Source organism: Saccopteryx leptura, chromosome 9 (genome assembly GCF_036850995.1).
Source record: "Saccopteryx leptura isolate mSacLep1 chromosome 9, mSacLep1_pri_phased_curated, whole genome shotgun sequence".
In the NCBI taxonomy this organism is placed as follows: Eukaryota; Metazoa; Chordata; class Mammalia; order Chiroptera; family Emballonuridae; genus Saccopteryx; species Saccopteryx leptura.
In genome coordinates, this window is record NC_089511.1 from 71,778,571 (window position 1) to 71,916,640 (window position 138,070).

At 45.4% G+C, this 138,070-nt stretch overlaps 3 protein-coding genes and 1 long non-coding RNA gene across 8 annotated transcripts; 1 reads left to right on the forward strand and 3 right to left on the reverse strand.

Moving 5' to 3' along the window:
* Positions 1–9,152: 9,152 nt before the first annotated feature.
* On the reverse strand, positions 9,153–51,130 carry TBATA (thymus, brain and testes associated). Its single transcript, XM_066349602.1, has 10 exons — positions 51,070–51,130; positions 22,805–22,957; positions 21,259–21,491; positions 19,166–19,321; positions 18,276–18,355; positions 16,982–17,152; positions 15,040–15,121; positions 14,114–14,258; positions 12,454–12,506; positions 9,153–11,467 (listed from the first exon to the last, which is right to left on the reverse strand). The coding sequence occupies exons 2-10, from the start codon at positions 22,849–22,851 to the stop codon at positions 11,382–11,384; spliced, it is 1,053 nt and encodes a 350-aa protein (XP_066205699.1). The 5' UTR covers positions 22,852–22,957; positions 51,070–51,130; the 3' UTR covers positions 9,153–11,381.
* On the forward strand, positions 42,074–112,450 carry SGPL1 (sphingosine-1-phosphate lyase 1). 5 transcript variants are annotated; one of them, XM_066349601.1, is made up of 16 exons: positions 51,239–51,428; positions 52,146–52,207; positions 60,500–60,566; positions 78,200–78,365; positions 84,843–84,910; positions 89,146–89,293; positions 92,504–92,580; positions 94,049–94,177; positions 101,287–101,375; positions 102,482–102,587; positions 104,177–104,275; positions 105,268–105,417; positions 106,413–106,651; positions 107,916–108,062; positions 109,281–109,401; positions 109,866–112,450. In XM_066349601.1, exons 4-16 carry the CDS (start codon positions 78,314–78,316, stop codon positions 110,004–110,006), a joined length of 1,566 nt encoding a protein of 521 aa, XP_066205698.1. In that variant the 5' UTR covers positions 51,239–51,428; positions 52,146–52,207; positions 60,500–60,566; positions 78,200–78,313; the 3' UTR covers positions 110,007–112,450. The 5 variants fall into 5 exon arrangements, with proteins under 5 accessions (XP_066205694.1, XP_066205698.1, XP_066205696.1 ...); XM_066349597.1 differs by lacking the exons at positions 51,239–51,428; positions 60,500–60,566 and adding an exon at positions 42,074–42,131; XM_066349599.1 differs by lacking the exon at positions 60,500–60,566 and having other exon boundaries at positions 51,239–51,455.
* Positions 110,463–113,579, reverse strand: LOC136381185 (uncharacterized). The gene is made up of 2 exons (XR_010747026.1): positions 113,098–113,579; positions 110,463–113,044 (listed from the first exon to the last, which is right to left on the reverse strand). It is a non-coding gene; the product is annotated as an uncharacterized lncRNA (long non-coding RNA).
* Positions 113,580–114,598: 1,019 nt separating this feature from the next.
* On the reverse strand, positions 114,599–120,120 carry PCBD1 (pterin-4 alpha-carbinolamine dehydratase 1). The gene is made up of 4 exons (XM_066349604.1): positions 120,019–120,120; positions 116,865–116,996; positions 116,271–116,351; positions 114,599–115,199 (listed from the first exon to the last, which is right to left on the reverse strand). The coding sequence occupies exons 1-4, from the start codon at positions 120,019–120,021 to the stop codon at positions 115,101–115,103; spliced, it is 315 nt and encodes a 104-aa protein (XP_066205701.1). The 5' UTR covers positions 120,022–120,120; the 3' UTR covers positions 114,599–115,100.
* Positions 120,121–138,070: the final 17,950 nt, after the last annotated feature.

Sequence of the window (138,070 nt, forward strand, 5' to 3'; positions counted from 1 at the left end):
GAGCAGGAGAGCGGATGCAGTGGACATGAGTCAGCTAGACCTTGCCACAAACGGATAGCACGTGTGTCCAGAGCGGTACTCTCAGACTCCAGGCGAATCTTGTAAAGGAAGGTGCAGACTATAGTGAATGAGAGCTTATTCCAGGAACAGGATCCGGGGTTTCCATAGCTTCTGATCTATTAAGAGAAATCTTAAGTCCTGAATTTTAAATGTTAAAAAAATATTGCAAAGCTCAAATGAAACATTTTCCTCTGGCTGCATGCCGCCTCTGGTCTGTGGAGCTGGACCAGGGGTGAGCTGATCTGGACCCTCCCAGAGCCCCAGCACAGCATCTTTGCTTGGAGCTCCTCCTACCCCCTCCTTCCCCTTTTTCTGGAGTGTGCTGCTCCAGGTCAGGTTGCTTTAAAGGGCCAGGATCCCACATGGAGAACCCTCCCTTTGCCCTGGCTAGACCGGTTTGAAGGGGATGTTGCTAGCAGTTCTACAAAGAGAAGTCAGAGGAGGGTCCTGGCCTGGAAGCCAGGGACCTGGGTTTTGGTTATCTGACTGCAGGGAGTCATGTCTAGCTCTGTGCCTTGGTTTCTTTTTGATTTCTCCATGATACTTAGAGAAGTAGTATGCTATGCTGATTACATTCACAGTTGCCACTTACTAGCTATGACTAGTTACTTAACCTCTCTTTGCCTAAAAAAAAAAAAAAAGATGGGAATGATAGTATTATTTAATTTCATTGTGAGAACAAACTGGGATAATATATATTAAATGCTAAGCAGTGTCAGGGACATCAAAAACCTTTAACAAATGTTAGTGATTTTTATTATCGGGATTCCCACTTAATTCTATAGTTTGGATTTAGAATCGCAGACTGTCCAAGTAAGAAAAGGGGCCTCAGTGAGCTGAGGGGTGACCCAATACCCAAAGAGAGGAGAGACTTCCTCTGGGACAGATGGCTTGCTGGGGGCAGGGCTAAGTGCCCCCGTGGCTGTTCCCTGGCAGGATATGAAGAGAGACCCTGAGATATGCACACTGATCATTGGACCCTCACAGAAGTGCTGTCCATGGTTGGGACTGGACAGTTGCCCACCTCCTGCATGGGCAGCCAAGTTTGGGGGCCCACCCTATCTTAGAAGAAGTGGACATAACTGGGAGAGCTGCTAATAGGCACTATTGTCCCCCTTTCCTGAAACTGGCAGGAAGAAAACACCTACACCGTCGTTTCCCTGGGTTAAGTATCTCTCATGGCAAACAATGGAAAAAGCAGATCTGGGCAACATCACTTTATTACCAGCTCTTAAAGGCTGAACAGCCAAAGACTACAGAGTACAGCTTATGTGTCAACAAAATCAAATTTATTGACTTGGTGCAGCGAGGAGGCATGGAGTACTGAGCGGGGAGGGGTATCTTTTCTAAGGTCTGGAGTCCCACTGAAGGCATCAGTTCTGGATTGCTCCTTTCTGAGGCAGGATTAGGGGAGGTGAGGATTGATGGGGAATCAGGTGCTGTCAGGAGGCCAGGGTGGTTTAGCAATTAGGTATTTCCAGGAATAAATCAAAGAGCAACAGGGCTCTGGAGGTCTCACTGGTAAGAAAGCAACAGTAGTTACTTAAAGAGTGGGTGATTATGGCACTTTACAACTGCTGCAGGACCTGTGGGGAAAACAGCATTTCCTGTTAACCTTGCAGCTGGCTTTGTCTGGGTCTGTGTCTGTCCCCCCCCCCCCCCCCCCCCCCCCCCGCCTGCCTAATGAATAGCAGGGTTGTGTGTGTTTTTTTCAGTCTGAGTTGATTTCTGTGCTCATATCCTATTCAGGGTTTTACTCCTTTACCACTAAGTCGGCCAAATTAAAACACAGTTACTATTACAGCATCCTTGTTGTTATTTTAATTTCCTTTTGCATGTTTCAGTGGCCCAGAGGAAATAAAAATTGCAAGGAATGGGTCACTAATGTAGAAACCTGGGAAGAGTTTCCACCAGAAGCATAGCCTCAGGAAGATCCACCTGGAGATGCCACAACTGAAGCCATAAAGGGCTCCAGGAAGGAACGTGTGCTTTGCTCCTGGAGAGTAGTACAATGATAGCAGCTGGGCCAAGAGAAGCCTAGAACCCTCACAGGTTCCCTCCAATCTGGTGGGAAAGGGACTGTGAGTTTAGGGGTGCCCAGATGGGCACTAGAGCACCTGGTACTTATCTCCCAGTAGGGATATAGAGCATCTCAGATGGAGATGGAAGAATTGCTACTGCAGGAGTCCCTGGGTTACAGCAGTCCCAACATACAACATTTTGAGTTTACGACACTCTCATAAAAACTTTTAAAAAATTGAGACTTGAGTGTTTCGGCTTATGCTGTTTGCGTCATACTTACAGACTATGTGGTCCTCTGCTGAGGACCTCATTCAGCTGCAGAAGCAGCTGATTGAAGAGGAAGAGATAGAAACCCCAGAACTCAAGAGATTTGCTACCAAGGGTTTGGCAGAAGGTTTTTCTATGGTAGAGGATGGGTTGGCAAAATTTTGGGCTGAGGACCCCAGCGATGACAGATTCAGTAAGGTCCACAGAGCTGTTATTGATGCTGTAATGCAATAGATAGATTTTGGGAGAGAAGAAGTCATCAATCTTCTAGACTAGCCTGGAACAATTCTTTAGGAAGGCAGAGAGGTCTGCAACAGATCCTGTGCCCTCTACATCAGCTGCTTCTCAAGATGAAACACCTGTAGTACAGGTAGAATCATCTCCAGCGTCTCCTGCATGTTCCTTAGGCAATCCTGATTCACCTGACCCAGTGTCTCCAGCACCTTCTGCAGGTTCTCCTGCCTCTCCAGCTCCCTCCTCCCAATAGGTCACTTTCTCCTACCTTGTAATGCCCCTTCTAATAATGTGCAAGCCAACCACAGGAATAAAGGTAAGGAATTTTTTTACACTAATTTTTTGTCATTTTTTTGTTACTGCAATACAGTGTACAGTACAGTACAGTATATTTCTGTACTTTTCTTTTTTCTGTGGCTTAGTTGTGTTTTTATGTTCTAGATTATGATTTTACCACTGTGTTGGGATAGGTAAGTGACTTAGGCTAGAGTGTGTTTCGACTTACACCAGAATTCAGGTAACATCACTGTCATAGGAAAGGAACCGTGTCGTAACCCAAGGACCCCCTGTATGCACTTTCCTCCCTCCCAGCTGGCAGGGTGTAAGCAAACATTACTCTCCATTAATACTCTTGGGTGGCAATCAAAGGCTTAGGTGGAGAGAATGCAGCAAACATAAACAAAAATTTGAGATTCTCAGGCCAACATGGGTGGTGGGCTATACTTGCAGGGTAGGCCTGTAGAACTAGGAAAGTCCCACATGGGATAGAGAGCCCTCATACACAAAACAGGATTCTTTTGTTTCTAAAGCAAAATTATATCTGAATAAACATTTCTTCAAAGTGGATACACAAATGGCCAATAAGCTCACAAAAAGGTGTTCAATACCATAATGTGCCATCCAGGAAAGGCACTTTAAAACCACAGTGAGGTACCACTTCGTACCCACTAGAATGGCTATAATTTTAAAAATATAGATAATGGCAAGTGTTGGCAAGATGTGGAGAAATTCAAACCCTCACACACTGCTAGTGGGAATGTAAAATTGTGCAGTTGCTTTGGGAAACAGTCTAGCCATCTCTCCAAACAGCTAAACATGGTGTTATCATAGGACCCAGCAATTCCACTCTAGGTATGTACCCATGAGAATTGAAAACATATTCCCACAGAAAAATGTATGCACAAGTGCTCATAACAGCTATATTCACAATAGCCCAAAGGTAGAAACAACCCAAATGTCCATCAGCTGATGAATGGATAAACAAAATTGGTATGTCCATATAATGGAATACTGATACATGTTACAACATGGATGGACCTTGAGAATGTTTTGCTGAATGAAAGATTCCAGTCAGAAAAACATATATTGTACAATTCCATTTATATGAAATGGCCGGAAGGGGCAAATTCACAGAGGCAGAAAATAGCTAGTGGGGACATGGGGCAAGGAAAGCTTCGAGGTCACTGGAAAGTGAGTTACGGGTGTGAGAAACCTGTTGCAGACCTACTATGAATGGGGAGATTCCTCGTGGAGATTGGGGTTTCTCTTTGGAGTGATGAAAATGTGGAATTGACTGGATTGCCCAACTGTGAATGCTAAAAACCATTGAACTGTACACTTTAAATGGGTGGATTTTATGGTGTGTGAATTAGATCTCAATAAAGCCATTATATTTTTTAAAATAGTGGGAGAGACTGGGTGTGGGATACGTAGGAACTCGTACTATTTTCATGTGTTTTTCTGCAAATCTAAAACAGTTCTAAAATTAAAATTTTATTTTAAAAAATTATAAAGAGACACAGTTGATTTCCTAGCTTCCCAAGACCCAGTCTTCTCCAACCCCTGTCTCAGGCAGCTGAAGAGGAAAATGGGGAATACAAACCCGCCACACTCAGCTCTCAGGCTGATGTTTGGGGGGAGGGCATGTACCAGACTCAGAGAAACAAGAGGAGGATCAAGAAGCCATGGTTTGTCCATATTGTACTTATGCAAAAAAGTCTATAGAAAAGAAGGAAAGAAGGAAGGAATCAAAGGAAGGAAAGGGAGAGAGGAAAAGAGCATGCAAAAGAAAGATAAAGCATTTTGGAAGAAGACACCCCTGTGAAGAGAAGAAAATATATAAGAAATGTTTTGGCCCTGGCCGGTTGGCTCAGCTGTAGAGCGCCGGCCTGGTGTGCAGGGGACCGGGGTTCGATTCCCGGCCAGGGCACACAGGAGAAGCGCCCATTTGCTTCTCCACCCCCCCCTTCCTCTCTGTCTCTCTCTTCCCCTCCCGCAGCCGAGGCTCCACTGGAGCAAAAATGGCCCGGGCGCTGGGGATGGCTCCTTGGCCTCTGCCCCAGGCGCTAGAGTGGCTCTGGTCGCGGCAGAGCGACGCCCCGGAGGGGCAGAGCATTGCTCCCTGGTGGGCAGAGCGTTGCCCCTGGTGGGTGTGCTGGGTGGATCCCGGTCGGGCACAAGCGGGAGTCTGTCTGACTGTCTCTCCCCGTTTCCAGCTTCAGAAAAAAAGAAAGAAAGAAAGAAATGTTTTGCATTCTCAAGAAATTAAAGACAACTTAAACTATTTGAAATAACAGTGAAAAGTTGAAAATAGAATGAATTTCCAAAGAGGTTGTGTGGACTAAGGAAAGAAGCCAAGGACAAAATAACACCACGGCAGAGTCAGTGAATACAGTAGAGCAATATCAAGAGAATAGCTGACATGATAGGAAACCAAGGCAGCGAAATGGAAGACAGATTTGAGAAAAATCACAGAGAACACAGAAGAATTTAACCCAATGTGCAGTAGAGGTGAACTCTAAGACTATGCTATCAACCCATGAGAAGCAATCTTGTCAGCTATTTGAGCTTGGACCTATCACTTAACCTTTCTTCTGAACTCTCCTCTATGAAGCTGCGCTAATAATATCTACCACATGGAGTTCTGGGGCGTACAGGTCAAGAGGATGCACTCAGGCTGTCAGATTTGAATTCTGAATCTGCTTCTAATTTCTAAATAGGACCTTGAGCAAAGTACCTTTTCAGCTCCTTACCTGCCAAATTGTCATGATAATAGTATCTACTTCATAAGGTTCTGTGTGGATTAAACTTCAGAATTGGAGGCTACTTCTTGACATAACTTCATAACTATGTGACTATTTCAGTTTATATATATTTAATATATAAATAGTCAACTTATGTTTAATGGTGAAAAATCAGAGGCATTTCCATTAAAAATATCAAAATGCTCACTAGCATTATTATTATTTAACATGATTCTTTGAAAGCATTAGCTAATGCAATCAGTCCAGAAAAAAAGTGTAAAAGATTTGAAAGGAGCTGTGGTCTAATTGAGACTTATAGAAGAGTTTTGACACAAGCAAAATTTGATAGCCTGGGGAAGAAGGAAAGACTTGATCATTGTGGCTCTAAGGTTTAAGCAGCCAGGAAAGGTAGTAAGATCTCTGCTACTGTAGATGTCTAAACTGAAGTTGGACACCATGTTGTGGATGCTATAGTAGGTTTCCCAGAAAGGTGCTCGAGAGCTTCTGAGGGGTATCCCAACAATGGGATTCTAAGGGTCTAGCAGTGAAGCTACAACCTTCCTGCCCTGCCTTCGCTGAAATGGGTCTCTAGCTTATTCTCATGTATTCAAGTGGAATGGGTGGGGCGGGAGATTACTGGTGAGCCAGCAAACTGGGCAGGGAGAAGATGACCCCTATGTGTGTCCTTAAGCCAAGAGTCCTGGAGTGGCTCTCTCATCTTCAAATTGCAATCTGGTCTAGTGACCATTTCTCATGGTATGCTAAATATACTCTGGTGATACACTAGATGAACTTAGGTGGCACACGGAGGAACGATTTAATGCAATACAGTTATATTTATTTTAATGTTTATGAGAAACTTTTATCATATAAATAACACATCAAGACCGTGATGCCATGGATATAATTGAAAGGGAAAATCTGTCTTCATGCTTCAGGCAGAGAAGCAGAGGGTAAGAAGAGAAATTCCAGGTCCTGGATTTAAGGAAAAGGGAAAACTTAGGAGTGACCCAGAAGTGGCCACAGCATCCTGACACCCTACAGAAGTCAAGTGGGGACCGAGCCACTGAGACAGGAAGTGCTGCTAAGCAGAGTGCAGAGACTCTGCAAAGCCAGACAGGCCTATGGCCACAGCTCAGGAACCAGCTTGGTCTCCAGCCTGCACAGGATCAGGGGACACAGATGGCCCAGTGCAGGTGATGAGGAAGGCAGGCCCAACACCACTGGCATTTCCAGGAAGGCCAGTGACAACTCTGACCAGTGCTTTTTCAGATGTTTGGAACCTTCAAATCCCCTCCAGCTGGCTGTCTTCCTGAAATTGAACAATGACCCCCTTCAAACATGGACAGAGGATACTTCCCTCTTGGGAGAACTTGAAGAGGGCTGGGGAGTCAGAGCCAACTGTACCTTGCTCCATATCTCTGATGTGGGGAGGAGGAACCAGGAGAAAGAGGGGTGATATGGTTAGAAATGAGAAGAGTTCACTTCCTCGGAGACAGTAGACTTGGGGAGTGGCCTGCAGGAAGGCAGTACCTCAGGAAGAGCACTGATGGGCTGCATGGCCAGTAGTCATGGCTGTCGTGGCCGTGCACATGCAGGTTCTCAATGAATTTGGGCAGGTAGAGAAACAGTGGAGCCAAAAAATGGTGGGCCATTCTGCTTATTAAAGTCTCGTACCTGCAGATGAGCAAACACACAGGAAAAACTGCTTCCCTCTTCATTCAGAGCTCCCAAAGCCCTGACACATTCTCCAGTTCCACAACCTGGAGAATCTTCTCCTGTTTCTCCTAGAATCGAAGGCCCCACCAGTCTTCCTCAGCTCTGGTTCCCCATCTTCTCTCTCTGCCAACATGGCTTCTCCTTTAGCAATGTGCACTCTCTCTCTCACTCTGCAAACATGGCTTCTTTCTACCTCTTCTCCTTCTTCTCTTCTCTTTTCAAAACTTTCTGGCTTGAAAACCTCTCCTCCAGCAAACATTGGCAAAAACAATGGCCCCTCCCAAGCAGAAATGCAATCTGCAATTTGCAATCAACTGCTCTGAGGGCAAGCACACACATGGCTGCGCAGCACCATTTTTTAACAATAAAAGTGAGCAAACTCAAAAAATACAAAATTTACAAACTCACTTGCCCAACATGGGCCCCATGGCCCTGGGTTTGAATACAGTACTTACCGGCTGTGTGAATTTTGATGCATTATTGTAAAAGGTGGATACTTATACCTACCTAATGGGTTGTCCTGAGCATTGAATGAGTTCAGTATCTCATACAACCATAGTTGGGCCCTATGTTGTTTTGAAATATAGTAGCTTCCCATTTGTATATCACATTTACTTCCACAATGTTTTTATGTGTACCTGAGTCAGCTTAGTCTCTTATCTTTCTTTCTCCCAATAGACTGCAGGGCTGTTGAGAAAGATCTATTCACAGTCTGCCCTCGAAACATAGGATTCGGTAGCCAGGCCCGGACTGTCTGGTCTGCAGGTGCAATGGCAGTGCCTGCAAAGGCCAGGCAGTGACAGGAGCATTTTGCAAGGAGTTGCAAAAGCAAACGAGGTGGAGAGAGCAAAATAAATAAGACTGAAGAATGGACTAGGTGACTTCGCTGAGTGGTACACTCTGTAGAATAAAAAAGTTTTGAGAAGCTGCAATGGTAAATATATATAAATCTCATGGCAATATTTCCTGAAAAATTAAAGTTAAGGTAGAAGGATTACCCAAAGAGCCAGGGGTTTTGTGCAAAATAAACACGGTTTATTTTGGAAGTAAGTATCTTCTAAAATTTTTTGCTGTGTAGATTCTTACAAAATATTTGTAGTAGAGGAGGGGTATATTCTCATAACCCCAAGTGCTGAGGGGCAAGGACCCTATGCCATGAACAGACCTGTTCAGCTCAGCCTCCTGATGAAGCCGGACGGGCCAAGGCGGGGCTGGAGAGTCTGGGAAGAGAGGTTGGAGGAAGTAAACTACTGTATCAATAAAAAAAAATAATAAATGTGGGGGGGGGGTGGATTTTGACACGTTATAATATAGATGAGCCTTGAGGGCATTATACCAACTGAAATAATCCAGGCCCAAAAGACAAATGATTGTGTGATTCCACTACATGAGGTACCTAGAGTCATCAGATTCATAGAGACAGAAGATAGAATGGAGGGGCCAGTGTTGTAAAGTAACTAAATCCACAATTCCGTGGGTGTTCATAGAGGCACATAGTCCAAATAAGTTTTTGAAAGTTTTATTAAAAGAGGAAATTTATTAAATATGCTGGCTGCATATGGCTGACACAGGGCAACAGACCCAAGTTGTGCAGCAGCCAAAAACAGTTCAGGGGCTGTTTATATACTTCTAATTATACATGGGAGGGGAGAAAACCTGACATCACGGCATAAGTTATACCTTTTGTTTAGAGCGACATACATTAACTACATGCTTTTAGGAGGGGAGGGGTAGTTTCCATAGGGACAAATGCCTGTAAATGGCTCATCAGTATAAGAAAAGATTTTAATTTAATCTTTTTCTTCCTGTACCTGGCTAGCTATTCACCCTTCCCCATAGGTATGGGGGAAGGTCAGAGAATCCAAGTCTCCTTCCTCTTCTGTATTTACAACACAATGCCATCGGCTATCTTAGTTTTAATGCTAATTACACAAGAATAGAAATCACACAAAATCTTTCTGCACACTTAGCCCAAATTAATAAAATGTTCTTTAAACTTCCTAAAAGATTAATATTAATTCTGTAGCTTTTGGCACCTTACAACACCAGGGGCTGGGTGAGGGGAGAATGAGGAGTTATTGATCAGTGGGCAGAGTTTCAGTTTTGCCAGATAAAAAGTTCTGCAGATGGATGGTGGTGATGGCTGCACAACTTGAATGCACTTAATAGTACTGACCTGTATGCTAAACATGCTTAGAAGGGAAATTTTAGGTGCTGTGTACGTTGCAACAATAAAAAATTGGAAAAATAAAATGTGGGCTTTCTAAGGGCAAACTGGTGTCAAGATGAGGACCAGGGAGGAGAGAGCCAGCAATATGGCAAGAGGCTACCACCAAGGAAACATCCCCAGTGCGAGACTGGCCAAGGACTTTTAAAAACAAAGCTGTTTAATATTGACCTTGAAGCAGTTTACTGGATTCACAGCAAATCCCCATCCAGCCCCAGCTCTCCATTGAAGCCCATGCACACCAAAGTTTTATAAATGGGGTATTTAGGAAAACCTGGAGGGACTGAATCCATCTGCATTGACATGAGGTGGAGCAATGCTGCAAGTGTGGAATGGAGCCACGCTCCATGGACTGAACTCAGTAGAGGTAGGAGCTCAGAGCCACAAGTGACCTTGACATTGTAAATCCTCAGTACCTTCCTCCCCTTCACCTTTCATGGAATTTGCAGAAATCTGAAGGACGATACTGGATTTCCCAGAGGGTCAAGGCCCTCTTCTCTGGATCTGAAAAGACAGACACACCCTGGGTGCATCTGAGTCACATTTATATAATAATGCCCCTTTCCTCCTTGATCTTGCCAACCACCATTTTGTTAACCCTTATGCTTTTCAGGAGTGTAACCACAACTTTTGGTGAGGGTTGATGTTTGTAAGGTAGTAGAGAACAGTGGGGATTCTAGAAAAAGACATGTTGGGTTTGGATCTGGGCTCTGTCACTTATTTGATGGCTTTGGACAAGTGACTTCACCTTTTTGAGCTTCAGTTTATTTGTCTCTAAATGGGAATTATAATATTAATGCTCTACTACCTCATAGAGCTTTTGGGAGAATCAACAATATTACCACATATAAAGTATGTAGAACAATTCACAGAGTGTTTCAGGAATAAAGAAATAAAATGGAGTCATTACAGTCAAGCTGCTAAATTATTAAAATTAAGTAGGCTGAGGCATGAGGAAACAATTATTCTTGTTTTAACTGACCCTGGAAACTTAAACTTTTGAACTTTCTGGTCCTGCGTCAGGACCAGGACGCACACTGGTGCATTGTGTTAATGTCTGGACATACATCAGACCCTCGGTTAATCATCTGAAAGACCTCAAGAAGAAAATGTTGCATCATCTAGCCCAGCAGAAAGACAAAGGCCATCTTAAATCAATCCAGGGGCTTAGAATGCAGAACTGAACCTACTTTTTACTATTAAGAACCCTCAGCTTTTCTTTCCCCTTTGGAACACTCGGGTGCTGCCTACTCGTGTTTTCAGTTTGTAAACCCTAAGACACTTGAGTAAATCTGTGCCATTTATATTCAGCCAAAGCCCCTGAGTCTTTAGGGTCAGTTAACAGTGTTCGTCATTAACTATTACTGAAGTCTCTGCCCCAGTGCCGGGTAGGAATCCAGTAACTGGTGTTGATTATTGGAAGGAGGCCTCTGGGTTCCTGACCTCCACTCTAACCTACCCAGCACCATGTGTGTCTTCGTTCAAGGAGGGGCAGAGCTTCTTTCTGAGGCTGCACCAGCCACTCTCTGCCCTTGAGGTCTGTGGAACATAAAAGAACAGGTAAGCCCCATGTGGACGGTGGCCCTCCAGCATTCTCTAAGAGAGCGGGACGGTTCTGTGCAGCTCACCCCTCTTGGGAAATAATCGACCCAAGACAGACCAACTGCCGATAGGAGAGTGGAACTGCTCTCCTAAGGGGAGACGGGATTTTAATAGACTATGTGATAGGAAAGCGCGTATTGCTGTTGAGGAGATAGGGACGAAAACAAGCTCGAACTCCGAACTCCGGGCTGGCTGTAGAGCCGGGCTGGCAAGGCAGCTCAGACTCTTCAGCACTCTTCCTTCGGTTTTGACATTTTCTCTTCTGGGCTCTGGCTTAGATGCACCCGGAGAACTTGTGCTTTTCCCATGTACTCTGAGAGAAGGGGAGACACACAGGAGAGGATGAGTAGGGTCCGGGCCCCTACCAGGGAGCTGCCCAGGAGACTTGGGTAGACCCTTCGTCCCACCCGGCCCAGGCAGATGTGAGAGAGCAGAGGGGGATGCACGACAGCTTCTCCCAACCCGGCTTCTGCTTGGGACTCTACTGGTGACATCCAGATAGCAATGATCGATGGAGACTACTTTATGAAGACACTCCACCAGTCACTCAGGACCTTACAGTCTAGTGGGGGAGAACACAGTCCATGGGGACACCTGTCTTCTCTCCCCTCCAACCCCCTCTCCCTGCCCAGGTCTGAGGCACCAGGGTGAAAGCGGCAGCCTCCTCCCTCATTCCCCTCATCCCTTCCTGCCCTCCAAGAGTCCATTCTCCACACAGAAGCCAGAGGTGTCCTGCCCATCCTGCTATAACCCTCAGTGCACCCCCATGTACCCTGCATGAGACCACAACCAGGGCCACCTGTCTCGTTTCATTTCTTACCACTGCCTCCAACCCACGGGCCCCAGTCACCCTGGTCTGCTTACTCATTCACCAACACACCAGGCAGGTGGGGTCCCTGCTTGTAGGTGCTCCCTGGGCCTGCTTACAGCTGAATCCTTCTCGCCATTCAGCTGAAGGAGCCCCCCTCCTCACCTTGCCAGTCCTGCTTACTGTCTATCACAGCCCCTGCTTCACTCTCCTTATCGCATCCACCCCCCTCAGTGGTTCTGTGTTGTCTGCACTCCTCCTCCCTGGCACACAAGCTCCAGGATGGCAGGAGCTTGCCTGATCTCTTCCCCAGTCATCTCTAGAGCCTGGCCTGTAGGTGCAAAATAAGTTTCTGTTGGATGAATGAACGAGTGAATGGATGAAAGGACGAAAAGGGCAGCTCCTTGGGCAGAGACCCATCTCCAAGGAGCCTTAAGTTCCCAAGGCATCCAGTCAGGCGGGCCCCAGTGACCTGTAGCATGGAATCTGACCTGGTTTCTCGCTTTTTGGTGGAGGTGATGTCTTCGACTTCTTCAGGAATTGGCTGTAACCAACACAAAGGAAAGAGGGTCCTGGATGGTCAGGCTGGAGGGCACAGTAGCAGAGTGGCGGGGTGGGTAGGGAGGTGAGGAAGGTGCTCCAGGAAGAGGCAGGGGCCAATCTCCCTGAGCACCAGGAAGCCTCTGTCCATGGCTGGCATCACCCCAAGCAGGACCCTGACAACTGTGACTCCATTGCCCGCTGTGGCCACAGGGAACCAAGGCGCTCCTGTTCCAGGAGCTGTGAGGGAGGCCACTCTACGGCGCCTCCCCCAGGTCCTCTTTTGGCCCCTTGCATCCTCACAGACAGGAAGTCTTCCCCTGTGAGTGGGAAAGACGAGAACCTGCTTCCCTAATGAATTATTTACAAGCATGGATAATGCTCTTATATTATCTTGCATTGGCTTTACACTTCAGCAATGCTTTTTATGCACCTGATGTAATTCTTCCTCCCTAGAACTCTGGGAAGAGGGGCTTTTGAAAGGTAAAACTGAGGCTCACAGATGGGAAGTGGCTTGACCAAGGTCACAGTAAAACCTGCTTCCTCCTGTGCCTCCTCTGGCCTCCCCAAGTGGGAAAGAAAGCCAAGTGCAGGCTGGAACGAGCACCACACTATCCACAAGTCCAGTGAGCAAAGCATATGCCCCTTCTCCCGAAGCCCACCATGCTGTAACTACCCCAAACTTAACATCCCCCCAGTGTGCACATTCCGATTTCCTTGCCTAACTCGCCCCACCCTCTCCCTGACTCATTCAAGTCCAATTCACCCAGCAGTGCTCTCCAAGCTTTATCAGAAATACTCAGGTAATTGTTAAAATCACCCAGCCCCTGTGCACCCCCTCCCGCCCCACCTCTTAGACCCTCTAGGGACTTTCACTTTTTACAGCTTCCCCTGTGAATCTGAGTGCTGCTGGGCATATCCATCAGGCAAGGCCCAGTCTGATCCCAGCTCTTCTGCTGACCAGGCAGGTGACTTTGGGTCATTCAACTGTTTCTGAGCCTCACTTTTCTGTCTGTAAAATGGAGGTGATAGGGCCTCCAAGGGTTGTTGTTGTATAGACTTGAACTATGTACAGCACCAGGGGTGTCAGGCAGACATGGGCATTCAGTATGGCAGGTTCCGGTGTTGACTGTCACGCCCTACTCACCTGCCTCGTGAGGCCCTCCCTCACCTTCCCTTTCCCCAGCTTGGAATCAGTCTTTCTCTCCAGCCAACCAGGGCCCGCATACCGACATAAAGGCCCCCCTGCCTGCCTGTGTTAGCATTTCTTTTCAGCTGTGTCTTCCCAAAGACCAGAGCTCTTGGAGGGCCAGCTGTGCTTCTCCAGCCCTGCCTTGCCGCTGCTGACACAGTCACCCCCCAGGCATCCCCACACTGGTGGCTGCAGTCTGGTCTGGCAAAGGGGACCTGTGAGCAGCACAGGCAGCCCTGGAGGGTCTCATGGGAGGGGCTGGCCTCTTCCTCCAGGTCAGGCTCAGGCAGCCCCGTCCCTGGCCAGTGTCGGGCTCCCTTCTCAGGTCCCTACTAGCCTCGCATGGGAGGGAGGGCAGGTACTGAATGTGAGGAAACAGTCCCGGGAACAAAGGGGCAGGTGAGGGGTGTGAAGCCCACCTGTAGGGAGCCTGTTGCTTCTCTTGAGGTGGTTCTTGGGCTTCTTGGAGCTGGGTCAGGAGTCTTTCTGTTGGGATGGAGACTAGGGCCTGGGGAAAGAGCTGAGCCACTGCTGTCTGCAGGAGCCCCAGTGCCAAGTCTTTCTCTGTAAGCACAGCCAGGGGACAGAGTCCTCAGGGGGGTGACCCCGGTCCCCATCCTGGCCCTAGATGGTGTGACCCCAGTCCCCATCCTGGCCCTAGATGGGACATACAGGAAGCAGGGCCTCCAGCAATTCTGCCCAGCCCTGGCCCAGGGCACCTTTCTCTAACACCTTACATTCTGCCCACAAGGCCCATGGGGAGCCCCCCCCCCCCGTTTCCTCCTGGCCCCTGGGTGTGCTGTGTGCCCAGCCCTTCCGCACCTCCCTCCTGGCTCCTCCGGGGTACCTCTAGGGGACCTGCCCACCCACCCCCTCTTCACTCTCCGGTCAGCTCTCTGGCTGTCATCGCTCCTCACCTTCCCACTTAGACCAACCCTCTACTCTGTGTCCCAGTGTGTGCAGGTGTGTCCATTCATGTGTTCCTGTGCACATCCATGTGTGTTCTTGGTGCATGTGTTTGCATCTGTGTGTGTGTGCGTTTCCCACAGTGGGTGAGGCACTGTGTCTGCTAAGGCTGGTCTTTGGACCTCTCCCTCCTGGGTGCGGAAGCCTGTGGTCGGTGTGGAGGAGGGGTCCCTCCTGGGGAGCAGGGTCATGGGAATCCTGCCGAGGAGTGGGAGGAGGAAGCAGCGAGGCCCAGCTGGAAAAGGTTAGTCTGGGGCTGGGAAAAGAGGAGGCTCAGGCAGAAGGCCCTGGGGTGGGAGCTGAATGACATCTGAGCACTGCAGAACCCAGGGATGAGGTCCTCAGGAGCCTCCACTCTGGGCGTGGGGCTGTGTCTTACCCTTGGGAGGAGCACAGAGTAGCCAGCACTGGATAGCACTTAAGGAGTCTGTTTGCAGGATCTGAGAGAGGAGCTCCAAGATCTGTGGGCAGGAGGACAGCCCCGGTCAGCATGCTGGATGGCGTGTTCGAGCCAGCTGCTCGGGCCCTGCCCCTGCAGTGAGCTCCCAGAGACACACACTTGGCTAGGCTGGTCCCCACAGTGATCCTGCCCCCCTTTTGCATGGGACTTTGCTCCCCACAAAAGGCTTGCTCTCCCAGCAGCCCTGGAGGAAGATTCTTAACCTCCTCAGTGAACAGGTGAATGTGAGGCCCTGAGAGCAGAGGACACCTCTCAGGGAGGTTGGGGCAGAACTAACTCTCAGAATCAGATATGTGGAGCCCTCCTCTCTGAGCCCTGCTGGCAGGGTTGTACCTTGAAGTCCCTCCCTGGGAAGGCAAAGTCAGAGCTGGACAATCAGCTCCTCAGAGATGCACTGAATCCCGAATGTCCAAGTCCTTGGTGTGGGGATTTCAGGGACCCCACAAGTCTCCCTACCCTGAAGTTCCCAAACTGAGAGGCTGGAGATGTTAGCGAAGAGGCAGGGTGGTCCCTGTGGCCAGCTCAGCCTGAGGGCCAGGACTGCCTGGCTTTGCTAACTGCTCAGCCTGGGACTCCTTCCCACTCAGTAGTGTGCCCGCTGTACTCGCAGCTGTGCCCTTGGCCTCTGCCAGCTTTGTTGCTTCAGGCCTCCCCACAGTGTTCTCCAGTGTTCTGAGGAGTGGGGGCCTTGGGAGAAGACCCAGCTCTGTCTTGAAGGGACTGTGGGGGTTCCCTAAGCCAGAACGCTGATGGCATCTGGGACTGCAGTTGGCTGGAGTTAGAGCCCACGACGGGAGGTGGCACACCTGGCATCCTGGGAAAGTGGGGTTCCCTCTCTTAGGAGAGTCCACTTGGACCAGTGGAGGTCAGAGGGGAACGTGAGTTTGCCTCTCCCCAGGCCTCTGCCTGCTAAAAGGTACACACCCACTAGGGCAACCCCACCCCCACTGTCCCAGGGTCCTCCTCCATCCCCCCATCCCACATACCTGCCCTATGCACCCTCCCCAAGGAACCCAAGAACCTACTTCCAGGCCCAGTGCGGCCGCCCTGTGGTGGAGAAAATACTCTGCTGCTCCCTCTCTGGGGGTCTGAGCCACAGAAGGTCGCCGGTCAAGGGCCTCAGCCTCCCCATCTGTGAAACGAGGACCCCAGGCCCTGTCTGCTCTACGCACTTCACTGGGCTGCTGTAAAAGCCTGGTCACAGGGAAGGTATGGAGATGCTGGCTCATGGGCTGGCCTTCCTGGAGAAACACATGTTCATTTTCACAGGACTCTTAGTGCCTGGACCCCCTGGGATGAGTCATGGACTCATCTCAGGCCTTGCTGGGGAAACTTGAATGTGGAGGAGGTGGGCTTTGTGCTTCTCCTAGAACAGAGCAGACACCTCTCTGAGCGTGAGAAGCTAGGTTGGGACCAGCCTTGCAAGCTGCAGGGTACCACACACCAGTGTGTGGTCTGAGGACACTCTAGGCAGGACCTTCATCTCCTAGTAGTTCCCTTCACTAACGTGCCAACTGCCAAGGCTGGAATAGACCTTAGCGGTAACGTGTTTATGCTCCCGGTTTGGCTAGGTCATGGAACCAAGGCCCCAAGAGGGGGAAAAGACTTAACAAAGAGGACAAGGCTTCCACAGAGACCTGAAAGCATCAGAGGCTGGAATCCAGGCTCCTGACTCCCAGGTCTGGGGTTCTTGAGTCAACAGTCTTAGATGCAAGTATCCTTGGGAGAGGCCACACTTTAGAGCAGCTTCTAAGAGTCCTCGTTGGGACTGCTGTAGGCCTGGGAACCATACCACCTTGTTCTCTGCCCTTGGACTAAGGCCTGTCTAGGGCCACAGCCCCCAGCCTTCCCAGGGTCTCACCAGCAGCTCCTGATCCTGCAGTTCATAGGTCTGGACTCCTCCATCTCTGCTTGTAGGGTGGTTCTTCCCGCCCTGGCTGAAGTGGCGGTGCCTGAGGGCTCGGGAGGAAGCAGGGATGAGCCTTCCGGTCTCTGCCGAGTACTTCGCTCCCTGTTCCCGCTGAGGCTCCTCCTGCTGGGAGAGAGTGGCCAGAGACTCCAGGCAGTGGGGAGTGGGGGATATAGGTAGACAGATAGATAGGAGAGAAATACAGAGGAAAGAGAAGAGTATAGCATTGCAGGGACCCAGGGGGTAAACCGGGCCAACGCCACTGAGCCCCAGACCCCCTTCCTGGCTGAGGGCCCTTCCATTACAGCCTTTCTCCTGGAGCGTCACTGAATGTTGGCCACCCACCATCCTTACTTCCTCCTGAGCAGGCCCTCCCCCCAGCCCATCAGAGATGTGAAACAGTATTCGGTGCCAAGGTCCCCAACACCCACTTTAATTCCTGGCTCAGCTGCCCCCAGGTCTGTGTCCCACAGCTTGGCATCCTTTCTAGCCCTCAAAACTCTCCTAAGCCAGGCCTGTGGGCACAAGGCCTGGGGTCTCTAGACCCCAAAACTCCAGTTAAGACTGGTACCATCCTTTTTCCCATTTTAAAGATAAGAAAACTGAGATCCAGACAGTTTAGGTGCGTTGCCCTGAAAGCCATAGTGGGTTAGCTACTGATCAGGGATGAGAATGCAGGTGCCCAACACAAGTGCAGGATGAGCTCATCCACAAATGACCAGGCCTGCCCTGGGACCAGTTTTGCTGCCTTCAAGCTGCCTCCCACTTGTCTTTACTGGTCAGCAAATAGCACTCATGAGGCCACCCCAGTCCTCTTTGAAAACCCTCAGTGACTCTCCACTCCTTATGAGATTAGACACTACACTAAGTGCAGAAATCAGAACAAGCTGGTCTTGCCACACTCTAAGTCGGCCCTTTCCACCTTCCCCCCCATTGCTGCCCACTTTGCCCTGCACTGAAGCTCCCTGCAGCCTGAAAACGGCCTCTACTAGGACGACCCCCCACCTGTCCTCTTCCGCACTAGGAGTTCTGCTTGGATTTCCCCACCAGCCCGTTCCCACTCCTCGGCCCTCACTGTGGGCCTCTCCTTCCATTGGTGTTTGCTGGCCGCTCCTCCCCAGTGCCCACAGCAGCGCCTCATGAACCCTTGCTCTTCTGCGGTCAGGGTGACCGCTGTGGGAGTCTCCGTACAAAAGGACAGACCCATTGCCTCTCTTCCCAGACAGCTCCTTTGTTCTGCACCCACCTCTTTGTTCTTCGGCTCATTCTCCTTGGTGAAGTTGACCACCTGGGAAGCCAGGTCCTTCAACTCCTTCTTCCAGGCCTCTGGGAGAAGGGGATATGATCCTGGCAACTGATGTCTGGGGCCCTTCTCCTTACCCTCCCTGTGGCACCATGTGCTGGGGACTGTATGTAGAAGAACCTCTCTCCTCCCAGCCTTCCACCTGCATCTTAAAAGGAAGGGTAGGTGGTGCCCTGGGGGAAAGGATGAGGAATTCCACCATTGGTGGGTGGTAGGGTGGGTGTGATGGGGGCTGTTGATGTCATAGTTAGTCTGTGGCTTTACAGGAGCCACTGGAGAGCATTTGGCTATTTGTGCCAAGGTGCAAGTGGTTTAATCTTGCTTTGCCTCTTAGGAAATTGAAGCCCAGATTGAGCTTCCGTCGATATACTAAAATACCTCTCTGCTCCTGGAGAGGGCGGTACAGAGCACTGTCCACACCTTCCCAACCTCTCTGCCCTGCAGGCTCTCCTAGCTCCTTGCCCCGCCCCCGCCCCCAGCAGGAAGGACAAAGCCCTCCGCAAGCTGCCGGCAGCACCATCTACGGCTGATTGTTTGGGGGCTGGGGTCTGAATACAAGTCCTAAATATTTCCCATGTGGCTCCTCTTTAGAGCTGTAAACCACATGACTTGCTCCAATCTGCTTGTCTTCTGTGATTAATCCTCAGACACCTCAAATCCAAGCAGGGGCATGTGAGGACCTCAGGGTTGGGGAAAACGCAGATGCCCCGCGCAAATGAGGAGAAGATGGGGTACCCGACTGGACCCCATTTCTTTCTCAGGCACCTGCCCAGGTAGGACAGCCCTTGGAGAAAGATGTAACCTCAAGGTAGGTCTGTGGCCCAAGCACTCACCAGAAGAAAGCCGGGGGTCCCGATTGGACTGTGGGTCTCCAACGGGAGCCAAGGTGGTCGGCATCCCCATCAGACAGCGGGATAAGACTATGTCTTGAGGTGAGGGACCCAGAGAGAAGTTGTCCCTGACGGCACAGATGAGATGCCCGGTGATATCTGAGAAGGGGGAGAGGTTGTGGGAAGGGGGGCCTAGGGAACCCCAAGAGCTTCAGAGGCTGGGCAGGGAGAGCACTGGCCCCACTTCTTCCAGTAAGCACAGCCCGGAAGTCATTAGCCTGGAGGGCCTCTGCAACCACCCAGGCCTTGTCCCCCGGGGCACTCAGAGAGGACTGCGAGAGGGTATGCTCAGGGTCACGCAGCAAGTCAGGCTTCCCGAGAGCCTAGTCCTGAGGTCCTTCTGGCTTTCTACAACAGGGCAGTGGTTGCAGGTGGAGAATACAGAGGTAAGCCTAAAGAGGGACCCTGGGGCGGAGGCAATAAGCCGTATTCTGTGGCAAGAGGGGCCTGCGCTCCACCCACCAGGAGTGAGATTTAGCTAAACCCTATGGATAAAACATCTTACCATCTGTGAACCTGAGCAGGCTGAGTGCCTGGCAGCCTGGAGCTGGTGGCAAGCAGGTTATACTGAGGACTCTTTGAACTAAGGTCTGTGAGATAGTATATCACTACTAGATATTTTAGCTTTGAGGACCAGCCTGGTTAGACGAGAACGGTTGCTTACTGTCTCCTTCCTGAAACACTTTCCTTTTAGACCCCTGACTCTTCTTGTTCATCCCAGCTTATCAGCCGCTCCTCATTTTCCCTCCTCTCGGCCTCTTAGCCTCAGGGTCGCTGGGACTCATCCCCAGGCTCTCAGCTCTTGTATCTATACTCTCTCCTGGGCAGTCCCGTCCAGGCGCACCACTTCAAACAACACATGTGACTTGCTCTCACATTGCTTTTCTCTCCCGTGAACTCCACACCCAGCTGCCTCCTCTGTGCCTCTGTCCAGGTATCTAAAAGGCATCCCACATTTTGTGTCTCCCAGGACCCAGACAAGACTCCTGACTCCTCTCCCATCCTCCACTGGCGCCTTCTGAAGTCTGCATCGTCCCAGCCAATGCAACTCCAGTTTGCCAGTTTCTCAATCCTAAAACAGGGTCAGCATTGACTCCTCTCTTCCTCTCACCATCTATTTTTAATCAATCAGCAGATCATGTTGGCTTTATTTTCTGTCTATCTCTAGAGCAGGGCCACTAACTCTTCCACTACTACCTCCCTGGTCCAAGCCACCATCCAGACAGAGGTCAATCGATCCCTTCTGACACTTCTTTGCTCTCAACTTTCCAGTGGCTTTCATCTGACTCAGTGAGATGGCTTACTGATGACTGCAGGGACCACCAAGGCCCACATGGTCTGGGCCTCTAGTGCCTCTCAACTGCATCTCCTTTCTCCCCCTTCTTCCTCCGTTCCAGCCACATCGGTCGCTTTGATGTTCCTCAAACAGAGGCAGGGTGCTTGCCTCAGGGCCTTTGTACTTGCTGTTCTCTGAGCCCGGGACATTTCCCCCCTCATATCCACATGGTTGATTCATGCCCTCTTTTCTTTTGTTCTTTGCTCAAAAGTCATGCCATTGGTCAGGTCTGCCTTCTATAGCCCTCCCTGGCACTTAGCACACTCTGACACTTTATTTCCTTGTTCTGCCTCGCTAGAGAGTCAGCTCCTTGAAGACAGGGACTGTCTTGGTCATTGTCATGTTCCCAGGGTCTGAGAAAGTGCTTGACCCCTACACAGCTCACGCTTGACGGATGAACAGACCCGCGTCAGTGAGCAGAGTGCGGCCCTGAGGCAGAACACTCGTCCCTCTCTCTGATTTGTCAGATGGGAGAATTGGCGACAAGGGAAATCCTGTAGGGACATGTCTGCCCTTGAAGCCTGTCCCCCGGGTCAAGTCTTGGCTGGGCGGAGTGCTTGCAGGTGGCCAAACAACTCCACAACCCGCCAAGTCCCCATCCTCTCCGGGCCCCAGCCTGCAGACACGGGTTGGATCCTCCCTTTCCAGGTTTCAGAACACCCTCCCACCACCTGCCAGAGCCTGGCCCGCCCCAGCCTACCTGGGATGTGGGTCACGTGCTGGGGGTGGGGGTGATGCCGGGCGAAGAAGGAGTGGTGGCTGAGGCGGCCGAAGCGGTAGGTGCCCGGGGTGTGGGGCTGGGGGATCCTCAGCGCTTCCCGGACCGCCTTGAAATCCACGATCCCTGGGAGCACCAGTTCTCTCTGCTGCTCGGTGACCCCGTGGCTTCTTGGTCTCTGCTCTGACTTCTCGGCCTTCAGCTCAGCCCTTGGACTGAAGAGGAGGGTCAAGGAGAAGCTAATGAAGACTCCTGGCAGCAGTGCTTCCCTCAGCGCAGAGCTCAGGGCTTGTTACAAAGTCCAAAAGTATTGATACATTCCTGAGACTCCTCGCAGTGTGCTTTCCAGGGTCCCCCCCACATACACACTGGCCTCCAAGCTGGCCTCCCACAGGGTCCCGTCCCAGGGAGGCTTCTGTCTACCCAGGGGGCCTTAGCAGGGAGTCAGGACCCATTCGAGAGCTCTCAGATGGAATTCCCCAGGACCCCAGTTTGCTCTCAGAAACCATCTCTAAAGCCAGAAAGAGAAGCTATAGACCCACCTACCTACTCATCCAAATACCTGGATTGGAGCAAAGGTACCTTATATACACCTCTAGAGCCAGAGGGCTGACCCCAGCAGGGGGCTCTCCCCAAGCCAAACTCTTGGCAGCCCAGGAGAAGCCAGCAGGCCCTCCTCTCCCCCCAGGCCACGAGGGGCAGTTTTGGCCCAGACTCAGCATTGGAGGCCAAAGCTGGCCCCAAGGCCAGACTACACCAGCAAATCCTTTTCCAGTGGGGGCCCCTCCCAGGAGATGCCGCTGATGGGGCAGCGCTCAGGGCTGTGACGCTCCAGGGGAAGCTTCAAGCTCTTGCTTCGCTTCACTGGAGACAAGCCGTCTCAGGTTCCGTCCTCCACCTTGTACCCATTCCCTCTCCTGAGACGCCGTGCCTCTGCCCCTGGAGGAAGAGGTTGAGGGCCGTCCAGCAAGAATCCAAAGGTGAGCCGTTCTCCACCTGGTGCCTGGTGGGACCACCTGCCTGCTTGCTCTCTGCTTTCCCTTCTCCCGGTGGCCCTGGCTGGAGGGAGTCCCTCTGGAGAACAGGTGCACTCTGGATATGCTAAGCAAGGTGCTCCGCCCTGGGACCCTCTGAGCATTTTGCTGACCAGGCTCCTGAATTTCCCGTTCCATCCGTGATTCACTTCTAAGGGATCTGGGACTCAAAGATATAAGGCAAACCTTCTCTGAAAGTCACAGTCAGCTGGCCTCCCCTAACCCCAACTAACAAAGAAAGTCACCCCTTGAAAGTCCCTGGGATTTTTGTGCTCAGTGCTCCTGGCCCCAGCTACCATACCCTCTCCCCACTCAGGGAGGGTCCCGCCTGTGGCCGGTGGCACCTCAGGCCTGAGAACCCACTGGGGGCCTAGCTGACGGCAGTGGAAGGGGAAGGCCTGCCTCTCTTGGACCCTCAGTCTGTTGAGTTCCCCTGTGGCCACCCTTGTCCCCACCAGCTCCTCGGTCAGCAGTGTAGGCAGCTGGGTCCTCACCTCAGCAGTGGTTGTTCAGCCGGCTGGGTGCTCACCCCCGCAGCCATTGTGCGGTTTATAACGGAGTGAAGACAGTGCACTTCACACTAGTGCTGAAGGTGGATAGCAGGACCCCTCCTAGACTGTCAGTGGGAATAGAATCTGAAACAGGAACTTTAGTAGAAAAAAAAAATCTTGTAAAATTGAGCATTTGCATGCTGTATCACCCAGCAATTCCTCTCCCAGGTGTATACTCTAGAGCACCTCTTGCAGCTGCACAACTGGGGCTATTTGTAAGAATACTCAAACTGTAATGGTTCAGATTAGTAAAAACCTGGGGGCAACCCAAATGTCCGAAGGTGAGAGAATGGATAAATAAGCTGTGGTACGTTCAGATGATGGAATATTCTATTGCAGTTTAAATGAATGAACCACAGCAACACAGAGCAACGTAGATGTATCTTACAAATACAGTGCTAAGCCAAGGAAAGCAGGTTGTAGAAGACCTTATAGCCTGAGGTCCTTATTGAAAATAAAGTTTAAAAGCAAGTAAAATGATCATAAACATGATGAAACAAGAAAAGCAAAGCAAAGAAACATTAAACACAAAGTTTAGCTAGTGGTTATAGCTGAGAGCAGGTGGGGAAGGGAAGGGTTGGGAGAGGAACACATAGGTGTGTTAAGTGGTGATAGTCTAGGTTTTGGTTGGGAGGTGTATTACTGGTGTCCATTATATTTTAAATAAACTAATTAAATGACATAGATGAAAGATAGGTGTCAAAGCCAAGAATGGTAATTAACCAAATTCTACGGACCTGAATATATACACTTGTATATATAGCCAAAATGCTGGGGGTTCAGGTGCCAGGGCTGAGGTTGGAAAAAGAGGTCAGGCCCTGGCCGGTTGGCTCAGTGGTAAAGTGTCGGCCTGGCGTGCGGAAGTCCCAGGTTCGATTCCCGGCCAGGGCACACAGGAGAGGCGCCCATCTGCTTCTGCACCCCTCCCCCCCTCCTTCCTCTCTGTCTCTCTCTTCCCCTCCCGCAGCTGAGGCTCCATTGGAGCAAAAGATGGCCCGGGCACTGGGGATGGCTCCTTGGCCTCTGCCCCAGGCGCTAGAGTGGCTCTGGTCTCGACAGAGCGATGCCCCGGATGGGCAGAGCATCGCCCCCTGGTGGGCGTGCCGGGTGGATCCTGGTCGGGCGCATGCGGGAGTCTGTCTGACTGCCTCCCCGTTTTCAGCTTCAGAAAAATACAAAAAAAAAAAAAAAAAAAGAGGTCAGTGCATTCTGAGAATAAACCCTCAGAATCACTGAATCTTCAAGTGACCCCAGAGAACCCCCCAACTCCGGGGCCAGCCTTTCATCAAGTTAGGGTGGAGGAGGGGGAGCAGTATTGCTTGAGTTCAGGGAAGGAAAGAGACTTTGAGGTCACACAGCAAGGAACAAAGCAACCCAACTCAAAGACTCCTGATTTTTTTTTTCTCTAAAAAGAAAAGCAGTTGGCAGAGTTGAAGGAAACTTTGGACATCCTGGTGACAGGGCTTGTGCTCTAGAATACCTAGAGGCTGCAGGCTTGAGAACAGGGCAGCCGACAGGAAAAGGTAGTCTTTGCAACAAAGACTGTCAAATACTCTTGACTGTGAACACAATCAACAGCTCATTTTTACATCATAACCCAATTTTCTTATAGGTGCACATGCTTGTGTATGTGTAAAACTGAAGCAAAAATATCCTGAAGTAATGCCCACCCTGCTACCTATGATACACACTGATATTTTCATCCTATTTGCACTTTGTAAACGTTAGATGGGATCCATTGAACTGATGTTATAAGTCACTAATGGGTCATACCCCACAGCTGCTGAAGAGAGGTCAGGTCTGTCTTTCTCCCCACCTCCTTCTCCCCCTGGGGTATCTAGGCACAAGGAGTTTAAGCACTCACATCAGTCCTAGGACAGAACTTTCCTTTCCCATCTTGGACCCTCTGGGCCCTCCCCTGGGCCCCAGTCTGGCTCCAGTGACCATTTCCTCCCCTGGAAAGATCTTGGACTCACCAAGGCAAATGCCCACGATAGCATGTGGGTGGGAAGCCCCTGTTGCCTGAGCAGGAAGGAGCAAGAGGACAGTCAAAGGGAAGGCTTGCGAGTTCTGTGAACAAGCCTGTCTGGCTTTGTGACTGCATGAGCCAGGGGTTGCTAGGTAACCCATTACCTACCCCCGCCCAGCTTCTCTTACCCCTCCTGGAGGGGCAGGCAGGGCTCGCTGGAGACCCTCTTTCTCTCCAAGCTCCCTCTCTGCCTTCCATTCAGTGCTTCCAACGGGGACCAAAGGAGAAAAAGAGAATGAGGCTCATTTCAGCCAGCGAGAGCAGCAGGCAGAGGGGAAAACTAGCAAAGAAGGTTGCTCAGGCTGGGCCCCAGCTTTGTCAGCCTGACCAGGCCAGGGGCCACCATGGAGGGTCCTGCCTCCATGCATCTTACTTCTGCGGATTGATGGGCAAAATGTTGTCTCTTAGATGGAGTGGCATGACCCACTCTAGCCCTACCCTAGGCAGGAATGCTGGGTGGGACGATCCTGGTTTTTCAGTAATGCAGGGGTTTCAAGTAGATTCTGACACTCTAGATATATCATCTTGGGTAAGTGGCCTGTACAGCCAGATGCAGAATAATAGTGAAATGCTTGGTTCACATCCAGTTCTGTTACTTTCTAGTTGTGTGGCCTCAGACAGTGAACCTGTGTCTCTGAGCCTCAGTGTCTGTGTCTTTGAAATGGAGATGATACTTGCACTTACTCTTACAGGATTATTGGAAAGACTGAGTGGTTTAATGTGTATTAAAGTGTTTAGAACAGTGCCTGGCATCACATAGGCTCTCTTATTGCTATTACCTTCTCTGAGCTCATAAAATGGGGTACTCTCACCTAGTTCTGGGACCTTTCTGAAGGACAGTGAGATAATATAAGTGAAGCACCTAATGACCATATGCATGACACCTAAGAGATGCTCAAAAGTGGTCATTCATTATATCTCATTATTGGTATTGTGACAGAGGCAGGTCTGCAAAGTGGGGTAGGTCCGTAGCCTGAGAACTGCTTTGGGTAAGTAACTATTCTCTGAAGCTCAGTTTGGCCACCTGTAAAAGGCAGGTAAGGACGATGCCCAGTCCACAGGGCGGTGGGGAAATCAGGGCAGCTGTTAACTACGGAAAGGCTTGCACATAGCTCCTGATGCTGTCCCAGTGGTGAAGCCTCTGGCCCGAAAGATGACAGTGTTGGGCCTCTCCAAGGGGCTTCCTCCTCACTGCCCTGGCTTCCTATAAGTGGCCTGATGCTTTCAGACTCTGTGTCCCTCTCCCGGAAAGGAATGAAAAACAGGAGGAGAGCTAGAGGCCACCGAAGTCCTTCTGCTGAGGGGTGGGGACTTATCCCACTCTGGGGCACACTGGGAGTGGCCACTGACCTAGCGCTGGCCCCGAATGCTCCTCCAACCGCACAGGTCGGAATGGTGCTCATTTGCACCGTGGCTGCTCCTGGGCCTGCCTAGGGCAGGAAGGGGCGGCACCTTTGAAACCATCCTGAAAGCCCCTCTTCCATGCTCCTGGGAATCCTTATGACTGTTATGATAAATAACAGTCTGTTTGAAAGAAGAGAGGGCTCTCTTCCCTCCTGACCAGCCCCTGCCTGTTGCTCTGAGCTCACATCAGGACCCCTCCCCAGTGCGCAGCACAGCTGAGAGTAAATGCCACACCCTCCCCACTGCTCTGAGCTCACCTCAGGACCCCTCCCCAGGGAGCAGCACAGCTGAGAGTAAATGCCACACCCTCCCCACTGCTCTGAGCTCACCTCAGGACCCCCTCCCCACTGCTCTGAGCTCACCTCAGGACCCCTCCCCACTGCTCTGAGCTCACCTCAGGACCCCTCCTCACTGCTCTGAGCTCATCTCAGGACCCCTCCCCACTGCTCTGAGCTCACCTCAGGACCCCCTCCCCACTGCTCTGAGCTCACCTCAGGACCCCTCCCCAGGGAGCAGCACAGCTGAGAGTAAATGCCACTCCCTCCCCACTGCTCTGAGCTCACCTCAGGACCCCCTCCCCAGTGCACAGCTGAGAGTAAATGCCACACCCTCCCCACTGCTCTGAGCTCACCTCAGGACCCCCTCCCCAGGGAGCAGCACAGCTGAGAGTAAATGCCACTCCCTCCCCACTGCTCTGAGCTCACCTCAGGACCCCCTCCCCAGTGCACAGCTGAGAGTAAATGCCACACCCTCCCCACTGCTCTGAGCTCACCTCAGGACCCCTCCCCAGGGAGCAGCACAGCTGAGAGTAAATGCCACTCCCTCCCCACTGCTCTGAGCTCACCTCAGGACCCCTCCCCAGTGAGCAGCACAGCTGAGAGTAAATGCCACACCCTCCCCACTGCTCTGAGCTCACCTCAGGACCCCTCCCCACTGCGCAGCACAGCTAAGAGTAAATGCCACTCCCTCCCCACTGCACCTCTTTTTTTCTTTTTTAAAGGAATGATGGGCAGTTCTTTTTTTTAAAGATTTTACTTATTGATTTTACAAAGGGGGGCTAGTGAGAAGTATCAACTCTAGTTGCTTCACTTTAGTTGTTCACTGTTTGCTTGTTGCTTGTCATATGTCCTTGATGGGGAGAGCCTAGGGTTTCGAACCGGTGGCCTCAGCATTCCAGGTCAACACTCTATCCACTGCACCACTACAAGCCAGGCCCAATTGCACCTCTTAACCCTTCTATGGTGTCACTTAGAACTGGACACCTGGTCTGCATGCGGATTGCAACTGGGGGGACAAAGGGGATGCCTTAGGGACTGCCTTCAACACTGCTTTGTAAGGATTGTAGAAGAATTGTCAAGAAAGCCTTGTGACATCTTTCTTTGTGCAGTGTCAGAAAAAGCAGAGAGATTCTGTCTGCCTGGAAACAGTTTGAGTATAGCACCCCTGCCTGGATGCCTCAGTTATACGAGAAGCGATGTAAGATTTCATGGAGCACTTCCTACATGCCAGGCACTGTGCTGTATCAACTCATTTAACCCTACAGATGCGGAACTGATGATTGGGGAAATCCTGTTATGTGTATTGTAAATATATTCTTCACTCTGTGACTTGCTCTTCTGTCTCCAAAGGCAGCCTTTTGATGTAGAAAAATCCCTAATTTTAACATAGCTCAATTTATTACTCTCATCCTTAAAGATTAGTGGTATATGTGTCCCATTCTTAGCCTGCCCAAGGCTATCTCTTGTATTATTATATTTTCCAGAAGATTTACTGTTTTACCTCATATTTAGATACCAATCTGGGGTTGATTTTTTTTCTTTTCTTTTCTTTTTTTTTTTACAGAGACAGAGAGAGAGTCAGAGAGAGGGATAGACTGGGACAGATAGACAGGAATGGAGAGATGAGAAGCATCAATCATTAGTTTTTCGTTGCGTATTGCAACACCTTAGTTGTTCATTGATTGCTTTCTCATATGTGCCTTGACCACGGGCCTTCAGCAGACAGAGTAACCCCTTGCTCGAGCCAGTGACCTTGGGCTCAAGCTGGTGAACTTTTGCTCAAACCAGATGAGCTGGGCTCAAGCTGGCGACCTCAGGGTCTCGAACCCGGGTCTTCCGCATCCCAGTTTGACGCTCTATCCAATGCGCCACTGCCTGGTCAGGCTGGGGCTGATTTTTGTGTATGGTGTAACATAGGGGTCAAGAGCCACATTTTTATTCACAAAAATATTCTTTCGATCCAGCGCCATTATTTAAAACACATCAAATCCTGCTTCTCTGCAGTATCATATTTATCGAAATTCAAGTGTCGTATGTGTGAGACTGTCTCCAGACTCTGCTTTTCCGATGTTTTTTGTCTACCATTCCACCAATACTAGTCTAACTGTCCTTTTAAATACATCTTGATATCTAGTGCTAGACTTTGTCAGGAAAATGCATTTTCTCCTCCATTCTCAATCTGATACCACAACCAGCAGTTCTCCCTATCAGCGGACACCAACTAGGTGTTCTACAAGTTGAACTCAATTCTGACACTATCTACTTAGAGATAACATCAGGTGCCATGGGTTAAAGGTCCTGCAAGACTTCCCCCTTTCAAGCACCAGTAGCAAGTCCAGTTTGTCACCTATACATCTGACTGACCAATTATAACTTGGGTTCCCGTGATCCCCTCCTTTGGTTCAATCATTTGCTAGATGGCTCACAAAGTTCAGGGAAACATTTACTTATGTTGCCAGTTCATTATAAAGGCTATTATGAAGGATACAGACGAATAGCCAGATGTAAAGGTACACAGATAAGGTCCAGAAAGGTCCTGAGTGCTGAAGTTTCTGTCCCTGTGGAACTAAGGTGCACCTTGCCCCAGCACACGCATGCATTTACCACTCTGGAGGCTCTCCAAACCCTATCTCTTTGGTTTTTACGGAGGCTTCATTACATAGATAATAGATTAAACCATTGGCCATTCAACCTCCAATCCCTTTCCCCTCCCCAGATGTGGGGGAGAGCTTGAAAGGTTCCCTTGGCAACCAAAAGTCATGCCATTACCATAAACCCAGATGTGGTTGAAAGGGGCTTATTATGCATAAAAAAAGAGACCTTTATCTCTCCAATGGCTTAGGAAATTCTAAGGGTTTAAATATATATCCTGAAGACCAGATATATATTTCTTATTTAAATCACAATAGCACTGACTTCCAGCTTTGTTTTTGTTTGTTTGTTTTTGTGATCAAGACAGAGAGAGGGATAGATAGGGACAGTCAGGAAGGGAGAGAGATGAGAAGCATCAATTCTTCCTTTCGGCGCCTTAGTTGTTCATTGATTGCTTTCCCATATGTGCCTTGGTGAGGGTGGGGGTTGGGGAGGGGCTATGGTAAACCGAGTGACCCTTTGCTCAAGCCAGCAATCTTGGGCTCAAACTGGTGAGCTTTGCTCCTTGCTCAAACCAGCTGAGCGCATGCTCAAGCCGGTGACCTCGGGATTTTAAAACTGGGTCCTTCGCGTCCAAGTCCAATGTTCTCTCCATTGTGCCACCGCCTGGTCAGGCCAGCTTTGTTTTTTAAGATTTTTAGCTACTCTAGTTCTTTTCCCTGTCTATATAAATTTTAAAATACCATATTCCCCCATGTATAAAACACACCCTTTTACAAAAAATTTGAGGTCTAAAAACTAGGTGCATCTTTTATAGTGGTTGTAGATTTTTTACTTGCATTTCCCACTTTTTCGTGCTTGTTTTTGTGCTCATTGTTGAAGAAGTGATTTGTCATCAGACACAGATGAGGACAAGCTAATGGGTGGGAATTTTGACAGTGATGAGGAGTTGTATGAATTTTATGATGAATAAAACTTGAGTTCAATAACTTTATGTAATACTTTTTTTTTTTTCAAATTTCAGGCCCCCAAATTAAGGTGCGTCTCATACATGGGAGCATCTTATACATGGAGAAATACGGGTAATCTTTATCTATACAGTATCTACAAAAATTTTTGCTGGGATTTTTTTTTTTTTTTTTGTATTTTTCTGAAGCTGGAAACAGGGAGGCAGTCAGACAGACTCCCGCATGCGCCCGACCGGGATCCACCTGGCACGCCCACCAGGGGGCAATGCTCTGCCCATCCGGGGCGTCGCTCTGTTGTGACCAGAGCCAGTCTAGCGCCTGAGGCAGAGGCCATGGAGCCATCCCCAGCGCCCGGGCCATCTTTGCTCCAATGGAGCCTTGGCTGCGGGAGGGGAAAAGAAAGACAGAGAGGAAGGAGAGGGGGAGAGGTGGAGAAGCAGATGGGCGCTTCTCCTGTGTGTTCTGGCCGGGAATTAAACCCGGGACTCCCGCACGCCAGGCCTACACTCTACCACTGAGCCAACCGGCCAGGGCCTTTGCTGGGATTTTAATAGGAATCAAGTTAAACCTGGATATCTATTTGAGGAAAATTGAGTCTTCCAGACCATGGGTATGGTATGTCTTTCTATATATTTAAATCTTCTTTGATTTCTTCCATAATCATTGTGTAGTTTTTAGCATGCAAAACTCATACATATTCTGTTAAGTTTTTTTTGAGCAATTGTAAATGGTATTGTATTTTTAATTTCAATGTTGATGTGCGCATTGCTAGTCTACAGATTTGTGTGTGTGTGTGTGTGTGACAGAGACAGAAAGAGACAAAGAGAAGGACAGACTGACATGAAGGGAGAGAGAGGAAAAGCATTAATTCTTTATTGTGGCACCTTAGCTGTTCATTGATTGCTTTTTCATATGTGCCTTGACCAGGGGGCTATAGAAGAGTGAGTGATCCCTTGCTCAAGCCAGTAACCTTGGGTTCAAGTTGTTGAACTGTGCTCAAACCAGATGAACCCATGCTCAAGCCAGCGACCTCGCAATTTTGAACCTGGGTTCTCTGCATCCCAGTCCGATGCTCTATCCACTGTGCCACTGCCTAGTCAGGCTGGTCTATAGATTTTTGTATGTTAATTTTGTATTCTGCTACCTTGTTGTACTCACTAATTAGTTCTAGAAGAGACGTAGATTTCTTGGGATTTTCTATGCAAAAAATAATATCATCTGCATATAGGGAGAGTTTTATTTATTTGTTTCCAGTCTGTGTGCTTTCTATTTCCTTTTCTTGCCTATTAACTAGCTAAAACTTCTAACATTGTGGCACGAAGGGCACCAGGTGTTAGCAGCCTCAGTACCTGAGTTTTGGCTAGGAAAGAATTCAGAGCCAAGACTCAAACTATAAGAGAAAGTTCATTTAGAAAGTCACTGAAGGAGAAGAAGTGAGTTGTAGAAGAAATGGGCTCAGAAAACAAGTTAAAGAGCAAAAGAAGGGATCTTTGGAGCTTATGAAAGAAAAAGGTAATAGTAACTCACGAGGAGTGAGGGGAAGAGTAGGAGGACAGGGCAAGGCACAAGTACAAGTGTCCTCCCCAAAGAGAGAGTGCACTGGGTCCTCCATCCTAAGGGTTTTAAGGGTGGAAATTTTAGGGGTGGTCACAGGGCAGGATCTCAATAGAATATTCATCAGCTTTCCAGGTGTGTCCTTTCGAGTTGTCTCCACTGATTGGTTGGCAGCAGGGTAGGGGGCCATTAGTCAATGCAGCTGGTCCTGAGATTAGCTTGCCTAGTTTTGCTGCTTCTCTGGGTCTGGAGCTGAAACATACTTGAGGTCTACATGATGCAGGTCAAATTTAATTGTCTTGCAGACTTAATGCTTAAGAGATTGATCTTGCAAGGGACTCCCATGTGGCCACTCTTTGGCCCCTTGTTCCTCCTCTAAGGGGGTCTACCACATGACTAGCAACGTGCCAGGAGAGGGTAAAAAACTACATGACCAGTGATATACTAGGGGAAGAAAAGGTACCCTGGGGGTGAGGTCCTTGTCTTCCCCTTTGCTAGGCACCTGAGGCTTTCCACCCTGGTGACCTTCTGTACCTGGCCTATTGTCCCTGCTCTGCTTATGTCGGTCTATCTGCCTACTACACTAATACTATGTTGAATAAAGAGTGGTGAGAATGGGCATCCTTGCTTTGTTCCAGATCTTAGAGGGCAAGCATTCAGTCTTTAACCACTAAATATAATCTTAGTTGTAGGGCTTTTGTAGATGTTCTTTATTAAGTTGAGCAGGGGTCAGGAACCTTTTTGGCTGAGAGAGCCATGAACGCCACATATTTTAAAGTGTAATTCCGTGAGAGCAATACAATATGTTTAACACTAAATACAAGTAAATGTGTGCATTTTATGTAAGACCAACACTTTTAAAGTACAATAAGTCTCTGAATTCTTTTTAATAACGTTGTTAATGCTGTTACTAACCAATTGATGAATAAAGTACCTCTTACCATTAATGCAACTTCTGGTGCTGCATGGTTTTGCTGATGGCTTTGTGGTCTTGTTGATACGTGATGAGGTTAAGCTTCATGCAGGCATTGAGACTTCCATCCGTTAAACGTGATCATAGGTTGGTCTTAACATTCTTTAGATGTGAGAAAGATTGCTCATATGCATACGCAGAGCCAAACATTGTCAATACAGCAATACTCACACGCTGCAGTGTGTGGTATGTGACAGGAAGCCTGTTCCAAGTTTTGACAATCAGCTGGTCCGCGGGTTGAAGTTTTTTCATTTCTCCCCACTTGTGTTTGCTCGCCAACTCTGCTTGCTGTCATGCAAGTCTTTCCAAATTTTCATTCAGTGACTTGAACTTATTCACCCACATGTCTGAGGCCTTCAGGTCAGCAGCTTGTAGCTCAAAATCTCTGATGGAGACACCGGGGATGTAACTCAGGTCGGCGCTGTCCACTGCACACTCGTGTGGATGGGTGATGAACTTAAAAAGATGAGTGCGCTCACGAAATTCTCCAAAGTGTGCTTTGAATGACTGCAGGAGATTAGATGTGAAGCCCGCTAGCTGCTGGAGATCAAGATGTTGAGCATGGTCACTTGCTGTGCATACATCTTTAAACTCTCAAAGTTTTTCAAAGTGTAGTAAACAATCTGTTTCAATGTCGGTGATGAAGAGTTCCAGTTTGTTTTCAAATGCAAACACTGCTTGTTGAAGGGATGAGACTGTATTTCCAACGCCTTGCATTTTCACATTGAGCTGGTTCAGATGTTCAGTCATGTCCACGAGATAGCAGAACTTCAGGAGCCACTCAGTGTTAGCTAACTCAGGATGCTCGACATTTTTTATTTCAAGATTTCGCTTAGACAGCCGCGAAATGGCTGAGCACCTTCCCTCTTGACAACCAACGCACATTGCTGTGCAGAAGCAGACCAGGATAATTATTCCCAACTTCATCCAGCAGTGTTTTAAGCTGGCGATCATTTAAAGCTCGGGCAACAATAAAGTTGACCACCCGAATGACTAGAGACTTCGCCTCACCAAGCTGCTCGCCACACATCTGAGCACAAAGCGCCTCCTCATGTAGGATGCAGTGAAAACTTAGGATGGGTCACTTTTCATGTTCACAAAGAAGCGCTATGAATCCTCTGTTTTTCCCCATCATGCACGGAGCACCATCAGTACACACCAAAATAAGTTTATCCATCGGTAGATTTTTTTTCTTTAGTGAACTCAGTGAAAGACTTGAATAAATCCTCCCCTCTTGTTGCCTCTTTTATGGGCAAAACAGCAAGACTTTCCTCATGTAGTGTGTTGCCACAGCATACCTTGCAATCACGCTGAACTGGGATAAATGGCTTACGTTTGTTGACTCATTCAAAGCGAGAGAAAAGAATGGTGCTGCATTTATGTCCTTCACTTGTGTTGCCTCCATTTGATTTGCCATCATGATGGTATGATCGTGAAAAGTTCTTGCCAACAGAGACATGTCTTTTATTAATTTGATTATCTTGTCTTTATCTGAAAAGTTGTCAAAAAGTTCACTGGCAACATCAAGCATGAATGTTTTGGCATACTCCCCATCTGCTGAATGGCTTTCCGTTTCTCACAATTGCTAAAGCACCAGCAAAGCTAGCTAAATTCCAGTCACCTCATTGGGTCCAAACACAGAGTTGCTGCTGACTAGCTTGCACACTGCACAGTAGCTCTTGACATGCTTTCTTCCTGCTGTGCCCCGCTGGATATTTCAATGCAAATGTAGTATGGCGTGTGTCGAAGTGCTGCTTTATATTTGACCATTTCATAGATGCAATTTTATCATTGCATTTTTTTTTACAGCGACAAAGAGAGAGAGAGAGGGATAAATAGGGACAGACAGACAGGAAGGGAGAGAGATGAGAAGCATCAATTATTCCTTTCTTTTGTAACACCTTAGTTGTTCATTGATTGCTTCCTCATATGTGCCTTGACTGTGGGGCTGCAGCAGACCGAGTAACGGTCTAGGCTCAAGCCAGCGACCTTGGGTCCAAGCTGGTGAGCTTTGCTCAAACCAGATGAGCCCACGCTCAAGCTGGCGACCTCAGGGTCTTGAACCTGGGTTTTCCACATCCCAGTCTGACGCTCTATCCACTGCACCATCGCCCGGTCAGGCTATCACTGCATATTAGACACACTGCAGAACCTGCTCTCTCCACAAAGGCATATTCTTCTGTCCATTCTTGCTGAAAAGTATGATACTCCTCATCTTTTTTTCTTTTAGCCATCTTCTTCGTCAAAAGGGTTTCTGCAATTAGCTAGCTGACTATTTGATTAAAAGGAGGGAAGTTTACTTCCTGACCTCACAACAACCGGTGTACGTTAGGCATTATCCAATAAAAATTTGGTGTTGTCCTGGAGGACAGCTGTGATTGGCTCCAGCCACCTGCAACCATGAACATGAGCAGTAGGAAATGAATAAATTGTAATACATGAGAATGTTTTATATTTTTAATGTTATTATTATTTTTATTAAAGATTTGTCTGCGAGCCAGATGCAGCCATCAAAAGAGCCACATATGGCTCGTGAGCCATAGGTTCCTGACCCCTGCTCTAACCAATTGAGCCACTGGCTATGAGAGAGGAAGAGGTAGAGAAGGGGAGAGGGAGGGGGAGAGAAACAGAGGTTGCTTCTCATGTGCGCCTTGACCAGGGATTGAACCCAGGATGTCCCCTGCTGGGCTGATGCTCTATCCACTGCACCAACTGGCCAGGGCTGATCTGTAGTTTCTGTTTATGTACTGTCATTGTTTGTTTTCTATGTCAGGTTAATGCTAGCTTCATAAAATGAATTGGGAAGTGTTCTCTTTTTGTGGAAGAGATTGTATAAAATGTATATATGCAATTTTCCTTTAAATGTTTGCTAGACTTTTTTCAGTGAAACTATCAGGACTTGGAGATTTATTTTGGGGGAATTTCTAAATTATAAAGTCAATCTCCTTAACAGTTATAAGACAATTCAAGTGATCGATTTCATATGGGTAGAATTGTGGTGGTTTGTGTTTTTCAAGAAATTGCTTCATTTTTTTCTAAATTATCAAATTTACGTGTATTGAAGTTTTTCCTATTTGTTTCAGATTGCTCATTAAATTGCTCTTTGAAGCATTTTAAAAAAATTATGGCTGCTCTAAAGTCTTTGTCAGATAACTGTAACATTTTTGTCATGCTGGTGTTGGCATCCATTGTGATTTCCTGGGGATTTTTTCATATCACTTATATTTGCAAGTTTATAGCATAGGTCATATCTTTGCATTGTCTCTAGGGACTATAGTGATATCTTCTTTTTCACTCCTGATATTGGACTAAATTTGTCATTCTCTCTCTCTTTCTTTGATCAATCCTGCCAGAGGTTATTATTTTTAGTTTTTATTTATTTATTTATTTACTTACTTATTTATTTTAGTGAGGGGAGGGGAGGTGTAGACAGACTCCCACATGCGCCCTGACCTGGATGCACCCAGCAAGCCCACTAGAGGTGATGCTCTGCCCATATGGGGCATTGTTCCATTGCTTCGTTGCAACCAGAGCCATTTTTTTTTTTAGCATCTGAGGCAGAAGCCCTGGAGCCATCCTCAGCGCCTGGGGCCAACTCACTCTAATTGAGCCTTGGCTGCAAGAGTGGAGAGGTAGAGAGAGAGAGAGAGAGAGGAGGGGGGAGAAGGAGGGGTGGAAAAGCAGATGAGCTCTCCTGTGTGCCCTGACTGTGAATCGAACCTGGGACATCTACACGCTGGGTGACACTCTGCCACTGAGCAAACTGGTCTGGGCTTTATTTTTTTTCAAAGAACCAATTTTGGTTTTTGCTTCTCTTATTTTATTTCTTCCAGTTTCCTTGGGTTTAGTTTGCTGGTATTTTTATACTTTTTTAAAAAAGATTTTTAAAGATTTATTGATTTTACAGAGAGGGGAGAGAGAGAGAAAGAGGGGGAATGGAAAGCATCAACTTATAGTAGTTGCTTCTTTTTTTTTTTTTTTGTATTTTTCTGAAGCTGGAAACAGGGAGAGACAGTCAGACAGACTCCCGCATGGACCGACCGGGATCCACCCGGCACGCCCACCAGGGGCGATGCTCTGCCCCTCCGGGGCGTACGTAGCTCTGCTGCGACCAGAGCCACTCTAGCGCCTGGGGCAGAGGCCAAGGAGCCATCCCCAGCGCCCGGGCCATCTTTGCTCCAATGGAGCCTTGGCTGCGGGAGGGGAAGAGAGAGTGAGAGAGGAAGGGGGGGTGGAGAAGCAAATGGGCGCTTCTCCTATGTACCCTGGCCGGGAATCGAACCCAGGTCCCCCACACGCCAGGCCGACGCTCTACCGCTGAGCCAACCGGCCAGGGCCATAGTAGTTGCTTCTTGTATGTGCCTTTACCAGACAAGCTTAGGGTTTTGAACTGGTGACCTCAGCATTCCAGGTTGGCGCTCTATCTACTGTGCCACCACAGGCCAAGCTATTTTTAAAATTTCTTGAAATGGGTATTTAAGTCATTGACTTTCAGTTCCCTTATTTCCAAATATATTATACATTTAAGGCCATGATAGCTGCATCCCACAAGGTTTTCAAGTTTATTAGGATATAAATGTTAACTTGTTTAGTTTTAATTTACATTTCTTTAGTGAGGGGGGTTGAACATCTTTTTATATGTTTAAATGCTGTTTGTATATATTTCTTGTGATCTCTGTTTGTATCTTTTGTCAATTTTCCTGTTTGTTAGGCCTTTTTATATGGACATATGAATTATATATTAGGTTAGCATATTATAATATGAGTAATAAAAAGTTTTTTTTTCTTACTTTATTGTTTTTCTTTTGACTTTGCCTATACTGTGAACTCAGGATTTAGACTCTTCTCCTGCAAAGTTGCTGAGGGTTTCCTCCTCTACCTTTGGTGTTCAGAGAGTAGCTCATTTTGACCCACTTTGCTTTGATGGGATTTCCTTTAACCCCATGAAAGGTTTTAGAACAGAGGCTAGAGTACAGGCTCTGAAGACACTCAGGCCTGCCATTCTTTAAATATATTGCCCTTGGTAAGTTGTAATAACTTCTAAGTTTTAGTTTTCTCATCTGTTAAATAGAAATAATAATTCTGCCAACCTTATGGGACTGTTTGATGATTAAATAAGATAATGTATCTATAATCATCTAGCACATGCCTGGCCCATGTGAAGGCTTGATGCATGGTATTTTAAAAATTTGTTTATCAATATTAAGCAAACATTTCTTGAATGGCTGCTGTATTATCCTGGTGCTATTCCTCATCAGTTTAAAGGAGAAAATCCTGTGATCCCATGCCTCTTGGCTCAGCTGTTGTCTTTTGTGCTTCATACCTGGAGTTCTGAATTGTGGTCATTACTGTTTGGTGTTTGATTAGGGTTGGCGCTCAAAGAGTTTGAGTATCTGCTCAATTCCTGGGTATATCTATTATGGCATTGCTTGTTCTTCTATTGTCCCAAAGTCTGTGTGATAGTCTTCTGATGGTCTTTCAGAGAAGAGGGGAAGAAAAAAGGGGTATGACTAAAGACCCCACATGGTCACCCACCTGTCTCCCCTGATATGTTCAAACTTACCTGGTTACCTGTCATCTGAGAAAGACTTATAGCTCTGAAGCTGACAGGTATGGACTAGTCTAGGACAGGAAGGTTGTCCAACTGGAAGAGCAGGCATTAGATAAGAGAGAGCCCTACAGAAAAGTCTAAGGTCAGGGCACCAAGCAAGCTTCCTATATTCATTCCTTTTCAACCTAAATGTCTCTTCTCTGAACCCCACCCCAATTTCTCCTCTCACACTCTTTTTTAATACCCAATAATCCTTACAATTACACATATTTCTCCTGCAAGCCTATAAGCTCCAAGAGGTCAGAGGCTACATCTGTCTTTTTCATTACCAAGCATAAGGCCTTCTCTACGTGATGGTTAAGTGGCATGTTTGTTTTGTGCTAATCCATGGAGCTCCTAGTGCAATGCCTGGGGCCTAGTACAAGCACATTGAATGAACGAATGAATCACAGAGTCTTAGGTAGTTAGTTATCCAGGCTAGTCACCCACTACGTGCCTGAATCCTTGCCTCAAAATTCTTACTAAGTCAACAAAACAGTTCTAGTGGCAAAGAACTGTCTGCTGCCTGAGGCTGCCTGGTTGTTTTCTATATAGTCTTGTTCGCTAGAAAGTTCTTAATATGGAGCTGAAATATATCTCCTTGAGGCTTCCAGTAAGTAGTCTTGTTCTATCCTTATGGTGACATAAATCAAGCCTAGGTCCGCTTTGTGGTCACAACCCTTTAGACATTTGAAGTTAGTTTTCACACTTACCTCTTCTCCAAGTTAATCACAAAATCATTGATTAGACACGTACTTGTTGAGTATCTATAGCATGAACACAAAGATGAAAAAATATAATATCTGTCCTCAAGATGTTACTGGTCTTGTGGAGAGCCAGAGAAATTAACACAGAATGTCATCAGTTCTAGGAACAATGGAAACACAAGAGAAGGAGAGCCCCAGCCCACCCAGGAGTCTTGGAGAAGGATCTACAAAGGAGCAGGCTATAAGTGTTCTAAGTAGACCAGGTAGGAGAGGATGGCCCAAGAAGAAGGGAAAGCATATGCAAAGGTCTGGGAATGTAAGAGCCCATAACATGTTATGGGAACTTAAGTAGTTTCATGTGGCTAGGGAGATCAGGAGTCCCAGGTTGCTCAGAACAGTACAGTTTATACCTGTTCTCTCAGAAAACTTATGTCCTCAGTCTCAAAAGTGTACCAGATTGAATAATAAATTCCATAATGACTCTAAGTATGCCTGGGCATAAAGTCTTAGGGTGAGGTGAAAATGGGGAGATGAAAGGGGAGAGAGGCAGGGGCTGGCTGATCGAGAGAGGGCTTGTGGGCCAAGTTCAAGAAGAGCAATTAAGCTTGGTTTGTACAGTGTCTTCTCTTTGAGGTCATCTTCTCCATATATAACCGAATTCATAGATCAGTTCATGTATGGATATATGATTGGTGCTATGGGTTATCATTTATGGAAGACTTAACAGGTAAGTGCTTTCCACATAGCCTGGGTTTCGGTCCAGACAAACCTCTGCTGAGCCTATTCATGCATGTCCTGTAACTGACTGTCTGCCACAGGCCTGAGTTCGACTTGTTTTTATGGTTGTGAGTTTGTGTCCTGAGATAACATTGAGTAGTTCCCTTGGAGTCTTTTGTTTCCAGCTAGAAACTTTGTAAGATTTTTGAAGGGACTTGTAGGAATATTCAAATAAAATGAATTTAATTAAGTCTAAGATAATGCAATAACCAAGGAGTGCTGAGCTAGATGTTTGACCGGGCGGCCAGTGGAAATGGTTTAAATATTTGAAATACTTGAATTATGCATGGAAAGTAGATAGTAAGAGTAGGCATTTAAATTGTCTGAGTGAGCCTGACCTGTGGTGGCGCAGTGGATAGAGCATTGACCTGGAATGCTGAGTTCGCTGGTTCAAAACCCCATGCTTGCCTGGTCAAGGCACATACCAGAAACAACTGAGTTGGTGCTTCCCGCTCCTCCCCCACTTTCTCTCTCTATCTCTTTCTCTGTCTGTCTCTCTCCCCTCTCTCTCTAAAAAACTCAATAAATAAAATCTTAAAAAAAATAAAAATACAATGTGTGAGTGAATGGTTCCTCTTCAGTTCTCCCTGCAATATCTGTCCCTAAGTGGCAAGTGTTGGTTTCTACCCTAAAACTGAATGAAGCAGTCTCCTCAAACAGACCCATAAGGACTAGCTAGCTTCAGGTGGCTTTTGCCCACCAGGAAGCCAGTTCGCAGTAGACCTCATGGATTCTGGAGGCTTCCTCACCCAACCACTACTTTGACACTTGAATGCTCAAAGGAGATGCAAAGCTGCTCATTATATGGTTGTATCACCCTGCCCTTCCTATTTCCCTTTCATTGGCTTACTAAAGTTTGGGGCTAGTTTGGGGATCTAGGTGTATTTGTTTTCTAGGGCTGTTGTAACAAAGTACCATAAATTGAGTGACTTAAACAACAGAAATGTATTATCTCACAGTTCTGGATTCTATACGTCTGAGATCAAGGTGTTGGTAGGACTGGATCCTTTGAGGGCTAAGGAGAATCTGTCTTATGCCTCTCCCCCTGCTGGTGGTTTTATGGCATAAGACTAGTAAAAACATCATTCAAATTGCTGCCTTCATTTTTGCATGGCATCCTCTGTTTGCATGTCTGTGTTCAAATTTCCCCCTTTTATAAAAACACTAGGTATATTGGGATAGGATTCTACTCTACTCCAGTGTGACCTCATTTTCACTAATTATAGCTTCAGTGACCTCATTTCCAAATAAGGTCTTCTTTTGTGGTACTGGGAGTTAGCAGTTCAACATATGAATTGTTGTGGAGGACACAATTCAATTCATAACATGACAGTAGATAGAAATAGCATCAGCATGCATGCAACCACTCTATTGATTAGTAATGCAACCAACTCTACTTTTGGGGAAACCATCAAGTCAGAAAGAATCCCATGGTTAAGGGAGAGGTACCCCAATTCTTCTGTAGCAATTTAAAGGTATAGCCCAGTAGATGTAGGTAGGTTTGCCTTGAGCTATGGATGTGACTTCTCCTCCGAGGCTCCCAGCTGGGAGACACACACGAAAATGTGCTAGCCAAGTCACAAGCGTCTATGGTTCTGGGAAAGTTGTTTTAATCTGTTATCTCACTTTCCAACAGCTTGTCTTCTGAACTGATGCCATCATTCTACCCTAGAGCCAACCATCTTCATTCTTTGCCTAGATGAATGCTAAAGCCTTGTAATGATTCTGCCCATTTGGATCTTCTCCCAGCCATTCTCTATGCTATACAGCAGATTGTTTTAAAACACAAATGTGATGCAGTAGGCTCCTTGATTAAAATGACCTCAGGGGCTGCTTGCTGCTCTTTAGATAAAAATCAAAGTACTATATCCTACAAGGACCCAAGGTCTCAGGCCGGAGGCTTATGATCTGCATTCAGCCCTCAGTTGCATTTATTTAAAAAACAACTGAAATGGCAATGCTGTTTTTTGATCTAAGGGCTGAACAATGATGTTCACTCAGTGAAAATTCATTCAAGCTCTACTCTTTGATTGGTAGACTTTTAACTTCAAAACAATTGAATGTGTTGTCCAAAGTTCTGGGAAGACCTTAGTCATATTCCCCTTTATGGCCTTTTACATCTCTCGGCAATCAGCATACAAGAAGAGATTCCCCCACCCCCATCTCGGCTGAAAAAGGTGGAATTAACAAACATGGATGATACAGTGGGGGTAATTCAGCAAGTTAAGTCAGAATCACAAGATAAATTATGTAGACTGCAACAAGAAAAACAACATGGTCATCCTCTTTTGTTCTTTTTTATCTAGAAATTATGCTGGCTTGCTCTTTCCCACTGCTAGTGAAGAATGAAGAGTGATGGGCGTGTTGCCTCTGACTCCCAGCACCCAGAGGAAATCAGGTGTGGGGGAGTGTCAGCAATCAGCATCATTTCTGCTCTGGGGAGAGCTTCAGTTCTTTCTGAAGCAATAGCCCCATCTTCCCAACAGAGCTCGGGCAAACGGGGTTCTGTGGGTAACCCCTCTGTGTCTGCCCTAAGAAAACAGGATTTCTGACTAGCTTGAGCTTATAAAAGAAGCGATAGCTGTGGGCTTTGCTGCAGTATTGAAGGTTGCTTCTATGGGGCAGTGACAAGCCCTTTCACTGGGCTCTCCCTCTTGGGGTGCCAAAACTGTCCCTATTGTTTAAAGAACCAAAGTAGCCCTAGCAAAGAGGATGAAAAGAATCCCTGACTTTGGTAGGCTCCATCACAATTTTAAAATTGAGAAATTTTAAAATAGTCTGGATTTCTGACTTTGTTTGGAAAATTGAAATGTGGATCCCATCTTATCATCTAAATTTTATTTAAAATGGCAGCACCTGTGACATGCTGTCCCAGGCCCCACATTGTCTATTTCTCATACTCAGCTTTGCTGCTGCTTCTTCCATAGCTCTTGGCACCTTCTGACTTACCAGATAGTTTATTTAATATAGTTGTCTGTTTTCTTTTGTTAGAATATAAGTTGTGTGAGAGCAGGGATCTTGTTTGAGCAATGAGACATCCTCCTCTCAGGATATTGCAACCTAGCATTTAGTAGTTGAATGAATGAATGAATGAGCCTGAGGCTTACATTCCCAAGTGGTAGCAATCACTTTACTTGCCTGGGTCCCCGAAGGCATGAACATTTGCACACCTGCCCTACACATTTGTCCCAATTGACCAACATACCAGCTGCTCTCTCCCCTCCCCGTCACTGTCATCTCTCAGGCCACACTGCCCTTCTCGCAGGCTTTGGAATGTACAGGTCTCTCAGCCAGAATACTTGCTTGATCCTTTCTTCCTGGTTAATTCCTGCTCATCCTGTGCTCTTAGCTCAAACTGTCCTTGATGTCTCTGCCTAGGTCAACCTTCCTGGGCATGGAGTTATTTCTTTTATAAAACATATTCATCCCCTTGTAGAGATGGATGACCTCTCCTCTTACCCTGCCCCTGAGCTCAGGAGAGAGGTGTGCTCAGCTGTCCAAAGCTCAGCCTCTCTGAGTGTGTCAGCCCTGGAAACCAGTTCTTCAGGGCCAGGCAAGGAGTAGCCATAGGCCAAGGTTTGTAATTGCCACCTTGGTCCTCTGTTTACTCAGGACTTCTATTACTGTGGGCCTCTTTATTGTATCCCATCTGTGTCAACACTGGTAGGGGAGGGAACAGGGAGCCTGGCCTCCCAGGGCATTCTGGCAACAACACATCCTCCAAAAAGCACCAGGATGACAACCAAATAACCTCATGATTGAGGGCCTTCCTGGGAATCTGGGGACAGGGAGGTGGAATTTTCAAACAGAGGCTTCTGGGAAGTGCCACCCAAGAAGTGCATAGAGAATTCTAAACTGACAGAACTGGAGAGCAGCTTCCCCTCTGCACCCAGTTTTCAGGTGAGGAAACTGAAACCCAGAAAGGGTAAAGGGTGCATCCGAAGCCAAACAGCACAGGAGTCCCAAAGCCAGCACAAGACTCCATAGGCTTCACTACATTTTCTGGACCCGGGTCTGGGGCTGGAATGTTGTGAATTCTTGGTTCAGTCTGGACTGGTTGTGGGGGCAAAATGCAGAAATGGATGAGAATGGATACAGAATTTAACAACTCTTATCTTGGGGTGCTCAAAATACATATGTGTGGACTTCATTCCTCATTCACTAGGTCTGCAGGAGAGCGCTAACACATGGATTTTGAACAGCTTCTTGGAGACTGTGATGCTCAATGCTAAATGGGAAGTACGGGCCTGGATGATGCTCAAACCTTATAGCTTGACAGATACTCAGCTGTAGATAGTAAAATGAATCTTGTGCTAGAGTGCATTCCTAGTATCAGTCCACAAAGGCAGGTCTCTGCGGGACAGCTCAGCTTCCTAGGAGGCATCCAGAAAAATGTTTGTTTTAGTTGTTGAAATGAAGGGAGCTGTTTCTTTGGCATTCAGTGATGTAGGCTAGAGGTCTTGTGAAACAGACATTGGAAGAACAGGCCCTCACAATGAGAAATTGTCCTGAATCCTGCACATCTTTTGTTACCTTTTATTTTATTTTTTTAGGTGAGAGGAGGGGAGATAGTGAGGCAGACTCTTGCATGCCCCTGACCAGGATCCCACCGTGATCCACCTGGCAACCCTCGCTGGGGCCTCTCAACCAAGCTATCTTTAGTGCCTGAGGCTGACACCCTCTGATGAGCTATCCTCAGCACAGGGCCACATTCGATCTAATCAAGCCACTGGCTGCAGGAGGGAAAGAAGGAGAGAAGAGGAAGAGGGAGGGGAGGAAAAGCAGATGGTCACTTCCTGGGTGCCCTGACCGGGAATTGAACCCTGGATGCCCATTCGCCAGGCCAATGCTCTATCTGCTGAGCTACTGGCCAGGGCATATCTTTTGAATGCTCTGCCAGAACATTCATGTAGGTGAAAGGTCAGTTCATAGTATCATGAACTAAAAACTCCAGTTTTATATACAAGAAGTAGATTTCTTATCTATTTCTGGTTCATGCATTTGCCAACTTCATTATAATGTTATTATCATGGCCTTAACTTTCAAACTTAGGACATTCTATTACACTGTAAAGAATTAGGCCCTGGCCAGTTGGCTCAGTGGTAAAGCGTCGGCCTGGTGTGCGGAAGTCCCAGGTTCGATTCCTGGCCAGGGCACACAGGAGAGGCACCCATCTGCTTCTGCACCCCTCCCCCTCTCTTTCCTCTCTGTCTCTCTCTTCCCCTCCCGCGGTCGAGGCTCCATTGGAGCAAAAGATGGCCTGGGCGCGCTGGGGATGGCTCCATGGCCTCTGCCCCAGGCACTAGAGTGGCTCTGGTCGCAACAGAGCGACACCCGGGATGGGCAGAGCATTGCCCCCTGGTGGGCGTGCCGGGTGGATCCCGGTCGGGCACATGCGGGAGTCTGTCTGACGGCCTCCCCGTTTCCAGCTTCAGAAAAATACAAAAACAAACAAACAAAAAAACAAAACAGAATTATAAGTACAAGTAGTACATTTCCTGTTTGTAAGAAATATATTTTGGAATTCTCATAATAGGGCATTGAGTTTGATTGGTTGGGGACTTACTGATCTACAAACAACAAACCCTATAAGAAAACATTAAGTAGACCCATACCTCTCAGACAAGCCTTGAAAAGGCCTAGTATGCAGGGGACTGGTTGGAAGGATGAATCAATTGTCAGAATCAGGTCCCGATGGGGAATGAAACCAGACCTAGAGCAACAAGGTGAGGGGGCTGGGTTTGTGTGAGCATGTCAGAGCCCAGCTTGGTATCTTAACCCTAGGCACGTGAGGAGGGGGTTAGACTATATAGTTCTTGGATGCCTACTGTGGGTCAGGACCTGTGTTGTGTATGTGTATCCATAGCCTACAATTGCCCTCACAGTCCTAGGGTAGATGCTGTTAGCTCTTATTTTGTAACAGAAGAAGCCCAGGCTCTGATTGTTAAACTAACTTGCCTGAGATCACCCAGGGTTCTCAGGGGAGAAGCCTGTTCACCTGACTTCAAAGCTACTTTGTAGTTGCAGACCCAGCGGGCGTCCTTCTGCCCAGGAACAGTTGTATTTATTTGGTTTTTGATAAGCAGTGGCTCTGTTTTTGGTGCTTTGCTAGGAGTGATTGTGCTGCCTGGGTAGCAATGGGGGGCTTCCTTAGGAAAAGTGCAGCTTCCCCGGGAAAGAACTTGGTTCCCTGAAGTCTTGGCCTTTCCGACTTTTGGCTGAATTGGCACCTGGGACATGCACCTCTGTGACCTACTGCACTTGCTATTCATCCCAAGTGGCAACATCAGGGCACACACTCCCTGCTGCTGCTACCTCTACATCTGGCTGGCTCTTAGTTTCTCCCTTCTCTGGTGGCCAGTTCTGTTGTGATCAACCCAGCCTGCTTCAGTTGGCTGGTTCCGTGCCCCTTTGGGCAGGGCATTCTAGCCTCCAGGAGTCCTGCAGGGGCTTTCCTGCGGGCCATCCCTTTCTAGGAGGGATTCAGAAGCTGCAAACCCACTAAGATCTGCCCACAGCCCTGCCTCGAGCTAAACTTCCCCCAAGGTTCCCAGCTGAGTGCGGTGTGTCAGTGACAGGAACGGAAGCATGGGCAGTGTGCTCTGGCTTTTGAGGGTTGGGGCATGTGCACTTGTGTATGGGGTAGGGTTGTCAATGGGTCCTAGAGAACTGCCACTTTAAGCAGAACCAGAATTGTCGGCGTGGATTATTTCACCAATTGGTAGATACAAATACTGCAGTGAGACCTTTCAGGCTAAACAAATAAACCACCTGGGAAAAGAGTCTGCAACCATTTTCCGCACTCCCGCCTCCTCCCAAGCCCTGTCTTCAGTGGGATTTCAGTTCCTTGCTGGTTCCCCATAGGCATTTCAACCCCTCCCAATCTTTTGTTCTCCTGGAAAGCACCATGATGGCACTGGAGTTCTCTTCACCACCCCCATTCTTTTCATCATCAACCAACTTAAAGCATTTCAAACATGCAATCTTAATAAAAACATAGTACTTTCTCATCAAGCACGGTCCCCAGGGAAGTACTTCTCAGACTTTATTGTGCATATATATTACCTTGGGATCTTGTTAAAAATGTAGATTCAAGGCCCTGGCCGGTTGGCCCAGCAATAGAGCGTCAGCCCAGCGTGTGGAGATCCTGGGTTCGATTCCCGGCCAGGGCACACAGGAGACACGCCCATCTGCTTCTCCACCCTTCCCCCTCTCCTTTCTCTCTATCTCTCTCTTCCCCTCCTGTAGCCAAGGCTCCACTGGAGCAAAGTTGACCCGGGCACTGAGGACAGCTCCATGGCTTCTGCCTCAGGCGCTAGAATGGCTCCTGCCACAACAGAGCAACGCCCCAGATGAGTAGAGCATCGCCCCCTGGTGAGCATGCCCGGTGGATCTCAGTTGGGCACATGAAGGAGTCTGTCTGACTGCCTCCCTGCTTCTCACTTCGGGAAAAAAAAATGTAGATTCAGATTCAGTAGGTCTAAAGTGGGGCTCCAAGACCCTGCATTTCTAACAAGCTCCTAAGTGACGATGCCAGTGTTGCTCTCTGGGAAACCACACTCGGAGTATGGAAACCCCAGGCAGCCCACCTTTGCCTCCCTTCAGCCTAAATTATAGTATTCTCTTCTATTTATACCCCCTTTGCTCTCTTCTCCCAGGGCTCACCGACACAGCTAGGACATGTAAGACAGTCAGTGGGGATTCTGTTCCATTTTGGTACAGTGTAATTTCCCCAGTGAAGGCTGATGTTTTTTCCCCCTTAATCCTCCTGCATCCTTTATTTCTGGCTGCTTCTCTTGTAATTCCTGATGTTACTCTGCAGTCAGAGGGAGTGGGGCTTGAGGAGGACAGTGGTCTGATAACCCACCCACACAAGTGTGTACACACTCACACAAGGCCTCTGGGCTCTGCCAGGTACTGTCAGGAGTCATGTTCCTCTCTGGACCTCTGTTTCTTTATGTCTATACTATGTAGTTGAGCTAGCAAATAGCTGAAGGTACCTCTGTTTTCGACATTCTTTGATCTCTGGCCAGGTAGCTCAGTTGGTTAGACCATTGTCCCGCTACACCAAAATTGTGGGTTCTATCCCCAGTCAGGGCACAAACAAGAATCCACTAATGAATGCATAAATAAGTGGAACAACAAATTGGTGTTTCTCTCTCTTTCTCCTTTTCCCTCTCTCTAAAATCAATAAATAAAAATTAGAAAAAGTTCATTGATTCTAATCAACAAGCATATTTTAGGTCCTCTGATCAAAATCTGAAGACTTAATTTTCTATCCAAACTCCTCCACCCATTCCTACTGTGTGTCCTGGGACAAACATTTACCTTCTCTGGGCCTTAATGCTTTGTTTACATGTTGACTGATGACAAGAGTCACCTGATCTGGGCAAGTTAGGACAGAAAGAGGGCCTTAGATGCCAAGGTGTCTAGCATAGTTCTTGGCAAAGTAAGTGTCTTAGTCAGCTTGGGCTGATATCATAAAATACCATAGAGTGAGTGGCCAAACAATAGATGTTTATTTATCACAATTCTGGGCCTGACCTGTGGTGGCAGCAGTGGATAAAGTGTCAACCTGGAATGCTGAGGTCGCTGGTTCAAAACCCTGCACTTGTCTGGTCAAGGCACATATGGGAGTTGATGCTTCCTGTTCCTCCCTCCTTTCTCTCTCTCTCATTCTTTCTCCTCTCTAAAATGAATAAATAAATAATTAAAAAAACAAACAAACCAATTCTGTAGGCTGAGAAGTCCAAGATCAAGGTGCTGAAGATTTGTTTTTAGTAAGGACCCTCTGTCTGGCTTGCAAAGGGCAACCATTTCATTGTGTGCTCACATGACGTCCTCTTCATGTGTGTGTGAAGAGGGAGAGAGAGAGAGTGCACTCTGCTGTCTCTTCCTTTTTTTTGTAAGCCCACTAATACCATTATGGGAGCACTATCCTCATGACCTCATCTAACCCTAATTATTTCCCAAAGCCACTATCACAGTGGTGGTTAGAGCCTCAACATATGAATTTGGGGGAAAACAAACATTCCGTCCATAACAGTAAGGATTAGTCAATATGATTGAATTGGTTTGTTCATCTGGAAAGAATCAACAGACTGCTTACTATGTGTTAGGAGCAGTGAAGCTGTGCTGCAGAGGGGTAGGAAGGCACTGGATGTGGACTCTGCCCTCCAGTCAGCTGCACAGAGATTCTAGATTAAAGGGTGGGAGGTAGTCGCCAAGGGGACTAGGGAGAGCAGATCCTAGGATCTGAAAAAGAAATAAAGCAGCCTGGCCTGTGGTGGCATAGTGGATAAGGTGGCATCCATCTGGCATGTTGAGGTCGCTTGTTTGAAACCCCGGGCTTTCCTGGTCAAGGCATATAGGAGAGGCAGCTATGAGTTGCTGCTTCCTGTTCCTCTTTTCTTCTTTTTTTTCTTTTCCTTTCCTTTCTTTTCTTTTTCTTTCTTTCTTCCTTTCTTTCTCTCTCTCTCTCTCTCTAAAAAAAAAAAATCAATAATAATAAAAAGAAAGAAAGCAGAAGAGTGGAGGAGTGTGAGTGGGGAGGACATGCCTGGAATCTCAGCAACTCTTGATGAGTAGGCATTGGCAAGAGGTTCCAGAACATTCTCTGACCCTTCAACATTGACAATGCATGTCTGTGGAGAACAGCAAGAAGGATAAGAATATGGAATGTCAGTGCCTGACTCAGGCACACTGGATGATAAAGATGTCTGAGACTTGATGGGGTGAGGTGAGCATGAGCAAGCCTAGAGATAAACTGCTTGACTCCTTCAGGGTCTTAACATTCTGGCAGGGACACTAGAAAATACTGACGTGGTGTGCAGAGGAGGGCAGCTGTGATAACAAGGAATTGCATCCTAGATAAGGATAATGATAGTGATGATGACACCCCAAATTATTGTCAGGACATTTTGCAAAGGGATGGAATTGGTGCCCTTGTTAGTGTCATTTTTGTTAAGATTCCTTCTTGGTGTTATTTAAAAAAACTTGAAAAAATATGGTATGCAGATCACTGGTTGTTATATGTAACTATGCTGCTTTCTGCTTCTGCTGAATTACTGTCATGATAATGTGAGCAAGTCATGAAAAACTTATTTGAGATTAGATATGGTATTTCATCTGGAAATGAAGGGTGACCTTTGTGATCATGGTGGGCACTTTAACTTAAATAATAGATGGTTCCCAACATTGCTCATAAAAATAAAATATTGGTAGCATTTTTGCCCAACATCTTGTAGGGGTTCAAAATGAACCACCCAAGATGTACCTCTGTGATATGAGGATTATTTTGAGCTAAAAGTAACTGAGACCGTGTGGGCTCAGGAGAAACATCTGTCCTTCCCTCCTCCACGCCTTTATATTAGCGGTCTCGCCCATGATAAGTTATCACCAGAAATAACTTCTTATGACCTATGTATACAGCAGGACAAATGACTTATTGAACATGTGTTCTTCCTGTAATTACCTTCTGAAACCACGAGGTGTTTTTTTTTTTTTTTTTTTTTTTTGACAGAGAGAGAGAGAGAGAGAGAGAGAGAGGAAGGGAGAGAGATGAGAAGCATGAATTCGTTGTTGCAGCTCCTCAGTTGTTCAGTGATTGCTTTCCCATATGTGCCTTGATGGGGTGGGGGAGGGGGGCGACAGCAGAGCGGGTGACCCTTTGCTCAAGCCAGCGACTTTAGGCTCAAGCCAGCGACCTCTTGCTCAAGCCGGATGAGCCTTCACTCAAGCTGGTGACGTTGGGGTTTCGAACCTGGGTCTTCCGAATCCCAGTCCAAGGCTCTATACTACACCACCATCTGGTCAGGCCCAAGGTGCTTTATGTTATCCTTAGCTCAGACTGTCACATATATCTCATTTTCCCCTTTCTGTCCCTGAACCTTTCATGTATTTGGGTTCCCACACTTATGTATTAGTAATTAAAGTTGGTCATTTTCTCTTCCTAATTTATGTCTATTTGATTATTAGACCAGCGGAAAGAATCTTGAGGGTGGAGGCAAGTTTCTTCCTCCTCCACAACCTCTAGTCTAGTCTCTGTTCTCCATTTTTGTTGGGGGCGGGGGAGGATGGGGATAGTATTTCCATTAAGATAGTTTTCATGTCCCTTAATCACTGACCTCGATGTAAGTCTCCAGGTGAAAGGCAAGGGGCAAGTTCAAAGGCCTCCTCTAGAATCCGTTTTGGGTCGTTTATTTAGATCAGTTTGTAGTGCTCTGCACGCCAATTCTCTCAAGGGCTACAAGTGACCACATGTGGCCAGTATGTTGTTTTATAAAAAAGAAGTCTGAAGGAGAAGCTGATGACTGGAAAGAGAGGTTGAATCTTACCAGTTCGGCCTGGTCAGTAGGCGACGCGCACGCGCCGTGGATCCCAGGAGAGGCGTGCGCGCGCGCCGCGAGCAGCGGGGCCGCGCACGCCGCCCGGGAGCCATTTCCGGGTGGGAGGGGCGGGGCTGCCGGAGCCAGACCTCTAATCTCGGCGGCGGCAGCGGCAGGGGGTGCTAGAGCTTCGCCACTCACGAGCGGGTCGCGCGGTGATAAGACCCCGCGGGCCAGAGTGTCCGAAGGAAGAAGCGGGGCAGCTGGTTCCGGGCTGAGGAGGTGGAGGGGGCCGCCGGGGCTCCGGAGGAGGGAAGAGAGTCGGGTTTGGGGAGGACGACTTCGGGAGAGTCGCGACTGAGTGGAAGGCAGGTCCTGACAAGGGAGAGAGGCAGGTCCAGACTCGGGCTGGGGGTTCGGGGCGGAGGGGTGAGGAGAGGAGGGAGGGCCCGTGGGGACTGCGGGGCTCGCAGAGGCGGGCGGGCTCGGGCGGAAGGCAGGGGCGCCGCCCCCCGGGGGCTGAGTGAACGCGAGGTTTGCGAGGGGGTGGGAGAGGGCGCCAGGGCCGAGAGCAGCAGGGTCTGAAACCCACTGCACGGAGGGCAGCAGTGGACCGAGGCAGGCAGGGTGGGATGATCTTCCCGAGGGGAAAGGGTTCCGGGAGGGAGGGATGAAGAGAGCGAGGCCAGCCCGTTCCTAAAGGCAATCCAGTGGAGTCCCAGCCCTGGGACTGGGCTGCCTTGAGCGTCTGCTTCTCCGCGGGGTTAGGTTGAATGAGCTGGGCTTTGGGGTTCCGGGCCTGGTCGGGGGCGGGCTGGGCGGCGCCCCTGGTACCTGCCTGGGGGCACTGCTTTGTGGGAGCCTGGGTCTCGATTCGCTCGGTCAGCTGTCGGAGGGAAGCCTCGTGCCAGCAGCATTCTGATTCGTTCGTTTGGGGTGCTGGGGGTGGAGTGCGATATCTGGGAGTGAAATCCGAGCTCTCAAAGGAGGGAGAGAACCATTTCTTCACTGCTCTGGCAGATCTAGGCGGGTCGACGCGGTAGTTAAAAGCTTTAGAAGTAAACAAACCTGGTTCCCTTTTGCAGAGGGAAGGCACTGGAAGTCCAGCTGGAGGAGGAAGATGCCGAGCACAGACGTTTTGATGTTGGTGAGTCTTGTCCAAACATCCTCTTTGTAGGGCACTTGTCGCTTAACTTTTATTTTAAGGGATCTGAGTGTGTAGGTTTCAGCTCCGATGCTTGCTTTTTTCTACCTCCTTTATTTTTAGTGTAATGATTAATATGGAGAAATAACTGAATTAAAAATGTGAATATTTAATATTCATGAAGAAGAATCTTGTTCAAAATTCTTGCAATTGTGTTTAATCTCTCCCTTCCCATATTACCAGGACAAATGAAAAACTCTTATTACATTTTGTCTGGGTCTACCAGACAAACAGTTTGTCTCCCAGACTAGAGTTAAATGATTCCCTGGAAGGCAGGCATGTCTTATTTGTATAGAAATGAAAAAACACCTATCATAGTGCTCTGAATAGTAAGTGCTTAACAAGTGCTTGTTGAATTGAATTACAGTAGTTTGAATCTAAGTGTTTTGTTGGGCTGAGGTGTAATATAGCCTGCTTTCGTAGAGGCTGCCACCCTGAGTAGGGAGAATAGCATTGCTACCTGAGTGTTTACCAGAATGACGTTTTATTCTTGGGATATTTATGATTCCACATGGAGGGTGTTTAGTGGAAGGGTTATGGGGAACCAGGACTTTCAAATGGCTGTGTGGAAAAGGTATCTGCATTTAATTTTGAGTAAGTCACTTCCCTGAGGCTGCTTTCTCTTTGTGCAAGAACATGGATTTAGGAAGAATTCCTTTTCCCCTCTTTAGTTCACTATCCCAGAGAGTTGGTAGCTGTCTCTAGGAAATTGGCAAAAACCCATAGTGGGGTTTTTTATACCCAGTGCTGACTTCCTGTGGTGTTGACTTCCTATAGCGGCAAAACCTGTCAAGTCTGGGGGAGATAAAGAGGGGAACTTAAGTTGTGATTAGTTCTGGTTTGAGGCTGGGAGCAAGGATGATTTTAGAGACAAGAGACATAAATACTTGGTTTATCCACAGCTTCTGAAGATTTCACCTAAAATAGTTTCTTGCCTCAAGTTTCATGGATTGTCAGTACATAATAAGGAGCCTATGTAATTTTAAGTGCTAAGAGCCATATGAAAAAACGGAAATTGTAAATAAGCAGAAGAAAGCAACCCCCCAAAATTCCACTACTCAGGGATACCACTGTTAGCACCTTGCAGGTTTAATGAAGAATGATTTGTAGCATTTGGCAATTTCTGTTTTTCCTCTGTATGTTTATGTAAATTAAGATTCCTATATATAAGTTGGATATATTCCCTTGCCCAGAGATGTGCTTATTACTTTCTGGGCCTTTTGTGTTCTCTCTAAAAGTCTGAGCAGTGAGTGGTTTTATTCGGAATATTAACTTTGGAATTCATTTTATTTTGTAGTATTTCTGTAGCTGTTGTCACTACTTTTCACTTCCTCATTTGGTAATTAGAATGTTTAGGGTGTAAGGAATGCCTGTTGGGGGAAGGAGTAATTCACATGGATAATGACTGGCCCTTGAGAATCATATATGTTGGTTGAGATGCTTTCATTGGAAAAGTTGTCATTCCTTCCTTGTCTGTACTTTGCTATTTGAAGCCAAAATATAAAGAACCAATAACCAGGAGTGGATTTTTAATGGGAGCATTAAATTTTCATGATCTGAGTTTAAGGTGTTTCTCTAGCTACTTTATATGGTATATAAGACATATTATCTCTTTAACTAGAAGAAAAGACCCCAGTTAATAAAAAATAACCTTGCCTGACCAGGCAGTGGCGTAGTGGATAGAGCGTTGGACTGGGGTGCAGAGGGCCGAGGTTCGAAACCCCGAGGTTGCCAGCTTGAGCGCAGGCTCGTCTGGTTTGAGCAAGGCTCACCAGCTTGAGCCCAAGGTTGCTGGCTTGAGCAAGGGGTTACTTGGTCTACTGTAGCCCCCCCCCCCCAAAGCACATATGAGAAAGCAATCAATAAACCGTTAAGGTGCCACAACGAAGAATTGATGCTTCTCATCTCTCCTTTCCTGTCTATCTGTCCCTCTCTCTGACTCCCTCTCTCTGTTGCTGTCACAAAAAACTCACAAAAAACAAAAAAAAGCTAATGCAAGACAGCATATTGTAGAAACTAAGAAACAATCACAGAAGTTATATGATGCACCTTCTTATGTTGTGCATGAATCTTTTTTAGAATTTCTGATAAATGGGTATTCATCCAGCCATCCATCTTTTCTGCTGGGGCATAGGATTGGCATAAGCTAAGGAACAATAGAGGGTGGATTCAGGAATAATAATGTGATTCGAACAGCAAATACATGTTATGTACAGAAATAGATACTTCATGTACTCATTTAATGTTCACAAAAACCTTTTAGAAAATATGCTGGCATCCTCTCTTTACAGGTGAAAAACTAGACTTAGCTAAGCTATCACAGCAATGAAATGATAGAGCCACATTTTAACCACAGTTGATCTGATTTGAAATTCTTCCCCTTTATTTACTTTGTGATACTGCCTCTGGGTCATTCTTCATAAGATACAGAGGTTGTTGAACTTTGGGACTGATGGGGAGGGTTTGTGTAGAGCAGAAAGGGGTGGGATAGCTCCACCCTGTATGGTGCACTTAGGAAATGTGTGTGCCTGCACGTGTGTGTGTGTGTGTGTGTGTGTGTGTGTGTTCTAGTATAGTCTTGTCTGAAAATCTGTGTTTTGTTATACAAACATTCTTGTTTATTTTTTTCTACAATGCAGGTAGGGCATTATATTGAAATTTTTAAAGTTATGCTTATAAGTATGTTATCACCTTTGAATTTTATTTTAGAATAATAAAGGGGCATTGTAAAATATTTGTTATAAAAAGAAGGCACAGTTTGCTAGGGTAATAAAGCTTGCAGATCAGCTGGAGTCCATAATATACCAAATCTTACATTCCAGAATAAGGAGTTTAGGTTGTCAGACCTCAGTACATTATTGTCCTTAATTTCACCCTTGCTTGATTAGGGTGGTTTGCTTGCTTTTTTCCATTTGCTCCTATATGGTATGTCATGGGCTGTAATATTTTCCACCTGTGTATGTTTCAGAGGGAATACAATGAATGAGAATATTCATCTGAAAATTGTGGTGCTTTCCAAGGGAATTCAAGTCAGGCAATATTTTAGCAATCTTTCTCCACTTTGGCAACCATTCTTTTCATCTATACTCTCCTTCTCCCTAAGCTAGGGTTACAAGTTGTGAAATATGTGTATCTTGTAAGAAGCTCAGTCTTTTTTATTAATCTCAGTCTACTCCTCAAGTGGCTTTCTCTTTTCCTATACAGAGGGTAAATCAAGGTTACCATTTGTTCCATGGTAGTATTGGTTGGGGTTTGAGTGAAAATTGTTTAAAGAGCTAGGGTTCGCAGCCTGGGGTGATTTTTGCCTTCCAGGAACATTTGGCAGTGTTTGGAAACATTTTTGATTGTCACATTTGAAGAGTGCTAGAGGTTTGGGATGCAACTAAGAACTCTACTTCCTATACACAGTTTCCCATGACCAAGAATTACCGGCCTAAAGTATCAGTTGAGAAACCTGGTCCTTGGTTCTTACCATAGGTAACAGCATTCATGTGGGTCATCCCAAGCAGACTGTGTCTTTTCTTTGAGTTTAATGGGTCTGTTATAGTGTTACTTGGGGTTATTTTGCCATGGATCAGGCCCTGCTGCTTTGGAATATATTAGTGAGTGGAAACACTGTGGCAGAGTAACGTTCCTTTTTTTTTTTTTTCTGTTTTCCAAGAGAGAGACAGGAAGGGAGAGAGATGAGAAGCATTAACTTGTGGTTGTGTCACTTTAGTTGTTCATTGCTTTCTCATATGCACCTTGACAGGGTGGGGGGATGGTTACAGCAGAGCGAGTGACCCCTTGCTCAAGCCAGCAACTTTGGGCTTCTAACCAGCGACCTTTGGGCTCAAGCCAGCGACCATGGAGTCATGTTTGTGATCCCACACTCAAGCTGGATGAGCCCGCACTCAAGCCAGCGACCTTGGGGTTTTGAACCTCGGTCCTCCGCGTCCCAGTCCAATGCTCTGTCCACTGCACCACTGCCTGGTCAGGCAGGGCAGAGTAACATTCTTAAGAAATGTTTTCCTTTGCAATATTTATGCTGTACTCTTTTCTTGATTTGGGAACAGTAAGCCTGTCTCTGTTTTGTTTTACAGGTTCAAAAATGGAATCTTTCCAGATCTTAGAGCTTTGTCTTTTACCCCTGAATGTTTTTCAGGGATGCGTTCTTTTTGAATCTCAGTTGGAATTTAAGCAATAAATTGAAATTTTGTCACAAAGAACTAATTTCTAATCTGATGTCTTCTTATTCATGAAATTGTCTAGAAGAAGGGAAAATTCATTGAAACTGATAGGACGCTTAAAATTTTGCTGACAGTTTGAGTGGCTAAGCACTGTATTTGGCATTGTTTCAATCTTATAAATAAAGCAAAACTATAATAACAAGTATGATAATTTTTAAGGCAAATTTAGAATCTTTGTTTCTTGATTTTTATAGAGAGACAGAGAGAAACATTGATATGTTGTTCCACTTATTTATGCATCATTGGTTGATTCTTTTTATTTTTATTTTTTTATTTTTTATTTTTCTGAAGTTGAAAACGGGGAGGCAGTCAGACAGACTCCCGCATGTGCCCGACTGGGGATCCACCCGGCATGCCCACCAGGGGGCGATGCTCTGCCCATCTGGGCCATTCTAGCACCTGAAGCAGAGGCCACAGAGCCATCCTCAGCTCCCGGGCCAACTTTGCTCCAATGGAGCCTTGGCTGTGGGAGGGGAAGAGAGAGACAGAGAAGAAGGAGAGGGGGAGGGGTGGAGAAGCAGATGGGCGCTTCTCCTGTGTGCCCTGGCCGGGAATCGCACCCAGGACTCCTGCATGCTAGGCTGACGCTCTACCATTGAGCCAACTGACCAGGGCTTGGTTGATTCTTGTATGTGCCCTGAAAGGGCATTGGACCTGCAACCTTGGCATATTGGAATATGCTCTAACCAATTGAGCTACCCGGCCAGGGCAAGTATGATAATTTCTGCATCCTTTAGTCTAAAGGAGGGGTTGGGAACCTATAGCTCGTGAGCCAGATGTGGCTCTTTTGATGGCTGCATCTGGCTCGCAGACAAATCTTTAATAAAAAAATAATAACATTAAAAATATAAAACATTCTCCTGTATTACAATCCATTCATTTCCTACCGCTCATGTTCATGGTGGCGGTCCTAATCAAAGCTGTCCTCCGGGACAACTCCAAATTTTTATTGGATAATGCATAACATACACAGTTGTTGTATGGCTCTCATGGAATTACATTTTAAAATATGTGGCATTCATGGCTCTCTCAGCCAAAAAGGTTCCCAACCCCTGGTCTAAAGGAATGGGGAGTTATAGATAAATAAACCCCAAATCCCAGTATTTGGCTTAGCTTTGCAATCTGTGTCAGGAATATTTAGTAACATTTGCCGCCTTAATTAGGTTTTGTCCAATCTAATGTTACAAACAGTTTGTATACATTAATGACAAAATTGGGAATCAGCCTGGGATTAAGAATTTTCCATAGAGAATTAATTTGTAGTGAATCAGTCTATGTGTGAAAACATACAGAACCCAATTACTGAGAAAGAAACCAAGCCGTAGGGTAAGGAGCCATCTGGGAAGGCACAAGGTAGTAGTTTGTTGGGTGTATCAGTTATCTCTTGGCACACTCCAGTGGTATGATTGAGGACATGAAGGGACTATTTACAGAGCTGGGCAGGGTTAAGGAAGACCAACAGGGAATGATGGAACAGCTCATGGGTAAGAGCCATTATTACTCTTGGGTCTAAAGGAGGCAGGACGGGGAGTAGTTACTAGAACCTTGAGAGAGTTTAGCTGAAGGAGAGGTTAACCTGTAGGAATGTAGCCGCTGCCACTTCTTGATCCAGCAGGAAGGGAATCAAGAGGAATAAATACCTCAAACTCTTTTCACACCTTCTGATCTCCTGCTGGAGCCTCCTCGTTGGTCAAACCCAACTGGGAAGCAGAGAATTAGAGAGCCTTGGTGATTCAGTTGATACAGGGCTGCATGAGGCACATACAGAGCAGAGGTAGAGATGGCTGCGTGGAGGATCTGGAAGAGCAAAGGGAGGGTACCCAGCACGCTAAAGTCAAGGTCCAGTTAGTTTGAGAGGCACAGCTAGAAGATAGTATCTGCGCATCAAGGTCCAGTTAGTCTGAGAGGCACAGCTAGAAGATAGTATCTGCGCATCAAGGTCAAGTTAGTTCTGAGAGGCACAGCTAGAAGATAGTATCTGCGCATCAAGGTCCAGTTAGTCTGAGAGGCACAGCTAGAAGATAGTATCTGCGCATCAAGGTCCAGTTAGTCTGAGAGGCACAGCTAGAAGATAGTATCTGCGCATCAAGGTCAAGTTAGTTCTGAGAGGCACAGCTAGAAGATAGTATCTGCGCATCAAGGTCAAGTTAGTTCTGAGAGGCACAGCTAGAAGATAGTATCTGCGCATCAAGGTCAAGTTAGTTCTGAGAGGCACAGCTAGAAGATAGTATCTGCGCATCAAGGTCCAGTTAGTTTGAGAGGCACAGCTAGAAGATAGTATCTGCGCATCAAGGTCCAGTTAGTTTGAGAGGCACAGCTAGAAGATAGTATCTGCGCATCAAGGTCCAGTTCTGAGAGGCACAGATATCTCAGAGGATAGTATCTGAGCAGAGTCTGTAATATCACAGAAAAACAATATTCTCACTGATAAGGACAGATTCAGAGACAAAGTGTTGCCACAGCTTTGGCAGCCCAGAGCTGCTTTGTTCCAGTAGTAGCTTTAGAATCTTAATTACCTGGCAGATCTTGAGAAATCCTGCAGTCCAGCTTCCCTCGCTGTGTAGGTATAGGTATCCCTTCCACAGTGCCCTGCCAGGAGTGAGTATGGGCTACTTTCTCATGGAGTTTTCTCATTGTTGGACAGCTTTAATTGTTAGAAACTTTTTATTGTCCAGATCCCTGAATATATATCCCTTTGGATTAGGTTTGGCTGTGTATGAAAGAAAAATCTAAAGTAATAGAAATCTTTAGAAGGTAGAAATATATTTCTCTAAAGTAAGAGAAATCCAGAGTAGTCAGTTCCTGATCGGCATGACCATTCCCAGGCCCTTGAGGAAGTTCTGTCACTCAGTGCACCCCCTCCTGGCCAGGCTGGCTGCTCTGAGCTCAGGCTATCAGGTGTGTGTTTCATTCAGCTGGAGGAGGACAGAAAAAGAGAAAAGCTTGTCCCATTTCTTAACTAAAAATGTCCTCATGGGAAATTTATTATACATATAGAAAGTGTATGAAGTCCATATTTACATTTTAAAGCATATAATAAGGAAAATAATCAACTATCTGCCACCCAGGTTAAGAAATACAATATTTATTCCCAACTCCGTGTACCCCACTCTGATTACATCACCTTCCTAACCCTCTAGGGATAACTACTCTCCTGATTTTTAGGATAATTATTCCCTTGCTGTTTTTTTTTAATGTGTCACCACCTATGTATGTGACCCTAAGTTTAGTTTTATTTTTTAACTTAACATAAATATATTTACATATATTTTTGTGAGATACATTCATGTTGCTGCATGTAGTTTTTAGTTCATTCATTTTCATTGCTGTGTAGTATTTCATTGTAGACTGCCACAATTTATTTTTCCATTCTACTGATGATGGGCATTTAGATTATTTAAATTTGGGGCTTTTTTGAATATTACCTATTGTTATGAACTTTCTTGTATATGGTAAGTGATCACAAGTGTAAGAGTTCTTCTGGGATTTATTTCTAGGAGTGGAATTGTTGGATCTTAAAGGGTACATACAGTCTTGAACTTCACTAGACAATGCCAAACTTTTCTAAAGAGTTTGATTCAATTTATACTCCTAGCATCAGTATATCAGATGTTCCTACACAGCTTGACAAACCTGATATTTATAAGGCTTTTTTTTTTGCCAATTTGGTAGGAGTGAAATCTAATTGATTTCCATATGAATTTTTTCTGATTACTAATGTGTCCTTTTAAATGTTTATAGACTATTTGGTTTCCTGGGTTTATGGGTACCTTTTTAAGTCTTCGGCCTTACAATTATTTAACTATTTCTCCTTGTAGTTCTATTAAATTTTGTTGTATTTATTTTGCGATTTTATTACTAGCTTCATACAGATTTAAAATTGTTACATCTTATCTAGCAAGTTTCACTTTTTATCTAATAATTATTTTTGTTGACTTAATATTCCGGAGCTTTTTGTCAGAAACAGGCAAACTATAAATGAATGAATGACTTTCCTTTTGTACAGGCAGAACCTGCGGGACCGTCTAGCCTGTCTTTCTGGTGCTGTTACTTATGTGTCCTACTATCCCAGGGTATGAATTTTTTAATTTTAAAAAGGTGTAGCATTTTTTTTTTGAGGTATTACTTTCATATAGGAAAGGGCACAGATCTTAATTGTACAGGGAGTAAATATTTGCACATGGACATGCTGTTCTCACTGCCCCGGTCAAGACTGAAAATCCAAGCCCTGGCCGGTTGGCTCAGTGGTAAAGCGTCGGCCTGGCGTGTGGAAGTCCTGGGTTCGATTCCCGGCCAGGGCACACAGGAGAGGCGCCCATCTGCTTCTCCACCCCTCCCCCTCTCCTTCCTCTCTGTCTCTCTCTTCCCCTCCTGCAGCCAAGGCTCCATTGGAGCAAAGTTGGCCCTGGGCGCTGGGGATGGCTCCTTGGCCTCTGCCCCAGGCACTAGAGTGGCTCTGGTCGTGACAGAGCTACACCCCGGATGGGCAGAACATTGTCCCTTGGTGGGCGTGCCGGGTGGATCCCGGTCGGGCGCATGGGGGAGTCTGTCTGACTGCCTTCCCCGTTTCCAGCTTCAGAAAAATCACACACAAAAAAAAATTCCAAAAAAAAAAAAAAAAAAAGACTGAAAGTCCAGCATCCCGGCCAGCTCCGCATATCTCCCCCAGTTGTTAACCCACCAAAGGTTATCAGTCTCTCTATGGCTAGTTTTGCTGATTTCTGAACATTTTATAAATGGAAACATACAGTACATAGATTTTTGTGAATGTCCTTTATGCTCAACGTTTTGTCTGTGAGATTTAGCCATGCTCTTATGTACAATAATTTTTAAAATTGTAGTTTTACAGTGTGTAAAATATATCCATTTCTTTATTCTATCGTTTATGAACATTGCTGTTTCTAGTGTTTGGCTGTTACGATGGACACTGATGCATTCCTGAACATGTCTTCTGGTAAACATAAATAGAATTCCTGGGTCATAAGGTACACTGCCAAACAGGTTTCCACCACCCGTGGTGGTGCCAGTTTATACTCCTTTAGGCTTCTTTTAATATATAACTTTTGGATTTAGATTAGGGTAACAAATCTTAAATTTCTGCACACTAAACATTAGAGAGAGCATTGGGAATTCTTTCCTGAAGTAGTATAGGCACTTTTAAAATGTGAAATGCCCTTTTTTTTTCTGTAATTTTCCTAGAGTACAAGGCTTCTGCATTCTTATCTATTTATTAACTATTAATAAACATTTGATGGAAACAAAGCAACCCTGGTTTTTCTTTGAGTATTTAAAGGGCTCTGTTGCCCTGGCCGGTTGGCTCAGCGGTAGAGCGTCGGCCTAGCGTGTGGAGGACCCGGGCTCGATTCCCGGCCAGGGCACATAGGAGAAGCGCCCATTTGCTTCTCCACCCCTCCGCCGCGCTTTCCTCTCTGTCTCTCTCTTCCCCTCCCGCAGCCAAGGCTCCATTGGAGCAAAGATGGCCCGGTCGCTGGGGATGGCTCTGTGGCCTCTGCCCCAGGCGCTAGAGTGGCTCTGGTCGCAACATGGCGACGCCCAGGATGGGCAGAGCATCGCCCCCTGGTGGGCAGAGCGTCGCCCCATGGTGGGCGTGCCGGGTGGATCCCGGTCGGGCGCATGCGGGAGTCTGTCTGACTGTCTCTCCCTGTTTCCAGCTTCAGAAAAACGCAAAAAAAAAAAAAAAAAAAAAAAAATAAAGGGCTCTGTTAAGGGCAGAATTTTTGATTTGTAAAATACCATTTAAAGCAGTTAATTCCACGACTAAAATCATAATCCTCTATAACTCTTTGGAATGTAAGTAGCTATTATGGTATATTTACATTCTGCACTCAGTATTGGGGAGCCCCTGTTCCTTGGAGGCTTTTCCCAAAAGGAATACATCAATCTTGTCTTAAGTTTCAGTCTTAATGGTGCCAAGTCTTTGAGAACAAAATTCTGTTTTCATACTCTAATAGGACTCTTAGACAAATAGGAGAATGCCATGGTAGACCTGCTCCTTATCTAGCTGTGTTACAGTAAGGGTAGAAGAAAGCCTAGGATTACATGTTAGAATTCTTCAGCCCTTTTTGATAAATTTAAGATTTTTTTTTTGGACAGAAACAGAGAGTGTCAGAGAGAGGCAAATACAGAGATAGACAGGAAGGGAGAGAGATGAGAAGCATCAATTCTTTGTTGCGACTCCTTTGTTGTTCATTGACTGCTTTCTCATATGTGCCTTGACCGGAGTGGTGGGGGCTATAGCAGAGCAAGTGACCCTTGTTCAAGCCAGCGACCTTGGGATCAAGACAGTGACCTTGAGCTTCAAGACAGTGACCATGGGGTCATGTCCATGATCCCATGCTCAAGCCAGCGACCCCAGGCTCAAGCCGAATGAGCCCGCACTGAAGCGGGCGACATCATGGTTTTGTACCTGCATCCTCCATGTCCCAGTCTGATACTCTATCCACTGCGCCACCGCCTGGTCAGGAGATAAATTTAAGATTTTCAGTGCTTTCTTTCCCAAGTGTCGTGGCTATAGCAGTCAACAGCAATCAATCTGGGTGACTGAAATCAGGTTTATGATCTGTAAACATAGGTAGTTAATTGATGTAATCTTGTTTTGTAGGTAGGTAAAGGGACACTTACAACCTTATGATTCAAAGATGGGGAAGGCAAAGAGTTGACTTAACATCTGTCTTGCAAAACTCAGGAGCAGCTCACTATTAACATGTATTTTATTATTTGTAAGAAAGTACAACATAGGCATAAATCAAACTACTGAAAACCTCTGCCATTTCTACCTTGGTGACTTTAGAACAGTGTGAAAGTTGTTTCCCTTGCTACTTGAGAGGAAAGGAAGGTATTTTATTATCAGAGAATTCAGATTCATTAGCTACTTAGTATTTCTTATCTGTAGTCATTTTCTTATTACTTTTACCTCATTTAATATTCATAACAACCCTGTGAATGGATGGTGGTATTACTTTTTTCTTGTGCACTTAAAAATTTTTTTTGAGATTTTATTCATTTTTAAAGAGAGAGGAGAGAGAGAAAGAGAGAGAGAGAGAGAAGGGGGAGGAGCAGGAAGCATCAACTCCCATATGCTCCCTGACCAGGCAAGCCCAGGGTTTCAAACTAGCGACTTCAGTGTTCCAGATCAACGCTTTATCCACTGCGCCACCACAGGTCAGGCTCTTGTGCACTTTTTGATGAATTATAACAATGACGTCTATTTTTGCAGATGAGCAAAATCTAGATCCATAGATGTTCAGTAATGTGTCAGAGGTCACACAGCTTCTAGGTGAGAGCTAAAATCAAAGTTGAAACCTCTGATGACCAGTCCAGCCTTTCTAGGTAGGACACCACAGATGCCTGTAGAACACTGTTAACATGACTCTGAGAGTCCACAGAAGAGATGAAGTATCGGTTCAAGACAGTACTCAGAAATGGCTGTCATTTTTCTGTGTCCTGGGTAGTAGTAGCTGGGGTATGTGTTTATGAATTGCCAAAGGAAAAATAGTGTTTTTTAAAGTTTCATTATTTTAGCACTTAGTAATTTTGTGTATAGACTCTTTAAAACAGGGTTCCCCAAACTACGGCCCGCTGGCCGCATGCGGCCCCCTGAGGCCATTTATCCGTCCCCGCCGCACTTCCGGAAGGGGCACCTCTTTCATTGGTGGTCAGTGAGAGGAGCATAGTTCCCATTGAAATACTGGTCAGTTTGTTGATTTAAATTTACTTGTTCTTTATTTTAAATACTGTATTTGTTCCTGTTTTGTTTTTTTACTTTAAGATATGTGCAGTGTGCATAGGGATTTGTTCATAGTTTTTTTTATAGTCCGGCCCTCCAATGGTCTGAGGGACAGTGAACTGGCCCCCTGTGTAAAAAGTTTGGGGACCCCTGCTTTAAAATATGTACCTTTAGACAATAATGGTCTTCTCTGTCTAGACTAATGGTAGTCAACCTGGTCCCTACTGCCCAGTAGTGGGCATAACTCTGCTTTATAAATTTTATAAAGTAAAGTTAGTTATTTCCCTACTTTATAAATCACCATTACTGTGGAATTGGTAGGCGGTTAGAAAATTTTACTACTAACAGAGATACAAAAGTGGGCGGTAGGTATAAAAAGGTTGACTACCCTAGTCTAGATTATATATAATTGTTCTATAAATATCTAAGTTATTAGATACTTTTTGCTTTTATTGGAAGTCCAAAGCTTTACTTTCTATTCTGGAATTGTAAAGGTTCTGCTGGCTTTGGCCCATTTGGAAACTTTTCTCAGCAAGGCTTTTTCTTTAAAGACTCAGAATCTGAATAATCCTAGGTGGTTGGTCTCAGTTGGTATTTGGTGACAAAGGTAGATAATCCTATTAAGATAAGTATGGGAAGGGAAAAACTCCATGACTACTTCTCAAGACCTCTCCTTTATGTGCGAAAAATATGGGATTATTTCCATTAGACCTTGCTTATTACTCAAGGAGTTCTCATTTCTAGTCTTCAGAGGATAATGAGCTTCTTTTGTACTTTGAAAGGTAACTTCTGTGCATATGCACAGTAAGTCATTTAGCTACTTACTGGAAGAGACTCGGAAATCATAGCAAAATTGGCAACAGTATACTGTATGTTCAAATTTGCATGTACTTTCTCCTCTGTTTATTAAACTTAATTTTATGCATTTCAGTCTTCTCTACTAGTTTAAGCTCTCTGTATTGTGTTTCTTGATATATTTCAGAAGAGAGGTGCTCACAGTCAGTTGACATAGTCAGCATCTATCTTTATTTGATGCCTTGTCCTCACCACAAGTAAATAAGTACAGAATTTTACATGACCATTTGGCAGTGTTTAGGGCTACCAGCTTTTGTGAACTCAGAAGCTTTTTGCATGAGTGTACCCTACTGACTTGAGAATACTGCGTGTCTTCTTTTCTGAAGCCAGGATTGCCTCACAGTGATGGTAAGATGCTTTGTCTGAGAATTTCAGTGCCAAGTTAGAGCAATTAGACTTACACAGGCTTGTTGTGCTCGCTTCGGCAGCACATACACTAAAATTATACTTACACAGGCTTGTGGAATAGTACTGAGCATGTATGCCTTATTCTTGAGGGATGGCTGAAAGGGAACACGTGACCTTTAAACTTTTTGAAATGAACTTCTCAGATACTGGATCTCTTGACTCACATAGTGAGTGGCATTTGGGGGAAGTATATGGTTTGCTCTTTACCTCCTAATAAGAAGTGCTGAATCAGTCCCTTCAAACATTTCTTTGTCTCAGTCACCAGTGGTTGGTTGGAAGTCTGTCTTGTTTTGTTGCTCAATTCTTACTTCTTAGTGACTCAAGGGAGTTTTCCCTTTGGGCTTGTGATCTGTTTTTGCTGATGAACTTTAATGCCTTTTGGGGCTTTAAAGACAATAGTGTTTTCTTACCTGTTTACTTTGTACTTTGAAGTTCTGAAAAATGTAATATGAAAGAGACTCAGATTCCATTAGCATTGTTTTCTGTGTTTTTAGAGCAGAAGTAAAGAATAAATAATTAACTCTTTAGATAGCTTCTTTGGAAGCCAGGTATTTTAACTTCACTCCCTGACCTGAGTCTCAGTCTTTAGATAATCACGATTTTGAGACATTAAGGTAGTGGGTGAACTGGGTAAAGCAGGTTTTTTTCCCCCCTCAACAGCCTATTCCTGCTTTAAAGCTCAGATTTCTGGCTCTTCTGGAAAAGTTATTGAGGGTTGAATTGTGCAGTTGTGTTAGAGGTGAAAATAGTGGAGGGAGGAGGAAAACAAATCCTTTATTCTCTGCAGCCTTGAAGGGTGGAAGATTTTGATTTTCGTTAGTATCTGGCCAAAATAAATATTAGTCAGGAGCAGTGAGTCAATCTTGTTGATTCATGTGGCTGGGCCCGCACTAAACACTTCAGAGAAACCTTGGTGATGTCTTTTTACTCCTGTCAAAGAGATGGAGGGCCGTAAGTGTGATGATTGGGGCTCAATAATATCTTACATCAACTACTGGGTAATTACTTTATAAAAGAAGGGGATGATGAGAGAAGGGGGCACTTTATAGTATAGAGAAACTGTTTTTAATCAAGAGTGTCTATCAGAATCACCTGGGGGAGGTTTTCCAAAATACATTTTCTGGGCTCCACTCTGTACTAACTGAACTATTGGGTGGGCATTCTCAGAAGAGCTCGTTGGATGGTTTTGATGCACTGCACTGGTTTAGTGGGAAGAATATTGAACAAGAAATTAGATTCTGCCTACCCGTGTAGAGTGTTGACCTGGAATATTGAGATTGCCGCTTTGAAAACCAGGGCTTGCCTGGTCAAGGCACATACGAGAAGCAACTACTACAAGTTGATGCTTCCCACTCCTCCCCTCTCCCCCCACCGCCGTTTCTCTCTCTCTCTCTCTCTCCTCTAAAATCAATAAGGAAAATCTTTGGGAAGAAGCAACTACTATAAGTTGATGCTTCCCACTCCTCCCCTCTCCCCCCACCCCCGTTTTTTCCTCTTTCTCTCTCTCTTTTCTCTAAAATCAATAAATAAAATCTTTGGGAAGGTACATTTTAGTATTAGTCTTTGAGCCTCAGTTTCTTCATCGCTGGAAAGAATTGGATTAGGTGGTCTCTAAGGTTCCTTCGAAAAGGAACATTAATGATTTTGAAGACAACTCTCCTAAAGTACTTTTCAAGCTAATTCCTTTCAGTTTTTCTTTTGGAAGCCGGCAATAGTATAAGTCTAGTTGAGAGAAGAACGATGTTTGCAGTCTTAGGAAGCTATTGAATAGCTAGCTGCTCACACTCCGAAAGCCCTTGGCATTTCCAGCACGGAGTTCAGGTCATTTGGCAATGTTGTCTTTCTCAGCTGGGAAAGTAGTGATGCCGTGGCTCCTAATTTGGCTTCTGGAGTAAACTGGATGACACGACTATGAGAACTGTTTTGAACCTGTTGGTCTTCTGATAGTTTGTGCCACTGATAGTTTGGCTCTGGAAACCTGGGCTATGGAAAATATAATAAAAAATTGCATTTTGAGACAGAAGGTTTGAGTCCTGGTTCTGCCATTTTTGAACTCTGTGACTTTTGGGGCTCAGTGTCTTCATCTGTGAAGGACAGAGAGTGGTTCTGAACTGATCTTGAACCTCCCTTTCAACTCTGATGGCCTATGGCATAATCTTATGTGCTCATCAGAAAGGTACTGGTCTGTGCAGAATCTGGTTACAAACAACTAGCCATTCTCCTCTGCAGGTTCAAGCCGCTGTCACTGGGAGAGATGTAGGAGTGGGGAGGTAGAACCTTCCTAGAATCTTATGAAACAAACTCATAAGTATATTCATATTTTACTTTAGTTGCATAAATGTTGAGTTCCTACCATGTGGAAGATGCTATTCTAAGTGGTACAGGAGATATAAAAATTATGTCTTCCCTCTTTTTTTCTTTTTTCTTTTTTTGATAGAGACAGAGACAGAGAGAGGGACAGATAGGGACAGACAGGCAGGAAGGGAGGGAGATGAGAAGCATAAATTCTTCCTTGTGGCTTCTTTGATGTTCATTGACAGCTTTCTCTTATGTGCCTTGACCAGGGACTACAGCAGAGCAGAGTGACCCTTTGCTCAAGCCAGCGACCTTGGGCTGAAGCCAGCAACCTTGGGCTTCAAGCCAGCGGCCTTTGGGCTGAAGCCAGCGACCATGGGGTGAGGTCTGTGATCCCATGCTCAAGCCAGTGACCCCTTGCTCAAGCTGGTGAGCCCACGCTCAAGCTGGCGACGTTGGGGTTTCAAACCTGGGTCCTTTGAGTCCCAGTCCAAGACTCAATCCACTGCACCACTGCCTGGTCAGGCTATGTCTTCCCTGTTGATTGTATCTTTTTTTTTTTTTTTTAGAGAGAGAGAGAGAGAGACAGACAGACAAGAAGGGAGAGAGATGAGAAGCATCACTCATAAATGTATCACTTTAGTTTATTGATTGCTTGTCCTACATACCTTGACTGGGGGTGGGGGGCCTCTAGTTGAGCCAGTGACACTTGGCTCAAGCCAGTGACCTTGGGCTCAAGCCAGCCACCTTGGGGTTCAAGCCAGCGACCATTGGATTATGCCTATGATCTCATGCTCAGGCCAGCAACTCTGCACTCAAGCTGGTGAGCCTGCACTTAAGCTGGATGAGCCTACGCTCAAGCTGGCGACATTGGGTTTCGAACTTGGTACCTCAGTGTCTAGGATCAACACTGCACCATCACCAGTCAGGCTGTTGTTTTCATTCTTATCAGCACCTGGTGCCATGAGAGAGTTAAGATATTAAAACAGTCATTTGGTTATTCTTTCATACCAATGTAAAGTGCTTTCCCTCTAGGACAGATAAACTCAATGCAGTTGGCTAATGCAATTTGGCCCAGTTGACTCTTGAGAAATAACCTGAATTGTGGCCCATGGATATTTGGCATGTTAGAGATGCAGAGAAGACATTGTGTTGTGAAAAGAAGATGAACCTTTCAGAAGGAAGTAGCTTTCCCAGAATCCTGATTTTGCGATGACTCTACAGTGGTATTTTTAGGCATAACTGTTTTGAAATTTTCCTCTCAGGAGTGACAGACTTAACTTGGAACCCAGGTCTGTGTTGTGGCCAGCAGTCCTCATTTGGACAAAGCAAGAAGTTTGAGAGTTACAAGTTGTTACTGGAGGAACAACTCAAAGGAAATGAGTGTGTGTGCACTTAGTTGTAACTATGCATCTGTAGCAGACTCTGTTTTGTGTATTACTCAGCTGAGCACAGTGACTACCTACCTTTTCTTTGGCAGGGAATCTGTCTCGGTGGCAGTTCAGAAATTATTGTTATAGTGGATTAGTGACAGTGGAAATGTTTTCCTTTGATGTTTAGCTTTTATTTTTTTATGTGAGAGGAACAAGGAGATAGTTCATTGGAATGTCTTACTGGTTCCTGTGTTGTGACTGGAGGTGCCTTTGCTCTTGAATGAGACAAGTTCAGATGGTTAGCCCATGCTAAATAAGGATTGTTGTGATTTGTATTAGCTCCAAGGGAAGAAGCAGTGGGTCTGGAAATGCTGCCAGGTGACTTTATCTTTTAGTGATACTCATTTTTAGAATGTTTCTTTTGGTATGAATTGGTAATTAAGAAATTTAATAGGGAAATATTACTGCCCAATTGGCAGTTGGTCAAGCACAGTAAAGAAGTTTTTCTTGGGGGGCAGTGCAGGTTGTGCTAGTATGGGAAGTTTGCTTATAAAATCTTGTTCTCTTGATTTAGGGACTGAAAGAGATTAATTAACATCATCAAGTGCAGCTGTGGGCTAGTACCGATAGGAAAGTAACTTGTGGCTGAAGAATTCTGAACCTCCATTTACTTAGATATTTCATCACATCATAATCCTGGCCTCACAGAAATGTTAAGAGAATAAATCATAAGTATAAAAAGCACTAAGACTGTGTAGAGTGGTGACCAGGTGGTGGCGCAGTGGATAGAACATTGGCCTGGGACGCAGAGGACCCAGGTTCAAAACTCCAAGGTTACCAGCTTGAGCGCGGGCTCATTTGGTTTGAACAAAGCTCACCAGCTTGAGCCCAAGGTCACTGGCTTGAGCAAGGGGTCACTCGGTCTGCTGTAGCCCCCTGGTCAAGGCACATATGAGAAAGCAATCAGTGAACTACTAAGGTGCTGCAATGAAGAATTGATGCTTCTCATTTCTCTCCCTCCCTGTCTGTCCCTATCTGTCCCTATCTCTGTCTCTCTCTCTCTCTGTTCCCACCCCCAAAAGAAAACAAACAAACAAAAAAGACTGTGTAGAGTGGAAAGTAATCTTAGTGTTAACTCCCTTCACTGCATTATACAGCCACACTCTAAATAAGGAAGCCAGGAGTAAAATCACTCTAGGGCACTGGTTTCAAACCTGAAGGTCATGATCCACTTAGAGGAATGTAGAATCAGTTGAGTGGGGTCAAACATTTGAAAAAGAAGGGAGAAATAGAAAGATGAGTGCCTCACAAGAAATAAGGTCTTAGGTTTTATTTTGGAAACTGTTGTTTTGGTTTTATATCTTTTTGTTACTCTGCGTACTAGATTGTGTTGTAAAATATGTTTCTGTGAGACAGCATTGGAAAAGTTTGAAACTCAGTGGTCTAAAAAGTAACATGCCCCAAATTTGCAGAACTTGTAGACTTCCATTATTGTGTTACAGTCATGAAAGTGTCTTGCTCCCTTGAAGTGATTTGGGTGCTGAAAGAGTTCATTATGTTTGGGAATTGTAGGTGCTAAACTCTCATAAATTGTAGCAGCTGTCCAGTAAGAATTAGGATCATTGAGTACTATTTTGATTTTTTTTTTTTTAGGGATCAGATAACTAAATCACTAGAATAAGCTTCTTAAAGTAGTTAATATTTTGAATCTTGGTACTCCTAGGGTTTATCTTGTTTTATTTTTCCTTTAATAATATATTTTCAAAAGATGTATGGTATTCTTTACTGTCATTTTATATACATTCATTGGGCAAAGTATTTTTTTTCCCTAGAGAACTAAATTTCCAATTTTATAATAAAGTGTGAAGGAAGGAATGTTTTATTTGGGGAAATATTACCAAAATGACTGATCTGTTAAACAGGGGCTGGAGATAATGCCCCCACACACTCACAGACACATATATACAGATACAATTTATTTATTTTGTGATGAGTATTTGTGTCCCTCCTAGATAAAGAATTGGAGGCACACATTGGTGAAATAATTTGCCAGAAGTTACAGAAGAACATAAATTGTGAAAAGAAATCTCTTGGGATGGCGCTGCATCATAATGTGCTAGCGCTCCTCCGCCTGTGGACACTGACAGTAAAGCATTGGAATAGTACTGAGTGCTGAGTTAGGAGGCTTGGGTTCCTGTCTCCACTTTGACACAGCCTGTCTGAGAAGCTCAGGGTGCCATTTCACGTTGGGGCCTCTGTTTGTAAAGTGAAAATGTGGGCTTGATTTCTGAAAGTCCCTTCAGCATTTAGAGTGTTGCTTCCCAGAGGACTGGAATTGCATCAGGACCCACCCTGGGATTTGTGCTGTTTGCAAGGCCCCAAGGAATGGCCTCATTCTTTTTTTTCCAAGGAGATAGCATCCATTACCCCGTAGAGCCCTATATTGCACATCCTGTCAGTGTTGTGAGGTGCTTCTTCTTTGGGGACTGAGCCTAGGTTGTTTGTAGTAACCAAGAAGGGTCTTGGAATGAGGTCAGGAGATATAATTTCTGTGACCAACTAGTTGCCTACTCAAAGATCTTGCAAGCATCCATCTAAATTCAATATCATTCTGTCGTTGGAGTAAAAGAATGTAGAACTACATCTCCTGTTAAGGATTTTGGATTCAAAGACTCCCAATATCTTTTTATAGCAATTACCAAGAAAATATATTCTTGCCAAATATAATTTTATAGATGTTAGCAAGAAATGCCTTCATATCTTTAAAAAAATTTTTTTTGGTGACAGAGACAGAGAGAGGGACAGACAGACAGGAAGGAGAGAGATGAAAAGCATCAATTCTTTGTTGCGGCTCCTTAGTCTCCTTAGTTGTTCATTGATTGCTCTCTCATATGTGCCTTGATGGGGGGTGTGTGTGTGTGGCTGCAGCAGAGCGAGTGACCCCTTGCTCAAGCCAGCAACCTTGGGCTCAAGCCAGCAACCTTGGGCTTCAAGCCAGCAACCTTTGGGCTCAAGCCAGCGACCATGGGGTCATAGGTCATGTCTATGAGCCAGCGCTCAAGCTAGTGAGACCGTGCTCAAGCTGGATGAGCCCGCTCTCAAGTCAGTGACCTCAGGGTTTCAAACCTGGGTCCTCCGCATCCCAGTCTGATGCTCTATCCACTGCGCCATCACCTGGTCAGGCAGAAATGCCTTCATATCATAATAAACTTTAAAAGAATTAAATTAGTTTGCAGTTGCTGATTCTTTGCCTTCTCCCTAATGCTAGTTATATTGCTTTATCATTCAGTGCTGTAAAGAGTTGATAATATCTACAGTCATCTATTGACATTGGTAATAACCTCTTTTCTGGGTAAATTAAGGAACTGTATCATCAGAGGAAAAACTGATCTGAATGATTGTTCTTCCTTCATTGCATCCATACACACTATTTAACCATTTGGTTTGATCACAGCTTTAACACTACAAGATTCTTTATAAAGATGGAAATCATGATATATGATTAATAATGGTAGACTCTGGTCTTTCCTCAGGTCTTCATTGCCACTGCCACTGGTGTGTAGGATTGAGGTGGTTGTTAACAACGGTGGGCTCTGGGGAGTGGTCATATCCAGGATGACAGTGTAAATAAACTGTGTTCCACGGATATCCCTCTAGGGAACCCCGTGCTTGCCTAATGTTATTTGCCTTATGCAGCCTATTTGCTAAAAATGTAAATGTTTGCAACAGACATTTGTTGAATATATCTTTCCTTCTTCAAAGCTTTCATGCACCTATTAGAACATTGTGTGTAGATGTCCAACAGGAACATAACTCAGAAGATAATTATCATTATCCTTTTCTCAAAATCTCTACCTTCTGTTTTCCTTCCTGTTCTAGTCCACCATGGTTAATTGTGTCATCACTTACTCAGTCTCTCAAACTTGAACTTGAAAATTTGGAATTAGTTATACTCTTCCCACTCCACACTTTATCTAATAAGTTATCAAACCCTGTTTTGTTCCACTGCCAAAAATGTTTTTTTAAATCCATACTGCTTTTTGTCCCTATGTTGTACCGCCTAAGGTCAAACATTCAGTTGATTTTTCCTGTGGACTGTTTGAATAATCCTCCTAAAACTTTTGTTTTTAATTTCTGTCCTTCTATGTATCTCACATCATGTTTCCTTTTTCTTAAAAAAAAATTACTCTCTTGATTAACAACCCATGCCCTTTGTTTTGTGTTGTTTTACAATTTGCTTTTTTTTTTAACTCAACATTATATTCTGGAAATTTTTGCATGTAGTTCAGGTCTATCTTCTTTTTATTGCTGTATTACAATGTGTGTATTATAGTTGAACCATTCTTCATTGAATGGACATGTTTATTATATATATTTTTTTCTTTTGTTACAGAGAATACTGAAGTGAGTGTCCATGCACACATGCAGGATGCCAGAAAGTGGAATTTCTGGGTCAAAATGAACATGCATTTAAAATGATATCAGACACCGACAGATCACTTTACAAAATGGGCCTATTGGTTTATACTGCTACTTCCTGTGCTTCTTTTTCCAGAACCATTTGTAATCGGGACTTAGCATACTCCTCCCAGCCTCACCGCTCTGACTGGCATACTTCCTCGCTTACTCTCAGTCACTGTCCTATACTTAGTTCACAGTGTGTGCCAGGCACTCTCCTGTGTGTCGGCGACTTGCCAAGACAGGTAGGGGCCTGCCCTCATCTAGCTTACCTTCCTTCTGCAGACGTTCTGCCATTCCCAGACTCTTTTCATGCATTTGCAGCTACTTCTCTCTCTTCCTGGTATGGCTTTTTTCCTTTAGCTTTTCTGCCTAGAGATTTTTCTTTGGTCCTTCTTTTACCTTTTTAACCAGTTTAGATGTTGTCCTGATTTATCAACTTTATCTCTTAGATAGAGTTAATTAGGCCTTCCTCAGTGATATCTCTTAGCACCTCACTTAAATTATTTTTATAGTATTTATGCTGAAGAGTTTAATTATTTGTTCATATATGTGTATCCTTGTGCATGCACAAATGCGTGCGCATATGCACCCACCCTCGTAGACCTCCATTAGGGGCAAACACTTAATGATATTTACCTTAATGTTTCCCCAGCCTGATGCCTTAAACCCTGGATGTGCATAATAAATGTTGTGTAAGTGATAACAAGCAATCAAATGAACTTATTTTGAATAGTGCACTACAGGGGCTTGTAAATATGACTGAGATCTGTCTTCAGGGATGAACCATGTAGTCAGGGAGATAAGCAACAGATGAATAGACTCCATGGTGATTTGTGATAAGCTCTGTGCAGTGGCACCAATGAGGTCTTGAGAATTTAAAGGGAGATACCTAATGGGAGATTCTGGTGCATTTCAGATGAAGGACTCTTCTCTTGTTGTACCAGGTATTTGAGGGGTACACGTAGTGATAGGTATGTCTCCAGCTTCCAAGTGTCTTAGTCCAGTAGGCCTTAGAGCAGAAGTTGACAAGTCTGTGGCCTAGGGGCCAAATCAGACCTGCCGCCCATTTTGTACAGCCCTTGAGCTAAGAATGGTAGTTTATATTCTAAAACTGTTTTTATAGAAAGAGTATTTGGTTATACATGAAATACTGTGAAGTTCAAATTATAGCCTCTAAAATGAAATTTTGTTAGAACATAGCCACGTCCTCTTGCTTACCCACCGTCTGTGATTGCTTTGTGTGGCAGCAGCAGAGCTGACGGCTGTAACAGACACTGCTGGCCTGCGGTGTCTTGACGATTTACTCTGGCCTTTTACAGAAACAGTCTGTGGACACCTAGAGTAGAGGGTGGGGGATGTTCAAATACAGTTGAGAAGAAGAGAAACGTTTGTATTGAGAGGATTAATTTGAGTTAAGAGAGTGGGACAGTGCTTAATCGAGTCGTACAGAAAGAAGCTTTAGAGCCGAAATGATGATCTATCAGTGTTTCCCAACGTGGGGCCCACGCCCCACAGGGGGGCAATTCGATAGTTAAGGGGGGCAATTTGAAAATGGACTCCACACGACTTTAACTCTTTCGCCCCGGGCCATTTAAATGCAATGCTAGATATCAGTGCCAAATTTAACAAAAAATGCAATTCTTAAATAATTGCGGTAAATAATTATTAAGTATAATTTTGTTTGACGAGACCAAAATATCAACTGGGTGATTGGCGTCGTCAAGTAAACTTCGTCCTGGGTTCACCGCGGAGCGTGCCGTCTGCTGCGGGGAACCCCGGACGTTTTAAAAACTCGCTAAACAACGCAGTTATTCTCACCTAATTGGCCCATCGCAACTTCTGTAGTGTTTCACATCATTCAGTTGGTGTTAATTTGAAATAAGTGTCAGTCAAAACTGTTGTAAAAGCTCGTTGATTTAGTAAATATATATATATATATTGCATAGATATAATTGGTGAGTATTTGATTTTATTTTTATCAATATTAAACTCTTTATTAAGTGCTTCTTGCATCGGGGCTAGAAAGCAATAATATTTTATAAATATTATTGGGGCTATAATAGTGCATGCACGACAATTTTAATTTTAGAAGCATAACTTTCCAGAAAATTTTGTCAAGTGTAAAAAATATAGATACCTTTTGATTTGCAGTGGTAGTGTAGTAAATGTGTTATATACATTTAAATAAATATGAATTTTTAGTATACGTTTACTCTATGTCACATTGAATATATTTTAACACATATTTTAATATTAGTTTTTAATTGATCTTATTTTTATTATAGCCCATAGTAAAATGAGTGGTGCAAGCAAGAAAAAAACTCGTCAATATTCGGAGGAATATTTAAAATTTGGGTTCATACCCGCTGTTCACGATGAGCGGATTCCTTTTTGTCTTTTATGCCAGCAATGCTTGACCAACGAATCAATGAAATGAGGTCGTCTTGAGGCGCATTTGAAGGCGAAACAGTGCTCATATTAATTCAGATTTGAGTTACTTTAAAACTTTAAAGAAAATTTTTGAAAAAAGAACAACATTAAAGTCTCTATTTACTGCTCATACTTCAACTAATAATCGTGTTCTTGAGGCTAGTTATCAAATTTCTTTATTCATCGCTAAAACTGGAGAAAATCACACTATAGGAGAGAATTTAATAAAACCGTCAATATCAGCATTTCTTAAAACGGTTCTTGAAAAAGATGACAAAGATGTAAAAGCTATGCCACTCAGTGACAATACTGTTAGCAGAAGAATAGACGAAATGAGTGAGGATATTGAAAAACAACTTATTGAAAAGCTGAAAACAAGAAAATTCTCCTTGCAAATGCATGAATCAACTTTGAGAGACAGTGAGGCAGTATTGATAACTTACGTAAGATATATTGATAAAGGACATTTTGCTGAAGAAATGTTGTTCTGTAAAAGATTAGAAAGCACCACTACCTCCAAAGATATATATATATAATAAGCTAAAAAACTACTTAGATGTCAATGATATACCAATGAAAAATATAACATCTTGTGCTGCAGATGGGGCTCCCAATATGATGGGCAAGAAAAATGGCTGCTTAAAATTGATGAAAGATGCGAATCCAGAAATGATTCTTGTGCATTGTGTTATTCATAGGGAAAACTTGGTAGCTAAAAACATCTTGCCTATTCTGAATGAAGTATTATATACAGTAATAAAGTGTGTTAATGCTATTAAAGCTAGTGCCAAATGTGAGCATCTTTTCAAGCTATTTTGTGAAGAACAAAATGAAGACCATGTGAGACTTTTACTTCATACTGAAGTAAGATGGCGAACTAAAGGAAACTGTTTGAAAAGATTTATGGAACTGTTTGATACTCTTAGTGATTTTTTAAGCGACAAACCTGAAATGAAGTATCTGTTAACAATAGATGATAAAGCATTTGTGAGTTATTTAGCCGATATCTTTGAAAAACTAAATATATTAAATAAGCAACTTGAAGGAACAAATAAAACTCTTGTCGGTGCAAAAGCAAAGATATTTGGTTTCATTACCAATATTGAGTTATGTCAGAAACATATTAACAACAAAAACTTTAGTTTCATTGGCTCCAAAAATGTGAAGTAACTGATACCGCTTTACTTGTTATTGTCAATCATTTGAATATTCTATCGGCTGATTTAAAAGAAAGATTTTCTGATTTAAAACAAATTGATTTCCCAACATGGATGATGCAGCCAATGTTAGTGGATTTGCCTGATATATCAAATATGCAGTATCAAGAAGAACTCGCAGAATTGCAAAATGATGAGTCAGTTAAAGCTTTATTTAATATCAAAGGAGCGATGGCATGGTTTTGTGAGAAAACAGAAATCAAATACCCAAATTCAACCAAATGTGCAAGAAAACTATTGCTACCGTTTCCATCTTCATTTTTAGCTGAATGTGGATTTAGTGCTGTAAATGATTTACTGGTAAAAAAAAGAAATCGGCTGGATATAACACAACGTGGAGACTTGAGACTAAAGCTAACCAAATTGGAACCTAATATAAAATCTCTGTGCAGCAAGCATCAAGCGCAAAGGTCACACTAAATTAAAATAATAAATTAATATAGAAAAATCTGTATTAAAATTATGTGGAATTTAAATTTCTGTTTTTCATTATATGTTTTGAAATTTTACTTACTGTGTTTTGTTAACAATTTCATAGTGATTTCTTCCTAGAACCTATCATTTATGTTTATTAAGTGAACAAATCAATTTTTTAATGTTAAAAATTATGTATGTTGCATAGGGGGGGACATAAAAATTTTAGAAAGATTAAGGTGGGACATGGCACAAAAAAGGTTGGGAAACACTATAGAATAGTCAGAAGGTCAGAAATCTTGTCAAAGTCCACGGGATTTGTAAGGGGCAGTGTACACGAGTGAGTGGAGCAGAAGCTTTGAGGATCTTAGAGGTGATAAGATTATTGTCAGGGTAGGGCCAGATCATGAATGGCCTTGCCCTTGATAAATGAGAGTTGAAGAACAAAGAACAGACTTCCTTTCACTCTCTGAATGTAATATTTTTTTTTTCTCTGATATTTCTAGAAGGCCTTTGAGCCCTACTTCGAGATTTTGGAAGCATATTCCACAAAGGCCAAGAATTATGTAAATGGGCATTGCACCAAATATGAACCCTGGCAGCTAATTGCATGGAGTGTCATGGGGACCCTGCTGATAGTCTGGGTATACAAGTTTGTCTTCCAGCCAGAGAGTAAGTATACTGTCCTCTCTATAAAGGTGTAATGGAACTTCACTAGCTTTGGAACTCATTTAAAATTTTGTTTAAGTGGGAATGGGACATTGCCTTCTGACTGGTAAAGTTAAAATAGGACTCTTGTGTAAATATTACTGCTTATGTGGATTTTTCTGGATTTGCAGTTTACATAAAAACTCCTAAGAAATTAGTCATTGTGCCTGACCAGGTGGTGGGGCATGGATAGAGTGTCGATCTGGTATGCTGAGAACCCAGGTTCACAACCCTGAGGTTGCCAGCCTGAGTGCAGGCTCACCAGCTTGAGTGCAGGGTTGCTTGCTTGAGCATGGAGTCATAGACATGACCTCATGGTTGCTGGCTTGAGCCCTGTTGGTCAAATAAGTTTGTAAACTGTAAATTTTAAGCTCACTCTGTTAAAGATGGCCACTGCTCACGTGATGTTGCTCTCACATGATACAGCTAATTGCCTTTCATGCTTGGGAAGGGGCTTTGTTATGCTAATGTGTGCTGGAGGAGGGACTTTCGCACCAAAAAGTTTTAAAAGGAGGACCTAGGAAGTCATTTTGGGAGAGAGAGACCACGTTCTTGTAGAGAGAGGAGGAGTCCATGTTGCAGCAGGACAGAGAGGCCACGTGGAGGAGAGGAGCAGCCAAAATGGCGGAATGCTGAAGGAGAAGCCAGTTTGTGCAGGAGAAGGAGATGGGGAACAGAGGTGAATAAGACTCGTGTGGGCCTTTGATTCTAGCAAAAACCGGAGAAAGTCAGTGGCTTTGGGAGCCCTGAATGGAAAGGGAAGTGTTTTCCTGCTGTGTGTATTTTCTCACCCATAGGTTGCAAGCAGGAATAAAGGAAAATGGCTCACCAGTTCTTGGCTCGATTGTTTCTTTACAATCTATCCGAATCAAATGCGAACCTACACGGGCCAGGCAGCTGTGATGGTGGCCACGGCTACTGGCCCTACAAGCCCCAAGGTCACTGGCTTGAGCTCTAAGGCCGCTGGCTTGGGCAGGGGGTTACTGGCTCTGCTGGAGCTCCCCAGTCAAGGCATGAATGAGAAACAGTCAGTGAACAGCTAAAGTGCAACAACTACGAGTTGGTGCTTCTCATCTCTCTCTCTTCCTGTCTTTCTCTCTCACACACAAAAAAACAACAAAAAACACTGAAGCATTGGAGAGATATGCTTGTTATTTCTTGTTTGGTTAAAATTTCCACAACTATATTTTTTCCTGATGACATCTATTTGAACTGGCTCTTTCTAGTTTTTTAAAATTATTTTTATTTAAAAAAAATTTTTTTTTTGGTATTTTTCTGAAGCTGGAAACGGGGAGAGACAGTCAGACAGACTCCCGCATGCACCCGACCGGGATCCACCCGGCACGCCCACCAGGGGCGATGCTCTGCCCACCAGGGGGTGATGCTCTGCCCCTCCGGGGCATCGCTCTGCCGCAACCAAAGCCACTCTAGCGCCTGGGGCAGAGGCCAAGGAGCCATCCCCAGCGCCCGGGCCATCTTTGCTCCAATGGAGCCTTGGCTGTGGGAGGGGAAGAGAGAGACAGAGAGGAAGGAGAGGGGGAGGGGTGGAGAAGCAGATGGGCGCTTCTCCTATGTGCCCTGGCCGGGAACCGAACCTGGGTCCCCCGCACGCCAGGCCGACGACGCTCTACCGCTGAGCCAACCGGCCAGGGCTAAAATTTTTTTTATTAATTTTAATTTATTGTGTTTACCTGGATTCAAATGTCCCACTGAATATAACTCCGTCACCCCCCATCCTTGTGTCCCATTTTATACCCCCTTGCCCTCATCCCCCTAACTCCCTCCCCATTTAAACCGTGACTCTACATTCTGTCCTTCTCCAGCTCCTGACAACTGCTATTCTATGTGATTTTCCTTTTAAGGTGGTGCATCTGTAAAACCAGACTATGGTTAGAGATTTGCATTTCTTTGCTATGATTATTATTGAATCCAGGAGTTCATTCTATTTCCAGTTCAGCCTATGGTACCCATGTGCATTTTGCTTAATTGGTAGTGGAAGCATAGCCATCTTAGGTCCTGGTATTTATCGCTTTTAGTGTTTAAAAGAATATGCTGGCCTCTGAGCTTTCCAGGAGAAAATGAATAATAGGGTATAAATGGTATGTGCCTAAGTCTTTGTGAGCTGAACTCAAGCCATTTCAGTGGTTTTATTTTTTTTAATTTAGTTTTTTTGTTTTATTTTAACATTTATTTATTTATTTTTTCCTGTATTTTTCTGAAGCCGGAAACGGGGAGAGACAGTCAGACAGACTCCTGCATGCGCCCGACCGGGATCCACCCGGTACGCCCACCAGGAGGCGACGCTCTGCCCACCAGGGGGCGATGCTCTGCCTCTCCGGGGTGTCACTCTGCCACGACCAGAGCCACTCTAGCGCCTGGGGCAGAGGCCGAGGAGCCATCCCCAGTGCCCGGGCCATCTTTGCTCCAGTGGAGCCTTGGCTGTGGGAGGGGAAGAGAGAGACAGAGAGGAAGGAGAGGGGGAGGGGTGGAGAAGCAGATGGGCGCTTCTCCTGTGTGCCCTGGCCGGGAATCGAACCTGGGACTTCTGCACGCCAGGCTGACGCTCTACCACTGAGCCAACCGGCCAGGGCCAACATTTTTTATTACTACAAAAATAGTGTGTGTTCAATGTAGAAAATCAGATATAGATGAGCCATGAGAACAAAATTAGAATCTTGCTGCCTAGATCTAACCACTCTTTTTGTCTGTATTATGTGTCCATACAAAATGTAGTTTCTATAGGTAAAAACTTGTTGAATATTGGCAATTTCATATACACACGAACATACTTCTAATTTTGTAACTTCCAACTTGAATTTTAGAGACATAATAATGTCTTCCCTCCAGAAACTAGGTATCATTTTGATAGCAGTGTCATTTTTTTTTTTTTTTTTAGAACCTTGCTCATGTGGGAGTATTCTACATATATATCACTGAACAATCAAGTTATTTTTAGTATATTCCCCAGAGGAGTCTGACATCTGGACTAGTGATAAGCTTTGTCAATCCTGAACCTCTGAATACTTTTCTGAGGGGAACAGGTAATTCTAGAACATGAAATTGATGCCGGGGTAGGTAAGAACTAGAAGCAGCAGGAGGAATGGGTGGGGGATGGGTAGGAGTTAGCAGCTGTTCTCCCTGCTTATTTCTGTCTGTGATTATCAGCTCAAATCCTTACAACTTGATGTTGATTAGAAAAATTATTGATTGATTGGAGAGAGAGAGAGAGAGAGAGAGAGAGAGAATGATTTGTTGTTCAACTTATTTATGCATTTACTGGTTGATTCTTGTATGTGCCCTGACCTGGAATTCAACCTGCAACCTTGGTGTATCGGGATGACACTTTAACCAGCTGAGCTACGTGGCCAGGGCCTTGGTGTTGATTTTAATTGACATTGTTCATAGTTCATCAATAGAAATCAGTTATGTGGTAGGTAGGTGTGATAAACTCGCCCAGTTTCTAGCTATGACAACACCCTGAAGTCCTCTTAGCGTGTGTCCTCATAATAAAATGGGTTTAATAATACCTGCCTTACTGAGTCATAGAGTAATATGAGGATTGACTGGCATAATTTGTGTGAAAGGGATTTGTAAACTAAAGAACCATGCATTGTCATTCTTACACTGACATTTCCTGTTTTATTACCTTAACATATTCTAATCACTTTTCTTTTTGTACCTCTGGGGACTTTTCCTTTTGAGAACATCTTTTTAGGTCATGACCAGGTGGTCATTCCGTTTTTAATTTCTCTGTCTCTGATTCTCTATCCTGTTCCTTTTACCCTGTACCGTTTTATCCCACTTCTCACCAGATCAGTCTATTCCTTTTTCTTCCATCTAGTCACATTAGTGTACTTTTGGACACCACATGTCATTTGCTGAGTTTTGGACCTCTTTCTAGCTCATTTATTAATTATTTTATTTATCAAATAAGAAAGTGGTTCTGAATCTTTATAGTTTTAACATTGTTAGAGATAGAGTTGACCCTTGAACAACAGTAGTAGAAGGGGCTGACCCCCACACAGTCAAAAATCCATGTGTAACTTTTGATTCCTCCAAAATTTAACTATAGTTGGACCCCCGCAGATAGCAAAATCAGAGGATGCTCATGTCCTTGTATAAAATGGCAGAGAGCAAGGCAGTCAGTTGGCCCTCCTTTGCCCTCGTCAGCCCCAGATTCCCAACTACAGATCGAAATTGCTGTTTTTGATCCACGGTTGAATCCGTGGATGTGAAACCTGGGGGTCCGAGGGCTGAATATTTATTTTTAAAAAATCTGCGAATAAGTGGACTGGTGCAGTTGAAACCATGTTGTTCAAGGGCCAACTGTAGTCAAATATCAAGCAGCTTAAATATCCAATACTAAGTTACTCATTTGATGGACTATTATGGTACATTTAAAAATATATTTAAGAAGAATTTTTAGTAATGTAGAAAATGCTTTAAATGAGAAGAGTATACAATATTGTATACACTAGATGATCTCAGTTATGTATTATAACGTTTGGAACATGGGACTGAAATACCTAAACATTTAAACAAAAGGAAATACCTAAAAATTTAAACAAAAATGTAACTTCGGACAAGTGGTTTTAATTCCTTTGTCTTCTTATTTAGTCTGTCTTAATTACCTAGTTTAGTGCCAGACATTTATTGAATGATGACTACAGTGCTAGGCACTATAGAGGGAGGTAGAAAGATGTGGTGTAACGGAGGCAAAAACAAGTAAAGATGCAAGACTTTATAATTGAATACCAAAAGAAGGTGCACATGCGTTCTGTTGTTGAGAGAACGCTCCTTGTGGCCAGAGAAATTGGAATGCCCAGATCTCCTGGGAATGCAGTAGAAGTTCACGTTCAGTTCATGCCTTACATGAAAGCTATGTCTAGAATCCTTAAATACATTTGGGATAACTGGAAATTTCTTTTGTGCATTTGAAGCAACATAGAGTCATGGAAGTCAGACTAGAAAAACAAGACTTCACTTAAAATCCCTGCTCCATCACTGATTTGCACTGTGGTCTTGAACAAGTTACTAATGCTTTGATCCACAGTTGCTTTTGGATAGTATGTAATACCTTCTATGCCAGCTTCAAAATCTTGTTGTCAGAGTCAGTTGAGATATATTGAATGTGAATTCATTGAAGATAAAATACAGTGTATTTCGATGCCACATACTTATAATTATTATAATTAAGATCAGAATTCCATATTTGTTCTATAAACAGTCGGACAGAATGAAGTTTTGATTGGTGTCATGATATTGAAGGCATTTTTTTTTTTTTTTTTTTCTGAAGCTGGAAACGGGGAGAGACAGTCAGACTCCCGCATGCGCCTGACCGGGATCCACCCGGCACGCCCACCAGGGGGCGATGCTCTGCCCCTCCGGGGCGTCGCTCTGCTGCGACCAGAGCCACTCTAGCGCCTGGGGCAGAGGCCACGGAGCCATCTCCAGCGCCTGGGCCATCTTTGCTCCAATGGAGCCTTGGCTGCGGGAGGGTAAGAGAGAGACAGAGAGGAAGGAGGGGGGGGGGGTGGAGAAGCAAATGGGTGCTTCTCCTATGTGCCCTGGCCGGGAATCGAACCTGGGTCCCCCGCACGCCAGGCCGACGCTCTACCGCTGAGCCAACCGGCCAGGGCCTGAAGGCATTTTTAGGTCCAGAAAATGTTGTTAGGATGTATGCTGAATGAGAGACTAGAGCCTAGATCCTGAAGAAAAGCATCTGCTGGTCATTTGTTTTGAGGGAGGGAAGAGAAATTTTTGGCTTCTGTAAAACTTGAGAAGGTAAAGAACTCAGGAATGCACATGTCATTTGAGCCAGCAATTCTGTTTCTGGGAATTTATCCTGTAGCTGTTCTCTTACGTATGTAGTTTGGCATGGCTTGTAATAGCAAAGAGTAGAAACAGCCTAAAGTGTCCATCAAGAATAGGCAGGTTAATGAATTATGATACATCATATACTGAAATACTCTACAGCTATAAAAAATGGATGAGGAAGCACTGATTTTTAAGAGAATATTTCTAATTAGAAAAAGAAGTTTTAGTACAGTGCTAGAATATACTACCTTTTGTATAAAAATAAAGATATGTTAAAAGTAAGTCTTTATTCTTGCTTGTACTATATGCATAAAGAAATTCTAGTAGGGTATTCTAGAAATGAATAGTAGTGTTTACCTGGGGATAGGATGAGGGTCTGGGGGTAAATGAGAAACTTTTAACTGTGTGTGTGTGTTTATTTATTTTTTTACTTTTTGAACCATAGAAACATTTTACTTACTTTAAAAATTAAAAGTTTTTTATTTTTTAAAAAAGAAACTCTACCTTTGTGATTTGAAAGCAAGTGAGATTACAGAGGATGTATTTCAATAGTTCATGCATTATGACTAACATATAACATCCATGGGAATTTATTTGAATAATAGAACCATTTGTTTCTTTCAGGTTTATGGTCAAGATTTAAAAAGAGATGCTTTAGGCTCATAAGGAAGATGCCTATTATTGGTCACAAGGTAAGTAGAATCTGTATAGATCTTCCTCCCCTCCCCGCCCCCCATAGTCATACTTCTTTCTTTTTATTTACCTAACCTAGTGTTCTCAAAGGGGAGGTGTGATTTTGTCCCCCACTTCCAAGGGACAAATAGAGGGGAATGTTATTGGCATTTAGTGGATAGTGACCAGGGATGCTGCTGAACAGCTTACAATGCACAGGACAGCCCCCTACAACTGAGAATTGTCTGGCTCGACAAGTTGGAAACCCCAAGATTGAGAAGCCTGACTTAACCTTTTCTCCAACACGTGACCAAAGGAGAAAGGAGTTGTCTGTCAAGGATTTGAAAATGAGAAGACTTGACAGAAGTGACATGCTTTGGAGCAGTATTTGGCTGGGCTGATGTTAGATATTTATGCGGGGGTTGGGTTCTTACATGGCTTAGATCAGGGTTGGCAAACTGTTTCTGTAAAGGGCTAAATATGAAACACTGGCTTTGCACGCCGTGCTATGTCTGTCACAACTCTTGACCTCTGCCTTTGTAGAGGGATGCAGTGATAAGATCGTAGGTAAAGGAATGAGCCTGGCTAGCTCCCAGGGAACCTTTCTTTACAAAAATAGGTGTAGGCTTGGTTTGGATTGTAGTTTGCTGATCCCAGGTTTAGAAGCTTAGATAACAGAGCTGTTCTCTTGCTCTTTGCACCTCTCCATAGGCTAGTGTGTTCCCTGCACTGTATCTTCTCTGCCCTCACCCACTGAGGATTAGACAGTCACCTCTGTCCCTTCCTGCAGGCTCTTTTTTACAGATGAAGATAAAAGCAGGGCCTGCTCCACTGCCAGCTTTAAGGTGGACACATGAGTTCTTGATTTCTTTATCTTCCCAGTACCCTGCCCTTCACCTCAACTTCCTTTCAATCTCTCTTTGACTTTTGGCTTTCAATTCCCTTTTCTGGCCAGACCAGGAAAAATATCAGTTATCTTTAGCCTTTGAATGAAATCCATTCAGAACACTGTTCTGATACTGCCACAGTATGTATTTTCAGGTTTATTTCCTATGGGGAAGTAGAAGCAGTAACTGGGGTGGAGATGGGGCATGAGAGTAGATAGGGGAGGCTTTTATTTGACCTTACATCATTTAAGCCTCCATATAAGTCTGCCTTGGTCCTTTTTTTATTATTATTAATTTTAATGGGGTGACATTGATAAATCAGGGTACATATGTTCAGAGAAAACATCTCCAGGTTATTTTGGCATTTGATTATGTTGCATTTCCATCACCCAAAGTCAAATTGTCTTCCGTCACCTTCTATCTGGTTTGCTTTGTGCCCCCCCCTCCACCTTGGTCCTTATAGAATGAGGGTAGAAGAAGAAGGAAGATCTGACAGATGGACTGGCTCATGAAGGATAATATCATTTCCCCTTATTGGTCTCTGTTTTTTTCTGCCCTTATTCTTCATGCTTTTCTCTTTTGGTTTCAGATTTTGAGACAATACTAGGGTTTCCGAACCCATTCTTAAGTTTATAGACTAACAGAATTGTAAGGGAAACTATATCATTAATCACCTTTAATTATTTTAGAAGCAGATTTTGAGGCTCAGAGCCAAAAATTTGCTATTGAGTGAGCATGTGTGTGTCCATCTCTCATTCATGCACTTATTCAGCACGTGTTAGTGAGCATGCTCAGTGTCAGGTTCTGTTCTGGGTGCCAGGGATGCCGTGGTGAACAAGACCAAGTCCTTCCTCTGTAGTATGAAAGACAGTTAGTTAAATAAGTACATGAGGACTTCATGTTGAAGTCAGTGCTGTGAAGAATTTAAAATGTGAGAGAACCCCTGAGGTAAGAATTAGGGGTGGGAAGTACTTACCATGCTTTGTAAGATAGCGCTCATAATTTTTTGTCTGTTTTTTTTTATTTTTTATTTTTATTTTTTATTTTTTTTGCATTTTTCTGAAGCTGGAAACAGGGAGAGACAGTCAGACTCCCGCATGCGCCCGACCGGGATCCACCCGGCACGCCCACCATGGGGTGACGCTCTGCCCACCAGGGGGCGATGCTCTGCCCATCCTGGGTGTCGCCATTTTGCGACCAGAGCCACTGTAGTGCCTGAGGCAGAGGCCACAGAGCCATCCCCAGCGACCGGGCCATCTTTGCTCCAATGGAGCCTTGGCTGCGGGAGGGGAAGAGAGAGACAGAGAGGAAGGTGCGGTGGAGGGGTGGAGAAGCAAATGGGCGCTTCTCCTGTGTGCCCTGGCCGGGAATCGAACCCGGGTCCTCCGCACGCTAGGCCGACGCTCTACCGCTGAGCCAACCGGCCAGGGCTGTTTTGTTTTATTACGACAGCATAGTCTATGAGTGGAAGTTCAGCTTTCATAATTTGTTCATGTTGGATTGTCACCACTTATGAATATAATTATTTACAACTTTAAAATTATCTTCATGTTGATCACATGGCCCTGCATTGCCTGAGAATGTGGTCTTTGCCACGTACCACCTGCCAGTTTCTGTCTGTTAGACTGCTGTAGATATTTTATTTTTTATTATTATTATTTTTTATTCATTTTAGAGAGGAGAGGGAGAGAGAGAGAGAGAGAGAGAGAGAAGGGGGGAGGAGCTGGAAGCATCAACTCCCATATGTGCCTTGACCAGGCAAGCCCAGGGTTTCGAACTGGCGACCTCAGCATTTCCAGGTCGACGCTTTATCCACTGCGCCACCACAGGTCAGGCTGCTGTAGATATTTTAAAGGAGTGACCTTCCCTGTGGTTTCATTGAGGGCTACGTCGGAGGGACTCTCTTATATTCTAATCATTCACTGCTAGAGATGAAAAAATCTAAATGTTTGGATTGAGGGCTTGGGCACAATTGTAGACACTCATCCCTAAACCTACCACCCACACATCCCTTACCACAGATAGCATCCCTGCCATTCAGCCCCCATACTCTGTTCTCTGCCCCCAACCCTGCCCCTAGCACTCTTCATTACCTGACTTGTATTTTCTGTCTCTGCTGCTTAAAATAAACTTCATGAAAACAGGATTTTTTCCCCCACTGTGTACGGCCTCAGTTTGTTTTGTTCATTGTATTGCTGGCCCATAGTAGTAGTTCAACAAATAGTGAGTGAGTGAATGAATAAAAGAAAATGTCACAGAAACTGTCGCTGTGAGTTTGGAAAAACAATAACCATAGTTACACATATGCTTACTCAAAACAAATAACTTTTTGTCTCTGAGCCTCAAAAATCTTCCTTCTAAAATTATGTAGCAGAGGCCCTGGCTGCTTGGCTCAGTGGTAGAGCGTTGGCCCTGTGTGTGGAAATCCCGGGTTCGATTCCTGGTCAGGGCACACAGGAGAAGTGCCCATCTGATTCTCTACCCTTCCCTCTATCTCTCTTCCCCTCCCACAGCCAACGCTCCATTGGAGCAAAGTTGGCCTGGGTGCTGAGGATGACTCCATGGCCTGCACTTCAGGCACTAGAATGGCTCTGGCCGCAACGGAGAGATGCCTCAGATGGGCAGAGCATCGCCCCCCGGTGGGCATGCCAGGTGGATCCTGGTCGGGTGCATGCGGGAGTCTGATTGCCTCCCGGCTTCTAACTTCAAGAAAAAAAAATTATGTAGCAGAGAAGACTTTTAGCCCCTCCTAGTACTTAAGGGGCAGACGGTACAAGCTGTCACCAACCTGAGGAGATAGAATGCGGTCTTCCTGGCATGTCCTAGGATGTCTAGAGCTTATGCAGGGGAGTAGTGTAGCCTCCAGCTTCCTCCTGTGCACTGTACCTGTCTTTTGAAAGGAGCCTCATCACTTTAATCAGCACTTGAATCCCTTTATTGCTGCTTGGCCTGTTTTCTGGGGACTGTTCGTTGCTCTACCTTTGTTTCTTTAGCAGACACACTGTCGCTGCTGCCAGGGCAGGAGCAAGGTCCAAATGTTGCCCTCAAAGTAGTGCTGACATCAGCAGATGCTAACCAAGTAAAGCAATGGTGATATCAACATGGCGGAGGGCAGGGATTGAATGTGTCTTTGACCTTCAGAGAGAAAGTTGGCTTTTTAGACTCTAAGAAAGTATTGCACATACCAGAAAAGAGTTGTGTAGTCAAACTGTCACCATATATCTTTAAGAAAAAATATGCTTCTTTTCCTGTAGTATTTGTGTGGCACCCCAGCCTTTGGCAGTTGACATGGTGTCATAACTGGTTCTTTTCTTCTCTATACTGTATTCTTTCTCTTTTTGTTAACTTTGTTTTTCTTACTTTTGAAGATCCAGGTTCAGTTGAACAAGATCAAGGATGATATTAGCAAAAACATGTCATTTCTGAACGTGGACAAGGAGTATGTAAAAATTCTGCCCCCTCAAGGTCTGAGTTCGTCTGCAGTTCTGGAGAAGCTCAAGGAGTACAGTTCAATGGGTAAGCTTCTACTTCATCAGCCTGGCTGGGCCGTCAGTTACTGTCGGTGGAGGTTAAGAACATTCATCCTTGGTACTTATATGCTCAGGAGGGCCCACTCCCTGTCTCAAATGTTGACTTTCATTTTTAAAAATTATATTTAGATTCATCCTTAATCCATAAAACAAATCTCTGAGATAGTAGAACTTGGTCGGTTTCCTTTTGTAAGCCCGAATAATGTAGATACACTTGTTTTTTTTAAAAAAGAATTATGTGTAATAAAAATGAAATACAGATCTATTATAGAAATTGTGAAGTCTTTCTAACAGCCAAAAAGAAAATAAATGACTATAATTCCCTTATCAAAATATAAATGTACACATTTATATATATGTAATTTATATATATATATATTAGAATGTTAATAGTGTTTTTATGTAATAAACACACACACGTACATACATGCATGAGGAAGGATAAATGTACCAAGTAAAACTAGATTGATGTTTAAGAGTACAGCCAGTGGTATCAGCCTGGATTCACATCCTGGCTTGGTCACTTGAAGTATTACCTTGGGTGAGTTATTTAACTTCTCTGTGCTTCAATTTCTGTCTCTCTACAATGGGAATAATAATAATACTTACTTGAAAGAATGATTATAGAGATCAAGTGAGATCATATATGTAAATGTATAATACCTGGCATATAAGTGCTCAACAAAAGTTATTATAACACAAATGCTTTGTTATAGATAAAAGTAATAAATACTTTTTAAAAGTATGCTTTTTAGTTTGGCCTAATTTCAGATTTATAGGAAATCTTCAAAAATAATACAGAGATTTCCCATATATCCCTGACCCTGCTTCTCCTCATTTCAGTATTTAAAATAACAGTTGTCACAACTAAAAAATTAACAACAGGCCCTGGCTAGATAGCTTGGTTGGTTAGAGCATCCTCCCAAAACAACAGAGGTTACTGGTTCGATCCCCAGTCAGCGTATATACAGGAACAGATTGATATTCCTGTCTCTCTCTCCCTTCCTCTCTCACTAAAATCAATTAAAAAAAATTAACATTGGTACAGTACTATTAACTGAACTACAGATTTTATCTCACCAGGTTTTCTACTAATGTCCTTTTTTATATTCTAGGATCCAATCCAGGACACCACATTGCATTTCAAAAATTACATTTTAAAATGTTTAATTGAAATTACATTGGCTGGTACAAAATTAGATACAGCCTGGGATTTCTAGATGATATAAAGCAGGATTAGCACTCTGAGACTTGTATATTAAGGATTTCCATGATTATGAGGGCTGATTGCTGCCACCATATTTCCTTCCATTCCATTTTTAAGTCACTGTCCATTGCCATACTCTGTAGCATGAGTAAACGAACAGGAACTGAAACCATGAGTCCTAATTTTGAAAGTCTGGTGACCTATGGTCTAAAAACACGCCTGGTACAGAGCAGGTGTCCTCTGAGGGGAGAGGGAAAGTTGAGCTGGCAGCAGGCCAGAGGTAGTAGATAGCATGAGATTGAGGGATTAGGAGATTAGACTGGATGTTCACTACTCATTTTGCTGCTCTCTTGTTGGAACTGAAGATTTTTGCTTCATAGAGCCCATGGCTATAATGTTTAATTAGTGTGCTTCTGTAACAGCTTTTCTCATTACCCACTTTCTTTTTTTTATTTTATTTTTTATTTTTGTATTTTTTTTTTTTCTGAAGCTGGAAATGGGGAGAGACAGTCAGACTCCCGCATGCACCCAACCGGGATCCACCTGGCACGCCCACCAGGTCAGCGAGGCTCTGCCCACCAGGGGGCGATGCTCTGCCCCTCCGGGGCGGCGCTGTGCCGCGACCAGAGCCACTCTAGCGCCTGGGGCAGAGGCCAAGGAGCCATCCCCAGCGCCCGGGCCATCTTTGCTCCAATGGAGCCTTGGCTGCAGGAGGGGAAGAGAGAGACAGAGAGGAAGGGGGGGGGGTGGAGAAGCAAATGGGCGCTTCTCCTATGTGCCTGGGTCCCCCGCACGCCAGGCCGATGCTCTACCGCTGAGCCAACCGGCCAGGGCCTCATTACCCACTTTCAATAGGGCATAGCCATATTGTAGCAAAAGGACCTGAGACACCCACATTGACAGATTTGTCGATGTAACATGAAGTGTATAATGTAGCACCTCAGACAGGAAGTGGATAGTTGGTCCTTATATTCTGGTCAGGACTTTTCCTGTGAGCTTTATCTCAGTGTTGACGGTTCCTGCTCCTGAATGTTGCAGCGGGTGTTGCTGGAAGCACGTGGCTAATTCTGTGTGGGTTTCCAGGCTTGTCTGAAGGAGGGCCCCCTGAGACAAAGATGTCTCCTTGTGGCTTGTGTAATCTTGGCTTCAGTTCCCTGATTCCATCCCTAATGATTGTATCATATAATGAAATTTCATTTTCATGTTGCTCTTCTCTGCCAGCTCTGCCTGTAATGGTCCCCCCTCTTCCATGACTGGGTCGGAAGTGGGAAGAAAGGAGAAAATGTTGCTGAAACAGGTCAGGCCAAGCCATACAGAGAACAGAGAATAAGTATAGAGATGCAGGAAAAGTTTTCTGCTGTTACAAGGCAGCTGGGGAAGAGGACAGCATTATTACTGGACCATATTGTACCTAGGTGCCGGACTGTTTTCAGTCTGTTGTTGATAATAACTCAGGGGTTCCCAAACTTTTTACACAGGGGGCCAGTTCACTGTCCCTCAGACCATTGGAGGGCCGGACTATAAAAAAAAACTATGAACAAATCCCTATGCACACTGCACATATCTTATTTTAAAGTAAAAAAAACAAAACAGGAACAAATACAATATTTAAAATAAAGAACAAGTAAATTTAAATCAACAAACTGACCAGTATTTCAATGGGAACTATGCTCCTCTCACTGACCACCAATGAAAGAGGTGCCCCTTCCGGAAGTGCGGCGGGGGCCGGATAAATGGCCTCGGGGCCGCATGCGGCCAGTGGGCCGTAGTTTGGGGACCCCTGTAATAACTGGTGATCTTTATTTTGCTCTGATAGTGCTATTGGAATTTTTTCTTTCATGATGTAATATAAGGACACCTTCGGATTTCCACTCAAACCTTTTTTTTCTTTGTCCTCAGAGGGATTTCTTTGCATTTTTTCTTTTAAGAACTTACCTGTCTTCTCCAAAGTTGCTGCTTACTTACCCAGTGGTCCAACTTTCCCTGCAGATGCTTTCTGGCAAGAAGGGCGAGCGTCCGGAGCGGTGTACAGTGGGGAGGAGAAGCTCACCGAGCTGCTGGTGAAGGTCAGTGCCCAGTACCTGAGGGGAGCCTGCGTGCTCTGTGCTAGTTTACAGTACCTCATCTTTGTTTCTTTAGTTTTGTAATTTAAAAATTAAGAAAAGTTTATTGTTAAAATAAAACTAAAGGGATTAAAGTTTCTCCTCCCCCAAACAGGTGAATACATATAATACTGTCAAAGACATTTTCAGTCTGTGATACATATTACTATGCTTGTAGATTCTATTGATGTCCTGGGTAGAAGGCAGCTTACCAGGGAAGGTGGTGCCTGTGTTTAGATTATTTGTAATAAGACATATTTTGTTGATAAGAAGAGACAAGGGATAGACATTTGGTCATAATTTCTTATACTACCTAACTCAAATAAGATGGTCTGAGAATGAATAGTGGTTTCACCTATAATTAAAAGAATTCTCATTGTTTGTTGTCTTTAGCGTTTCTAGTCAGTTTTATTTTTGAAATCCCACTTTGCCATATAAAAGTGGATCTGGCAGATGGTCTCTAAGCTCCTTGTGTTCGATTATTGTGATCATGAAACTGCTTATACCTTATTAAATATTACAGGTTTTCTCAACTCTATCTTAATGTAATACTCCAATCTTATATCTATGTTTAAAAATCCTTCAGTGGCTTCATATCATCCCCAGGATAAAATACAAGCCGCTTATGAGGCATAAAGGGCAAGTCCCTCATGAGCTGACTCTCCCCTAGGTTTTGCAACCACTGCTATTACTTTCCCATGTAAACACTAATTCCTAAAAACAAAAAATGAAAAAACAAAAAAAAGAGAAAAAACACTAATTCCTGCCTTTTCATTTTACAGTATGTACCTTGCTCTCATGTCGTTTTCCTTTCTCTCCTCCACGCCACCTCTTCTAAATAATGACTAGTTTCCACTCAACAGACTCTCGAGGTTCCACTCAACAGATACCTCCACCCCACTCAGGGAGTTCGTTAATCCCTCTTTCAGGTCCCTGACCTGCACGCACACACATCTGGTGTTGCACTTAGAACAATAGCTGCTTTGTGCCAGACACTCTACTAAGTGCTTTGCATGCATTATGTTATTTGCTTACTATGTTATTTGCTTAGTGCTAGAACCCTGTCAGACCACTACCTTAATTATCCCTTTTAGCATATGAGAAAACTGAGAGTCAGAGAGGTTATTTGTCCTGAGATTAGATACCAAGAAGTGGTGGGCGAAGCTAAACCTTCCAACTGAGTCTGCTTGGTGTTTTAGTCTGTTCTTTTAACCGCATTTATACTTCCTTTTCTTCTACATTGTAAAATAATTTATTTGCATGTCTGTCTCCTCCACTATATTTTGATCTTTTTTAGGTTGTAGAACATATTTTACCCATTTTCCAGTTTCTAATATTGTGCCTAATATCTAGAAATTTTTGTTTAGTGTATGATTATTTGTCCTGTGCAGTGTAATTGTCTTAATTCATATCTACTTGCCTTTCTTTGCAGGCTTATGGAGATTTTGCATGGAGTAACCCACTGCACCCTGATATCTTCCCAGGACTGCGGAAGATAGAGGCAGAGATTGTGAGGATAGCCTGTTCCCTATTCAATGGGGGACCAGATTCCTGTGGATGTGTAAGTGTATGCAAGTGGCATCCAGCAAGCTTTTTTTTTTTAGCTTAAAATAGAAGAATTTATTTTAAACATTTTATTTTTTTTATTACACAAATATGTGATTATTATAGAAAGATCCAGGTTAACAGCAATTGAAAAATACTGCTTGTAGTTTTGTAATTCATAGAATATTAACATTTTGGCATATATTCTTCTAGATATATTTTCTCTTCAGTTTTTTACTTTGGAAAACTTTAAACTTACATCAAGTTGCTAGAATAGTTTAAAGAACATCTTAGATTCACTAAATAAATAAATATATATTTTTTATTATGAAATTAAATTTAATGGGGTGACATTGATAAATAAGAGCACATAGGTTTCAGGCGAATATCTCTATAGCATTTGAACTATTGATCGTGCTGTGTGCCCATCACCCAAAGTCAAATCATTTTCTATCACCTTATATTTGTCCCTCTTGAATCCCGTCTCCCTGACCTCCTCCCTCGAGTAACCACTTCACTTTCATCTGTACCCATGAGCCTCAGTTTTATATCTCCCCTGTGTGGGGTATATATTTATCTCTCTCTGTTCCCCACTAAGTGTATTTTGCCCTACCTGCTCTCTGCTCCTTTCATTCTCTCCTTCCCTTCTTTCATACACCCACCCTATCTGCCTTCCTACCCATTTGTTTATATCATTTTGTTGAACCATCTTGTAGTTTTTAAAATATACTTTGTTTTACTTGAGCTGGAAGTTTTCTTTCTGATTTTTCTATAAATCAAATCTTATTTAGTTGGTTTAGGAATACAGGGGTGGACAAAAGTAGGTTTACAGTTGTTTGTATGGAAAAAGACATGCAGGTTATGATGATCACAATAGCTTTGTGAACTCAAAAGAATATCACTCAAAACAGTAAACCTACTTTTGCCCACTTAAGTATGTAGTGACTCATGTTTCATCTGTTTTTTCCAGTAGATCTTTGTTAGCTTTCCTAAACTGGGATTGATAAACTTCTATTTAGATTTGTTACCACAAACGGATACTATCTTCTCTAGAAAAAATGAACTCTCAGTTTACGCAGGATAGAAAGTTAGATTTAACCCAGTGTTCTGTAATAGTAATTTAGGGGTGCCTAACCGTGTCATATACTTCATAATCACAATACAATCTGCAGATTTAATTATTGAGGGACCCATTCAAAGACAATAACATTTAATAGTTACTTTTTTGTTTTTTCAAGTAAGCTGTATTATTTTACTGTTGTTATGTTGGCACCATGGTAAAGCAACGTATTTAAATATTCAGTAGCTAACAAAACTGGTATTTCTGGAGTTTATTTCCCAAAAAGAATTCCAAAACTGTTAAAAGCTGAACCGATCATAATCTAGCAATGGGTTTTCTAATGGCATTTTGCTGAACGAGTGACATAGAGGGCGATGACGATATAGTTACAGCATGTGGGTATTCTTTTGCGCTGTCAGACGGTGAACTTCTAAGACACTAAAGGTTAAACAACCACAGAATAGTTTGGCCTACTTAGTAAAGTTGAAAATATATGTCTTTTGACCCTGAAATCCTGTAACTCAGGTTATATTCTAGAAAAACTAGAACATGTATGTGTCAAGATAGATGTATATTCATAACAGCATTGTTCATTCTAGCTAAAAACTGGAAATAATTCAGATGTCTGTTAACAGTAGGGTGGGTAAATTATAGAATTCTTCAGTCCATTATATGTAGTTGTTACTCAAACTGATGCCCAAATTGCTCCATTTTTGGCCAGTGGGAGCTTCCTAATTTCGGCTCCTGGATCTTTTTGTGTGACTCACATAGTCTTTGAAAGCTTCCTTTCTTCTTTTTTTGACAAACTATTTTTATTTGATGAAATAATTCATGTTCACCTTGTACTTTTCTGCTCCAAACCCAGAGTCAGCTGTTTGTTCACTGGCTCATTTATCACTGTGTAAAATATTTACATGGTTTCTAAGTCAAATTTGTAGAACAAGCCAGATTTTAAAAAATAACCACAAAAAGGTCCAGGGAGACAAATGAATAGAAAGTACAGAAGACAAAAGACATGAAGGGTAGAGTGAGAAGGACTAAGACACATTTCATTGGTGTTTAAGGCCGTCAGAATAAACCTACCTGCAAAGGTGTACCTATTAGAACAACTGATGTCCTCAGTAGCAACAACGGCCACAGGACTTGGGGTAGATGAAAAGACTGGCTGTGAGCTGTAATTGTTGGGGCTGTGTGACCAGTACAGGGGTTTTGTTAATTCCCTCTTTAGCTGTGTCTAATCGACACGTTAGTCTTCCATTGGGTTTTTAAGTTTCATTTGCTGTATTTTTCATTCTTGAGAATTCCATTTGATTTTTTAAAAAATCTACTTGGTGTTGTTTGTTGTCCTGTAGCTTATAGTTTATTTATATATTGTACTTAATTATTTTATATTCTCTGCTGTCAATTCCATTATTCATGAGCCTTATTTTTCTGTTTCTGCTAGTTTCACTCATGTTGTCTTCTATCCTTAGAGTTGTGATTTTTTTTTCTTACTGTAAAGCATTTCTTTTCCTGGGAACTTAACTTTGAGACTGAGATTGAAGTTCTTCCAGAAAAGGTTTGTAATTACTTCTGCCAGTTGTTGGGGAGTTGCTGGGAAGTGCTACCACATTAGAACCAATTTTAGTCCAGTTCCCAGCTTACAGTTTTGCATTACAGAAGTCGTGTGAATTCAGACCACAAACTCACATAAACGTTGTCTTGTTCATTCTTTAGAGATCCTTATTTTTTCTTTACCTGAGCAACAGGGTCAAGAAAGGCCCTGTTCTTCTTCCTGTCCTCTTCCACACCCCTCAGACTGTGGGCATAATTCCAGTTATTTTCAGCCATCTCCCATTAGCCTCCCATTTGGGCAGGCCCTAAATTTATCTCCTGTTCGTGAGTTGGAGCAGGACTTTAGGGTCTCCAGGGGTTGCCAACAACCCTCAGAGTTCAAGCCAGCTTTGACACTCACTTATCTTGTAGGATTCTTGGCTGCTTTGTTTGCAGTTTCAGTATATCTTTTATGTTAGCTCAGTGGTGGATGTAAAAATAATTTAATGTTTTATCAGTCTTTTTAGTTGTGTCATGTAGGAGGGTTATCCCAGGCGTATACTTTGTATTACTGGAAATAGAAGTTCGATAATTATTTCTTTTTTCACGGGAGAGTCCTTTGTATATTTGAAAGCCTCTTTACCCCTGAGTCTTCTCTTCCCTGTGTTTCCTAGGTGTCTCAGCTGTTCCTTAGAGAATAATATGCTTTCCAAACAGATTGCCAACCATCCTGGTCATTCTTCTCTGAACACTTTTTGGTTATCTCTGACTAGCCAGATGGACACAGTTCTCCAATATCACAGTGGAGTGATTGATTTTTCAGCCTCTGTCTTGTTAACTTACCTTAAACCTTTTCTCTAAGTTGGTCTTTCTGCTCTCAGCAGTGTTCTTGGCTGTTTCTGTGTATTTATTCTGTATTGGTGCTCTTTGGGGCTTTGTTTTTTTAAGGTCTGCAGTCTGATTTGGTTGTTTCAGTGTCTAGCCTTTCAACTCTTGTTTTCTTGAATTCATGTTCTTGTGATCTTGTCCTATAGTGAGAAACAGTTAGGAGGAATTTCCTCCTGTTCCCTAGGTGGTTCCCTTTGGAGTTGGGCTTTTATTTTGCATGCTGCTTTTTCTTTGTGTATGTTTGCACCATTACTGTGCCGTTTCTTTCACCTTGGCTCATGATTAGGTGGCTCTCTAGACATTCCATTTGTTCTGATGGCATGGTGGGTGACTTCCGGTCTGTGAGTATTCGGTTGGGGCAGGGCTTAGCCGAAGCTTTGTTTCACCTGTATTAGAATATATCTGGGTTTTATTTTCTCAGGGTGTGTTAAAAGTAACCTACTGAAATTCACTGTGCCTAGGTGGAAGATAATAATACCCTTCGGGCTTTTATTGTTTCTTTAACCCATCCTGTATTCCAGAAATCTTCACTTTAAAAAATACGTTAAGATGTCTCTCCCCAGTTTGCTTGTTTCTCCCTTGCCTCCATGGCCACCACTCACTGATCTGAAGGTCAGGAGGATGAGGAAACCCCCCTCCAGTTGCTGCTATGAAGATTTGGGGGCGTGTTGATGAGAATTCTCAGGGTTTTGCTGACTCCCCCGCACAGTTTCCAGGAGTTGGAAGAGGGATCAGGAACTGGGTTGTGCTCTCTACTACGGATTGGAAACTTCTGTTTCTTTTTTTTTTCGTTGCCAAGATTTGAAGTTTATTGCGTCAGACTATCTCTCTTTCTTTGCTTGTTATTGCATGTTTTTACACTTTTTTTCTTTATTTTTACAGGTATTGGGAGAAAGTAAATCTGTGAAGTGGTTTTAGTCTTCCATCTTAATCCAGAAGTCCAATGCTAGGGGCTTTGTATTTGTTTTTTGCATAGGTATAGTTAAGCCATGTCTCTCCCATTCTGATCTTTTTTAGGGACTGTGTCAGGGGAAGGATGGAGTCTAAGCTCCCTAGTCTCTTCTACCAGATAGACTTGTATAAGATTTCTAATTATCTCTGGGATTATTTGAGTTTCTCCTTAGTCTCTGGCTCTTTGTATCTCTGTCTGGATGAGCTGCTTTTGGTGTAGAAAGTTCAAAGTTCAGAGGTGGGGACTATGAAGACAAAGCCTGATGGCTGGGCTGTTCTTAGACTATTGCCACTTTAAGGTATTAAACTCATCTCTTTCTTCTTTATCCTTCAACTTTTTCCTTTTATTAACTTCATTTGTCTCAGAGTGGGTGAGAGGCGACTTCGTATACCAAAAGAAATGGGGTTGCCAAGGAAAATGATTGGTCTTGGCTATGCCATTAGGACCAAACATCTTGTTTTCTGACATACATATCATATATTCTAGTGAGAGTTTATATAAATGTTAGAAGAAGTTGACTAACATAAGTAGTTATTGAGGCTTCTGCCTTCTTCACAACTAAATTTTCATTTTTCTTTGGGTGCAGGGGCAGGAGGGAAATGGAAGACATTTAAACACAGAACTTGGGGATCAGAAATAAAATTAGAAGTGGAATTGAGGTATTGCTGCTTTTAGAGTCATTAACAAATAATGATGTTGATTAGGGCATGTGGAGTGAGTAACTCAGGGTTTGGAAATGTTCTTGCTTATGTCATTACTTGACCTCAGTAAGAGGTGGACTCCCTGGAGACTGACTTTGCTGGTCCTTTCCTGACTTTCTTCATAACTGGTTTGACTTCTCATGTGACTTTCTGAGGTTTTATGCTAGGCCACAGGACGGGCTGCTGATTTGCAAAGCTGACCTCAACTATAAGTAAGCGTTTTTGTCTTCTCCAGCAGTGGAGTGGAGAGACCTACAAACAAGTGCCCCGTGTTCAAGTTCAGTGCATTTCTTTGTGGGTGATGGTCACATGTTTCGTGAAGACTTCCTGAATCTTTTCTCAACTAATCTTCCACATGACTCCTGACTAGTGGGATTTTTTAGCCAATGCTGTTTTTGTGCTACGTGTAGGTATTATTTTGGGAAATTTCAGTTATCACCCTCTCTCATTACAACTCATTAAGCTACACTAAATATGAGAATGTAGAAAGCTGTATTTCTTATCAGCAGATGCTAATGGATGACATTGTGCCAATGACTTTAGTCTCTGGGCAGCTCAGCTTTCTCATATAATGAAAGTGTATGTAAGGTTGTATAAATCTTTGGAAATGGTAAATCTAAGAAAATAGCCACCTAGCTCAGTGCTATGGCTTTTCTTTTTCTCTTTATTTTAAAATTATTCATGTCTTGGATGTTATCAAAAGATAGCCGGGCATTAAGAAATGTTCATGCAGGATCTGTTAGGTGTCTGCTGCTAGGCTTGGTGCTAGGAATATTGTCATGAACAGATTGGTCCCCACCTTTATGAGCTTGTAGTCTACTGAGGGCAGTGGGATAAATAAAATAAAACTTTTTTTGTTTCATTCTCTTAATCTTTCTGTTTCAACCTTTGTAAAGAAATTGGCCTGTATCAGATTTGCTAGAATCTTCAGGAAAATTTTATATCATTTAAAAACATTAGGATTTTTGTTTTGATTTCAGATAAGATAACAAATTACTTAAGTAGAGGCTTTTACTTTTTTCTTTCAAACTTTTAAAAACCTCAAGTTCACTTTGGAATGCCTAAGTAGCTTTTCTTGGTCTTCTAATGTATTGCATAGTTTACTAGAATTATAACTTCACAATTTCACATTCTTCAATCGGCATTGAAAATTTATATCAATCCTGATGCTTTTTTTTTTTTTTTTGTATTTTTCTGAAGTGAGAAGCAGTGGGGAGGCAGACAGACTCCTGCTTGCGCCTGACTGGGATCCACCCGGCATGCCCACCAGGGGGTGATGCTCGGCCCCTCTGGGGCATTGCTCGCCTGTAATTGGAGCCATTCTAGTGCCTGAGGCAGAGGCCATGGAGCTGTCCTCAGCGCCCGGGCCAACTCTGCTCCAGTGGAGTCTTGGCTGCGGGAGGGGAAGACAGAGATAGAGAGGAAGGAGAGGGGGAGGGGGTGGAGAAGCAGATGGGCGCTTTTGCAGTGTGCCCTGGGAATCGAACCCAGGACTTCCACATGCTGGGCTGACGCTCTACCGCTGAGCCAACCGGCCAGGGCCTCCTAATCCTTTTTGAAAAATTTTTTTGGTTGATTTTAGAAAGAGAGAAGAGAGAAATACTGATTTGTTGTTCTTCTCATTCATGCATTCATTGGTTGATTCTTGTATATTCCCTGACTGGAGAGAGCGAACCAGTAACATCTGCAAATTGGGTGACACTCGAACCGACTGAGCTACCTGGCCAGGGCATCTGGCGCTTTTGAATGGTGTAAAAATGCCCTGTGTTATCTTCAGGTGGAGGAATTAATGTGGAAATGGATGTGCATGGATCTGGGAAGATGTGCGTTTGTCCAGATAGTGGAGCTTCTGCTCACTCTTATCTGGAAGACGTAGCAGTGTCTGCTTGTGTCATGAAAGCCTTTGTCTCTTCAGATGCCGTCAGGATTAGGGCCTGAAATGCATGCTGATAACTGTCCCTGACTTCCCTCTGCATCTCTTCTTTTTTCAGGTGACCTCTGGGGGGACAGAAAGCATACTGATGGCCTGCAAAGCTTATCGGGACCTGGCCTTAGAAAATGGGATCAAAACTCCAGAAATGTACATGCGTGGTTGTATCGCCCCCCCCCCCCCCCACCTCCTGCCCAGATTTGTCTGTTTGGAATACTGCTGTATGAATGCCCAACAGCCTGCTTGTCTGCTTCTCTTCCTCCGGCAGCTCTCTCCTCTCCTGCCCTGTGTCCTTGACCCTTACCCCTTCACTGGCACCACAATCCTAAGTGGATCAGCCTGCCTCTGGTTTTTACGTGGTATATGTACTGCAAGCAAGAAGAGATCCTTTTTCTAAAAGTGACAGGGTGACAGGACTACATCTTTGAATTCTGTGATTATAAATTATCTGAAGCCCAAGGACAGCTCTTTGTTTATCTTAGTTCAGTGAAAGTTAGCAAGCTGCCTTGGGGTCCTCCCTAAGAAAATGTCAACTTGAGGGTAGTTTTCTGGGATGAAAAAGTATTTTAATCTTTTTGAGATTTACCGATATTGCCACCCCATGGACATAGTTTTGATATTTGATTGCCTTTTTTTCTCTAGGCCCTCTCTGTACAGTGTGTTTATACTGCATTTTTGGGTTAATGTTTTCCCACAAGCATCAGTGACTAAGGGTTTTGTTGTACACGATTTCCTGCTGTGATTCAGACTTAGTCTAGAGAATAAATTGGGTTGCCATCTTTCTTTAAACAAATCTTTGGTCCTTGGTAATTAGTAATAGAGATTTTTCTCCCTTAAAAGGAACAGGTTAATTGTAAGAGTGGAGCAGTTGATGGAAGTCTGAAAGCAAATACTTAGCTATGACTCCATTTTCTTTTTAGTACTGTTTGAAATACTGCTTTCATAGAACTTGATGTTATTCTGACCCAGAGTCCCTGTCCTTTCACCTGTCAGACCTCGTTTATGTCTTGGATCCTTTGATGTGGGATTACTTCCACGTTCTTCCCAAATGATATCCTAAATAGTGGGGAGAAGGTTCTCTAGAATCCAGTTGACCTCTTTTTTGTGCTTAAAAACTAAATATGGACACTTTAAAAATTTTGAGGAAAAATAATCAGAAGTTTACTGCTGGTGGTTTAGATTCGCTGCTAACTGTGCTTTCTCTGGAGCCTCATTTTGATCTGAATTTCATTATTGTCTTCTTCCCTGTCATGTAGTGTGGCCCCCCAAAGTGCCCATGCTGCCTTTAACAAAGCAGCCCATTATTTTGGGATGAAGATTATACGGGTTCCACTGAACAAAATGATGGAGGTGGATGTTCGGGTGAGTTCCTCTGAAGGGCTGTTGTCTGCCTGGGGCTGTGAGAAGGAGGAAGTGTGCCCAGCGGACTGGTTCACTGTCATGCACAGATAGGCTCAGAATGACTATAGCAGCCAGAGGTGCAGAACGAGTGCCTGCGTCAGTCCTCTCACAGGTGCGTGGATTCAGTAGGAAGAAGACTGGTCCCCACTGCAGGCCTGGGTGCTGCTCGGCACCATCCTTTCTATTCTGTTTGTAAAACAGGCACGGCCTGGCTGGCCCCAGGACTCACACTGTGGTTTTGATTGGCCTGAATTAGTACCATTGCCATTATAATAGCAATGATTTTTTTTCATAAGTAAACTATTCTAGTTTATTAGCACTGGCATTATCCCCCCCTCATCTTTATTGGGGCATTAGTGGGTAATTAATTGACAAATTAAAAATTGTACGTATTTAGGGTGTACAACTTAATGTTTTGATGTAAGTATACATTGTGAAGTAATCAGCACACTCAGGCTTATAACATATACATCACCTCACATAGTTAATATTTTCTTTTCTATTTTTTTTCATGGTTAGAATACTTAAGACCACCCTCTGGATCTCTGAGCAGATTTCAAGTATATAATGCAGTATTAACAAAACTTGTTAAGTAGTCACATGGCAATACATTATCTCTCCAGAACTTACCTTGTGTAATTCTGACTGGTACCTCTTGACAAATGTCTCTCAGCCTGACCTGTGGTGGCGCAGTGGATAAAGCGTCGACCTGGAAAGCTGAGGTCGCCTGTTTGATACCCTGGGCTTGCCTGGTCAAGGCACATATGGGAGTTGATGCTTCCTGCTCCTCCCCTTTCCCTTTCTCTCTCTCTCTCTCTCTCTCTCTCTCTCTCTGTCTCCTCTCTGAAAATTGAATAAATAAAATCTTTAAAATAAATAAATAAATAAATTCCTTTAGGAAAAAAGTTCCCCAACAAATGTCTCTCCATTCCCCCACCCCCGGGCACCCACCTTTCTACCCTCTGCTTCTACAAGTTCAGCTTTGGGATTCCACTTACAAGTAAGATACAATATTTGTTTTTGTGTCCTTGGCTTATTTAAGTTAGTATAATAATGTCCTCCAGGTTCATCCAGGTTGTCACAAAAGGCAGGATTTTTTTCTTTTTAAGGCTGAATAATATTCCTTTCATCATTAATTTTATGCTTTGCATTTTTGTAGAACTTTCCAGTTTCCAGAGTGCCACTGGAATTTCATTTGAGCCTTATGACAGTGCAGGAAGGTCGTAGAAGCTATGAGTATTATTGCAGTTCCCAGACAGGGTGAAGCAAAGTGGTTCACACCAGGTTTCACTGCTGGGAGGTGGCTCTTTTGCCTCATAGCCTGATACTCTTCCTCAGAGATTTCATTGTTTTTGTGTTGTGGTCTCAGACTCTTCCCCCAGTGGACCCATCTGGCCTTGTTTGTACTCTGCTGCCATGGAGGGCAGGTGGTCTTCCCCAGGTTGGCGGGAAGGAGAGGGCACTATTGGAGCTGACACTCAGCAGCCTTGATTAACAGGAGAGTAGCCGCGATGTGGATGCTCATTTTCCTTTCAACGTGAAACTTTTAGGCAATGAGAAGAGCCATCTCCAGGAACACTGCCATGCTCGTCTGTTCTACCCCCCAGTTTCCTCACGGCGTGATAGATCCTGTCCCCGAAGTGGCCAAGGTATGCGGAAAAGTGGACTCCTAGGCAGTGAAATTGAGATTTTAAAATAGAATCTTACGGTACTGTATTTGGGAGATAGAATTGATTTTGAGTTTAGATTTTTACCCTACAGTGGTGTTTGGAGCCTCTGAAGGTTACTAGCTTCTGCTATGGGGTCGGGATAATAGAAGGAAGAAAGCTTTGTGTAAATTGAATATATAGAAGTAGGACTAATACTTTAATTCAGATCAGGAAGTCATCTGCGTTTAGGAGTATGCCCACTGGACAGTGGTGTTGAAATGTGTTGCTCCATAGCACCTCCTCCCTCCTTCCCAGGGGCAGTTCCTGAAGCAGGACCTTTATCCCCCTCCAGAGGCAGCCTGAATCGGAGTGCCACTCATTTCCTGCTTGATTTTGCATTGAGTTTTAGGCCCTGCATATTTAAATATAAAATAAATACACTTCAGATGAATTATTTTAATGGCTGGACGCATTTGAATGATGAGCTTTTTTTATTAGGAATATCAGATATAGCAGGTCCTTTTTTTTTTTTTTTAGTAAGTGAGAGGAGGGGAGATAGATTTCCACATGCACCCAACCGGGATCCACCCAGCAACCCCCATCTTGGGCCAATGCTTGGATCAGCTGAGCTATTTTAGCACCTGAAGCTGATGCTCAGACCACTCAAGCCATTCTTAGTGCCTGGGGCTGATTCTCGAACCAATAGAGCCACTGGCTGCGGAACGAGAAGAGGAAGAGAAGTGGGGAGATGAAGGGGATGAGAAGCAGATGGTGGCTTGTGTGCCCTGACCAGGAATTGAACCAGGACATCCATATGCTAGGCTGGCACTCTGTCCACTGAGCCAACCAGCCAGGGCCACCAGTTTCTTAAAACATGGGAGATACAGTAACATAATGGCTTTTTGATCCCAGCCCACCTTTGTATTTGTCTTACAAAGTTTTGTTACAGGGCTATAAATAAAATTCTCTATGGTCTTTGTTTTTGGAACTAGCTGGCTGTCAAATACAAAATACCTCTACATGTCGACGCTTGTCTGGGGGGCTTCCTCATCGTCTTTATGGAGAAAGCAGGATATCCCCTGGAGCAACCATTCGATTTCCGGGTGAAAGGTGTGACCAGCATTTCAGCGGATACCCATAAGGTGAACTTGGCAAGGGACCAAATGTTAGAGTGGACAGTTCATTATTTTGACTGTTACCAACAAAATAAATTGGTTAAAACACTAGCTTTCCCCTTAAATTTAAAATTCAGTCTGGCTCTGTGCTTTCACCAGGGCAGCTGATTCAGGTGACAAGGTATGGTGATAAAGGTGACAAACAGTAGTGGCGAGAAACCTGTTGACTTTGTGTCTAAAGGCTGAGAGAATTTCTGTAACTGGGGCATGTTAGTGTAGTGGCCCTTATTAAAGAGTGCTCTGAGATGTGGGCGGAGGGTGGAGGGGAGGTTGGTTCTGGACTTCCTGAGAGGAAGTACGGAAATGCTGCAGCCCCGCTGCCGCGCTCCTGCTCCTGTCTGGTGGCAGTATGCTGAGGAGGAGCCCTTTGGCTCAAGGGAAGAACTTCACATATGCCCTGGAATGTTGGGCTTCTAATATTTGAAATGTCTGTGCCTGCTGCCCCTTGTGAACTAAGACAAAGTCCAGATCAGTTTATTTCAAAGCTGAGTTAAGTAGCTTCCAGATTCTGAGCACCATGATGTTCTGAAAAAGGAAATGTAATACTGAGCAGAAAGGATGAGAAAGGATGATGAGAAGGGAGAGTGATTCTGAGTGCTCTGAGTGACGGACTCCACTCTCTCCAGGCTCTCAGAGGAAACGTATTGTTGCTTTCATGTTGACATACTGCCCTGTAATAATGTTTTAAATAAGGAAAACCACATGCTGGGTGAGAGAGGGGCAGTAAACTGATAAGCAGGGCAAGATCCTGTTGTTCCTCCCGGGCCTCAGGTTCCTCATCCCTTAAGTAGAGAATTTCAGCTCTATCCCGTCAGTTCCCTCTGCCCTTTAACATTCTCTGTTGAACTGTTCATGGGAGTGAGCAACATCATAGAGACTGAGGGAGAAATGTGCATGGTTGGCATTCCAGGACAGGTCTGCCATACAGAACTGAACGTTCACGTCTGCTTCTTACCCCTCAGTATGGCTACGCTCCCAAAGGCTCTTCAGTGGTGTTGTACAGTGACAAGAAGTACAGGAGCTATCAGTTCTTCATTGATCCAGATTGGCAGGGTGGCATCTACGCTTCCCCAACCATCGCGGGCTCACGGCCTGGTGGCATTAGTGCAGCCTGCTGGGCCTCCTTGATGCACTTCGGTGAGAGCGGCTATGTTGAAGCTACCAAACAGATCATCAAAACTGCTCGCTTCCTCAAGTCAGAGTATGTGTGGAAGATGGGGATTCTGCCTTGTCTCATGCTTTGTCTGCTATTAGACTCACGGCATCTGCCTGACCAAGTGCCTATAGCTCCAGCCCATTTGCTGTCTCGTGAGAAACCAAGGGTATAGGACATCAGCTTAGGAGCGTAGTGCTGTCCTGGGAGGATGAGCTCCCTTGCTGTGCTGTGACTTGGAGTGTCAGACCAGGGCTTCATCTTTAGGCCACCTTGTTTCTGAGTATGTCTTCACAACTGGCAGCTCTTACTAAGTGCTAGGGGACAATTTAATGGTTAAGACAAGACAGTGGTTCTAAAATTTGTATGTGTATCCTTATTACCTGGAGGGCTTGTTAAAATACAGATTGCTGGGCCTTGTTCCTGGAATTCTGATTTGGTAGATCTAGAATGTGGGTCTGAGGGTTTGCATTTCTAGGACATTCCCAGTGGATACCAATCAGTGCTGCTGGTCTAGGAACCACCCTTGGAGAACCACTGGAAAAAGAAAAGAATTGGAGAAGGAATGGGGGGGGGGGGGGGCATGATGACATTTTGGATTGAACTAAGGCCAGAGAACTAGGCTTTGTACTTTAGTAGCATATCTGTTCCCTCTCTTCGTGTCACTGGGGCTAGGAAGGCTTTTTTGGAATCTTGAGGGTGAATAAAAATAGCCATTTGGCATGTTTCATTTGAGAAAGGTCCACATATGGTTCTGATATACCCAGCTGTTGAGAACTACTTTACTAGTTCTTGCTTTAGGGATTACAGATATGATTTTTTTAAAATTTGGGGATGGAGGGATTATTTTTCCAGGATTTTAAGAGTAAGCCTCAGGTGCTAAAAATAGTGCAGTACTCAAGCATCAGCCTTAAATGGGTTTGCTGGTTGGATCCCAGTCAGGGCACTTGTGGGAGTCTCCATCACTATCTCTCTTCCTCTCACCCTAAAAAAAAAAAAAAAAAAAGGTATTTCTTTTATTCCTCAGATGCCCATGGGATGATATCATAATTTGGGAGTTGGGCAGACGGGTTAGGTGCCAAAGATTCTAGTTTATTGGATCTACATAGATGGGGTTTGGGCCTTTGGATATTTATAATGTTTAGGAATCACTGATCTCAGTCTAGATACCTCAGTATTTTACAGGATGAGAAAACTAAAGCCCAAAAGGTTAGATTATATATATTATAAGGAGATGTTGGGTGATTAAAGAGATTATGACCAGAGGACTAGATGTGGCTGAATTTTCTTTTTGTTCCTTTTCTTGTTTAAGGCTGGAAAATATCAAAGGCATCTTTGTTTTTGGGGACCCCCAATTGTCAGTCATTGCTCTGGGCTCCCGTGATTTTGACATCTACCGACTCTTTAACCTGATGACTGCTAAGGGGTGGAACTTGAACCATCTGCAGTTCCCATCCAGGTAAACTTAAAGAAGCCTCTTTCCCTTCCTTTGCTCTATGCCTTTTGAAGAGCTTGGTTAGTGGGATGACCTGAAGTATAGAGATTGGCTGCTAGAGCCAGCGCTGCAGAGCCAATTGTAGTACTAGGGTTTCTGTCTTCTGTCTTGCCACCAGAGTTACTCGGTATTTAAACAAGACCATTATCTTTTTTTTTTTTTTTTTAATTTAAAAAAATTTTAAGAGATTTTATTTATTATAAGCAATATTATTTATTATTAGAGAGAGAGGAGAGAGAGAAAGGGTGGAGGAGGAGTGGGAAGCATCAACCAGTAGTAGTTGCTTCTCATAAGTGCCTTGACCGGGCAAGCCTGGGGTTTCCAACCGGTGACCCCAGAGTTTCAGGTCAGCGCTTCATCCACTGAATCGCCACAGAACAAAATTATTATCTTTAAAAACTCTGGCAGAATGAGGTAGCAGCCTCTTGAAATCAGGGATTGGTCATAAGACCCCTCCTCTAGGATTTATACTCTTGGATTAATCTTGTACATAGTCATCAGATTGCTCTTATAACTAGCTTGTTACCTGAGTAATATTTAGCTCAAAACCTTCTAGAAGGTTTCTAATCATTCAGGCCTGCAACTGTCTTCTTTAATATGCTTTTTTAACCTACTCTTCCATGATGTCTTTAAATCAACTCTCCAGTACAACAGAATAGGTCTCTTCAGAGTCCTCCGCATACTCCGATCCTTTCACATGCTGGCACCATAGCCATTTGCGTCTTAACTCAGCCTTTTTCTCTTCACAGTACCTCTGTACCCCACTTGCCCCCCCAGGGGGAGTCGGAGCTGTTTCTTTGCCCTGACATCCTTCAAGACCCCAGCCTATGGCCCTGTCCCCATGAAAGTCTATCATCTGAGATAGGGCATCCTGTTGGTCACATGGCTGAAGGGCTGGCAGTGGACAGTTCTGCAGGGAGGGTGGGACCAAATGGCCAGCTGTAGTCATTCTCTCAGGGTGGTCCTTGGGCATGCCCAGAAGCCCTCATGCCAGCCCATGCTTGACAACCCATGTATTTGAGAGCCCCGATTCCCAGGGCTGGGAACAATTTGGATGGCTACACTGGTCACAAATAGCATGAAGGGGCAATCAATAAATTCCTGAATATGGGGCTGCTGTGCTTCAGAATTATTTTCCGTTTTCCAAGGTTTACCTCTCTTTGTCTCTTTCTTCTCCTGTAGCATTCATTTCTGCATCACGTTAGTACACACCCGGAAGCGAGTGGCCACACAGTTCCTAAAGGACATCCGAGAATCTGTCACTCAGATCATGAAGAACCCTAAAGCGAAGACCACGGGAATGGTAGGGGCACTTGGGGTTTTCCTTCTCTGTGGAAATTCAGGTGTTGGAGGAAGGGGGTTGAAAGAATGGAAGGACCTTGAGTCTGTCCCTGCCTCTGCCTCTCATCTGCAGGCCTATTTAACTGTAGCTGCTGAGCTCTGCCTCATCCATTCCCAGGGCGTACTAACCTCAGATGAGACATACTGTACTTAAAGCTCCTTGTACATTTGAAAATGCTGTATACAAAGGCAGGTTGTGGTAGTGTCCATTTGAAAAGAAAAAATTCACACAAGGCAACAAACCAGTTTTCTCTGGAACTTTCTACAGAAAATCCCATATGCTAGTTCCTTTGGGAAGAAAGACAGACTGGCAAGTACCTGGGAGATGTTCCATGCCAGCTCTCTTTCTGATAGAGTGGAGCCCAGGATGGGGGGTTGGGGTAGATCAAGGCCATTCTAATAACAGTTCTTTGACTGGATTTTCAGGGTGCAATCTATGGCATGGCCCAGACCGCTGTTGACCGGAACCAGGTAGCAGAATTGTCCTCGATATTTTTGGACAGCCTTTTCAGCACAGACACTGTAACTCAGGGCAGCCAGATGAATGGTTCTTCGAAACCCCGCTGAGCCCGGAGGGGCTCCTAGCCTTCGGAAGGTTCTTGGGATGTGAACAGACCACACACAGTTTCATCATCTGGTCTTGCTTCGAGAGCACAACGAGACAGACCACGAGACAGCTTGATTCTCAGGATTCACGGTCCTCCTTTTGTCATCCTGTTGTGGTTTTTAATGTGAAGACCCCGAAGGATTCCATTACATAATTATTTTGCCCTTGTTCTAAATGTTACACTAGGAATTGTTTTAACCATTTCCTTCTCTAACCTCTCTAGTTTTCAACATGACTTAATCACTGTGTGGCAGCTCTGACCTGTCCTAATTCTTAGGGAAGCTGGGGTACAGTTTATAGGATAGAAAAGGGGTTTCTTTGTTGTCTCAGCAGATGGGCGAGGCAGCTAGGAAGCATTCATGTAGCACCCGGTGGGTGTTAGGTGGGCTCTGTGCAGGACCCTTTTCCAGCCCTGCTCTGAGTAGGTTAGTTCTCCCTCCCCGAGTCACTTCTACTGCAACCCGTTTTGTTTTTCTAGGACACAGATTGGCCAGGCCACAGTTGCTATTATGCAGGATCAGAGTGGTCAGTCTACAAGGCAGGGTGTAGAGTGGTCCGTTGTCCTCTTCTGATGTGCAGTCCCCAATTGATGTTTGGTTTCCATCATCTTTTGGAGATTCTTATTTGAAACTATGCTCCCACTGGTTTGTTCTTATTTCCATGAACTAGGAAAAGAATGTAGTTCTCAGAGAATCTAGGAATTTCTGGCCTTGGTCCTGCCTCTCTGAATTGGCAGTTTTCAGAGCAAACCTGAGCCCTCTCCTGGGATGGGGATGATCAGAAACCAGACCCTTTCTACACTTTTCTGAGTGTCAGGGTAGGATGAGCACCCAGATTCCAATCTATGTCACAAAGTTGGTGGTAGTCCTTCCCTTCTCCACTGCTTTAAGCCACCATATATGAGAATATATTTGCTAGAAAGAACAGCTCAGAGCACCTTCACAAGTTGCCTTGATTTACCCTAGGTGGTGTGAGGAGGGCATGAGAGCCCCCAAGGCAAGGAAAAACTCCACTAGGGTGTTCTTCAGCCTCTTTCCTCTTCCTTCAGCTCCCAGAGGTACTGTGGCAGTTCAGCCTCAGGCACTGAACCCTTCTTAGCCCAGGCTGGGATGAGATAGACATTTTGGAGTAGGAACCCGTGATGATGTCAGATGTAGCCTAGGGCCTGGGGTTGCTTTTTAAGACTAGTTGCTCAGGGTGGTGCAAGGATAGGACCAAACCCTGTGCCCACTTCCTACCTGCTGACCTGCGTGCGGCCTGGAACTAGGCTGAACCACTGTCCTACCCTAATGACAACATCTTGTATGTGTGCCTTTCTCCTCAGTGGGGAGCAGTGGTGGGCCATTCCTGACCCAGGCCCTGGGGCAGGGAAATATCAGTTTGGAGGTTTTTATTTGGGTAGGGAAATACTTAGGGGTCAGGAGAAGCTCCTCTGTTCCATTATCCTTCTCAGGGACTCCTGAACACTCAGCCTCGTCAGGCCAGCGTCCTCTCGTGTCCCCACTGAGGGTGCTGGCAGAGAGCGCCAAGCTGACCATTTCCTCAGCTCCATACCACATCTGTCTGACATGTTCTTTAGCACTGTACTTTCTACACGAAACTGACTGGCTGTGTCACTGCAGGGCTGGTGTGTGTGCATGTGCGTGTTTCCTCTCCATTGTGGGTTCCAAGAGTGGTTGGTGTATGTGCATGTGCGTTAAGAGGGAAAGACTGAAGTCCTTCGGAGATGGGAGTTATGTTCCCTCCTGTTGCTGGGCTGGTGGGCCCCTCCTGGGAGAGGTGTGGTCGGAGCTGTGCACGAACCGGCTCCTCTGTCTCCACTGCATTCGTTATGCTGGAGGAAGTCCAGGGAGCCAGAACCATCCAGCAGGCACCACTGTGGTTTGTCAGCTGCTGAAATGGAGAAGCATGTGCCCCACAGAACGTTCTCTTTCTTCCAGCGTCTCCCCAGGACCTTCCCCTGTGCTGTGACAACACTGCTGCGGGGGGTGAGGGTGGGGGTGGTGGGGTTGTTTTCAAAGGGACCTACTGTAGCCACTTAATTTATGTTTACGAGCTGAAGTTTGACTTAACATTTGTGGGGTTTCCATTCTGTGTATATCTGCATGTAGTACCACCCAGTTCGGCAGGGGTGGGAGAATGTCTTAATGATATCATGCTTTTAGCAGATGTCACACTGGCCTCTGCAGACTGTACCGTCTTGTTTCTGCATTAGAAGTCAGCAGTCATGTGAATATACTGCCATGTCACTTTTAATATGACCAGTTTTATACTTGGAAAATGGTACTTGCTTCCTTTAAATCTTTTGTCTTTAATTTCTCCCTTCCCATTTCAATGCTCCCTGCCTAATTACAGTAATAATCTCTTAAAAAACAATTACGTAATTAAACGTCCCAAATTTTAATTGTGGTGGATGGTTGCATTTATTTGTTTAGGTGCACACATCATCCCAGGTGGGACCTTGACAGCTCTTGAGCCAGCTGCTGGTGAGAGACCGCCCCCTTGTGGTGAAATCATGGTGACCGCTGATATTAGGGCAAATAGACATGAGAGGCCAATAGCACTCCTGCCCAATTCCCAGCACTTCATGACTGCCAGGAAGGATGGTCATACCTGTTTTAAGGAGGTCTGGAACTCAGGTCTTTAGCTCCCCAGGCCAGGTCCTGCCTCATGTTGTCTGTGTCATCTTCATTCTCCACTTCTGCTCATACCTTACTGATGGATTGAGCCATCTGAGGTAGTCTCCAACCAGCTGGGCGGGGTGGCTCTGTCTAACCGCAGGACACTGGCTTTAAGCCCTGCATTTGGCTTGGGAGCTAATAGAACTGCTCAGAGTAACTTTGCACATGTAACTGCTGGGTGTTCTGTTCTATTAAGACTAAGAAGAGAGAAGTCTTTCCAATGGTCGTCATTCAGTAAGCAGGCTTTTCATCTGGCTCTCAGTCCATTCAGACTTTGCGGGAATCAAGTCGAGGAATGGGGCCTTTGCTGTAGTTTTCTGCCGAGAGGCCCGGATATGCTTTGAAAGGAGACCCGGCCCATCTCAGATACGGTGTCTGGAGGCTTATACCTCCTTACAGCTCTGAACCCCTTTGCCTTCTCTGGGGGCCCTTGGTAGCAGTGAGCCACTTGCAGCTAGACTCAGTGGTGACTGAAGTAATGACTGAGGCCTGATCCAGCCACCAACTAAAAGGCAGATGTTCGAGAGCCTTTGCTTCATTTGGAAGCAATTGCTTTAAGCTTTCCTTTTTATCACTTCGGACTCCATCCCATCATTTCAGTTATTTGAGTAATTTTGAATAAACACTGATTTCTAAACTGTGTTGTATCTTTGTCCCACGTAAATGTGCTTCGTGCAACAGTAGTGCCCTCTGAGTTGGGTGTTTCAACCCTTGATCCATGAGTAGGTAGAGCCAGGAAGATGACATAACACATAGTCCATGCCTTCACATCTAGTGCCTTCTGTCCCCTAACCTAGTCATCAGGTCACAGCATACTTAGAAAACTCAGTCAGAAGTGGAGCAGAAGGGGGACCACTGAACCTTGTCGGGGAACCACTGTCTGAACCTTGTTGGTTTTGACATTAGGCTTTGCTGAGAACTTGCTATTAACATAGGTAGTGATAATCCTTACTAGCATATAGGCTGGGAAGAGGGTCCTTCTAGTTACTCTTACCAATGATGTGCTCATTTCTCACCCACCACCCTCTGCCTCTTTTCTGGCCCTTGTTGCAAGACCAACTCATCCAGGGTAACTGGGTTGTGACATTGCTGGATGTCTGCCCCAAGTGACCCTGGCATTTGCAAGTTGGCTTAGTACCTAGGCAGCTTCAGGTTAGGTGGGAACTCTTGCATAATGGCATCCATGAAATGATACCCATGTGCCATGCACACGGGTGAGATGTCACTGCTTGGTGTTCCCTCTCCCCGGTCCTGGCATATCAGTGAGAATGTTTTGTCCTAGAGTTACTGATGACTGATCTCCGAGTCGGCTTCTTAACTCTCAGATGATAAATAGGCTGTCACCTCCTACACTGTAGCTTCTGTTGTAGCCCTTATAGAATCAAAAGCAGGCAAGCCTTGAGACTCTGGCTAAGTTTCTAAGAAAGGTAAAAGCCATCAGGATTAGAATTCCCTCACCTGATGTTTTGGACCAAGAAGGTAATATGTCCCCAGATGCCTTTTTAGTCCTCAAGTCTCACAGTGTGTGTCACACCGGCCCTGTTCAGCTTTATCTTTGCTCCTGGTGCTCCCTTGGCCATTTCTACCTTGAGAGTTTGGTTCAGGTCTTCGAGGCACAACTCAAAGCTCCAGAGTGACCCTTGTTAATCACTTCCTGTTCTCCTAGCACATTTCTTATCCTTGCACCTGTGTTTTTACTGTGAAGTAAATTTTACTTCACCCTTCCTAGTAAGAGTTAACTAGTTAACTGTTCTCCTGTTTAGTTCCCCTAAATGATAATGAACTCCTTGAAGGCAGAGAGATCTTGTTTCGTACCCCCCCCCCCCAGTGCCTTGTACAGAGTAAGTGCCTTAAATGCCTTTTGACTCCAATCTGGTTTGACCTGTAGAAAAGATTCTAGAGCCTGAGGCCAAATGAACCAGCAGTTTTCCTTGAGACATAAAATGCATGTGTGTTTCTATTATGTAGGAGGGGGTTGCATTAGGGTTCTGGTTTCTAAGATGAGACTGTTTATCTCACACAAAGCTTCTGTCACAGCTTCTTGGGAAATGAATTAGAAAGGGAGCAAGACATAGCCCTGAAAGGAAACCATTCCTGTTCCTGGGAAGTTGTAAAGAATGGGAAGAGCTTATTCAAATTGGTGTACATTTAATAGATCCCCAAGGACGAAGAGCGTGGTGTGGGGAAATGGGCCAAGCTTCTGGTGTTGACAGTGAGGCTGGCATCCCTCACAGCAAGGACTCACCCCTGAATGGAGGCAGCAGGTGGACCTGGCGATTTTGACTGGAGCAACATTTTGGGGCTCCCCTGTGCCCTCTGGGTTTCCAGTCAGTCACCCCTTTCCCTGAAGAATTCAAAGAGGAAAGGCAGGGCCTAGGTCATGGACACGGCTACTTGCTCGATGAAGCTGGCCAGGTTTATGTCCCGTTCTGACAGGCCTGCACACTCGTGGGTGCTCAGGGTGATGTGGACCTGAAACAAACCAGAGAATCGGGACCAGCTGATTCTCCGACTTCTGATAAGAGCAGGAGAGTCACCAGCGTTGGGCGCAGCCACCCTGGGTTCCCGAATGCAGGCAGACCTTGCACGGTGCTTCACAGATGCTGTGTGTTCTAAATTGAAAGTATGAATCTCCAGCAAAGTGATTACACCCTGCTAAAGGCTCAGGTGATATTAGCATTTTTAGCAATAATATTTAAGGTATGTACATTGGTTTTTTAGACATATGGCTACTGCACACTTAATAGACTACAATAATGTAAACGTTACTTTTTTATGCACTGAAACCAAAAAATGTGTGACTCGCTTTACTGCAGTGGTCTGAAACAGAACAGACAGTATGTCCGAGGTCTGCCTGTAGTAGGCAGTCACTAGTTTCCCCTGGGGCTGCTTTCCTGACATGACAGCTATTTTTAAATAGTGCCAAACTGTCTTACATTACACCTCCAAAAACAGTGGTAACTTCAGCTATAGGTTAGAAGTGAAATATCCAACTATGAAGAGCTACCTAAAGCTAAAGACGAGATAAAAAACCAACTCCAACTCCTAAATGCTACCCATTTTAGATCATGTCTTTTAGCCTTAATGTTCAGGATAGCTCTTGGTACATGGCAGGCATTTAATGACTATTTCAGTTCATTCAGCAGAAAATACGATCTGTTTGCTGGGCATGGCTATTCTTAGTTCACTGTTATTATTTTATTCTTCCATACTCCAGAAAGATTTAAGCGATGCAGAGCTACTAACAAGGAACGTCTGGTTCCCACAGCCTTTTCTTCCTTGGGTTTGCTTTCTTTGTGTCTACTTAATGTCTACTTGAACCACAAGTCATCTCACAGGGTTTTAATCTGCATTTCCTTAATTTGTAGTGAGACAGTATTTTCCAGGATTCCTTATGGTGATTTTAGGAAGGAGATGAGTAGAGCAGGAGTGGATAGTCACACTGCAGGTGAGAGGGCTCCTTGGGAAGTCCGAGGAAGGGGCCTTCAGAATGAGGTGGACTTCTCAGAGTCCACGGGCCAAGTGCACAGGCCCCTCACTCACCTTGTTGTACACGTTAAACCATTCAGGATGGTGGTCCAGTTTCTCAGCCTGCAGGGCCACTCTTGTCATGAAGCCAAAAGCCTGGTTAGTGAAGTGAGACCCAGGTTAGTGTGTTGAGAGAGGGATAGCTGGGCACCTTTTGATGGCCAGTGGACAGCCTCAGTGCAGGAGGATGGACAAGCTTCCACTAAGGAGACCCTCTCTAGCCTAGTCGTTCCCCCAGCGTCTGTCACTGGTTCTGAGGCTGGAGTCCGAGGTGGTCTTTCTGCAGTAAAAAGTCTTATTACTCGGATTACTAACAAGGTGGAAACACTAGAGAGGTGTTTGGTCTTGGCCAATCTTTTGTCTAGCTAACATGTCTTCAGATGCACATCTGTTTCCTACTTGACCTATCTCCTCTAAGGATTGTTTCTCAAAGTTCCAGGTGTGGAGAGCTCAAACCCCACGTCTGCACTGTAATCCCCAGGGATGACACTTGCCAAGTAAGCTCATTAGGGTGGTATCTGAGAGTCTGCCTAACAGGACTTGGAGGAAGATACCAGGTGGGACCCCAGCTGCCCCAGTCTCAGGAAACTGCCCCAGCCTGGCCCATACCCTGTTGAAGTCTTTGAAGTGGAACTGTTTGAAGATGGCGTCGCGGCCTTCCAGCTCGTTCCAGCCCACAGCCCTCAGGTTCGGCAGCAGCTGGTCCCTCTCCTCGGCACTGAGCCTGTGTGCTTTGCCAGCCTGGGACAGGAAAGCAAAGAGGCCCAAAGGCATTTCTTTGTACAGGTCAAGAGACAGGGCCCCAGACCTTCAGGGGCGTTGAGCCAGCCTCCATTGGCTGCTCTGGGCACAGACGAACAACAGTCCAAGGGTAGCTGGTCGAAAGCAATGGTCTGGGAGGTGTTGAGGGTGGCGCCTGCCCTGGGCGGGAGGCCCTGGCTCATGCACTGATAGGTTTTTAGATTTTACATTCTACTCAAAAGGACAGAAAATCCTGAGGTATAACGCAGATCACCTTGGACTAGTAAATGCTCCCACCTCCACCCCCCAACCAAAAAAAAAAAAAAAAAAAAAAAAAAATTAGGTCTCTTACATGGATAAGGGAGTGAAAGCAGAACCAAGCCCAGATGTGTATGTGTCACAACACAACCCCTTACTGTCCCACCTCCTTTTTCAATTACAGACCAAATGCAGTCCGCCTCCATGCCTCTACTGTTCCTCACTGTCAGGTGCATTGCACAGGAAACAGGCCTAGACAGGGGAAGTGACCACCTCATTCCCCAAGTCAGTGAGAGCACACGCTTCGTTCTCGAAGTGGGTCTGTGCCTCTGCCTCCCTGGACCCAGCAAAGGACCCAGCATGAAAAGCACATGCCAGGCAGCTCTGAGCCACAGTGCAGTTGATGAGCACTGACACCACCCCCAGTGGGTGCACCGTGATCTCCATGCAGCCCTGTTCCCCCCATCAGGTCCGGGGCTCTCAGACTTCCTCCTGCCGCCTTTGCTGTCAGCCTGGGAAGCCCAAGCCACAGCGCGTGGTTCAAAGTAACTTGGCCAGCCTGACCTGTGGTGGCGCAGTGGATAAAGCGTCAACCTGGAAATGCTGAGGTCGCGCCGGTTCGAAACCCTGGGCTTGCCTGGTGAAGGCACATATAGGAGTTGATGCTTCCAGCTCCTCCCCCTTTCTCTCTCTCTGTCTCCTCTCTGTCTCTCCCTCTCCTCTCTAAAATGAATTAAAAAAAAAAAATTAAAAAAAAAAAAGGAGTCTACAAAGTAACTTGGCCAAAGGCGACTGGCATACCTAGTGCCCATCTTTTTATTTACCTATTGTGTAAAGTGCCCTCTGGGCAGCCCAACTTGGCACAATTCTGGCCAAGAGTGGAACCCTCAGGGATCAGAAGGAAGCAAAAGTCAATTCTAACCTCTGGGAGGATCCAGGTCTAGGAGCTTACGTGGTCCCAGAATTAGGCTCCTGAAATAGAAACTACCCAAGGACAGAAACTGTAAAGTGCTAAATTAAAAATGAATCAAGCAGGTCTGGGGAGATGACGCGACTGAGGTTAATGTGTTTGGGAGGCAGCTGCAGACCAGAAGCCATGGGTTGAGTTGGCAGGACTGGTTCAAGCCCCAGTTCTGCCTTTCTTCAGTCAAGGGGTCCTGTGGCACTTGTCTCCCTTGTCTTCATGGGTAAAAGGGAACAAGAACTACTTGACATCAGGAGCAACAGGAGCAATGGACACTTCAGTAACCTCGTTATTAAAAGAAGGTCATTTGCATTTTTAAAAGGAAACTTCTTGGGGCAAGTTAACTTATGCAGGGCCTTGCAGGTTTGGGGAGACTTGGAAAAGCGCTCTGACAGGTCTGTCCCCCGTCCCCCGTCCCCCCCCCCCTCCAGACATGTGCTGTCTCTGGAGGTTGGGACTTGCTCTGTCTTCTGCAGTCTCCAGGCTCCAGAAGGCTAGAGAAGGCAGCAGAGAGCTGCATCACATGCCCAACCCCATCTCTGTTCCAGAGCTGGCCCTTTCTCAAGGCTGATAAGCCAGATGTCGCCCAAGGCATGAGAGCTCACTGTCCAGTTCTTTGGTCTGAAAGGAGTGGGTGGGTACTAGTGAGCTCCTGGGAGGTCCCCCTTTCTCTTGACTCTTCTGGAATCCACAGGTTTCACAGCCCTAGGCTGACCTGATAAGCCCCTCTGAGATCTGGAATGGGGGGGGCGGTGTTTACTTAGTAATTCCCACGTGAGCCTGGCCTGGCCTGGCCTCCCCTCCGGGGAGTGTGCCCAGGGGTTACTGATTACCTACCTGCACCCTGCACCTTGAGGGTCTCAGTGCACCTCATAGTGAGCCTTAGCTCCCCCCCCCCCCCCCCCCAAGCCATCGCCTTCAAAACACCCTCCCAGGTGCCACTGCAGTCTGGACTCCACCTAAAGTTTTGGGGCCAGAAATGGGCTGGCTGTTTTAGTAAAGCTTCCGGGGTAGACGCTCCTCCCCTGGCTGCCCCCATAACGCACCTTCACCTCTCCAGCGGAGTGGGGGCGGGGTGTTGAAGCACAGCTGAGCACAGGGCTTGAGACTCTCCCGGAGGAAGCTGAGCCTGGCCAACAGATAATCCAGAGCAATCATGCTTCCACTGCCGGACAGGCCTCAAACTAGGCAACAGCGCTGGCTCCGAGGCCAGGGACAACACAGGGTGCATGGAGGGCTCAGCCAGCCCCTGTGCCCACACACAGCGCAGACTAGAAGGGCAGTAAACAGGCACGCCAAGGACAATGCGTTCAATCTCCCCTCCTCACACTCACACACACAGGCGTGTCCCCATCGCCACTTCCAGTACAGAACAGAACCTTGCCATCAAGGCGGATGATAACTGTGAGCTCACTGTGTTTTTTCTCCCCACCCAGGTGCAGTCCCACTACCCCACCTCTACCCAGGGAGTCACTAAGCCCCGCCCGAATTATTGTGGTGCTGAGGGGGCACTGGCTTGGGAGCCAAGGGCAGGCCTGGCCGTTACCTAGACCTACCACCGCCCTCTCCTGGCCTCAGCTTCCCCCGAGACACCACCGAGGGTGGGAGCGCCGCGGGGACACCCTACTCTGAACCCAGCGCACGCTAACCTGCCGGGGCCTCGGAGGAACCCTCCCCCATCCTTCCACCCGCCCCTACCTGCCCTGCCCTAGCAGCTGAGGCCTCCTTCCTCTCCTACCCTACCGCGCGTCGGTTCCTAAAGGCGCTGCCCCAATCGCGCCGACAAGCGGTCCCCCTCACCATGTCGGAGCGCGGCGTGGACGCTGGCGAGCAGCAGGTGGCGCGGAAAGGGCGAGCGTGACACGGGTGCACCCGGCGGCCGTCGGGCGGGGCCGCGCTGGGGCCGCCCCTCGGGGCGGGGCGTGCAGCTGGGGCGGGCGGTCACCTGTAATCATTAACTCCGGCCGGCCGCGACCGGCACGATCGGCCTCTGCTTCCTTCTGGGACTCTCCGCCGCGCCCGTGTCACGTGGATAGAATTTAGGGGTTCTGTATGCAGGCTCCAAAGGCATACTTAACGCGTTCGAATCCTTCTCTGCCACAGACCAGCTGTGTGACCCTGAGCGAGAGATTTTCTTTTAAAAAACACTTTATTTAGGTATTGATCTATAGTAAATTGCACATATTTAAAGTGTACAATTTGATGCGTTTTGACAAATGTATTCCCCCATGCAACCATCTTCACGATCACGGTCATGAACCACCTAAAAGTTTCCTCTTCCCTCAGACAATCATTGACCCGCTTCCCCTCGCTGTAGCTTAGATGGCCTTTTCTAGAATTCTGCGTAAATGGAAATCAGATGGTATTACTCTTTGTGTGTCTGGTTTCTTTCGTTCAGCATAATTACTTTTTCAGGTTTCACCCATGTAGTTACATGTATCAATAATTTCTTTTATGGCTAAGTAAAATTTATTTTATATTGTTACATTGTCTTGGATGTGTTGGTTATTTATTCTCTTGTCCATGGATGGGCGGTTGGATTGGTTCCAGTTTTTGAGCTGCTGTGACCTTCTGCATACAAGTTTTTGCACAGATAGATGCTTTCATTTTTCTAGGGTAAATACCTAGGAGTGGGATGGCTAGATCATATGGTAGATGTATATTTATAACTTCTGAGGAAACTGCCAAAGTTGCCATATATCCCCACTAGTGCTGTGTGGGAGTTCCAGATCCCGGGTGCGGCACCCTCACAGAATGACCGATGCTTGGTAGGGTCAGTCTCTTCAATTTCAGCCATTCTCATTAGTGTGTAGTGGTATCTCATTGTGGTTTAATTTGAATTTCCTTAATGACTAATAATATTCAACACCTTTTTCATGTACTTATTTGCCATTGGCAAATCTTTGGTAAATTGCCTATTCAAATTTTCTGACCATTAAAAAAAATAGCATTTGTTTTCTTACTGGGTTTTTAGCACTTTATCATATATATGATTTGCAAATATTTTCTTTGCATCCTCACAGTGTCTTTCAAAGAGTAAATGTTCTTAATTTTGATGAAATTCAATTTACCAAATGTTTCTTTTATGGATTGATATTTGGTGTTGTAACTAAGAAATCTAAAATGACCCAAGGTCACAAAGATTTTAAAAAATGTTTTTTCCTATATTTTATAGCTTTTGTCTTTACATTTCAGTCTATGTTCCATTTTTAGTTAATTTTGTATATGCTTTGAGTTATGTATCTAAATTAACTTCATGCATTCGGTTATTCAATTGTTCCTTTTTCCACTGAATTGCCTTTGTATATTTGTTTAAACAAAAAATCAGTAGGCCATGTATGTGTGAGTTTATTTGTGGACTCATTATTCTGTTCCATTGACTCTTTGTCCATCTTAATGCTAACCCCACACTGTCTTGATGGCTTTAGCTTTATAAGGCCGGAAGTCAGGTAATATAAGTCCTCTGACATTAAAAAACATCATTCTTGTGCCCTGGCCAGTTGGCTCAGTGGTAGAGCATCGGCCTGGCGAGCAGAAGTCCTGGGTTCGATTCCGGCCAGGGCACACAGGAGAAGCGCCCATTTGCTTCTCCACCCGCTCCCCTCTCCTTCCTCTCTGTCTCTCTCTTCCCCTCCCGCAGCCAAGGCTCCATTGGAGCACAGATGGCCCGGGTGCTGGGGATGGCTCCTTGGCCTCTGCCCCAGGCGCTAGAGTGGCTCTGGTCGCAACAGAGCGACGCCCGGAGGGGCAGAGCATCGCCCCCTGGTGGGCAGAGCATCACCCCTGGTGGGCGTGCCGGGTGGATCCCGGTCGGGCGCATGCGGGAGTCTGTCTTACTGTCTCTCCCTGTTTCCAGCTTCAGAAAAAAAAAAAAGAAAAAAAAAACCCCAACAAAAAAAAACATCATTCTTGTATTAACTTTTATCCCTATACTCCACTTTTACTCCTCTCCTCTCAATAGTGGCTTTTCTAATGTGTTAATAAGTATTTTTGTTTGTAAATGTAAAAAAACATATGTTGTGTTTCATCTCTAAGTATTTTTTAAAAATATTTTTTAAATGGTGCTGTTATGCCATAACTTATTCCAGAATAGTTAGTGGACTGAATGGAGTAGCAGACAATTCAAAACAGAATAGGAGTGAACAGTTAATATTCATTCATGTTGTATGGTTACTTAATGTGTAGCTTCTAATTTCTACTTAGTATTCTGCGGTGAGAATCTGCCATGATTTATCATTCTACCAGTGATGGACACTCAGGTTGCTTCCAACTCCCTGCCGCCACCACCACCACAACCCCCTGCACATGAGCATGAAACGAGCCAGCATGTGCACACACGTGCACATGGACACATACAGAGCCAAACATCAGCGTGATGCTGCAGGGAACAGCTCCACTCAGCAGCTCCCTGGCCTGTGGCAGTTTCTTAGACCAGTGGTCCCCAACCCCTGGGCTGTGGACCAGTACCGGTCCGTGGGCCATTTGGTACCGGTCCACAGAGAAAGAGCAAATAACTTAGGTTATTTCTGTTTTATTTATATTTAAGTCTGAACGATGTTTTATTTTTAAAAAATGACCAGATTCCTATCCGTCCAAGGCTCACCCTTGACACTTGTCTCGGTTACGTGATACATTTACCCGTCCCACCCTAAAGGCCGGTCCATGAAAATATTTTCTGACATTAAACCGGTCCGTGGCCCAAAAAAGGTTGGGGACCACTGTCTTAGACAACTTCCATATATGCATATCCTATAAACCCAGCAATTCCCTCATGGGTGTGTGTGTCCATAAGTGGTTCCGGATGCTGTTCAGAGAGGCTGTGCCAGCCCTTGTATCGCCTGCAGTGTGTGAGGGTGCCCATCTCCCTACATGCCTCACACACACATACTCACACTTAGCATTGCCTAGCTTTTTAATTTTTGTCAAGTCCAACAGGTATAAAATGATAGCTACTTTTTGTTTATTTGTTTAGCGAGAGAGAGATAGACAGGGACAGACAGATAGGAAGGGAGAGAGATGAGAAGCATCAACTCATAGTTGCAGCACTTTAGCTGTTCATTGATTGCTTTCTCATATGTGCCTTGACCAGGGGGCTCCAGCTGAGCCAATGACCCCTTGCTCAAACCAGTGACCTTGGGCTCAAGCCAGTGACCATGGAGTCATGTGTACGGTCCCGTGCTCAAGCTGGCAACCCCGTGCTTAAGCTGGTGAGCCCGCACTCAAGCCAGATGAGCCCATTCTCAAGCTGGCGACCTTGAGGTTTCAAACCTGGGTCTTCCATGTCCCAGGCCTACCTTCTCTACTCACTGTGCCACCCCCTGGTCGGGATTTAGCTACTGTTTTACTTTGCATTTTTCTCATTACTAATGATGCTGCACAGCTCTTCACATGCTTTTTAGCATCTGAGACTTAATGTTTATAAATTGTTTGTTAATATCCTTTGCAAAATATTTAGAATTTATGCTGCTTTTGATTTTGTTGATTTGCAGGAATTGATATCTAAACTCCTTAACTGACATTAACTGCTTGTCAGTTTTAGATATTGCATTTATCTCCTTTTGTTCAGCCATCTGTGTACTAACTTCTTCCGTTCAGTCCTTTGTTGCCAGACATTTTATATGTATTTTGGAGTAATAAGATTTATCTTTTTATGAGTGAGTGTTTTTTAATTAATTAATTATTTTTTGCACATGTGAGAGAGAGAGAGAGAGAGAGAGAGAGATGAGAAGCATCAACTTGTAGTTGCTGCACTTTAGTTGTTCATTGATTGCTTCTCATATGTGCCTTGATGGGGGGTTGAGGGGAGCTCCAGCTGAGCCAGTGACCCCTTGCTCAAGTCAGTGACCTTTGGGCTCAAGCCAGCAACCATGGGGTCGTGTCTACGATCCCATGTTCAAGCCAGCAACCCCGCACTCAAGCTGGTGAGGCCGTGCTCAAGTGGGCGACCTAGGGACTTCGAATCTGGGTCCTCTGTTTCCCAGTCCAACGCTCTATCTACTGTACTACCACCTGGTCAGGCTATAATTTAGTGTTTTTTTAATGATTTAATGATAAATCTCCTCCCACCGCTACCACAAAAATGTTCTTTCTTTTCTTCTGTTAACTTTATGGTTAGATAAATTTAGGACCTAAATGTGAAAGGTCCCCTTTAGTATGCAGAGCTCGGTAGGATGTTGCCCAGATGTTCCTGCAGTGAACCTTGACTCCCAGTGTCCAGCCTTTGGCTTCTGCTAATTATCTGCCAGCCAAGGGGGTGGGGCTTCTTAGAGAACATTGTCCCGCAGAGACTAGGCCATGTGTGGAACTATGAGACATAGTGATACATTTCTGTTTTAAGCCACTACTACATTTTGAGGTAGTTTTTTTTTTTTTTTTTTTTTTTAATTTATTTCCCTGAAGCTGGAAACAGGGAGAGACAGTCAGACAGACTCCCGCATGCGCCTGACCGGCACGCCCGGCACGCCCACCAGGGGGCGACGCTCTGCCCACCAGGGGGCGAGGCTCTGCCCCTTCGGGGCGTCGCTCTGTCGCAACCAGAGCCACTCTAGCGCCTGGGGCAGAGGCCAAGGAGCCATCCCCAGCGCCCGGGCCATCTTTGCTCCAATGGAGCCTCTGCTGCGGGAGGGGAAGAGAGAGACAGAGAGGAAGGAGAGGGGGAGAGGTGGAGAAGCAGATGGGCGCTTCTCCTGTGTGCCCTGGCCGGGAATCGAACCCGGGACTTCTGCATGCCAGGCCGACGCTCTACCACTGAGCCAATCGGCCAGGGCCTGAGGTAGTTTTTTAAATGCAGCAATAGACAATAGGACAAATAGATTCCTGAACAAAAATTGGAAGTGGAGTGTTAAGGCCAAACAGTGTTAGCTTGGGAACAATGTCTCGGATAAGGCAGAAGGCAGGTTTAAAACCCAGTAAGAAGGGTTCCACTACTGTCCAGGATGTAGAAAGCTGCAGTGTTGCTTCTACACCAACGATGAGGAAAGGGTATATTACGAAATCATCACTTTTCTTCAGTTTGCTAAGGCATGGAGGTCACAGGCAAACAAGTAGCCTGAATTCAAAGGGAAGCAGGCGCCTCCAAGGGGAGAGAGGATGCACAGCCCCTGAGAGTCAGTGAGGAGTCAGCCAAACTGTTAGCAGACTGTCCCGACAGTCTGTGCTGGCATGTTTTCTGGAACAGCTGGGAGAGTTTGCGCACTCGCAGCTTTTATTTATGGGCCTCTGTCCAGGAGAGCTCAGGGGAAAGTGCGGGAAAGCGAGATGGGCGTGAAACTCCCCTAGCCCAGCAGGAGCAGGAGGGGACTGATTAACCGCTGCTGTGGGGAAGTGCCAGACCCTCCTCTGCTCCAGGCTTCTGTCTAAAGGAGCCACTGGGAGAGTGCCCACAAATCCTGTCACTTCCAGGGCCCAAATACAGACCCATTGTGCCTTCATTTCCGGTAGGAGGAAAAAAAATTCCTCCCTCCACGGGGTGAGAGGTGGGGTGGGGGGGCAGGGTGGTGCAGAAACCAGTTCTAGGTTAGACCTATTCCAGTACCATTAGAATTCAGCTAACTCTGGGGAGGAGCGGGAGCTCCTGCACAAGACCTGCCACATGCAGAAGGCAGTCTGGCTGGGAAAGGGGTTGGGATAGGCGGAACGCTGAAAAGCTCAGGAGCCCGGGACCACAGAGAGCCCACCTCCTTGACCACCTTGAACCTAGCACTCAGCTGCAACAACAGTAGTCCGTCTTCCAAAAGAGAAGGGCAGGAGTATAGAAAGACTGGAAAAAAGTTCCACCTGACAATATCAGTGCTGATGAGGACGTGGGGTCACTGGGACTCTCCTACATTGCTGGTGGAAAAACGGAATGGTTCAACTCCTTTGGAAAACAGTTTGGTAATTTCTTTTAGAGAGAGGAGAGGAGGCAGAGAAATAGACTTGTGCCCCAATTGGTATCCACCCGGCAAGCCCACAAGGGAGTGATGCTCTGCCCATCTGGGGCTGTTGCTTCGTTGCTCCACAATGGAGCCATTTATTTATTTATTTATTTAGCATCTGAGGTTGAAGCCACAGAGCCATCCTCAGCACCTGAGGTCATCTCGCCATGCTGGGGCAGAGGGGAAGGAGGAGGGGTGGTAAAGCAGATGGTGGCTTCTGTGTGCCCTGACCGGAAACCCACCTGGACATCCATGTGGGGGGGGGGGGGAGGACACTGTACCACTGATCCAGCTGTCCAGGTCGGCAATTCCTAATGAAGTTAAACATATATTTACCTTATGAATCAGCACTCCCACTCCAAGAGAAATGTGCAAAACCCTCTATGTAAATGTGTATGGCAGCTGTATTTGGAAATAATCCAAATGTCCATCAACAGATGAATGAATAAATAAAAGTGGTCTGTTCAGACATGGGAATACTATTCAACACAAAGGAGCAAACTGTGGGCCCAGGCAGCAACATGGGTGAATCTCAAGAACATTATGCCAGGTGACAGAAGCCACACTCAAAAACTTTTCAAAATAAATTTAAAGAAATGAAAGTGTGTGCTTACAAACATACATCTGATGATTGGAAGAATTTCCAGAGTAGATGGCTCTGTACACATTGAGCCTTGTTTCGCCTCCGTCACATGCTTCTCTGCCAGGGATCATGGGACACATTTATGCCACTTACTACCTCTGGCCCCACACCTTTATGTCACAATGCTGAGTGAGTGGGTACAGCCAGAGGTGAGAGTATTTCTGGAACACTTTTTAAAACCAGAATGACTAGTGATAACTAACCTAGACATGACGTGACTGAGAATCACATTCATTCATCCCTCTAAACCTGGTCTAAGTGTATCCCCAACTCAATTTGTGCTTATTCTGATCCCCAAACATTCCCAACAATTTACTCTAGCACAACCTACCTGAGGGATGTGACGGGGGTGGTGGTGGTGGAGGGGTAAGTTGGAGTAACAAAAGACAAGGGGTTTAACCTATTGCTTGCCAGGGAGTCTTCTCTGGGGACTCCACCTGACCATCCTTTATGTGGTCCCTTGCCTCAGCACTCCATTTTCTTTCTCTCAATTCTGGAGGATGGAAACGGCACCTCAAAGTCCCCCATGCTTCCTGGCACTCTACCCTGTACTTAACACCCTCTCAGCAAATGTTTCCCAAGTCAGTGTATGTGTGCTGGTTTGTGGTAGCTGAGATGGCTTCTGAACAACATATAAAATGTGTTTGACAAGTACTGTCTGATAATCAAAACTCTGAGACTCAAACATTTATGTAGTAGTCCCCCCACCCCAATCCTAAACTGAAGCTCTTAAGAGTAAAATACAGAAGAAAACAGCCCTGGCCAGATAGCTTGGTTGGTTATAGCATCGTTCCAATATGCAGAGGTTGCTGGTGTAACCTTTGGTTTGATCCCCACTCAGGGCACACACAGGTGCAGATTGATGCTTCTGTCTGTCTGTCTGTCTGTCTCTCTCCCTTCCTCTTTTTCAAAAATCAATAAACTAAAACAACTAGAACAAAACCAAAAAAACCCCATCATTTAAAAATTAGCAAACACATGTTCCTAATAATAATAAAAATGACAAAATAAGCAGGGATAAGATGATTGGGCAATCAAGGTAAAAGCCACCTTCCACACTGTGCTCGCAGCCACCCAAAGTCACCACACAGAGGCAACCAGAGGAAGGGGGTGGGGCAGCTGCCCTGAAGTCTGACTCCTCCATTGGCCTAATTGTGCGATCTCGAGCGAGTTACTTAATCTTTTGGAGCCTCAGTTTTCTCATTTGTAAAATGGGGATAATAGTAATTGCCTTGTAGATTTTTTTTTTATAATGACTAGATGAGATATTTCATGTCAAGGGTCTGGCAGCGCCACTGTGATCTTTCAATCCCATGCTGAAGGTCATCTGCACGGTTTCTCGTCCCATAGATGCCTCGCTCTGCCTGCCGGATGTCTTGACCCAGAGAATGAGCTGTGTTCCAGACAGACTGAGAACGAAGCAGAGTTAACAGCTCACACTTTCAGTGGGGGCCAGGCTTGGTAGTAAATACCTGCTTCCTGGCCCCTTTCCGCAGCTCTGGAGGGTTCTACACAGTGTCTCAGGAGTCCCCGCTGGGCACAGCTGTGTTGCCCTCGCAACAGCCTCTCACTAACACACGTACTTGGCTAGCCTCCTTCCCCCACTAATCTGCCTCCTGTCTTCTTTACTTTTCTTAATTCACAGTGGTCTTTTTCTTGCTGATTTATAAGATAATAGTCCTTTCTTTTCCCCCCTGAAGTGAGAAGCGAGGAGGCAGAGAGATAGACTCCCACATGCACCTGACCGGGATCCACCCAGCAAATCCACTAGGGGGCGATGCTCTGCCCATCTGGGGCGTTTCTCTGTTGCAACCAGAGCCATTCTAGCACCTGAGATGGAGGCCATGGAGCCATTTTCAGTGTCCAGGCCAACTTTGCTCCACTGGAGCCTTGGCTGCCGGAGGGGAAGAGAGAGACAGAGAGGAAGGAGAGGGGGAGGGGTGGAGAAGCAGATGGGCGCTTCTCCTGTGTGCCCTGGCCGGGAATCGAACCCAGGACTTCCACACTCCAGGCCGATTCTCTACCACTGAGCCAGCCAGTCAGGGCAGCCCTTCATTTATTATAGATGTTGTAAATATTTTCTTTGAATCTCTTTTGCATTTAGCTTAGTGACGATGAGGAATATTTAATTGTTAGATAGTCAAAGTTGTCTGCCTTTTCCTTTGGTTTCTGGATTTCATGTCTTGCTTAGAAAGGACTTCCTCACCCCAAGATGAACAAATTTTGGCCTCTATTGCCTTCTAATACTTTGACATTTGTTAAAAAGTGTTCAGATTATCAATCTCTCTGGAATTTACTTCTGGGCATTATATGTGATATAACAACAATAAGACATTATTTTGTTTTCCGAGTGGCTTGATAATCATCTCATACTATACTGCTTAAAAAAATTAGAAGATATTTCAAAATGAATATGAAGCAATAAAGAAAGAAACATTTGCTGTTTTAAAATTAAACAAAAACTTCAGAAAAGCAAACAAGTCAAAGAAAGTTGTCTAATTATGCAAATGAGATGCAAAATCAACTTTTATTTCATTGGTGAAATACACTATACAAAAGGCTGAAAGTACTGGAGTATCTGCACGTTCCCCGACCCCCTAATTTTTGTGAGCAGTGTATTTTTTTATTTTTATTACTTTGACTAGTCCATCTTTCTCCCACCGATTTGAGCGCAAGTTCTGCATCATGCCAAGTTCCCGTAATCCCTTCGGCTGGCTTCTGGGTGCTTTGTTCTGTCCTTTGATCCAGCGGCTCCACCCTGTCTTAATTACTCTGGCTTTACAGTGCATTTTGATATCTGGTAGGTCAAGTTTCATTTCATTTTTCTTCTTTTTCAAAATGTTCTTGGCTACCCTTGCTTGTTTACTCTTTCAGATGAGCTTTGAAATCAGCTTGTCAAGTTCTATAAAAATCTCTTTAGGATTCCGATTGGGAATGCATTGAATTTATAGATTTAATTTGGAGAGAATTGACGTCTTCATATTATTGAGTCTTCCCAGACTGAAGCATGATATATCATTCCATTTATTCAGGCCTTCTTTATGTCCTTCAGTAAAGTTTTATTGTGTTCCTCATATAAGATCTGGACATTTCACATTAAATCGATTCTTGGGTATTTTATAGGCCGGGTTGGCCATTGTGCATGGAATATTTTCCCCATCCCATTTCTAATAGGCTATTTTGGGGTGTATAGGAGAGGTGTGAATTCTGATGTTATCTTGTCTCCCGTCATGCTGATGAACTGTCTAGTTCTAATGCGGAGCTACTCCGTGTCACTCTGTTACAGCTTGACCACAGGCCGCTATGATAGCACTTTTCACCTGCACTAATGGTTTAAAAATTATAATAATAATAAATGGAGCCGTTTTTAAACGGAGCCAGAGCTGCCATCCCAGAAGAACTGCCCTGCACTGCTCAAACCCTTGGAATGTTAAAATAGGCCAAATTGTCTTCGGAGTGGACTTAAAGCAACATTGTGTCCCAAACTGTTTGCAGGGATAACAAAAGAGCAGATATTATGACAACCAGACTACCAGACAGAAAATGAAGAACATTCTTTTTAACCAGCATCACTCTGGGAGCTTACCTGCACCGATAGGAATGCCTTCCTTCTGCTGATGCAACTTGTTCCCCTTCCCTTTCTCACAAAGACCCTTCGCCATTTTCCTCCTAATCACAACACTGCGGCTTAGAAGAACTTTGGACCAACCGTGCCTGTCTCACATGAGGGGGGCTCTCCTCAGGAGCAGGTAGCCCCTCGGCACCTGGGTGGCAGGAATTGAACGTGACCTCGCTGGGGCTACTGCAGGGACTGCTGCCTGGGGCAGAGCTTTTAACCAGAAGGTCCTTAGATTCCTTCAAATTCTAAACTTCTGCAAGTTTATAATTCTGATTCTTGTGTCTGTTTTCATATGTTGTCTCCTCAAGTGCATGATAATTAAGGGCAAGTTCCTTCCCTCCCTCCCTCCTTTCTTTTCTCCTCCGTGCGGTTTGATTTCTACATGCCAAGTGCCAGGAGGGCAGGGAAGGAGATGGTGAGTTGATAGTTGCAGGTATAAATGCTTCACACCTTTGGGATGCAAGTAGTGTCACTTGAAATATTCTTACATTAAGTTAGGACGTAGTTGAGACCCTCCCTGCTGAAAGGGCAATCCATACTCTGGGACCCTCCCTCCAACCTGCCTCTCCAGCAGGTCATGAACCCCAGCGGCTGGCAAAGGCCCGAAGGAACACTGCCCCTCTCGCTGAGCCAAGAGTCTGCTTCCGTTCCAGCTGTTGTCCTCGTGTTACCTTGTTGGGTCCCGGCTCTTTGCTTTGCAGCCAAGGCTTCTGTTCCAGCAACCAGCAACAGAGCCTGCTCCTCCAGGGTGCTCTCAGCAGTTCTCCAAGGGCTCGGAGCTGCAAGGCAAGTGGTGAAATGCTGAAACCAGCCACCTCCAGCCACCGCCAAGGCCTCCAGACCTGCCGCTCCCTTCCTGCCCTCCGAGGTCAACAGCTGCTTCCCACCTACATGGGATCCTGATCACCTACTAGAAGGGTCTGGAGCATTGGTTCTCAATTGGGGTGGTGGTTACAGCAGTAGCAATTTTGTCCCCCAGGGGACAGTAGGTCTGTCACCATCACATCTCTGGACCTCAGTTTAGTGCCTGGCTCAGAGAGGCATTAAATGTTGTTGAACAAAAGGAGACTCAAAGGACAGCTTAGGAGCCACTAGCACTTGGCCACTGGTTTTCAGGATGAGATGACCCCGGGGGTACACTGACTGCCTCCAGTCACAGGGTGCTCACCCCCTCAAATCCACTCCATTCAGGGACGACTCTGGCTGTCTGAGCAGAAGTTCCTGGTGATGAACGAGGGCTAGGTCAGATGCATCCTACTGTCTGAGGGTCACGTGTGACTAGTGGCCACCGTATTGGAGAGCAAAGGTCTAAACATTAGACATAGAAGTCTTAGTTTCTTCCTTAGAGGGGCAAAAACTGCCATCTCTTTCTCTCTGATGAATCAGACTTCCTTTCCAAAGATCAACGGGAACTTCTGGCAACAGTGGTAGAAACCAAATACACAAGTTCAGACTTAACGGGTCTCTGCCGAACCGAGATCCAGTGCCCTCTCCAGGACCTTCTAGTCTAGGGAGGAAGGTGGTCACACCACTGCTAACTTAAAAATAAAGGGCGTTTCAAAGTGAGAGGCAACCGGCATTTACTTGAGATTAAAGAAAGAACAAGAACAGCTATTTAGGGATCAGTGATTCAGTAGGAATCTAAAGAGTGTTGTGATTAGGAGGAAAATGGCGAAGGGTCTTTGTGAGAAAGGGAAGGGGAACCAGTTGCATCAGCAGAAGGAAGGCATTCCTATCGGTGCAGGTAAGCTCCCAGAGTGATGCTAGTTAAAGAGAATGTTCTTCATTTCCAGTCTGGTAGTCTGGTTGTCATAATATCTGCTCTTTTGTTATCCCTGCAAATAGTTTGGGACACAATGTTGCTTTAAGTCCACTTCGAAGACAATTTGGCCTATTTTAACATTCCAAGGGTTTGAGCAGTGCAGGGCAGTTCTTCTGGGATGGCAGCTCTGGCTCCGTTTAAAAATGGCTCCATTTATTATTATTATAATTTTTAAAACATTAGTGCAGGTGAAAAGTGCTATCATAGCGGCCTGTGGTCAGGCTGGAATAGAGTGACACGGAGTAGCTCTGCATTCAGATGACAGTGATGTCCACATGGAGGGAGTCTGGTGTTTGCTTTGGTGGGTCAGAGACAGGCTGTGTGTGTGTGGGGGGGGAGGGGGGCTGTGAGCAGCACTCCCGGCAGACGGCCTGAGTGAGGGTGTGGCCTGTCCTTAAGGTAAGCCTGCAGAGGGCAGCCTTGGGGGCCTTGTCGGAGCTGTGCTTGGTGGGTTTGGGGAGGCTGGTGGTGTCAGGATTTGCGGGCTTGGCAAGCTTCCCCCAAGGAGCCTAGTTCATTAACATTCCTTTAGGACAGGGGTGGGGGCATGGAGATGTGGTGAACTTGTACTGAGGCAGCGATTTTCAACCCTTTTTACTTCATGGCACCTATGAACTATTCACTAAAATTCTGCAGTACAACAACAACAAAATATATATATATATTTTTGCCAATCTGATAAGAAAAAATAGGTATAATTTTGGATTTATTCACACCAGACAGCTATTGTTGTTGGCTGTTGTAATTTTTTTATTTGACAATCTAAGGGAAAAGAGGTCAGTGCCCCTGACTAAATAGTCCAGTGTTGCTTGTTATAAAAATTCTTGTGGCACACCGGTGTGCTTGCCCCAGCACACCAGTTGAAAATGGGTGTACTGAGGTGGAGGAGAGAGTTCCAGTTTTGCTTCTTGACAAAGCTGCAATGCTCGTTTCCACCAACAGGGGGCAGGGAGAACTCAGGAACCAATACCCAGTTTTTGGACTTCGACTCCTCGATGAAGTCCTTTGTTAAATGAGACCTTATAATACTCAGTGGATAGTTCCTGAGTTCCAGGCTTCATGCTGGGCTCGGGGTGCACTGAAATGAGCCTCACCCTTGCAGCCTCTGTTCCAGGCAGCATGGGTTGCAAGGAACGGTGGTCGGTTCTGTCAGGGTGGAGGCCAGAGGAGAAGGAGGACCAGCTTCCTAGAGGAGGCAATTTTTGAGCAGAACCAAGATGAGGAGTGTTGTGAGACATGCCACTCCAAGGGGGCAGAGCACGACACATAGAGGTGACAGCTACTGGAGTGTCTAATTGCCCTGTAGTCCCAGGTCCCGGAGCGACTGGTCTGAGGGCCAGGGTCTGGGACCGTGAGAGGTGCAGTGACCCCGTGGGCCCAGCACACAGAGGGCCCCAGAGTCGTGTGAAGGAGCTCCATCCTGGGACAACGATGAGAAGCAGACAGAACTTCTCTAAAAAAAAAAATCAAAAAGTCTTTTTATTATAAAAACTTCTAATATACACTAAAGTAGGCAGTAGAATGAATCCCCATGTGCCCACCAATGATGATCCCATTCTGCGATTTTTTTAATCTATTTTCCCTCCACATTTAAAAAACTTACTATAGAAAATTTCACACACACCCAAAGCAGGGAGCTCTATAGCAACCTCACAGACCCACTGCCCAGCGCAACAGTGAACAACTCGCCAGGCTGGTGCTGGCTCTAGCCCGAGCCCCTCCTCCCACCCTCAGACTATTGGAAGCAAATCATATATCAGATATCAGTTCATAGATAAATATTTTAAGATGTATCTCTGAAAGTTAGGGACTCTTAAAATAAACACACGCATGCACAATCGCATTACCAAGCTCACACCTGAACAAAGTTAACAGTCATTCTCTCATTTCATCCCACAGCTGAGAATGATAAGTTCTTAAGCCCAGGAATGTCCAGGTTGAGTTAGCAATTCAGGAGGGCACCCTGGCAGAGGATAGAGGAGGGAATGCGGGGACAGGGCTGAAGTAGGGGCATCAGCGGGGAGAGTTTTATGAGGGTTTGGGAGAAAAGCACCAGGACCCGAACTCGGCTAAGGCGAAGCTGTGGAGGCAGGAGCGGCGCAGAGCACACCAAGTGCAGACACGACGGACCGTGTCTCAGTCCTCGCGAACGCCCTGTGCAGGAGTCATTGCCATCTCTGGTTTACGGAGGAGGAGACGATGGCTCAGAGCTTGAATTGCTCAGAGAGACAGAGCTACAAAGTCACAGAACTGGGATTTGAACTCAGGCCTCAAAGCCCTGGCTCTTCAACATGGCCAGCACTGCAGCCTGGGCCCCGAATGGGGTGGAAGACTCAGGTGCAAGGGTGTTACCTAGCCTCTTGGATGTGAGGAGCGGTGGGGGAGCCCTCTGCTCTCTCAGTCCCTGCTTTGCTGCCTGGGAAGCCCCATGCGTGCATCCAGGGAGGGCTGGCGGCGGTGTTTGTGGGGCAGGTTCCCCTTTCCTGACCCGGTCAGCACACGCCTAGGGTTCTAACCCAATTCGCCCCCTCTCTGCCATTTCTCTTTTCCACTCAGGCCGCACCCATTCGAGGCCCAGCCCCCCCGCGCAGTGCAAGCGGGGACCCCTGAGATGGCAGTGGACTGGCCAGCCCGGTTCTCTGCATGGATGTGGGAGCAAGCAAGGCAGGTGTCCAGCCCCTAGGTTCTGCCTCAGAGGAACCCTGGCTTCTCGCAGGTTGGATTCGGAATCCACTTGATTGGGCTGATTTAGTGAACCCCGGGGCTGACACAGTCACTTTTGGTTGACCCTGTAATGAATGCACCCATCCTTCACCTCCTGCCCTCTAACTCACAGAATCTTGGACAGTGATCAGGGCAGGTGACAGTTCTCCCGATCACTGTGCCGGATGCAGCATCCCTCTCCCCGGGCAGCTGCCATGCAGAGGGCTTGCTGTTGCTGGGAGTGGGCACAGGGGTCTCCCGCTTGCTCAGATCACAGCTCGGGAGCTGGGGCTAGGGGTGGGGGCTCCTGGCCTGGGAGTTGGGGAGCCTGCAGTTGAGCTCAGGCGCAGGGTTGCCCTGCTGTGGAGCAGCTGTGAGGCTCCGGGGAGATCCTCTCTGCAGACTTTGCAGACTCGGCAGTGCTGTGCCTGGTGATGAGGCTAGCTAGCTCTATTCCCCCGGCTTCTGGACTTTTTGGCTGAGATAAAATCTGCTGTTCTGTCTACCAGCAACATCAGGAGGGGAGAGAGAGATGGGGCCTCATCTACCCCAAGTCCTTATCCAGCTGCCCTGCGGGGCTGCAGCCCCGGGTACCCCAGGAAAAAGCCTGGGAACCATCCTCTCCACATTGGTTTTCATCTCTGTATCTTTCCTAACAGTCACTCTCCTTTCCAGCCCCCAGCCCCTGCCCATTGAACAGTTCCCTCTAGTCCCAGCTCTGTCCTGTCCCTCCCTGCCCCCCACCCCCAGACCCAGCCATCTATCTTCATAAACCAGGGATTTGGGCTGCTGGCACCATCTAGCACCATCTAGAACTGAGGCCTGGGAGAAACCTGCGCTCCCCGTCTGAGCCTCTGGAAGCCTGGGCACCTGGCTGGAGCTGTGAGACCAGTGGCTTTGCAGGGAAATGCACGTGGCCTCACCTGGTGTCTCTGGAGGCCAGTGGTCTGGGAGGCCGGGCGATCAATGCCTACCGGTATCAAATCAGACCCTTGCACACCCAGACCTGCTTGACCTGCGAGGGGCTGCTCCCACAGGAACTTCGGCTGTGGCTACCCTGAAGCCTGAGGGACATTAGGGTAGGACATTAGAGCAGTCCTTTATTTGATAAATGATGAGAGAGATGACCAGGGGTGAGGGACTTATCCAAGGTCACTGTCAGCTGTGGTAAGCGGGCCAGGGCCCTAGTCTCCTGCCTTCCCACTGGGTTCTTTCTTTGCAGTAGGTCATCTAGACATGTGAGGGTCTGGGCAGGGCTGCACGCCCCTCATGCCCCTCACCCAAAGATCCTGGAGGGGCTCTGGTGGGTTGGACCCTGCTGACAGACCTCAGGCTCGGCTCTTAGAGATCTCAGTGACCTCAGAGTCAGAGGGAGCCGTAGGACTCACCTAGCCTAGCCCGTCCTCCGATGGCAATTGTGGAGACAGAGGCGCGAGAGGGAGCTATCTGCCCTGTCAATAAGACCTCTGGCGGTCTGGTCTCCTTTGAGTGTGGGCCACCTTGTCCTTCAGTACCACCAATGGGCCAAGGGAGGGAGACAGCCACCCCAGCTGCCCTCCTGGCTCAGTCCCCTGGCTTACCCCCTGCAGGAAGGACTAACGGGACAGGGTCCTCCTGTAGGTGCTGGGCCCACCTCAGTGCTCCTCAGGGAGTCTCCGCAGCTAAGCGTGGGCGGATGAGGGCCGCTGTGGCCCTAGGTAACTGGACGGGAGTCCAGAGACCTGGAGACCAGTCCCCTCCCGGCCCGTTGCTGTGTGATCTTGGGTAAGTTCACTTCCTTTTTCTGAGCCTCCGTGTCCTTACACACCCAGTGGTAACAATTCCACCAGCCCTGTCTTGATCAAATGGGGTCAAACCTGAAAGAAAATACTAGACAAGTACAAGGAGTAGGCCTGTCCTGAGATGGCCAGAGAGAGGCAGAGAGAAGCAGCGAGTGGCTAGGATGTTTGTTGGTCCTTCCTGGGCCCCAGAACACTATAAATACTGACTGCGGCTCTGTTGCTGATTTGCTGTGTGGCCCTGGGCAAGTGGCCTTACCTCTCTGTGTCTCATAGAAACACAGAGATCAATGCTTCTCTATGCTGTGGTGTTGAACTTCAGGCAATAAGGAAAAGCTAAATGTAAAAGAGCTTTAAGATCCTTGGAAGCAAGGCCATCTATAAACATAAGAGATTATTAACAACATCCAATAATCATGCTGTCTGCTAACAAAAGTAACGATGTCCTAAAGTTGGGCAGAGAAACCAGCCCTGTCAGCATGGGCGCCACTCCTTGCTGGCCTTCCTCGCAGGCTGTGAGGACTAATAACCCTCTGTGTTTGTTAATGTTGGGCTTTGCTTTTGCGAACCAACCACTAATTAGTTCCTCCACGGGCGTGCCCAGGAGGTAGGCAGAAAGGGCACAGGGTGATGAGAGCACTGAAGCTCCCAGAGGAGGGTCTACGTGGCCACCCAGCTGGTTTAGGGTGGGGCTGGGCTGGGAACAGGAAGCTTTCCTGGTTCTCAGCACCTGCTCTGCCACTGTTATGAACAGGTGGGCCGATAGCTTGCCCTCTCTGAGCCTCAGTTTCCCCACCAGAGCTGCCAGTGCAGGAAGGTAGTGCAGCGTCATGGGATGCGTGGCCAATCACCTCTGACTGGCTCACCTGCCCTTTCCTCCTGCCCTCAGTGATGCTGGGTGCCAGCCCAGAAAGGGCCCTCAGTGTACCCCTGTATCTTTAATAGTGAGCCTGGGGAACACCACGGGCATCTTCTCGTGGTCAAGGTCTCTTGGTGGAACCCGGGGTCAGTAGACCTGTCGGGGACTCTGAGCCTCAGTTTCCTCATCCATACAGTGGAGTGCGCAGACCCCCGGGTCCGTGAGCAGCTGAGCACTGCATGAGTGGTCATTACGCTGCAAGGCCTGGGCTGGGTGGACGGATGCCCTCAATCCGGCTCCTGCCGGGACTGGGGAAGGCGCAGCCGCCTCTGCTGTCTCTGCGTCCCCTCCTCGCTGAGGCCTGCGGGGACTTCCTGCCCAGTCCCCAGCTCCTTCACCTCCCTCTCTTCAGACAGCTGCTCTCATTCTGTCTCCCTTTCACCGCACGACCTATTTTTAACTTCAGTGTTGGGGGAGGGGAGGAAGGGCAGGCACCGGGTGGTGGTTTTTCC

Excerpts from the sequence above, each read along its gene's own strand:
- PCBD1 (XM_066349604.1), bottom strand. Across the intron at positions 116,352-116,864 it reads ACTTCAAAGACTTCAACAGG|GCTTTTGGCTTCATGACAAG; the intron begins GTATGGGCCAGG and ends TTCACTAACCAG. Across the intron at positions 115,200-116,270 it reads GGTTTAACGTGTACAACAAG|GTCCACATCACCCTGAGCAC; the intron begins GTGAGTGAGGGG and ends GGTTTGTTTCAG.
- TBATA (XM_066349602.1), bottom strand. The coding sequence starts at position 22,851 with ATGGCTGCGGGGGTGAGCACCCAGCCGGCTGAACAACCACTGCTGAG. Across the intron at positions 19,322-21,258 it reads GCACGTGACCCACATCCCAG|ATATCACCGGGCATCTCATC; the intron begins GTAGGCTGGGGC and ends CCCCCTTCTCAG. Across the intron at positions 18,356-19,165 it reads GGACCCCCGGCTTTCTTCTG|AGGCCTGGAAGAAGGAGTTG; the intron begins GTGAGTGCTTGG and ends CCCTTCTCCCAG.
- SGPL1 (XM_066349597.1), top strand. The coding sequence starts at position 42,089 with ATGGGCGTGTTGCCTCTGACTCCCAGCACCCAGAGGAAATCAG. Across the intron at positions 52,208-78,199 it reads GCACAGACGTTTTGATGTTG|AAGGCCTTTGAGCCCTACTT; the intron begins GTGAGTCTTGTC and ends TGATATTTCTAG. Across the intron at positions 102,588-104,176 it reads TGATGGAGGTGGATGTTCGG|GCAATGAGAAGAGCCATCTC; the intron begins GTGAGTTCCTCT and ends TGAAACTTTTAG.